This window comes from Cetorhinus maximus, chromosome 30 (genome assembly GCF_964194155.1).
Source record: "Cetorhinus maximus chromosome 30, sCetMax3.hap1.1, whole genome shotgun sequence".
Taxonomy (NCBI): domain Eukaryota; kingdom Metazoa; phylum Chordata; class Chondrichthyes; order Lamniformes; family Cetorhinidae; genus Cetorhinus; species Cetorhinus maximus.
The window spans coordinates 20,420,218-20,564,396 of record NC_135908.1 but is presented as its reverse complement, the minus strand read 5'-3'; the positions used below and the strand labels follow the sequence as shown (position 1 = coordinate 20,564,396).

Below are 144,179 nucleotides of genomic sequence, written 5' to 3'. Positions count from 1 at the left end.
TCCGGAATGCTCTGCCTGAGAGCACAGCGGAGGCAGATTTAATAAAGGCTTTCAAAAGAGAATTGGACCATTATATGAAGAGAAAAGAATTGCAGGGCTGTGGGGAAAGGTGGGGGAGTGGGGCTGGGTGAATAGTACCTTCGGAGAGACATGATGGGCCAAATGGCCTCCTTCTGTGCCCCAGCCAATCTCTGATTCTATGTAGCAATATTCTGGTGAATCAACACCGTACTCACCATACGGTCGTTAACTAATTAACAAGTACAAGTGTGTGAAGGATCGGATTTGAGGCTCTAGAGGACCCAGAGTTAAAATATTATTGGAGTAGGAACTGATGGTAAATTGACCACCTCAATTTTAACCCCACGGCTGCCTCATTTCCACTAGAGTAAAAATCACCCAATTACAGACTCTTAACAGAAAGAAATAGACCATTCGGCCTATTGTGCCTGTGCTGGCTCTTTGAAAGTTATCCAATTCATTCCACTCCTCTGCTCTTTCCCAATAGGCCTGCACCATTTTACCACATCAGCTATTTATCCAATTCCCTTTTGAAAGTATTGAACCTGCTTCTGCCCTAAAGAGAATAATCACAGCTTCTGCAACCTCTCCCTTTAACAAACAACATCCTGGGGGTCACCATTGACCAGAAACTGAACTGGACCAGCCATAAAAATACTGTGGCTACAAGAGCAGGTCAGAGGCTAGAAATCCTGCGGTGAGTAACTCACCTCCTGACTCCCCATAGCCTGTCCACCATCCATCATGCACAAGTCAGGAGTGTGATGGAATACTTTCCACTTGCCTGGATGAGTGCAGCTCCTACAACACCCAGGAAGCTTGACACCATCCAGGACAAAGCAGCCCTGGTTGATTGGCACCCCATCCACAAACATTCACTCCCTCCACCACTAACGTACAGTAGCAGCAGTGTGTACCATCTACAAGATGCACTGCAGGAATTCACCAAGGCTCCTTAGACAGCACCTTCCAAACCCACAACCACTACTATCTAGAAGGACAAGGGCAGCAGATATATGGGAACACCACCACCTGGAAGTTCCCCTCCAAGTCACTCACCATCCTGACTTGGAAATATATCGCCGTTCCTTCACTGTCGCTGGGTCAAAATCCTGGAACTCCCTCCCTAACAGCACTGTGGGTGTACCTACACCACATGGACTGCAGCGGTTCAAGAAGGCAGCTCACCACCACCTTCTCAAGGGGCAACTAGGGATGGGCAATAAATGCTGGCCCAGCCAGCAAAGCTCACAATCTGTGAATGAATAAAAAAGTCCCTCATTCTAGTAAATCTCTTCTGCAACCAGCTCGAAAACCTTGACATTCTTCCTAAAGGGCGGTGCCTACAATCTGCTTAAAGCGCTTTAGAATGACTTCCTTGCTTTTGTACTCTATGCCTGTTTGTAAAGCCAATGACCCTCTTTGCCATTTCAACTTGCCCTGCCACTTTCAAAGGTTTGTGGAAAGACATCATCCATGTTACTTTTTAATAAATATTGGAGCTCTGGCCCCACCTAGTGGAGTCTCTGGGCATTACTCCTGCATCACCATCACTTTCCATGTTTAAGCGATTGCCTCTCCATACACAGAGCTGCCCTGCGGTTTCCCACTGTTGGGAAAGATTCTGGGGCTCATGCAGCAGGATCAGATTACTGATTCCACAATCCAGTTCCGCCAAATACGTCATACGGACTCGAAACGTTAACTGTGTCCCTTTCTGCAGATGCTGTCAGACCTGCTGAGTTTTTCCAGCTATTTTTGTTTTCGTTCTACTCTAACCACGGAGAGCTGAGGCCAGTTAACACAAACAAACAAAATCACATAGGGCAGAACTTTCCATTCGTCAGGTGGGCGCGCACCCGACTCGAGCGAGCGTAAAATGACAAGTGGCGACGCTGGGCGAGCGTCCTGACATCATCGCTCACTCTGCGCGATATTTCAGTCAGCAGGCACGAGCGGGAGTTGGCAACACGCCCGCTGACAATTAAGAGGCCTATTACACCCATTAACAATCCAATTGATTTAAATTATTCGCTGCCCCGTCCAACCTGACGATTGGCGGGCAGGCAGCCTTTGCAGTTTTTGCGAAACCTCCTGTGCTGTAACAATTCTGTGATTCGTCCTTCCAAAAGGGACAAGCTCGCATTTTCCCCACATTCTACTCCCTTTGCCAGGTCTTTGCCCACTCACCTAACCCGTCCACATCCTTTTGTAGCCTCCTTACCTTCCTCTTCACAACTTATAGATGCAGAGGGCTGTCCAAACTAAGATTGTCCTGAATACTCTGTGATGTTCATTAACAGCCCCTGTAAAGCCCAGGAAGATGCTGTTTTGTTCACTATTATGCCTCAGGTGCCACAGGGGAGGTTTACCCAGGGTCTGAGCCCAGGTGCGTCGGAAGGCCTGGGAGCGTCAAATATCAGAAAACTCGGATCTTTGCGGTCCTGTGCTTTAATCCATTCCAATTTCCAATATCCCCTGTATCTCAGATGTTACACAGAGATAGAGAGAGAGAGAGAGAGAAAGAGAAAGAGAGAGAGAAAGAGAGAGAGAGACAGAGAGAGAGAGAGAAAAAGAGAGAGAGAGAGACAGAGACAGAGAGAGAGAGAGGGAGACAGAGAGAGAGAGAGAGAGAGACAGAGAGAGAGAGACAGAGAGAGACAGAGAGAGAGAGAGAGAAAGAGAGAGACAGAGAGAGAAACAGAGAGAGAGAGAGACAGAGAGAGAAAGAGAGAGAGAGAGTTCCAGCAAACAACAGACAAAAATCTTCCATCAGAGACTCATCTAGGGCCCCCTGGATAAAGGTCAAACATTTCCCTCCAGAAATAGAAAATGTTACTGAAAACCATTTACCTTCATTTATACCGGATGGGTTTTTACTTTAACCCTGAGCTCCCTGTGGAGTGTGGCACCCAGCAGATGTACGACTCAGATGATCAGAGCTATCTCAGGTAGGTCCCTGTCCCTGTCTCTGCTCCTTTCAATCTCCCCTTAGGGTGATCAATTTTGTGAATTTACGCCATTTGAGTGATGTAATGATGTTCCCAATTAAACACCGGGGTACCTACCAATACCCTGAGCATCACACCAATGCCCAGGATGCCCTTAGAGGCCGATTGATACGCTCATATCCACTGATACTTAAGATACCCACTTATCCCCTAATACCTACTGATACCCTCATACCCACCAATACCCTAATACCCACTGATACCCTCATACCCACCAATACCCTAATACCTACTGATACCCTCATACCCACCGATACCCTCATACCCACCGATACCCTAATACCCACCGATACCCTAATACCCACCAATACCCTAATACCCACCGATACCCTAATACCCACTGACACCCTAATACCCACCGATACCCTAATACCCACTGACACCCTAATACCCACCGATACCCTAATACCCACTGACCCTTATACCCACCAATACCCTAATACCCACCGATACCCTCATACTCACCAATCCCTAATACCCACTGATACCCTAATACCCACTGATACCCTAATACCCACCGATACCCTAATACCCACTGACCCTCATACCCACCAATACCCTAATACCCACTGGTACCCTCATACTCACCAATCCCTAATACCCCTGATACCCTAACACCCACTGATACCCTCATACCCACCAATCCCTAATACCCACTGATACCCTCATACCCACCAATACACTAACATCCACTGATACCCTAATACTCACTCATACCATATTATCCACCAATATCTTAATATCTGCTGATACCCTCATACCCACCAATACCTTATTACCCACTGATACCCTAATGCCTACCAATACCCTTATGCACACTGATATCCTAATACATACTGATACCCTAATAAACATTGATACCCACCAAGACCCTAATACCCACTAAATCCCTAATGCACATTGATAACCGTGTGCTATCAAGCGGCACTTACTTAGCAATAACCTGCTCAGATTGGGTTCTGCCAGGGCCACTCCACTCCTGACCTCATTACAGCCTTGGTTCAAACATAAACAAAAGAGCTGAACTCCCAAAGTGAGGTGAGAATGACTGCCCTTGGCATCAAGGCAACATTTGACCGAGTGTGGCATCAAGGAGCCCTAGCAAAACTGGAGCCAATGGGAATCAGAGGAAAACTCTCCACTGGTTGGAGTCATACCTAGTACAAATGAAAATGGTTGTGGTTGTTGGAGGTCAATCATCTCAGCTCCAGGACATCACTGCAAGAGTTCCTCAGGGTAGTATCCTCAGCCCAACCATCTTCAGCTGCTTCATCAATGACCTTCCTTCTATCATAAGGTCAGAAGTGGGATGTTCGCTGATGATTGCACAATGTTCAGCATCATTCACAACTCCTCAGGTACTGAAGCAGTCCATGTCCAAATGCAGCAAGACCTGAACAATATCCAGGCTTGGACTGACAAGTGGCAAGTAACATTCGCGCCACACAAGTGTCAGGCAATGATCATCTCCAATAAGAGAGAATCCAACCATCGCCCCTTGACTTTCAATGGCATTACCATTGCTGAATTCCCCCATTATCAATATCCTGGGGGGTTACCATTGACCAGAAACTGAACTGGACTAGCCATATAAATACTGTGGCTTCAAGAGCAGGTCAGAGGCTAGGAATCCTGTGATGAGTAACTCACATCTTGACTCCCCAAACCCTGCCCACCATCTACAAGGCACAAGTCAGGAGTGTGATGGAATACTCCCCACTTGCCTGGATGAATGCAGCTCCCACAACACTCAAGAAGCTTGACACCATCCAGGACAAAGCAGCCCACTTGATTGGCACCACATCCACAAACATTCACTCCCTCCACCACCAATGCACAGTAGCAGCAGTGTGTACCATCCACAAGATGCACTGCAGGAATTCACCAATTAAGGTGAATTCACTCCTTAGACAGCACCTTCCACAACCACTACCATCTAGAAGGACAAGGGCAACAGACACATGGGAACACCACCACCTGTAAGTTCCCCTCCAAGTCACTCACCATCCTGACTTGGAAATATATCACTGTTCCTTCGCTGTCACTGGGTCAAAATCCTGGAACTCCCTCCCTAACAGCACTGTGGATGTACCTACACCACATGGACTGCAGCGGCTCAAGAAGGCAGCTCACCAGCACCTTCTCAAGGGCAATTAGGGATGGGCAATAAATGCTGGCCTAGCCAGCGAAGCCCACATTCTGTGAATGAATAAACAAAACCCACCAATACCCTAATACCCACTGGTACCCTAATACGCACTGATACTCTAACACACACTGATACCCTCACACCCACCAATACCCTAATACTCACTGATACCCTAATACCCACCAATATCCTCATACCCATCAATAGCCTAATGCCCACTGATACTCCAATACCCACTGATACCCTAATACCCACCAACACCTTTTCCCCTTGGTGGAGGAATCAATAACCAGGGGGCATAGATTTAAGGTAAGGAGCAGGAGGTTTAGAGGGGATGTGAGGAAGAATTTTTTCACCCAGAGGGTGGTGGGAATCTGGAACTCACTGCCTGAAAGGGTGGTAGAGGCAGAAACCCTCATAACATTTGAGAAGTATTTGGATGTGCACTTGCGATGCCATGGTATACAGGGCTATGGGCCTAGTGCTAGAGAATGGGATTAGAATAGTTAGGTACTTGTTTGACTGGCGCAGACTCGATGGGCCGAAGGGCTTTTTTCTGTGCTGTAGACCTCTATGGCTACAACTCTATGACCTTAATACTCACTGAAACCCTAATTCACACTGATACCCTAATACACATTATACCCCAATATACACTGATACCCTAATACTCACCAATACCCTAATACCCCCGAGACCTCGACATGCCCACTGCCTGTCCAATCAAACTGAAATAAGTTCTCTTGTCAGGTGCAATCATCATCAACGCAACCTCTTTCAACCGTGTCCCACTGCAAATAATAATTACTTGCTTCACATGTGATACGAACCAAAACACCATGGACTCACGTACCTGCGTCCGCTGAGTGAGGAAAAGAATTACTTACCTGAGTCCTCTGGTTGGATAGTTCTGTATCAGCCACTCCCAGCGCAGCAATGTTCAGTCAGAGTGTATGAACAGAAGATGAGCTCTCTGTAGATTCCAAACTCTCACACTCATTCACAAAACTCAGCCTCAGAACCCACACACTCATACAACAGACAGAGCTAAGTGATCCCACAAGCAACAGATCAGATCTAAGCCCTGCAGTCCTGCCACATCCAGTCGTGAATGGCGATGGGCAATTAAACAACTCACTGGAGGAGGAGGCTCCACAAATATCCCCATCCTCAATGATGGGGGAGCCCAGAACATCAGTGCAAAAGATAAGGCTTCCTGTATGTTGTGACCCAGTGTTTCTGCAGCTTTTCCTGTAGCTCAGCAAAGTCTGTCTGCAAACTAAAGCACCCCTATCAACAAGAGGAGATTATTTAATATGGAAATCCCAATAACCAGGCACTCCTTGACATTTTAACCTCAGTGAGACAGAGATACTTGGTAAGCAGAGGAGGCTTAAGATGAACAAAGTCATTGGTATTATACTCCATATCTAAGGGAGCTGAAGGACAAAATTTGCGGGTCATTGGATATGATCATGAAGGAATCACTGATGACGTATGGTTTAAATAGCAGAATATTACTCCAGTGCAGTACTGAGGGAATACTGCAATGTCAGAGGTGCAGTCTAATGAGATATTTTACATCTGCCCTCTCAGGTGGATGTAAAAGACCCCACTGTACTATTTCGATTAAGAGCTGGATAGTTGTCCTGTTAATCAGGCAAATATTTGTCTCTCAACCAATACCTAAAAACAGATTGTCTTGTCATTATCGTTTTTTTTATTCATGTGGATGTTGGCATCGTTGGCATTTGTTGCCCATTGTTAATGGCTCTTAAACTGTGTTATGCCATTGGCAGATGATGTGTGCCAGGTGGACCAAATCCACAAGGGAAACTTGGTCGCGCTATCACAACAGTTTTGCAATTTGTATTTATTACGAGAAGATGTGTGCACGGATTTCAGAAGTAATGAGTCCACCAAGATCTTTAGAGAGTTTAAAAATTAAATTATTTATTAACAAAATAAAAGATTTTAAGCACATAGTTAAGGCTACAATTACTTAATATTATAACAACCCCTAAAATTCCAAATTAACTTGACTCCCAGTTACACACTCCCCCTTTAAGGCAAAATAGATTTTAGATTTTTTAAAAACCCAGCAAGTTAATACAGTGCCCACTTGAGAGTAGAATTCCAAATGGCTTTCTCCAATTTCAGTTACTGGACACAACAGGGTTATGCACAAATGGCTGGAAGCTTCTTCAAGGCTGTTTCACACACTCCTGTTAGATCTTATATGGCCTCCACATAGCCTTTCATTCTCCTTTATATGGTTCTCTCTCTCTAATATGTAAGTTCCATTGTTCCATATTTCTATAAATATAAAAACTTTCATGTTGCCAATATTGTCATTAACCTTTGGGAAAAATAAACACACTCCTTAGCCTTACTTATCTGGATAGTTGTAAATATACCAACATCCCTTTGAAATCCAAACAATCCCTTCACTTATCTGAAAATGCAATTCCCTTCACATCTTACATGCTAAGTAACTTGAGTGTACCTTTCTACACTCCTTTTGATAATTTCAAGCTTGCAGTCTATCTGACTCCAAATGTAATAAAACCACACAGACAGAACCATCTACACTTACACCCATAAAACTACTTTACAACAAACCATAAAAATATTATGAAAATTATTATACTTTCATAACACCTCCATCCTTATGGAAAAAAGAACCATCATAATTTTAAAAGATGGCTTCATTTTCTCATTTTGCACTACTTACTATACTTATCGATATACCCAGACTATTACATTGCCAGGTGCATGTATTAACAATGCATTAACAATGTTATCAACATTGGTATCAACAAGGTCATTTCAGTCCAGATCCAGGTTTTAAATGTCCAATTTCCTTTAGCTTTAAACTCTCGACAATGCATCTGCAATTAGATTTTCTTGTCCAGCAACATGTATAATCTGTAACTTAAATGGTTGCAGTAATAAACTCCATCTGAAGTCTTGCACTTCGATCTCGAAATTTGTCCAGATAATATTTTAAAGGATTGTGGTCTGTATAAACAATTGTTTCTGATGAATTGCTTGCAACATAAACCTCGAAATGCTGCAACGCTAACACCAGACCCAGAGTCTCCTTTTCGATCGTTGAATATCTTCTCTGTTGTACATTCAGCTTTCGTGAAAAATACCCTATCGGTTTCTCAATTCCAGTTTCATCTTCTTGCCTCAATGCCTACATCACTTGCATCAATGGCCAACTTGATTTGCTTGGCATAATTGGGTACTGCCAAAACTGCTGTCATAGTCAATACAGTTTTTAAACTGTCAGATGCATTCTGACAATCCTATGTCCATTGAAACTGTTCTTTTTTAATAGTTCAGTCAATGGAGCAACTACACTGCTAAAATTTGGTACAAATTTCCAGTAAAACCCACTCATGCCCAGGAATCTCAAAACTTCTCGTTTTGCGGGCATGGGGAAATTCACATCTCTCAGAGCCACCTTACCATGTCCAAAGGTATGGTCTAGATATGTCACTTGCGCTTTTGCAAACTCACTCTTAACCAAGCTCGCCACCAAATTAGCTTCTTGCAGTCGCTTAAACAGTTCTCCCAGTCTTTGAAATGTTGCTGGTGCATTTTCCAAGCCAAATGGCATAACTTAAAACTGATATAGTCCATCTGGGGTCAGAAAAGCCATTATCTCCTTTGCCCCCTCCGATAAACGGTGCTTAGCAATATCCTCTCAGCAAGTCAATCTTTGTGATAAACTTTGATTGTCCCACTTTCTCAATGCAATCTCCCAGCCGTGGTATAGGGTGTGAATCTGCTTTGTCACTGAATTCACTTTCCAATAGTCCACGCACAGTCTATGTGTTCTATTCGGTTTCCATGCCAACACAATGGGCAAACTCCAGTTACTGTAACTAGACTCAATGATACCATTTTGAAGCATGAATTCAATTTCTTTCTGTACTTGTGACAACTTTGCTGGACTTAAGCTATAAGGATGCTGCCTTGTTGAAACCTCCACATTTACATCATATGTAGCTAAATTTGTCCTCCCCAGCTTATTCCCACAAATAGCTTTGTGTGACTGTAATAGCTTCTCCACATCACTTTGACACTAGTTTGGAAGGTAACTCAATATTACATTTAAATTTTTAATTACCCCCCTCATTGTCCAATTTGATTAGAGGGAAATCAATTTCAGAATCCTTCATTTCTACCTCCTTCCCTTATCTACCACCACTAATACCTCCTTTTGGTCATCTTCCTGTCAGGGTACTTTATAAGCACATTTACATGACACACCCTTTGCCTCTTTCTTCTATCTGGAGTATTTATTAAATAATTTACTTCACTCTGTTTCTTTTCAATTCTGGAAGGTGCACTAACTCTGGCCTTTAATGATTCACCCAATACTGGTAACAAAACTAACGCTTATTCCCAGCAATAAAACTACGAGCTGTGGCTCTCCTATCTGCCTTCGCCTTCATCACCTGCTGTGATGTCTTTGAATGTTTCCTAGATAACTCACATGCTCTGTTCAATCTTTCTCTGAAGTTTCTCACATAATCCAGGTGAGTAGTTTCTGAATTTTGACCCATCAATTTCTCATGAATCAATTTCAGTGGTCCCCTTACCTCATGACCATAGACTAATTCAAAAGAACTACATCTGGTCGATGCATTAGGAGTGTCTCTTATAGCAAATAACAAGAATGGAATTCCCCTATCCTAATCCTGCGGATAGTCCTGAATATAAGCCCTCATCATGGTTTTTAAAGTTTGATGCCATCTTTCCAAAGCCCCTTGTAATTCAAGATGGTAAGCTGTTGACTTAAACTGTTTTATTCCCAAACAGTACATTACTTCCTTAAACACCGGTGACATAAAAATTGAATCCAGATCTGATTGTACTCCTTTTGGCAAACCATATCTTGTAAAAAATGTAATCAACTCTTCCACAATTCTCTTTGCTGTAATATTTCTCAAAGGTATCGCTTCAGGAAGCCTGGTAGACACATCCATTATTGTCAGCAAGTACTGATTACCACTGTTAACCTTAGGGAGAGGTGCTACACAATCAATCAGAGCCCTTGTAAAAGGCTCCTCAAATAATTGAATTGGAATTAAAGGTGCCGGTTTAATCACATGTCACTTGACATGTGTGACATGTTCGACAGAATTTGACTATATCTTTATGCAATCCAGGCCAGTAGAAATGTTTTTGTATTTTCGCTTGAGTCTTCCCAATTCATAAATGTTCCCCTATTGGAGTTTCATGAGTTACTGTTGGTATCTCATTTCTGCATCCAGATGGTATAACTATCTGATGCTCTTCCATCCATTCTTCATCTGCCTCACCTGATACAGCCTCCACTTCCTCATTAACACATTACCTTTAAGGTAATAACATTCTGGAATACATTCTGCCCCTGTTCTGAGTAAGCTGTCTGATATAACTGTTTTATTCATGGATCCTTTGTTGTAACTCTATCAACTTGCTTGAGCTAACCACTTCAGCTAATTCTCTGGTACAGTTCTGGGCACCATATTACAGGAAGGATGTGATCACATTGCACAGAGCGCAAAAGAGGTTTACAAGAATGGTTCCAGGGATGAGAAACTTCACCTATTGGAGAGGTTGGACTGTTCTCCTTGGAGAGAAGAAGGCTTAGAGGAGATTTGATAGAGATGTTCAAAATCATGAGGGGGCTGGACAGTGGAATTCCAAATGGTTTTCTCCAACTTCAGTTACTGGACACAACAGACTTATGCACAAATGGCTGGAGGCTTCTTCAAGGCTGTTTCACACACTCCTATTAGATCTTACATGGCCTCCATATAGCCTTTCATTCTCCTTTATTTATGGTTCTCTCTCTTTAATATATAATATCCATTGTTCCATATATCTTTGGGACTGTACCTTTCCCATAATATAAAAATTTTCATGTTGCCAATATTGTCGGTAACCTCTGGGAAAAATAAACACACTCCTTAGCCTTACTTATCTGGCTAGTTGTAAATATACTAACATCCCTTTGAAATCCAAACAATCCTTTCACTTATCTAAAAATGCAAATTCTCTTCACACCTTAAATGCTAAATAACTTGAGTGTACCTTTCTACACCTAACTTCTTTTGATAATTCAAACTTGCAGAGTTGCAAAGCCAAATGATCAGCCATGATCTAATTGGGCAGCAGGGCAAGCTCAAGGGGCTGAATGGCCTCCTCCTATTCCAATATTGTCTTGGCCACAATCAGAGCGGAACTTGGGGAGAAAATGGAGAGAATTAATTTGGACAAAAGGGATTTAATCTTGATTAAAAATGTCTTGAACTGGGTTTCTACTTGAAGGAGGTCTCAATACCTCAATGCCCTGCTCAATGGTCCTTATCCGAATTTTCCCATTCTCTATCAGATTCTCAACAAGCACAGGGATTTCAACTTTCTTCGTTTCAGCAAAGAGGAAGCTGGACCTTTCCTGTCATGTCTTCACACAATGGCTGCAGTGAGGGGGGCTCAACACAAGTGAACCCCACTCAGCCAAACAAGGTGCCCTGCCCATCAGTTGAGGCTGAGATTGATGTTTCAGACTCTGTCTGCAGGTGCAGGAATGAGGCTGCACTGGAACTCATTGTCCTCTGATTGTACCCTTGTTCCACCTTGGGAATTGCTGTCGTACTTCCACCAAAACTACAGAAACGAAGGGGGAAAAATCCTCAAGTAATTCACTCCCTTGAGGCAGATCGATTTTGGAAATAGTCGTTTGGTAGTACAGAAATTGAGTATTGCTGTAAAAAGAGAGATGCTGTTGAAGGTTTTCATCTTGCACTCATCAGGACAGCTACGCAAGATAAACCAACAGTAAATGGAACAACAACTTATACTGCATGAGAAGAGAGTGCTGATTGGTTGGCAAATGGACTCTGATTGGTAGACAGTTAGACTCTGATTGGTAGAGGCATTGCCATGGAGAATGCAGCAGAGCACAGTTAACTGTTAACTGCCAAACTTTTGTTTCAAATTCAAACCAGGCAGGCCGACGCTTGATTGGTCAAGGCATTGCCATGGGGAATGAACCAGGGAATGGCTGTCCCACAAGCATTTGTCTAGTTGGAAAAGATGCAATGTGTGGACATGCTCCTTCTGTCTGAAAAGGGAAGGGCCTTGTGTGTGAATATATGTGGCTTCTAGCATGTCTAAGTGAGGCACACTGTGAGCCTAACTGATGATCTTAAATTTGCTTTCAGTGTAATTCTTAGCGCAATCAGGATTGTTTAGCATGTGTAATCCAATCAGAGAATCGCATCTAATGTTGGATACGATCTTTTGAGTTTTACAAGCACAGGCTGTTTGGATACAGTCAGTACTTTGCCTGTTGCGAAGGGACATGATGTTTGATACGATCCACCAGTCATTTGGATGTACGGCCTACATACCTGGCATCACACAGGCACTGAAATTCATATACCACATTGCTCATTTGTGTGATAGGCAGAACGTCTTTCTGTCTTGACAGCAGCATCATGTTAGTGGAGAATGCCACTCCTGTTAGTGGAGAGTGCCACTCCTGTTGGTGGAGAATGCCACTCCTGTTAGTGGAGAATGCCACTCCTGTTGGTGGAGAATGCCACTCCTGTTGGTGGAGAATGCCACTCCTGTTAGTGGAGAATGCCACTCCTGTTAGTGGAGAGTGCCACTCCTGTTAATGGAGAGTGCCACTCCTGTTAGTGGAGAGCGCCACTCCTGTTAGTGGAGAATGCCACTCCTGTTAGTGGAGAATGCCACTCCTGTTAGTGGAGAGTGCCACTCCTTTTAGTGGAGAGTGCCACTCCTGTTAGTGGAGAGTGCCACTCCTGTTAGTGGAGAGTGCCACTCCTGTTAGTGGAGAGTGCCACTCCTGTTAGTGGAGAATGCCACTCCTGTTAGTGGAGAATGCCACTCCTGTTGCTGCTGCAAACTAACAGCAGTTAGCTTCAGCTGTTGCTCAAATGTTTGAGATACCTTACCCTTAATCTGAGATGGACTGGGCACTTTTCAGGGCTGAAAATTAGGCCCGTTGATGAGTTTGTGAGATATACAGTGAGCGATGATCAGGGTGGCCATTATCCCGCAGGACGCCTTTGATGCCCTTATTTCAGCATCGAGCTTGCACAGTGAGCAAATGGCTCGGGCCCTATTTACGAGGTTGCTGATCAATTAATGCGCAGGGTAAAAGTGATAATTTCATAGTGACAGTCGGAACCATTAATTTACATCAACAAAATCATATTTTGGTCTTTAAGTGAACAGAAAGACTAATGTGAGACCACTTAAAAAGCCACTCATTAAATCAGAAATCATTTTAAGATTGATGAATATATTGAATAATTCACAAAAGCCATATACATCGCACATGTTATTATTTGTACTTATAATTAACCCAAAGAGTGCTGGACTCAATCACGGGGCATGTCACCCTGCACATAATATGGAACAGCACAGAAGGAGGCCATTCAGCCCATTTTGTCTGTGCCGACCCTTTGAAAGATGTCACTCACCACGCTGCTGTGTCCACAGACCGAGTCCTGTGCACTCACTCCAGCCCCAGGGTTGGGATGTTATTATGAGACTGAGTGACCTGTTTTGGATCTAGGATACTGCTATAAACATGTCCCAGTAACTCCACTCTCCCCAAAGAAATTATGCAAGCAGTTCAAAGCTTTTGGGGAGAGGGGGGTGTACAACCCTTATTATTTGATGCAGCAAAGATCTTCTTCCAAACTAAACCAAATCCCACCCAGTTTCTTTACAATTTCAAACCTGCGTCTACAGAATAATCACTCTGGGCAACACAGACACAAAGCAATGAGGAACAGATGCTCTGAGATGAGCTCCCTGAGCAGAGCTCTGAGATCCAGAGGGATCTGGGTGTCCTAGTGCATGAATCACAAAAGGTTAGTATGCAGCTACAGCAAGTAGTTAGGAAAGTTAATAGAATGTTATTGTTTATTGTGTGGGGATTGGGGGTAATATAATGGCATGTATTGAGAATTGGTTAGCAGACAGGAAACTGAGTAGGAATAAATGGGTCTTTTTCGGTGTGGCAGATGGTGACCAGTGGGGTACCGCAGGGATCAGTGCTTGGGCCCCAGCTATTCACAATCTATATCAATGATTTGGATGAGTGAACCAAATGTAATATTTCCAAATTTGCTGACGACACAAAACTTGGTGGGAATGTGAAGTGTGAGAAGGATGTTAAGAAGTTCAAGGCGATCTAGATAGGTTGAATGAATGGGCAAATACATGGCAGATGCAGTAATGTGGATAAGTGTAAAGTTATCCACTTTGCTAAGAAAAACAGAATGGCAGAGTATTATTTAAATGGTGATAGATTGGGAAATGTTGATGTACAAAGGGACCTGGGTGTCCTTGTACACCAATCACTGAAAGCAAGCATGCAGGTGCAGCAAGCAGTTATGAAGGCAAATGGTATGTTGGCCTTCATTGTGAGAGGACTTGAGTACAAGAGCAAGGATGTCTTACTGCAGCTGTATAGGGCCTTGGTACGACCACACCTAGAGTATTATGTGCAGTTTTGGTCTCCTTACCTAAGAAAGGATATACTTGCCATAGAGGGAGTGCAGCAAAGGTTCACCAGGCTGATTCCTGAGATGGCAGGATTGTCGTATGAGGAGAGATTGGGTAGACTAGGTCTGTATTCACTGGAGTTTAGGAGAATAAGAGATCATCTCATTGAAATATATAAAATTCTGACAGGGCTGGACAGACTGGGTGCAGGGATAATATTTCCTCTGGCGGGGGGGGTCTAGAACAAGGGGTCACAGTCTCAGGATACGGGGTAGACCAGTTAGGACTGAGATGAGGAGAAACTTCTTCACTCAGAGGGTGGTGAACTTGTACAATTCTCGACCACAGACACTGTGGAGGCCAAGTCACTGAATATATTTAAGAAGGAAACATAAGATTTCTATGCATCAAGGGGTATGGGGAGAGAGCAGGAGTTTGGTGTGGAGATAGAGGGTCAGCCATGATCATATTGAATGGTGGAGAAGGCTCAAAGGGCCAAATGACCTACTCCTGCTTCTATGTAATTGTACAATATGAACCAGTGGACAGAAAGCTATACAGGACTGGGACGAGGCCAATTGATATTTCGTTGAGCGAAATGCATTTAGCACATGCTGCACTGGGCACATCAATTGGCATCAGCACCCATGGGGCAAGTAGAGGGAAAAAAAGGCAATCACCAGGATCCCAGGGCTGACTCACGATTAGCTCAGCTGGAAGGTGCTTGTGAACCAACCATGCCTGTGATGTGGGGTGTGGATAAACAGAGGGGTGGTTTTGCTCCTGGAGAGAGCCAGCACTGACATGATGGGTTGAATGGCCTCCTTTGGTGCTGCAACCATTCGATGATTCTCTAGCCCAAATAGCTTGGTAATACTCACTGCCTATCGAGATAAAGAACCAGTGGGTTAAAGTACCAGAGGGTGCCCAGCACTTGTGGAAATGGAGTTCAGCATAAACCAACATCTCCCAAAGTGAAGAGGACAGGGATTAGAACCGGTCAAAAGTGAGACAAGCTTCATCTACATTTCCTAAATCCATAGTACTTACCACTTCTTCACGTAACTCATATCTGACTTGCTGAACAAGATTCTCCCCTGGGAAATCTGTCTCAGCTGTTGAAAAACTACATTCTCTTCCTGTTATTGAGTAACTTCTCTACTAGCAATGATGAATGAGCCCGTAATTACCCTAATTAAGTAATCGCCCTTTTCAGAATGGGTTTTACACACAATTTAAACAAAACGTTCAGCCATCATTATTTCTGCAATCTGTGCTATCCCTCCATTTCCCTCAGGATCCTTGGTGTGATAAAGGTATAATGACTTTCATATTTTTCTGGTTTATCGTGAAGTAGGTTTATGGGGTTAAGTATAGATGGGTCTGTGTGTGATTTAATTACATTTGGAGCCAAGTGGACTGCAAGTTTGAAATCATCAAAAGAAGCTAGGTGCTTGACATGCTAATGGAGAGATTTGGATTTCAGACAGATCTTAGTCTGTTTACAACCAGCCAGATAAGCAAGGCTAAGGAATGTGTTTACTTTTCCCAAATGCTACTGACAATATTGGCAACATAGGAGTTTTTATATTATGAGGAAGATACAGCTTCAAAAACATTTGGAACAATAGAATTTACATATTAAGAGAGAAGCATATATAAAGGAAAATGAAAGGCTATTTGTCAGAAAGCCATGTAAGATCTAACAGGAGTGTGTGAAATAGCCTTAATGAAAACTCCAGCATTTGTGCGTAAGTCTGCTATATAACGAAACTGAAGTTGGAGAAACAGCCATTTGGAATTCCACTGTCAAGTGGGTACTGTGTTAATTTAAAAACAAAAAACTACTGCGGATGCTGGAAATCCAAAACAAAAACAGAACTACCTGGAAAAACTCAGCAGGTCTGGCAGCATCGGCAGAGAAGAGTTGACGTTTCGAGTCCTCTGTGTTAATTTGCTGGTTCTGTTTTAAAACTAAAATCTATTCTGGACTGTTGCCTTAAAGGTAATGTAACTGGGAGTCAGGTTAATTAGGAATTTTAGGAATTATTATAATAGAAATTGTAGTCTTATGTATGTGCTTGAAATCTTTTATATTTTGTTAAATATTTTAATTTAATTTTTAAAATTTCTAAAGGTCTTAGTGGAATTATTATTTCTGAATTCAGTGCACACATCTCATAATAAATACAAATTGCAAAACCATTGTGATAGCATGACCAAGTTTCCCTTGTGGAGTTAATTTGCCTGGCAGGCGTCATCTGCTACGTCATAGCATTGGATACACCCAATCAGGCAATTTGGCCTCCTACAGTGTTACTAACGTCTTTAATATTTTCATTTATTTATTCTTTCACTCCCCTAGTAGCTCCTCAATAATCTCTTTTATATGCACAAGGTACACAAGCATCCAATCCACAATTAACTTTGAGATTTCTACGATACTGCACTGTTCACACGACTGATATCTGGAATAGCATTCTCCTGAGGAAAGGTTGGACAGGCTGGGCCTGTGTCCATTGGGGTTTAGAAAAATGAGAGCTGATCTTATTGAAATATATAAATCCTGAGGGGACTTGACAAGGTGGAGGCTGAAAGGATGTTGCCACTTGTGGGAGAGACTACACTTTAAAAATAAGGGGGAGGGTCTGACTTAAAACAGAGGTGAGGATTTTTTTTCCTCAGAGGGTTGAGTTTTTGGAACTCTTCACCAGGGAGCAGTGGAAGCAGGGTCATTTAATATTTTTTTTAAAAGGAGAGGCAAATAGATTCTTGACTAACAAGGGAGTCAAACGTTATGTGTAGGTGGAAATGTGGAGTTGAGGCCACAATCAGATCAGCCATGATCTTATTCAATGGTGCAACAGGCTCAAGGGGCCGAATGGCCTACTCCTACCCCTAATTCAAATGTTATTGTTCGTATCCGTGCTTACCCTGGGGTGGGGCTTGTCTTATGAGGAGAGTTCGAGGAGACTAGGCTTATATATTCCTTAGAATTTAGATGAACGAGAGGAGGCCTAATTGAAACATGTAAAATTCTTAAGGGGCTTGACAGGTAAGATGCTTCCCCCTGGGTTGGAGTCTGTAACAAATTTTCACAATAAGGGGTCGGCCATTTAGGACCGAGGTGAGAAACTGCCTCTAGAGGGTTGTGAATCAATGGAATTCTCTACCCGAGAGCTGTAGGTGCTCATCCATTGGGTATGTTGAAGATGACATCAATGGACTTTTGGATACCAAGGGAATTAGAGGAGAGTGCAAAGTGGGATTGAGGTAGATGGGCAATGATCTTACAGAATGGCAGAACAGGCTTGAAAGGCTGTATGGTCTACTCCTGCACCTTATGTTGTTTCCTCATCCTATTAACCTCTACATATTTAACTCCTTTTAAAAAAAATATGCCCATATGCACCTCCCCTTTAATTTTAGCATTAAGGGCAGGAAGGAGAGAGATAGTGCAATGGATTGTTACCAACCATTGGGCTATTCCCAGTTTCTAAAATGTGGGAAGTTGCAGTCAAAAGCCAGGCCTGAATCACTGAGGATCTGGCTCAGCTGAAAGCTGGTTTTGTGGTGGATTAAATTCAGCTCCAGCCTGTTAAGTAATGGGTGGAACTAGCAGTAATCGGTGAGGTGACTGTTACAGGTTGTAAACAGACCATCTCAGGTCAAGTAAAGACAAAAAGCTACTGCGGATGCTGGAAATCCAAAACAAAAACAGAATTACCTGGAAAAACTCAGCAGGTCTGGCAGCATCGGTGGAGAAGAAAAGAGTTGACGTTTCGAGTCCAACATGACCCTTCAACAGAACTGTTGTTCTGTTGAAGGGTCATGTTGGACTCGAAACGTCAACTCTTTTCTTATCCACCGATGCTGCCAGACCTGCTGAGTTTTTCCAGGTAATTCTGTTTTTGTTCAGGTCAAGTAACATAGTTCTTGCTGCATCAATGGTCAAACTCAAGTTCAATTACATGATGGGTCACTAGCCTCCAGGTTCTACTGATTTATTGTTGGTGACGTCCCAACTGCTTATACCAAGTTTAGATGTGAGCTCCCTCTAGTGGCATCCATGCCATCTGTTCGGAGAAGCAAACTTGCACACGTGCCCATTCAGATTGCAGGCAAGACCAAGCTGTCCAAAGCATTTGGCTCCATAGAATTCAAGCGACCGCATACAAGGTTTAAACCCACATCACAATTTACAATCCAGACTGCAGTGTAGTACAGGCATCTGATTTAACAATTCCCCCAAATAAGAATTCCTTACCTCAGCTGAACAACATAACCGGACTGATGCACAGGTAAAAGGAATACAAGAAATAGAACCAGGAGTAGACCACACAGCCTGTCAAGCCTGCTCTGCCATTCAATACGATCATGGCTGATTTTGGGCTTCAACCCTACTTTCCCATCCACTCCCAGTATCCCCGAATTCTGAGACACCAAAAATCTGTCTATCTCAGCCTTAAATGTGTTTAATGATGGAGCATCCACAACCCTCTGGGGTAGAGAATCCCAAAGATTCACAGCCCTCTAAGCGAAGTCATTTCTCCTCATCTCAGCCCTAAATGATTGCTCCTTATCCCAACACCCGTGTTTTAGATTCCCCGACCAGCAGAAACAATCTCTCAGCAGCTGCCCTATCAAGTCCTTGTAGGTTTCAAAGAGATCGCCTCATTCTTCAAAACTTCAGAGTTTATAGGCTCAATTTACTCAGCCTCATCCCAGGGACCAATTTAGTGAACCTTCACTGAACCGCTTCCAATGCAGGGATATCCTTTCTTAAATGTGGAGACCAAAACTGCACACTGTATTCCAGATGCAGTTTCACCAAAACCCTGTACAATATCCTTCAATATTCAGGTCTCAATCTATGTCATCCAAAACCCTGTACAACTGTAAAAAGACTTCTTCCAATCCCTTTGCAATAAAGGCCGACATGCCATTTGCCTTCCTAATTACTTGCTGTACCTACGTGCTAACTTTCCGCGTTCCTTGTACAAGCACACTTAAGTCTGTTAACTCCCCTATGATAGTTAAAGATTTAGAAATCAGAAGTTACAATCACTTAACATTTTTTGATCAGTAAGTTATCAGTTTACAGCATTTCATGCTAAGCTTGAATAAAATCCATTCGTTGCTTTACAGGAATATTCAATGGATCACCAGGAGAAAGTTGCAATGATCAATATCATGGAACATTAATAAAGACACAAACTAGCAACGTGCTTTTGTCTTTTTTTAATTGTAGAGCATTGTGGTACAAATAATTTTAGATCCTTGGAGTCCTGAAAGCCATTCCCACTGAGGGCTGTGTGACCTGCAGATTGGACAAGCTGCCAAAGTCCTGCAAAAGAGGGAGGGAAACATATTAAACCCAAGGCAGGCAAGATCCATACAACAAACAGGTTCATTCATTAACAAGTGCTGCTAGGCCAGTAAGATAATCTTTAAGGGCTCCTACAGTCCACAATGCTGCAAGGCAGGGGCTTGAATTCAATTAACAGCCCTGCCAGTGAACGGTGAAAAATAGACCAGTTACTGCATTGACAATGAAGTTAGACTAATTAAATCTGTCTACTCCAACAGTCCCTTAAAGCTCCAAGACAACAGAGGTTAGTATTAAGTTTATATCTCACTGTGTGTACACTGGCCACTCTTTATCCTATTTTCCACTATCCAGCTGAGGTGGCAGCAATTTAAGAGAACCCAGCATTCGATTGAAAGTAAGCCCTAAAGACTATTGCACAGTTTTAGTCCAGAATTAAATGTGATCTTAATCCAAACTGCAATGTAACCTGGAGATCCTCGATGGGCAAAGTTACATGATGTATGGGGATGCTTCCATTTGAGAGAAGAGGGATGAGATGGTAAGGCTTGTGGAACAGCATCCTACATTAATGCCTCAGTAAGTGCTGCCTGCAGTCCAGACACAAGGCACCGAGCCTATACACAATGTTCAAACTAATTACCCATGAAGAATTAGTCTTAGGTTCATTAAAGTTTTAAATTTGAGTTATCTACACTATTTAAAACTTTAAAGCTAAAAATGGGCTAGATTCTTTGCTTTGGAAAATAAATTCTTCCCAGTGCTTCAGCAGGCAATGGGCATGTCCCCTTCCCCAAGAGAACAGTGGGATCTTGTTACATTCCTGTCTACATGAAACAAGTAGAGAGAGAAGTAATCGTCCATCCCAAATTCCACTGTAGACATTGGATCCACCAGGAACCATTGCACACTGAACGGACAGCAGCAAGCCTAGGCATCCATTCTGGGATCATATGGATTTGGAAAATCAAACCCATCAGCGAAATCTTGACCAAGCTGTCCTCCTTCACTGTGTATCTGTATTCCAACTTGGGATGGGATGGATACTGGATCACTAACACTCTAATGTGTTACAGCCCAGAATAACACTCAGGAACAAGGTTAAGTCTGTCAATGTAACTAATCTAGAAGAAATTAATAATCCTTCAACGTGTTCATGGAAATCGTATTCTGGGAAGAGAGCAGACACTATCAAAGAAAACAGTAGATTTTAAGGTTTATCCAGGGGTTGGGGGAGGGTGCGAAGAGAGAGAACGCTCAGCTTAGTCAGACATTCTGCTTGGGGTGGGGCGTGTCTATTAAGAGATGGGATGCGGGATGGAGAAAGGACTGAACATCTGCTAATCTCAGAACAGAGGCCTTCCTGTAGCATTCTCCCATCTAGAAAAGTCACTGTTGTAGGGAGGAGGCCACAATGATCACTGTCCTTTTATGAAAATGTACGTGCTCCTACGATTAACAATAATAATCTCCCAGTGTTGCTGAGCTGAGGCATAATGCACTATGCGTTATCGTTATAACGTCATAACACAGTTATGCACTCAGCTTCTTTCTGAAAACCAGAGAGACACAAAGACTTTACATTCGGCATGTCCAAGATCGGTCAAACGCCAGACTGGCTCTTGGTGAGCGAGCATCATGTTAATATGCTTCAGTGCAGGAATGTGACTGTAGATATACTAAAAAGAAAATGGCAGTTGTGTGGACGACGCAACTTCCCACTCACCACCCAAGAGGGTTAATTGGTGAAAAAACAGAAGTCAAACATGCTGAGCCACTATGATTCTGGTTGCCTATCCTTCTTGAGTTGGATCTAAACTATCACACAGCAAATAAAGGGAATGTGAAGAGGACACCCTAGGCATATTATATAAATTCATTAAATATAGGAGTCTCTTCCTTGGACGAGAGCGTAAGTCCTAATGAAGGCATCAATTGTTGTAAGAAATAGTAAGTGGGCCATCTCAATGTGGGTTTACAGTTGCTCCCTCCCTCCTATAGTAACCTACAGCAACCCCAACTTCAACTAATGCCACTGAGTTGACTTACTTTCTCCTTTCTGTTAAAGGACACATCATATACACATGTAAATTCCCTCCGTAAGACTGATACAGCCGTTGGCACGTCATCACGCTGCCACTACTGGAGCTGTGTAAGTCATGTCAAACTAGGAGGGCAACAAATTCTCAACATGGTGAAGCAGCAACCTCCCATCACTCACCAGCAGCTTCAGCATCTCCTTGGTATCTGGGTCCACCTCAATCATCTCCTGATCCAGAGCGGAAACCTGGAAAACAGATGGAGAGACAAAAATCAGCAAACAGACCAGCCACTTCCCTCCACCACACCACAGAGCACTATTTTACCAATGATTCCTCAGCATGCAGCTTGGCTCAGTTGGTGAACACTCACACCTGGGTTTCTGGGTCCAGGTCCCACCACTGACTCGAACCCACAATCTAGATGAAACTTTAAACCAAAGCCCGAACCCGCAGCTCAAGCTCGGGTAGGCACAAAAGTCCCCACGGCAACTACAGGAAAACAGGGGAGTTCCAGCAAACATTCACTCCCTCAACCACAAACTGATCATCCAGTCACTAATTTAGATCTTAGCTGTGGGATCGTCCTGTGCACGGTAGCTGCCCCATTTACTGGCAGGACTGTACGTACACTACAAAAGCAAGTGATTGAACATAAACATCAATCACAAGCACCTTTTCATGCCCTCTGGGCAAGTGCTTCTTTCTTCTAAGGAAACCTGGTTTTGAAGTAACTTCATTGACCGAAGACATTAAAAGCACCATCCCCATCAGTGCACTGCCCCAAAGCGCTAACTAAACCGGATTACTTCTCTAGTTACTGCTAACAGCTCAATGAAAGGACTTAAATCCAGCCAGACTTTTAACCACTTACATTGACTCAACAACCAGAAATCCCTGCTGACATTGAATGATTTCAATCTAAACGAATGGCATTTCCAAACACTGTGATTATTTGGACAAGGTCAAACAGGCCAATAAAGTTGTAAATAGAAAACAACCTGTATTTCAAATCAATAACATCTGAAGCACAATGTCTGGAGGTAAATTAACCAGTATTTCAGCTTTAGCAATTCCACATGTACAGTGCTGTGGTGGACACATTGTTATCAATGAAATATAATACAACCAGAGATAAAATGGGATCGAGCCAAATTATTTTGAGAGGCCCCATTCTTTTAATTCAGACTAAACCTTCGGTATCCAGAAGCCCTGCAATGGTGTTAAAGGTATAATCAATGTTTTCTGTGAGAGCTTGTAACTGAAGAGCACTGTGTGTTGCTGTTGCAGTTACAAGATAAAGCTGGAACCCTGCACTGGAACAAGGCTCTTGGGAAAGAGCTCTGCATAGTGAGAAAGCAAAAAATATATACTGTACATTTGTCAGAGACACATGTTAACTATTTGGGCTCAGATACTCAGGTCATGTTGATATGGAACCCATACTTTATTGTGGAGACCATGTGTATTTTACAAACACAGCAACACTCACTCAGGGGCCTGAAACAAGGGAAACTTCACCAATCAATCTGAAAACTGGGGAGGTTCTAGCAGACATGGAACAGGCAGTGTCTGCTCACCGAGCAGCTGTCAAAGGCCACAGAACCAAAGGAGCACATGTATGGGACAGAGCAGCAATGTGATGCTGTGCAGCCCAACATCCAAAACCTTTGATAAAGGACAATAGTCTCATTCAGTCTCCATGCTATCACTCACTTCCTACAGATGCCTTGGCAAGACAATTGGGCTGGTAAATCGGGAAAGATAAACTCAAATCGGACTGGAGGATCTTCTAAATCTGAATCTAAATTATGGACCCAAGTTCAGAAGCAGAATAATTCACTTTCTTCCAAATGAATATAAATCTTGAACACTATCCTGGCCATTTATCGCCAAGTTCCAGTATTTTGTCTAAAGACTTCAAAGCTTCCCAATCTTGCTACGTATATACAAAGCCCAGGTTCCCAGAGCATACAAATGTGACATCAGTACTCAATAAATCCAGCAGTGAGTGAACCAGAGTGAAGAGAAACCCACCTCTGGGACATAGTTATCCCTCCTCTCCCGCTCTTCTTCCTGCAGTTTGATTGAGATACCCCTGACAGGCCCACGCTGAATACGCTTCATCAAGTGTGTCACATACCTGGGTAAGTTAAACACCAGTTACTGGACAGGTTAATTGCTGTATCCAACTCTATACTTGCACAACAAAAACAGAATTACCTGGAAAAACTCAGCAGGTCTGGCAGCATCGGCAGAGAAGAAAAGAGTTGACGTTTCGAGTCCTATACTTGCACACAGGACTAGGCGGTAGCAAATTATTAAGCAATTCTACGCCAGCTTCCGATCAAGACAGTAATTGAATTTGGAGACATCCCAAACTCTGACAGTAATGGCTGAGCCGAGAGGGAGCTCCTCTTTCAGACGGCAACCAAACTGGACATTCGCGGTATGTTTTAAATTTCAGACTTTGAAGCTTTTCTCCCCCCCACCGTGTCTCCTGCCAATGCAAGACTGCGTAGGCACACTTGTCCGCACGTCCACAGGAAACCAGTAACGTCACTGGCCGGACCCATGGCAGCAAACGCAGCCCGGTTAAAAACGCTGCAAGTACAACCACACTTTTCCGTGGTTATTGTTAACAAAATTATATATAATTACAGATTGTGCAAGAGAAAATAGTGGACTGTATTTGACTTTATATTAAAAAACAGTGCAGAGAATAGCAAAATGCTTCAAGTATTAGCGAGCGAGCTGCCAGGGTTTGTAGATAATAGGGCTGAAAATATGCCATAGAAAAATAAAGAAAATTACCCAGGCAAAAATGGGTATTGCAATTTGGTCGGACTAAAATAGTCCCTTCTGGCTCCCAAATCCACTCTCTAGGATTGTTAATTTAATTTCATTCTTCGGACTCAGTAGGATTGCGGCCAGTTTGAATTTTGCTTAAAAAAAGAGAAACTAAACGGAGAGGATGAGTTTCCCACTGAGGAATGAGTAGAGTTCTGATCTCCGTCGTTTGCAATGACGTGATGGAGTGAAGGAGCACGACTGTGTATGCACCTGGTTGACAGCAAACGCAGCCTCCACACACCCCCCCACCAATGGTGAATTCCCCAGACATCATTAATACTAGCATACTGTAAGGTTCTGCATAGTGACTGAAGACAGCCCTGTCTTCAAAACTACTTCCCTCAACTTATTGCTCATGCATATGCAAGAGAAGCAGCATCTCCCTTGGTTATATGGATATAAATGGCCGCATCATCAAATGGAGGTCAGGAAGACACACAGGGCCCCCCCCCACCCTCGTACCAGCTCCCGAACTAGGCCAAAGAGTGCAGTGGAAATCCCTTCCCCACCGTAAAACAGGATTTCCATTCCGACAAACGTACAGCGACAGAGCAGGAGTGCCCCCAAGAAAATTCCTGGCTTCAGTTTAATTAACTTGGAATGGAAGAGGGATGGGTAAGGTGGGGAGATGCAGAAGATCCTGGATGTGGTGAGCATTGTTGGGGCAGTTTTTATACAAATCAAATTGAAAATATTGCCCCCAAGGAGAGAATTCAGAAACAGCAGGGCCATGGGGTAAGAGCAAGAGAAAAGGGCTAATAAATAATTCTTTCCGAGAGCCAGCACAGGCATGATGGGCCGAATGGCCACCCTCTAGGTGACAATTCCCTGACTCAATAATATGCAACTAAGATGATCTCCAGTTGGCCTCAACACTTTCCCCCATCTCCATCAAAAGAGTATGGGGGAGAGTGGGGCAGTGTCCAGGACTGTGCAGGTTTAGAAGTTGGGTAAGGATAGGATTGGGGTCAGATCCCTTTCCCTATTCTTCCCTGTGCCCTCACCTCTGTACACCCACCCTCTCCCTCAACATATGGCCCATAATTTTCCAGAGCTCACTATCGCGGTTCACAGATCAATAGCAACTATTTTGTGCAATTATCAGTATAACAGGAGGTGGCCATTCAGCCCCTCAAGCTTATTTCATCATTTAGATCCCGTTAGGGTGAATGGGGAGGGATAAGGCTTCTTACCCTGCAATTTTGTTGCGAAGTTTCTTGCTGGGGATGATGGCAATCTCCTCGCAGACCCTTTTGTTGGTGTGGAAGTCATTGCCAAGGCGGGTGTAGTATTTCTCAATGATCACTCGGGCGGCTTTCTTGACCGTCTTAGTCCTGACACGACCCTGAGCAGAAGAGAGACAGTTATGAAAAGCGCACTTCATTCTACAACTTGTATAATCCAAGAGCAACCTAAGAGCATGCTTCTGGAATCAGGATTGTTTAACAAGGTATTCCCACATTACAGTTCGGGGTTAATAGAAGCAGTTTTGCACTTCGGGGTAAGCCAAGAAAACGTACTAAATGGTTTCAGACCTGCAGTCCCCCTAGACTAACATCTATTCAACGGTTTTAATTCAAAGACACTGGCTTTCCCAAAGGAGCTGGGCAACTGAGCCCCGAGTGTATTCCTTTCGTCACCGACCGTCCCGTTAATTGCCATACTGAATACCCTTCGAATAGGGCAGCTGCAGTAGGCACATTGCGCCGAGATTCAATCGAGGTCAATAACTCACGTATAGTATGAAACAGCACAGAGAGGGGCCCTTCGGCCCATCATGCTGGTGCCAGCCCTTTGAAAGGGGCCATCCAATTTGTTTCAGGCGAATCATATCCACTGTGTATCGCACTGAAAAAATATTTCAACCTCCCTTCTGGCTCTTTTATGGTTTTAAATCTGGATACTGCCTTTGGATATAGTTTATCCCCCAATTTACACCATGAAACCTCCATTAAATCCCAGCTTTCCCCGCATATCCTGGTTTAAAGCTGCGCCCAGCCTGAGCCAAGTGAAGCTTTCCCACCCCAGAGCCCAGGAAACACCCGGGGAAAGCCCGAGGCCTCGCTCCCAGGCCCTCTCCTCGCCCCCTGAACTCTCCTCAATGAACCCGGCGGCGGAGAGTCAAGAGTCCCCCCCGCTCCGCTTCCATCGCCCGTTTCTTTATCCGCTTCCCCCCCCCTCCCCCGCTAATATCGGCGGCTAAAGGTGACCGGCGGAGTTATCGATCAGCCCGCACCGCCGCTGCGGGGTTCGGCGGCCGTTTAGCAGGCGGATGGAAGCGGATTGTCCCCTCAGCCCCGTCGCAGCAAACCCACCATCTTGGATTCCAGCCGAGAGAAGAGAGCGGTGGCTGCTGGGAGCGGCTCTATGAGGACCCCAGGGCCAGGCTGCCCTGCGCGCTGCCTGAACCCAACTCCCAACCACCCTGGAGCTCAGCTCCATCCCATCCATCCATCCAGCTCTCTGTCTATCACCATTAATAACCATCCCCCATGCCAAAACAGCCCTAAAACCACTTTTAAATCCCTGCAGAAGAGCTCCATGGCTCCTGCAGAAAAGTTTCATGGTTGATAAATAGGATTATTTAGTATTAAAGACAATTAACAATTGTGAATATGCACCACTTGCATTTTAGCACTTTTCACCAGCACCAGACCTCTCCAAGAAGCACTTTGCAGCCAATAAAGGACTTTTTGAAGTGTAGTTGCTGTTGTAACGTAGGAAACGCAGCAGCTAATTTGGGCACAGCAAGCTCCCACGAACAAGCGATTTGATCGCCTGTTCCTTCCTGACATTGAGGGGGTGATAAATAACGGAGTGCAGTGGAGCATTGCACTGTCAGAGGTGCTTTCTTTCAGAGGAGACGTTAGATGGAGAACCCATCTACCTGCTCAGGTGGGTGTAAAAGATTCCATGGCACTGTTTTGAAGAGGAGCAGGGGGATTCTCCCTGTGTCCTGGCCAATGTTTATCCCTCAATCAACATCACAAAAACAGATGGTCTGGTTTTATTATCACATTTTTCAATACAAAGAAAATTGCAATTCTGGTCCACAATACGTAGAAAAACCTTCTTTAATCTGCGATGAGAGGGCATCTGGTTTTATACTGGGCAGTCCAGCATTTAGCTGGTCTGCCCACTGTCCAATATCAGATGCTTTTAGTATTTTTGTTTTGGGGCATTAACAATGTGGCAGTCGCTGCTGGATGGTCCCTGTGCCTCATGCTGACCACACTGTATCACAATGAAGTACCACGAAGGTTCCTGTGCTCATTCCTTTCCCCACTCATGGCTATTATGAGTTGGTTGTGGGATACACACAGGTTTATGGATGAGAGGTCTGTGATGACATCATCTCTGTATGAGGCAAGGTGGGGATAACATCGCTTCCCCTTGGTCTGCAGTGGCCTGGTGTCCGAGCTTCTTGGCCTCCGACAGTGGCCATTCTAAATGGGCTTCAGATTTAAGCACTCAATACAGCATTGTCGTGGGCAGTGAGTAAGACTTGTCTATACACATGGGACCTGATTCTGAATCTGAGTCCGAAAAGAAAGACTTACATTTATATGGCACCTTTCATCACCATCGAGCATTCCAAAACGCTTTACAACCTAGTAAAGTACTTTTGAAGTGTAGTTATTGTGGTAATGTAGGAAACGCAGCAGTCAATTTGCACACAGTAAGCTCCCACAAACAGTAACGTGGTAATAACCAGCTCGTCTGTTTTTATGGTCTTGATTGAGGGATAAATATTGGCCAGGACACTGGGAAAAATGCCCCTGCTCTTCTTTGAAATGGTGTCATGGGATCTTTCACTCCCACCGGAGATGGGCAGATAAGGCCATCTGAAAGAAGGCACTTCTGACAGTGCAGCACTCCCTCAGCATAGCCAGCCTTGATTTTTGTGCTCAAGTCCTAGAGCAGGACTCGAACCCACAACGTTCTGACTTAGAGAGTAGAGCGCTACCAACTGAGCTGCAGCTGACACCTAGGGCAGGGTTTTTGGGTCCCTCCGAGGTCACACGGGCCCAAAAATACCAGAACCAGCTGGTGTGCCTGTACCCAGTGCTGGCCATTTCTGTCTAGGTGAGTTCAGGGCCTGGTGGATGGGCAGCCAATTAGGCTCATTAGGAGCCTTGTAAAAGATAAGCTAAGAAGCCCCTGTGGAATTTTCCAGTCGGCCTCCTGTATCTTGATGCGACGGGGGCAAATCAATTGGTACGGGCAGTGAGTAAGGGTTTTCGTGTCTGGGACCTGATTCTGAATCTAAGACCAAAAAGAGAGACTTGCAATTATATGGCACCTTTCATCACCATCAAGCATTCCAAAGCACTTTACGACCTGGTAAAGTACTTTTAAAGTGTAGTCACTGTTGTAAAGTAGGAAACGCCACTTCCTGGAGGAGGACCCCCAGCAGCAGGCCAGGGGGTCAGCGTTCCAGACAAGGCCTACAGGCCCTCCCTGCACGAAGGTTTTTTTTTATTCTTTCATGAGTGTGGATGTCGTTAGCAATTAAGGCCAACGTTGGTTGCTTATCCCTAATTACCCTTGAATTGAGTGACTAGCTAGGCCATTGCAGAGGGCAGTTAAAAGTCAACCACATTGCTGTGGGTCTGGAGTCACAAGTAGGCCAGACCAGATAAGGATGTCAGATTTCCTTCCCTAAAGGACATTAGTGAACCAGATGGTCCTTTACAACAATCGACGATAGTTTCAAGGTCACCAGTTCCAGATTTTCATGAACTTGAATTTAAATTCCACCAGCTGCCATAGTGGGATTTGAACCAGTGTCCCCAGAGCATTAAAAACAAAAAGCTACTGCGGATGCTGGAAATCCAAAACAAAAACAGAATTACCTGGAAAAACTCAGCAGGTCTGGCAGCATCGGTGGAGAAGAAATCAGTTAACGTTTCGAGTCCTCACGACCCTTCGGCAGAACTGAGTATAGTTAGGAGAGAGGTGAAATTTCACCTTTCTCCTAAGTATACTCAGTTCTGCCGAAGGGTCGTGAGGACTCGAAACGTTAACTGATTTCTTCTCCACCGATGCTGCCAGACCTGCTGAGTTTTTCCAGGTAATTCTGTTTTTGTCCCCAGAGCATTAGCCTGGGCCTCTGCATTACTAAGTCCAGTGATGTTACCGCCATGCCCCTGTCTCCTCAGTTGCCACGTAGAGGAATTCCAACCCCACAGTGGTGGCCTGGCTGCGTTCTCTATTATTTAATTAACTTTTTTATAAAGTTGCTGGGAGAGGACCTCCCAGCAACTTGATAAAAAAGTTAATTAAATAATAGAGAATAAAAGAAGATTGCAAGAGATTTTTTTAGATATATAAAGGGCAAGAGAGAGGCAAAAGTGGACATTGGGCCGCTGGAAAATGACGCTGGAGAAGTAGTGGAGGGGAACAAAGAAATGGCGGAGGAACTGAATAGGTACTTTGCGTCAGTCTTCACGGTGGAAGACACAAGTAACATCCCCAAAGTTCAAGAGAGTCGGGGGGCAAAGTATGGTGGCCATTACCAAGGAGAAGGTGCTAGGAAAACTGAAAGGTCTGAAGGTGGATAAATCACCTGGACCAGATGGATTACACCCCAGAGTTCTGAAGGAGATAGCTGAAGAGATAGTGGAGGTGTTAGTGGCGATCTTTCAGAAATCACTGGAGTCAGGGAGGGACCCAGAGGACTGGAAAATCGCTAATGTAACCCCCCCTGTTTAAGAAGGGAGTGAGGCAAAAGACGAGAAATTACAGGCCGATTAGCCTGACCTCGGTCATTGGTAAGATTTTAGAGTCCATTATTAAGGATGAGATTTCAGAATACTTGGAAGTGCATGGTAAAATAGGGCAAAGTTAGCATGGTTTCATCAAGGGGAGGTCATGCCTGACAAATCTGTTAGAATTTTTTGAGGAGGTAACGAGTAGGTTAGACAAAGGAGACCCAATGGATGTTATCTACTTGGACTTCCAGAAGGCCTTTGACAAGGTGCCGCACAGGAGGCTGCTCAGTAAGATAAGAGCCCATAGTGTTAGAGGCAAGGTACTAGCATGGATAGAAGATTGGCTGTCTGGCAGGAGGCAGAGAGTGGGGATAAGGGGGTCCTTCTCAGGATGGCGGCCGGTGACTAGTGGAGTTCCGCAGGGGTCAGTGTTGGGACCACAACTTTTCACTTTATACATTAATGATCTAGATGAAGGAGCTGAGGGCATCCTGGCTAAGTTTGCAGATAATACAAAGATAGGTGGAGTGGAGGGACAGGTAGTATTGAGGAGGTGGGGAGGCTGCAGAAGGATTTGGACAGGTTAGGAGAATGGGCAAAGAAGTGGCAGATGGAATACAACGTGGGGAAGTGTGAGGTCATGCACTTTGGTAGGAAGAATAGAGGCATAGACTATTTTCTAAATGGGGAGAGAATTCAGACATCTGGAGTGCAAAGCGACTTGGAAGTCCTAGTCCAGGATTCTCTTAAGGTTAACTTGCAGGTTGAATCAGTAGTTAGGAAGGCAAATGCAATGTTGGCACTTATTTCGAGAGGACTAGAATATAAAAGCAGAGATGTGCTGCTGAGGCTTTATAAGGCTCTGGTCAGACCACATTTAGAATATTGTGAGCAATTTTGGGCCCCATATCTCAGGAAGGATGTGCTGGCCCTGGAGAGGGTCCAGGGGAGGTTCACAAGAATGATCCCAGGAATGAAAGGCTTAACATATGAGGAACGTTTGAGGACTCTGGGTCTATACTCGATGGAGTTTAGAAGGATGAGGGGGGATCTGATTGAAACTTACAGAATACTGAAAGGCCTGGATAGGGTGGACGTGGGGAAGATATTCCCATTAGTAGGAGAGACTAGGACCCGAGGGCACAGCCTCAGAGTAAAGGGAAGAACTTTTAGAACAGAGATGAGGAGAAACTTCTTTAGCCAGAGTGGTGAATCTATGAAATTCATTGCCACAGAAGGCTGTGGAGGCCAGGTCATTGAGTGTATTTAAGACCGAGATAGATAGGTTCTTGATTGGTAAGGGGATCAAAGGTTACGGGGAGAAGGCGGGAGAATGGGGTTGAGAAACTTATCAGCCATGATTGAATGGCGGAGCAGACTCGATGGGCCAAATGGCCTAATTTCTGCTCCTATGTCTTATGGTCTTATGTTGAAGAGCCCTCTCAGTTACTTACCCTCTGCTGCAGCCTTCTGGTCGTCACAAGCTGCAATCCCTCTGATTGGCCCTTCAGTTTTGAGAGCCCACCTTTCATCCTTCATTGGATAGGAAACCTATATCCATGCCAATAAAGGAGGCATCTGCATAAAAATCCCAAAGAGTCCCTATTCCCCAACCCCCACACCCCCAACCGGGGGCAAATTCTGGACCCGGTTCCTGTGTCCCATCCGCAAAGCAAAAATTCAGTCAATACCGATAGCAAATATGCATTTTGTCAACTGGAAGTTGCAGGTACTTGGCACATATCTAACCCAACACTAAGTCCTCCTCATCCATGACCTGTCATTGTTGACAGAAATTGTATCCTGCCCCCTCAACACCTCGAAATTTAAAATTCAAATTTTTGTTAAAAACCCAAAGTGGTTCAACTAATGTCCTTGAAGTGAGAAAATTTGCCTCCTTACCCAGTCTGGCCTAGGTGAGACCCTTAAGTGTGAAGTAATTGTCCACTTAAGTGTCTCACTTAGTGTCAGGCAAGGTAGGCTGTCCACAAGACTTCCTACCACGGGCTTAATCAGGCAGAGGTGGGAGAGGCGGCAGGGTCCTCGCCCACCACCCTCCTGCCTGATTAAATACCCTTCTGACACCAAACTTGCCTTGGGGTGGGCATGAAATTCTGCCTGTGAGGGGGTACAGGTGAGACTTTCAAGGATGTTACCTGGATTGGAGAATTTTAGTTATGAGGAAAGATTAGATAGGCTGGGATTGTTTCCTTTGGAACTTTTAATTAAATTTAAATCCAACTAGCCTCTGTGTTGGGATTTGAACCTACATCCCCTGAGCATTGGGTCTGGGCCTCTGGATTACCAGCTCAGTGACATTACCACGACACCACCATCGTCTGTGAGCCTAATCCCACATCAGGTTGACACTTAATAGGTTCCCACCTATTTCCATTATTTTTAAATGCAATTCCATCCATTGTTTTATCTCTACCTTTTAGCCTATTTCGATCCCTTCCCCCCACCCCACCCCCACCAGGGCTATCTGTACCTTGCTTGTCCTGCTTTCTACCCTTAATTAGCACATTCCTTAGATAATATCACCACCTTCAACACCTCCTTTTGTCTGTGACATCTTTTGGTTATCTCCACCTATCACTGGCCCTCTATCCAGCTCTACCTGTCTCACCCCCTCTTAAACCAGTTTATATTTCACCTCTCTTCTATTTTTACTTAGTTCTGTTGAAGAGTCATACGGACTCGAAACGTTAACTGTGTTCCTCTCCGCAGATGCTGCCAGACCTGCTGAGTTTTTCCAGGTATTTCTGTTTCTGTTTTTGTTTTGTATTTCCAGCATCCGCAGTTCTTTGCTTTTATATCGAGTTTGGGAAATTCTGTTCAGATTATTGAGTCAAGCTCCCAAAACCCTGTTGTTTCAATCCACACCGGAAGCAATGTGAGGGACAAAAGTCAAAGCTTTGTGTTTTATTAAGTAATTTCTGCACAGAAGTAGCTGGATGTTACAAAGGTTTAAGATGTGGCACAGAGAAGGTTGGGTTCCAGCACAAAATCATATGCAAACACGTTGTTGAATGGTGGCGTGTTTATAAACACACACGCTTACCACGCTTAGCAAGCTGAGGCTTACTTCTCCAGAAAAGAGAGGGCTGACGGGTGACCTAATGGTGGTTTTTAAAATTATGAAGGAGTTTCGACAGACAGACAAAGAGAAGATGTTTGAGCTAGTGGGAAAAAAACCCAAAACCGGGGGCCATTAGCAATGTTCCCTTTAAGTTGTGAGATCGTGCAGCTTCCTACAGTGCCCAGCGAGCAGGAAAAGCCAGCGAAACCCTGTCCGGAATGGTCTTGTATACCTTAAACTGGAACTCCAGTATTACTGGTGCCAGTCTTACTGACTTGTACTGGAATTTGAACATTCTGAACTGGCTTTTCCTTCACACACAGGTCGACCCCTTTAAGTTACCTCTTGTGTGCACAGCTGCACAAAGAATTTAAAGTGTCCTGGAACGAATTGCCCATGAGCTACAAAATTAAAAAAAAGGCCATAAATTCAAATTAGTCACTAATAAATCCAATAAAGAATTTTGGGGAAATTTCTTTGCCCAGAGAGTGGTGAGAATGTGGAACTCGCTACCACAGGGTGTAGTTGATATAGATGCTTGTTTTTTTATTCATGGGATGTGAGCTAGGCCAGCATTTATTGCCCATCCCTAATTGCCCTTGCTCAGAGGGCATTTAAGAGTCAACCATATTGCTGTGGGTCTTCAGTCACATGTAGACCAGACCAGGTAAGAGTGGCAGATTTCCTTCCCTAAAGGGCATTAGTGAACCAGATGGATTTTTACAACAATTGATTCATGGTCATCAATGGACTTTTAATTCCAGATTTTTATTGAATTCAAATTCCACCATTTGCCGTGACCCAGGTCCCCAGAACACTACCCTGGGTCTCTGGAATGCTAGCCCAGTGACAATACCACTATGCCACCACCTCCCCCTTTTACAGGGAAGCTTGATAATGAACACATTGGGGTGGATTTTTTGGGGGCGACAGATTACTTGCGCACCTCCACCATTGACCAAAAAGTCTGTCAGCACCATGTGACCGGGAACCTGGATGCCCCACAGTGATATTACGCTGGAGGGGCTGTGAGTGTGTTTCTTGAGGCAGGCAGTCAGAGTAAGCGCGTGAGCAGGGAGGGATTTGGTGACATTTATCCATTTTGGTCCTATTGGATGTGGCGACAAATTCTTCAGTAAATGTGAGAGCAGTCCAATAGGCTGGTGCCACTGTTGTATGATGATGTGAGGTTAAAACAAGGGACATCGTGGGCCTAACCCTCAGCAGGCTCCAACCAATGGTGGGTTGGATTTCGATCGATGTGGATCAGCCTCTGGAACTAAGTGTCCCCTTCAACCCAACACGGGGCTAATGCAGAGCAAGAAAAAACGAGTATGAACAATTCACTTAGAATGTGCCACAAGTTATTCGTGTGGTGTCAGTAGGATCTCGGAAGCTAAAGAAGCGTTGATGCTGCAGGAAGGTTATCAATGGACTGGTCGGGTGGAACAGAACAGTGGCAAATGGAGTTCAGTCTGGGAAAGTGTGAGGTAATGTATTTGGGGAAGGCCAATAAACGGTGTGATATTGAGTGTGAAGGAACAGAGGGACCTAGGAGTGCATGCCCACAGATTCCTGAAGGTGGCTGTTCAGGTGGATAAGTTGGTAAGGAAGGCTTATGGGAAACTTGCCTTTATTAAACAAGGTGTAGAATATAAGAGCTGGGAGGGTAGGCTGGATCTGTATAAAACACTAGTTAGGCCACAGCTGGAGAACTGCGTGCAATTCATTGCACTATAAAAATGATGTGGATTATAGTGGGCGGTGTTTATTGGAAGCGATGGGGGTCTCACCCATGAGCTGGACAGTTGGCGAGAGTCCCACATCCCTTCTTTTCAGGAAGGCACGCTGGCCCTTAAGTAGGCAGTGGCGTGCCTTCCCCGGGGGTCAAAGACCCCTTCCCCACCCCCTCAAGAGCTGCCAGCCAATCAGAGGCCAGCATCCGTGCATTACTCGACAGCTTCACCTGAGGAGTTGTGGTTGCTGCCAGTACTGCACCCACCTGAGGCCAAGGATTGCTGAGGGACTTAGGCATCAGGTGAGTGGGGGTTGTGGGGTGGGATTCGCAGGGAAGGGGGTTGTCAACAAGGGCAGGGGTGGTGGTTCTCAGCAGGCCATCTCCTCCCAACTCTTGATGCCTGGTTCCATGATCAGGGACTGAGTGCCTTTGAACCAGGGACCCCTGCCACCAGAAGTCTGGGTGAATACCAGCGGCAATGGTATGAGACCCTTAAGTGCGCATTAATTGTCCACTTAAGGGCCTTATTTGACGCCAGGGCGGCCAGGCTGTCCATGAGCCTTCCTGCCGTAGGACAGAGGCAGAAAAGGCGGTGGAGTCCCCACCCGATACCCTCCTGCCCGATTAAATGCCATCCCGCCACCAAACTTGCCTTGGGGGAGGGCATTAAATTCTGCCTGTGACTGCGGTAGAGAGGGCACAGGCGAGATTTCCAAGGACTTGTCCAGGATTCTCTTAAGGTTAACTTGCAGGTTGAGTCGGTAGTTAGGAAGGCAAATGCAATGTTGGCATTTATTTTGAGAGGACTAGAATATAAAAGCAGGGATGTGCTGCTGAGGCTTTATAAGGCTCTGGTCAGACCACATTTAGAATATTGTGAGCAATTTTGGGCCCCGTATCTCAGGAAGGGTGTGCTGGCCCTGGAGAGGGTCCAGGGGAGGTTCACAAGAATGATCCCAGGAATGAAAGGCTTAACATATGAGGAACGTTTGAGGACTCTGGGTCTATACTCGATGGAGTTTAGAAGGATGAGGGGGGATCTGATTGAAACTTACAGAATACTGAAAGGCCTGGATAGAGTGGACGTGGGGAAGATGTTTCCATTAGTAGGAGAGACTAGGACCCGAGGGCACAGCCTCAGAGTAAAGGGAAGACCTTTTAGAACAGAGATGAGGAGAAACTTCTTTAGCCAGGGAGTGGTGAATCTATGGAATTCATTGTCACAGAAGGCTGTGGAGGCCAGGTCATTGAGTGTATTTAGGACCGAGATAGATAGGTTGTTGATTGGTAAGGGGATCAAAGTTTACGGGGGAAGGCGGGAGAATGGGGTTGAGAAACTTATGAGCCATAATTGAATGGTGGAGCAGACTCGATGGGCCGAATGGCCTAATTTCTGCTCCTATGTCTTATGGTCTTATGGATGTTACCTGGACTGGAGAATTTTAGCTATGAGGAAAGATCGGATAGGTTGGGGTTGTTTTCTTTGGAACAGAGGAGGCTCAGGGGAAACCTAACTGAAGTGTATAAAATCATGGGGGGTCTATACGGTGTGAATAGGGACCCCCTATTCTCCTTGGTCAAGGGGCCCCTAACCAGGGGGAATAGATTTAGGGGTGGAATTTTACAGACTCAATGCGGTGGGGGGCAGGGCCTTAAAATGCGACGAGCAATGATTTCAGCAGGACAGGAAAATCCCCCCAGTAGGAGGCGCCATAAAGTTCCACCCTAGGGCAGAGGGGATTCGAGCGGACATATTTTTACCCGCAGTGTGATGTGGATCCGGAACTCACTGTCTGAAAGGGCGGTAGAAACAGAAACCCACATAACATTTGAAAAGTACTTGAATAGGCACACGGCTGTAGGCCAAAAGCTGGAAATTGGCATTGGGCTAGAAGGTTACTTGCTGGCAAGCCTAGACACGATGGGCCAAATGGCCTCCTTCTGTGAGGTAAATTTCTATGATTTCTGGGTGAAATGTGGAAGTGAGGTATTTGGATGGAGAAGGAGGGTCTTCTGTGGTCACTCTGTTGTTGACCTCTCTCCTCACTGCTGCAGTCTTCTCTGTTCTTGGACTTGATCAGAGGTTTCACCACTCACCGAGCCTCGGACTTCTCTGCTACAGACCTTCTTATATTTCTGTGGAAGACAGCAGAGATTTCTCCTGGTAATAAGAAATTCATCCCAAATATATTTGCAAGTATATTGTATTCCAGGTGGTCCCGCAGTTTGTTACAGGAGTAGTTATAGAATTTAATTCTATCAAATTATATCATAGAATGATAAAGCACTAAAGGAGGCCATTCAGTCCATCGTGAATGTGCTGGCTCCTTGAAAGAGCCATCCAATTAGTCCCACCATCCCTGCTCTTTCCCCAAAACGCTGCAAATAGGTGATCAGATTGTTAGTTATGATTATAAAAGTAAAATTGTTATAAACTGCAAAATAAACTGCAAAATACGACACCACACGGGCTGCGGCGGTTCAAGAAGGAGCCTCACCGCCATTTTCTCAAGGGCAATTAGGGATGGGCAATGAAAGTGTTGGCCTAGCCAGCGACGCCCACACCCTGTGAAAGAATAATAAAAATGCATCTTTTCAAAAGCTTCCTATAAAACGCTACGTCAGCATCTCTGCTTGGAGCACCCTCGTTTCTTGAGTCCTACGGGTTATGGGTTCAAGCCCACTTGAGCAGTTAAAGCTACAGTGAAGAAGGCGGCCATTTGACCTGCCACATCCTTGTTCGGGTGTGTCTGTAAGAATAACTCAACTAAACCCACTCTCCCCCAACCTTTTCCCCGTATCCTTATAAATTCTTTCTCTCAGGTGATTATCCAATTCTGCGTTGGAAGCCAGGCTAAACGTGCCTCCACTTTCAGACAATGCATTCCAGATCCTAACCAATCGTTGCGCGAAAAAAGGTTTTTCCTCATGTCACCCGTTGGTTCTTTTGCCATTTGAGTGCCCCTTTCAGATGGGACATTAAACCCGTCTGTTTCATTGTCAACGATTCTAGGGGGGAAATCTTCATCGCGGGTCGAGGGTCCCGACAGCGGGCCGGGAGTGCCTGGCATTCCCACTCTGAGTCGGAGCGGCTGGCTACTCACAATCACGTGGCAGCCAGCCAATTAGATATGCAGGGGTGAGGGACCCAGCCAATCATGCATTGGGAACAGGCAGGAAGTGGCTGCCCCTGCCTTCACCTCTTGGGGTCGAAGGTCCCAGCGCCATATTTGAACGGTACCCGGACAGGCATCCACTCCTTGTGTATCCAGCAGCATCAGTTCTGGCTGTTCTTGAGGACTTTGTAATTCCTGGATCTGCTGGCACTTACACAGCGACATTTCGTGAAGGGATGAAGTGATCTTGCAGGGGCCCCATTCTGGCTGGAATTTGGATGCAATGAGGGTGTCACGAGACTGCCTGACGCATTGCCCTGTTGACCTTGTTCTGCTTTCGGTGACCCTTGACCCAGCCCCCCATCACACTTGGCCAACTATCATTCACCTTAGAGCTTCCCCCCATCACCATTGATCAGGCCCCACTGCACACTGGAACTGCACCCCGTTTCCCTCAACCTGCCATCCATCACCCTCGACACTTCGTCTATCATCGTTAACCCACCCTCTGTTACCCTTGACTCTCAGGAACTCACCATTGACCTTCCTTGTGTGACCCTTGATCTCCCCACAATGTTGCTTGACCTACTGTCTGTAGACATTTTTTTTATTATTCTTTCATGTGGTGTAGGTACAGAAAGCAATTAGAAAATCAAATAGTACATTAACCTTTATTAAAAAGGGAATAGAGTGAAGATGTCTTACAATTATGTAAGACCTTGATGAGACAACACGTGGATTATTGTGTATAGTTTTGGTCTCCTTACCCAAGGAAAGATATACACCTTAGAAAGAGTGTATAAAGGTTCACTAGATTGGGATGAGGGGATTGTCCTAGGGGCAGAAATTGAAAAGACTTGTTTTTTTATTTATTCTTTCATGGGATGTTGGTGTCGTTGGCTAGGCCAGCATTTGTTGCCCATCCCTAATTGCCCTTGAGATGGTGGTGGTAAACCACCTTCTTGAACCACTGCAGTCCATGTGGTGTAGGTACACCCACAGTGCTGTTAGGGAGTTCCAGGTTTTTGACCCAGTGACAGTGAAGGAACGATGATGTATTTCCAAGTCAGAATGGTGTGTGGCTTGGATGGGAACTTGCAGTTGGTGGTGTTCCCATGTGTCTGCTGCCCTTGCCCTTTGAGGTGGTAGAGGCTGTGGGTTTGGAAGGTGCTGTCTTAGGAGCCTTGGTGAGCTGTTGCAGTGCATCTTGTAGATGGTACACACTGCTGCCTCTGTGCATCGGCGGAGGGTGTGAATGTTTAAGGTGGTGGATGTGATGCCAATCAGGCAGGCTGCTTTGTCCTGGATGGTGTTAAGCTTCTTGAGTGTTGTGGGAGCTGCACTCAAGTGAGGAGTATTCCATCACACTCCTGACTTGTGCCTTGTGGATGGTGGACAGGCTTTGGGGAGTCAGGAGATGAGTTACTCACCGCAGGATTCTCAGCCTCTGACCTAGTCTTGTAGCCAAAGTGTTAATATTGCTGGTCCAGTTCAGTTTCTGGTGAATGGTAACCCCCCCAGGATGAAGTTGACCTTTGCTGTGCAATCCAGCTTCCTTTCCCTGTCCCTCACAAGCCTTCGTCGGACTGCCAACTCCGTCCCTCCCTCAGTCAGCCATGCCCCATTCCCCTTTCACACTCACCACCCGATCTCAGTACATCAATGCCTCCTCTCCCAGGGCTCAACAAAGGCCCCATGAAAGAAGAGCAGCTCCTCCTTTGCCCAGATCCATCAGGAAGACCAGCTTGCCTGCTGCACATTACCTTTAACCAGTTGTGAACCTGAAGGAACTTGTTTCCCGTCTGCTGCAAACTTAATTCCAAAGATACAATTTAACCCGGTGAGGTTGTGTTTTAATGAACCTGCACGGCATGCTAATGTATTAAAAAATAGGTTCCTGCAGCTTACCATCAGGAAGCATGGTCTGCCCTCAGTCCGCTGCCAACTTAATCACCAACTCCCATCCTGCTGTTGGGAAGGTGCCTCACGCCCAATTAAATGCCCCCACCCACCTCGTTTCCCACTCCTGGGAGCTTCAGAAGATTCCACCTCATGGCTCTAATCCACAGAGAGCAGAGAAAGATGCTGCCAGCCTCAACTAGAACCATTTAAACAAATTATACTGAGTTTGGCGTCTGCAGCGGGCAGACTGCGCGTGTAGCTGCGGTGCCTGTGATGTCACCACCAGCCACGTCGCAGACAGCATCAAAGGTTCAGACCAAGAAAGAAATTGCACCTTGAACTGGAAACTGCTAAGGATCCTCTTCTCTTAAACTGCCTTTGTGAAAAAAAATCAAAGTTGTAATATTTAAGCAGACTGTGCATCAGATAACTATTGCATGAGGTTGTGACGGTAACAGTTTCAAGATGTGGCTGTAAAATGCTCCTGGGAGCAGTGCTTTTCTGTACCCGATGGGAGACTGGTGGGTGATTTGACGATTGAGACGTACAGTTTGCTGCTTTACTCTATATCTGAGCAGGAGACAGTGAGGGCCCAAGGGAACAGCTGCAAGGGGGAGGAAGAGAGTGGGGCAGTGAGAGCTCAGGTCAGAGGTGGAGGGGACTGCACAGGGCAAACCTGTATTGGCACTGGCTGTCGGGCGCAGATCAATGGTGTCAGGGGTGGAAGATACCACATTGGCAGACACAGTTGGTGCCAACTGTGGGTTGGCAACTGTTTCTGCTTGGCGTCAGGAGTTACATCGAACAGATTTACTGCTCCCTAACCAGTTCTGCTCTTCTCTGTGACATCTTTAATTCACTGTTATTGCTCTTCTGCTTCTGAGAAGCAGTTTAGACCAAGGTTCACTAGGCTGAGTCCTGGGGTGAAGGGGTTGTCTTTTGAGGAAAGGTTGGGCAGGTTGGGCCTCAGCTCATTGAATGAATTAGAAGAATGAGAGGTGATCTTATTGAAACATACAAGTTTCTGAGGGCACTTGGCAGGGTGGATGCTGAGGGGATGTTTCCTCTCATGGGAGAGACTAAGGGGTCTCCCATTTGTGACTGAGATGAGGAGAATTTTTTTTCTCTCAGGGGGTCATTAGTCTGTCGAATTCTCTTCCCCAGAAAACAGCGGAAGCTGGGTCATTGTTTCCTTTCGTTGATCATTGCTGATGAATGTTAACATTATTAAAGGCCTGTACTGGGGCTCAAACCTATCTCTAAAATAGACCTCGCACTTAAGAGGGCACAATAGAATTACACATGTAAAATCTACATCAACGATTCCGACCGCAAGTACCTCTCCCATCCTAACGTCCCCTTCCCATCCTAGCCCCAATTCCCTCTATTTCCATCTCCCTTACATATGCATCAAACCTCCCCATAAAGGTGTTGATCTTTTCTGCTTCAACCACCCTGGTTGGATGGGAAGAGCAAGTCCCTGCCATTAGCTCAGTCAAGATAGGGCTGAACCATGAAAATAAAAATGTAGGGCCATATCTACTTAACACTTTCTGGTAATTGTTATTAAACCCTCAGACTTTCCACATTAGCTGACTAATAGAATAAATGACCTACATTTATATAGCAACTTTCACAACCACAGGGCACCTCAAAATGCTTTACGGCCAAAGGAGTCTTTTATAATGTAGGAAATGCAGCAGCCAATTTGTGCACAGCAAGTGCCCACAAACAGCGATGCAATAATGACCAGGTAATCAGCTTGTTTTTTATGATGTTGATTGAGGGATAAATATTGGCCAGGACAGAGGGTACATCTTTCCTGCTCATCTTCAAAATAGCGCCATGAGATCTTTTACATCTACCTGAGCAGGAAGACGATTTAGCGTCTCATCTGAAAAATAGCGCCTCCAACAGTGCAGCACTCCCTCAGAACTGCATTGGAGTGTCAGCCTTTGTGGGACTTGAACACAGAGACTCAGAGGTGAGGATGCTACCAACTGAGTAACAGCTGACACTCTAGTGAACATCTTCCTTCAGTGAATCACCTTAAGTTTCTAGATATCCATGACCATTGCTACATACCAAATGTGTTCATCACCAACCGCTGAATCTAGGTCCGCACTGAAGAACTTTGGCAACCAGACGTGCCAATGTCAGTATAATTCCCTCTCCAGGGTTACAAGCAACAAGAATCTCGCCCTTTGCTGGACATATCACAGGATCTCAGTCTTTTACTCTCTAAACCTGCATTATGTACTGCCTGAGAGTGTGGTGGATCGAGGAAGATTCAATCATAGCTTTAAGAAGAGAATTGGATCATTCTGTGAAGAGGAAAGACTTGCAGGGCTATGGGGAAAAGGCAGGGGAGCGGCACTAGGTGAGTTGCTCTTACAGAAAGACAGCACAGACACGATGGGCCAAATGGCCTCCTTCGGTCCTGTGACTTTTCTATGATTCTATGAGTCAACCTTAGATCTCAGGATCTCACCCTCTCCTCTCTCAACAGCCTGCCGTGGGATCTCGGAGCCTCCCAGTTTACATAGAATTTGCAGGCCATTGGGCCTAACTGGTCTACTCTCCACATGAGCCTCCTCCCCACCCTATTTCATCTATTCCTATTGGCAGATCCTGCCATTGCTTCCTCCCTCATCGAGCTTCCCCTTAAATGCGCTAATTTGCCTCAGCTATCCCACGTGGTGGCTTGTTCCACATTCTGACCCTGCGCCTTTCTTACCCGCTCAGTCTTTAGGCCACGGGGATAACGTGCAATATCTTTTTGCACTCGCTCCACTTTCTCCCACTCTGCGTTCAGTCTGCTGCGGTTGTATTCCGACTCACAGTGCGTGATGCGGTACAGAATGGCTCGGTTTGCCTGCGCTATCTGCAGGAGTTCCCTGTGACGTTTCTCTGCATTCAGGCTGTGTGTGTGGGAAGGACAGTATTAGATCTCAGTTAAGGGATGACATCCAAACAATAGAAGGAATATAATAACGAAATAAGAAGGTAGCAACACACATCCTGGAAGATTATGCCTGCCAACCCCCTGCCCCCACACCCCCCCAAGAGCAGCCTACCAGGTGGTGGACATTAAGTCGTGTGGAATGGCAGGGGGTACAGGGTCCACTACTTACCCACCTCCGTTGACATTTTACCAGGGTGGGGGTTAGGTGGTGGGCAGCCCGCCCGCCCATGGGGCCAATTAACACAGCAGAAGACACAAAAAGCATCCCGAGAATAGAAGCAAACCAAGAGGTAAAAGGGAGGGAGAAACTTAAAACAATCATGAACACTAGAGTAAAAAGTACTGGGAAAACTCATGGGCCTAAAGAGTGATAAGTCCCCTGCACTGGTTTTTTAAAATTCGTTTATGGGATGTGGGTGTCACTGGCTAAGCCAGCATTTATTGCCCATCCCTAACTGCCCTTGAGAGTTGCTTTCTTGAACCTCTGCAGTCCATGTGGTGTAGGTACACCCACAGTGATGTTAGGGAGGGAGCTCCAGGGTTTTGACCCAGCGACAGTGAAGGAACGGCGATATATTTCCAAGTCAGGATGGTGGTCTGCATCCTAGCGTCTTAGAAGCGATGGCTGCAGAAACAGTTGGATGCCTTGGTGGTAATCTTCCAAAATTCCGAGATTCTGGAAAGGTGCCAGCGAATTGTGACACCTCTATTTAAGAAAGGAGGGGGACAGAAAGCAGTGAGATGAAATTCCTCCTCATCTCCATCTTAAATGGGAGAATCCTATCTTTAAATTGTGTCCCCTAGTTCTATATTCCTCCATGTGGGGAAACATTCCTTCAGCATTTACTCTGTCAAGCCACCAGCAGCTTATCATCTGCCATTGGGAAAATGCTGGAACCCATTATTAAGGACATTTGGAAAATCATAATACAATCAGGCAAAATCGAAATGGTTTTGTGAAAGGGAAATAGTGTTTGACAAATTTATTAGAGTTCTTTGGGGATGTAACAAGTAGGGTGGATAAGGGGGAACCAGTAGATGTTGTGTATTTGGATTTCCAAAAGGTATTCCACAAGGTGCTACATGAAAGGTAAGAACTCTTGGTGTTGGGGGTGATATACTAGCTTGGATAGAGGATTGGCTAACTAACAGGAAACAGAGAGCCAGGATAAATGGATCATTTTCAGGTTGGCAAACTGTAACTAGTAAAGTGCCACAGGGGTCACAACCAGTAACGATCTATATTAGTGACTTGGATAAAGGGACTGTCTCTATTGCAGCTAAATTTGCTGATGATACAAGATAGATAGGAGAGCATGTTTGAGGAGGATACAAAGAGTTTGCAAAGGGGGTACAGAAGGTTATGTGAGTGAACAAAAATTTAGCAGATAGAGAAACTGTGGGAAATTGTGAGATGGTCCACTATGCCAGGAAAATAGGAACGCAGAATATGATTTAAATGCAGAAAGACTACAGAATGCTTCAGTATAGAGGGATCTGGGAGTCCTTGTACATGAATCACAAGAAGTTAGCATGCAGGTACAGCAAGTAACTAAGAAGGCAAATGAATGTTGGCCTTTATTGCAAGAGGGATGGAGTATAAAAATAGGGAAGTCTTGCCACAACTGTGCAGGGTATTGATGAGACATGTACAGTTTTGGTCTCCTTATTTAAGGAGAAGGTTGGCTGATTCCTGGGGTTGTAAGGAAAGATTGAGCAGTTTGGGCCTATACTCACTGGAGTTTAGAAGAATGAGAGGTGGTCTTATTTGAAACATAAAAGACCTTGAGGGGGCTTGACAGAGTGAATGCTGAAGGAATGTTTCCCCACATGGAGGAATATAGAACTAGGGGACACAGTTTAAAAATAGGATTCTCCCATTTAAGATGGAGACGAGGAGGAATTTCATCTCTCAGAGGGTTATTAGTGTCTGGAATTCTCTTCCACAGAGAGCAGTGGAGGCTGGGCCATTGGATATGTTCAATGCCGAGTCAGACAGATTTTTGACTGACAAGGGAGTCAAGGGTTATGGGGGGGAGGGGGCAGGTGGGGAGGCAGGAAAGTGGAGGTAGGACCACAAACTGATCAGCCACGATCGTATTGAATGGTAGAGTAGGCTTGTGGGCCAAATGGCCTATACCTGCTCCTATCACATATGACCTTAAAGGCATCATCCTGCCACTGCTGGTATTTTTTACCAGCGGCGAGGGATGCCCACGCCATCTGCCGAGTCTGCCAAGCATACCCTGGCAGTCTGGCTGTGGGCTCAGGGGGACTCGGGGGCCCTGGTGCAGATGTGACCACGAAAGAGAGGCAGACAATCAGGTCAAACGACCCCCTCAGCTGCCCGCTGCTTGGACAGTCCCTTTTTTTATACTCTTTTGAGTACCAAAGAAAATAAGTAACAAATTAACCAATGGACAAGATAACAGCCTCTTAAAGGAGCCCTGTAACTTTAAAGGAAACTTATTCAATTTAAAACATTTTTTTTCCCAGGGTTGATGATGGATTTCAGTCCCTGCGGTGCCCATTGGTTGTGGGAAACCTCAAGCGTCCTGGCAGACACTGCATGCTCGCTCGCCAGGGGCAACCCTGGCGCAAATGTAAACGCGGAAGAGAGGCAGACGGTCAGGTCAAATGACCCCCTTAAGCGCCCACTACTTGAGCCTGTTAATGGCCACTTTGGCCAGGCCCGGCAGCGGATTCGTGAGGAGGTCCTCCAACTTGCTCGCCACCCCCCCTCTCCGTCCACACCGGGTGGCCAAAAACCAGGAGTGTGGGGCTGAAGTGCAACCAACACTTGAGGGACAGCTCCTTCAGCTAATCAAAAAGGGGCAGCAACCTCACCCAACCTATCTAAGCGTGGAACGCAGACTCCTCAAGACCACAGGAAAGACAAGCGGCCTCAGAGTCCATGAACCACCTTAGTCTTTTGTTTCACAGGACTGCTGCATGCAACACCCCACACGCCAAGTACCCGGTGGTAAAGGGAAGGACTCCTGCTTTGACAGTCCCTTTTTATACATGTTCAAGGTACTTAATCAATCAATACTCTTCATCTATCTTTAATCTTAACAATGCAATTAACATAAACATTAACAGCAACTAGTGATGAGCAATAAATACAGCCATATCCAGGGAATTCATTAAGAGAAGTAAGTTTAGTTCATGTAGCTGCTCTTGGCATTCTGGCCCTTTTTCAGCATCTGTATAAACCTGTGTCACTCCTCTGTCTTATCACCATGCCATCAGGAGTTTGTTCAGTATCTTACTGCTGCAAACTATAACTAACGCATGAGCTGTTATTAATTGGTAAAAGCTAACAGGAACTTCCTCATAGAATCATAGAATGATGCCGCACAGAAAAGGCTATTCAGGCCATCATGTCTCTGCTGGCTCCCTGAAACAGTTACCAATTAGTCACACATCTACTGGCCTTTCCCAATAGCAACGTTTTTAAGTAGAGATCCAATTTTCTTTTGGAAAGCACTATCATACCCATTTCCATCACCATTTTTGATAGTGTAGCCTAGACCATTGGTTAAGCTCTTTGGTTCTCCTCTATAAGGAGAATCAATTTATCTAAAGGACTTATATCTAGTGTGCATTCATTACCATGTCCCTCAACCAATATCACTAAAACAAATTATCTGGTCTTTATCACACTGTTGTTTGTGGGAGCTTACTAAGTGCAAACTGGTTGCTGTGTTTCTTAAGTTACAACAGTGACCACACTTCAAATGTATTTATTTCGCTGCAAAGTGCTTTGGGATGCCCTGAGGGTCTGAAAGGTGCTATATAAAGGCAAGTTTTTTTAAAGGAATGAATTGGACAATAAGGGTTGTCAATGAACGCCACTCAAAGTAAGAAAGTCGGTAAAAAAATTCTATCTGCCTTAACAAGAATGACAACAACTAGCAACTTGTATTTATACAGCGTCTTTAATACAATAAAATGTCCCAAGGTGCTTTACAAGCATTATCAAATAAAATGTGACACTGATTTGCATAATTGGATATTAGGACAGGTCACTAAAAGCTTAAGTCAAAGAGATAGGTTTTAAGGAGCGTCTTAAAGGAGGATAGATAGATAGATAGAGAGGGGGATAGTTTTAGGGAGAGATATGTAGAGCTTAGAGCACAGAGAGCTGAAGTCACAACCGTCAATGATGGGACAATTAAAATCAAGGATGATCAAGAGGCAGGAATTGGCAGACAGCAGATACCTTGGAGGGTTGTGGGGCTGGAGGAGGTTAGAGAAATGGGGAGGGGTGAGGCCATGGAGGGATTTGAAAACAAGGATGAGTATTTTAAAATTAAGGTGTTGCTTAATAGTGCCCCATTGTAACTCAGTGAACACAGGGGTGAGAGGAGGAAAGGATCACTGCGAGTTAAGACATGACAGCAGAGTTTTGGATGATCTCAAGTTTACAGAGGGTAAATTGTGGGAAAGGCAGAGGGGTCTTGTGGCTGAGTGGTAGCACCCCTACCTCTGGGCCAGGAGCTCTGGGTTCAAGTCCCACTTAGGGACTTGATGGCCACAGAAGGTGTGTTCATATACATGGCCAAACAGGTTGACTATCAGCTTGTAAATCTTTCTAAATGCCTGATGGCAGGTGGTAAGAGTGGGAGAGTTTCCTGGTCAGCCATACCACAGAAGGCAATGGCAAACTGCAGTACTTTGCCAAGTATAAACATGGACCAATCCAATGGAAGTCCATAATCACCAATGCCCTCTTAGGGCATGGTATTTCAAGGAGGATGTGGGAGACAAGCCAGGAGTGAATTGGAATAATTGACCCTAGACGTAACAAAGACATAGATAAGGGTTCCAGCAGCAGGTGGGCTTAGACAGAGGCGATATTATGGAGGTGGAAATTGTGCAGGTATGTGGTAGGAAGCTCATCTCAGGGTCAATATTATGACACTGCAGATGTTAAATGCTGAGTTGTTCAAATTCCAGAGGGAAACATGAAACAACTGTCATAACCAATTTTTGCAATTTGTATATTTTGAGATGCAGGCTTTGAATTCAGTTATAATAAGACCACTGAGTCTCAAGAGGTTTTTATAAAACTAAATTAAACATTTATTAATTAAAATATTGTAAGCACATACATACGTCCACAAATTACTATGATAATAACTTCTAAAAAATTCCCTAATTAATCTGATTCTCAGTTACATCTCCATTAAGGCAACAGTAAAACACACAGATTTAAACAGACCCCTGGCAAAGCACACTCTGGACAGTTGCATTCAAAATGAGTTTCTTTCAGCTCTGGGTCCTTGCAGACAGCAGCTTGAGGCTTACAGGATGGAGGCTTTAGATCTTAGAATCCCTCCTCTTTTTTTACCAACAGCCTTCTCTTCCCCTTTATACATATTTTCCTATTTGAATGCAAATTTTCATTGTATCACTATGTCTTTTGAACTGCACCTCTTTTAATAATAAGACCCTTTCATAATACCCACTTTATTAGTAATCCTTGGGAAAAATAAACAAACACTGTTTCTGAGCTTCACCTGGTTAGGTGTAATATTTCACACCCTCTCTTTGAATCAAGCTACATTAGTTTGTTTAAAGAAAAAATGCAAATTGCCCCATGTTTACCTAATTACCATTTCAAACCTACTTCTCTTCCATACATCAAAGCCTCTAGACCAGCTGGCTTTAATCCAATTAAGACGCACACACATACACATACATAGACACAGACACCACTAAACTCTATTTTAAAATAGTTTCCAATAACATTATAGACATGATTATATCTTCTTGACAGTCAAGTCTAACATCAAACACCCAAATCTGCCTCTTCTACCTCTTCCTAATTTCTATACCTTTTAGATGTGTAGTTATTCCAATTCTCCACTGTCCCACTGGATCTCATGATGTCAGCTAACTTGGAGGAAAGAATCTGATTGTCCCTCGTGATAACTGCCAAGCGTTCCTCCTGGAGCTGAACAGAGAACAATCTGTCATCAGTGGTCAGTGCATCTGCATTCCCTGTAGACTTTGGGTCTAATTATTATTGGGCTCACCAGCAGTATATAATAGTCAATCCGCAGTACCAACTCGATGAGGCTTTGTTTCTGTGTTTGGAACTCGTTCCCTCCCCCATTCTAGTCTCCCACGTATTGACCACCTTTTTTCATTCTATGGCCTGCAGCGGTTCGAGAAGGCAGCTCGCTACCAGCTTTTCAAGGATAGTTAGGGATGGGCAATTAACATATCCAGCGATGCTCACATCCTGTGAAAGAATATTAAGAAGAATTCATTCATGGGATGTGGACACTGCTGGCAAGACCAGTATTTGTTGCCCATCCTGAACTGCCCCTTGGACTGAGTGGACTGACAGGCCATTTCAGAGCGCAGTTAAGAGTCAACCAAATTGCTGAGGGTCTGGAGTTACACGTAGGCCAGACTGCATAAGGATGGCAGATTTCCTTCCCAAAAGGGTATTAGGTGGGTTTTTGCAACTGTCAACAATAGTTTAATGGTCACTGAAGCTGGGGATTGGTTAGATGGCTGGAGTGTGTTGCAGAATGATGCCAATGGCACCGATTCAATCCCCATACCAGCTGTGGCATTTCATGGACCCCTGCATCCTTGCAATACCCAACATTTATGGAGTGATGGCCCTCAAACTACAAGTAACCTATTGTCTCACTCTAGTGGAGGAGAGATGCCTATGGTCCTTTCTAACTATGGCTAATGACCTATGACTGAGAATAGCTTTTCAATTCTGGATTGCTCTGCAAATTGATTTGAAATTCCACCAGCTACCATGATGGGGTTTGAACCATTGCCCCCAAAGCATTTGCCCAGGCCTCTGGGTTACTAGCCCAGTGATGTTACCACAGCACCACCTTGAGATGAACTGAACAGATAAGCCACCAGAGTCTGGCTTCTCTTTACTGTCTCCATGTGGAAGCATGGTGAAAAACCGAAGCTCAATGTGTAGGGCACTGTGGATGTGTTCTGAGGGGTGTTGGAGCGGTAGTTCACTCTCCTGTCTATATTGAACATGCCTAGATTTTGATTCCATCAACTACTGAATTCAGAGCCACAACCTCAGTACAAACTGAAACAGAAATACCTGGAAAAACTCAGCAGGTCTGGCAGCATCGGTGGAGAAGAACAAAGTTGACGTTTCGAGTCTTCATGACCCTTCAACAGAAGGGTCTGTTGTGTTCTGTTGAAGGGCCATGAGGACTCGAAACGTCAACTGTGCTCTTCTCCACCGATGCTGCCAGACCTGCTGAGTTTTTCCAGGTATTTCTGTTTTTGTTTTTGTTTTGGATTTCCAGCATCCGCAGTTCTTTGCTTTTATCTCAGTACAAACCGCCTGACTGGTCCACTCTGTGGGGCACTATGAACACTTAAAGATCACCAGATCGCTTATCTGGCCAATGCAGTGATCAATAGAACAACAACAGCAACAACAAGATAAAAGCAAAATACTGCTGGAAATCTGAAACAAAAACAAAAACAAAAATAGCTGGAAAATCTCAGCAGGTCTGACAGAATCTGTGGAGAGGAACACAGTTAACGTTTCGAGTCCGTATGACTCCGATGGAGAGTCATACAGACTTGAAATGTTAACTGAACAGCAACAACAACTTGCCTTTAAGATAGTAAAAACGTCCCAAGGTGCTTTAGGGCAATCAAACATAATTTGACACTGAGCCACAGTAGGAGACAGTAGGACAGGACAACCAAAATCTTGGTCAAAGGGGTGTCCTAAAGGAGAGGAGAGAGAAAGGGGCGGAAGTTGTGGGAGGGAATTCCAGAGTTTAGGGCCTCAGCAGTTGAAGGCATGGCCGCTAATACTGGAGTGAAGAAAATGAGTGAAGACAAAAGAATTGGAGGAGCGCAGAGACCCTGGAGGGTTGCAGGACCAGAGGGCATTACAGAAATAAGGAGGGGGGGGGCGAGGCCATGCAGGAAATTGAAAGCAAGGATGAGAATTTTAAAATCGAGGTGTTAGAGCAGTTCGGGGACAGCCTCTGAGGGGGTCACTGCTGACAGTTCATCTCAGACAGAGTAACAACAGGAGTACTGAAATAGACTATAGTTGCCTGGGATTAGGGAAGGAAAAGTCTGCCACTAGTGTGGAACTCCACTTGATGGCAGCACACATTAGAGACTGAACCCTACCAAGTGACAGCCCCACCTCCAACCTGCGAGAGTTCCTCAGTCTGCTGCACACTGGGACCAAAGCCTTTCAAAATTACCTCAGGGGCTGTGGTCTGTGACATTTGGAAATTTTACTGGAGATGGGATGTGGTAATGTAGTGATTATGTTACTGGGCTGATAATGCAGAGAATATGGGCGGATTTTTCTGGTCCCCTGCAAGCGGATTTGATGGTGGGTGGCGGGGGGGCTGTGGATTGTTAAATGCAACATGTGGCCTGTCCGCTATCTACCCCCCACCCCACCCTGACCTGCCTCCCCTTTTTATGGGGGCCGAGGGGGTTGGGAGGGGGTTGGGTGTTGGTGGCCCATCCGCCCTCAGGCCTATTGAGTCCAGTAAGCGGGGCCTCATCCCATCCCCGTTGCTATTTTGCCCATGGCAGGGGCAGGCTCACACCAGATGGATAGCCTGGCAGCTTTTACCAGGCAAGCCGGTGTCCATTAGAGGCACCTCCCCTGCCACAACCCAGAAGGAACTGGTACTGGTCCAAACTGGAGTCCCATTTTAAGGTGTACAAGGCCGCTTCGGACCAGTACCGGTCATTTCCCAATGGTTTTTTTTCTGGAAAGGTCATACCAGAAACCCTTTACAACGCCCTCCAGCCTCTCAAATCCGGAACTCCTGCCCTCCTCACCTCCCTCACTGGAGCCTTCCAGCCAGGGTCCACCGCTGGATACCCCAGACTGACCCAAAGTCCGGCCTCCATTAGCTCCTCCTCTTCGAAGACTGGTTGCAGTCCCTGCAGTGGCCACCACTCAAGCCTGGCGCTGCTGGGACTACAGAGCTGCCGACCAATTGGGTTGGTCTCTGAGGCAGGACTTCCTCCCCAGATGGGTGCAGAAGTTTGACCCTGAGCCAATTAGCAGCCCCGCCGAGCGTTTAGTGGATGCAGGGCAGCCAGTATCACCTTGGACCCCTTTCACATCGACTCTTCGGATGGTGGGGAGGGGAAAAGTCCTGCCCAATGAATTGAAGTCTCACTTTGGCAGTTTGAGAATTTGAATTTATGGTTAAAAAAAAAAAATCAGCCTGGAGAAAATTTTAAAAAGCTAGTTTCATTAAAAGTGACCACGAGACACCTGGATTAGCGCAAAATCCCAACAGTTTCACTTTGGTGAACAAACCTGCTGTCCTGGGGCCTATGACTCCCTGCAAGGCCGACATGACTGACTAACATATGCCCTCAGAAAGTAGCCAAGCAAGCCACTTAGTCGTGTAAAATCTCAGAGCAATTGGAGATGGGACAATAAAGTGTCACTTGCTAGTGACGCTCACAGCCTAAGACAGAATTTAAAATAAGGCGGTGCATATATATATATATACCTGCAGCTTTTTTAGTTTGACTTGAAGATGTGCAGGAGTCGGAGGTCCCTTTGTATCCACAGCTGCGGTGGCCTTTTGCACCTATGGATGGAAGACACTGATAATTATGCTGTCAGACATCTCATATAGAAGGAAGCTTCAGATACAGCTTTGGCATAAAGGATGTTCCGGACGATGAATTTGCATGAATGGAAGATTACACCTATCATCTTCCAATGCCAGAGGCATTAACCTTTATTGTTTTCCAAAACTGGAGATCTGCTTCCTCCTTCAACTATTTTTAGCTTGTAATTTAAAGGACAGGCGTTGTTATGGCTCGGGGGGAGCAGTACGAGGCTCTGTGAAGATTAAAGCTAGGAACAATGGAAAAAGAACTTTCCGTTTAACCTACTTGCCAGCAAATGATGGAGCTGTTGTGGCCTGAGATCACAGCCTGTAGATGTCAGCATCAATGGGTATTGTTTAAATATTCATTTGGTAGTACTGAACTTGAGTATTGCTGAAAAAAGAGACACGTTGTCGAAGCTTTTTGTCTTGCACTCATCAGGACAGATGGCAAGCTTACCAACAGTAAAGAGAACAACAATTTATACTGCATTAGAAGAGAGTGCTGATTGGTTGACAAGCAGACTCTGATTGGTAGAGGCATTGCCATGTTGAATGCAGCAGCGAATAGTTAGCTGCCAAGCTTTTGTTCAAATTCAAACCAGGCAGGTCGACTCTGATTGTTCAAGTCACTGCCATGGTGAATGAACCAGGGAATTTCAGTGCCAGTGTGATGCCAGGTATGTAGGCCGTACATCCCAATGGCTGGCAGATTGTATCAAACAGCAGGTCCCTTCGGCTGTTTGGAACAGGCAAAGTACTGACCATACCCAACCAGCTGCACTTGCAAAACTCAAAGGATAGCGTCCAACATTAGATGTGACTCCGTGTTTGGATTACACTTGCTAAACAATCCTGATTGTGCTAAGAATTACACTGAAAAACAATTTCAGATTATCAGTCGGACTTGCAGTGTGACTCACTTACACATGCTAGAAGCTACATATATTCACATGCTGGGCCCTGTCCTTTGCAGACAGAAGGAGCATGTCCATGCATTGTGCCTTTTTCAACTAAACGAAAGCTTGGGGAACAGCCATTCCCTGGTTCATTCCCCATGGCAATGACTTGACCAATCAGAGATGACCAGACTGGTTTGAATTTGAACAGAAGCTTGGCAGTTACTGTTCCTTGGTGCATTCTCATGGCAACACCTCTACCAATCAGACACCACTTGCCAACCAATCAGCACTCTCTTCCCATGCAGTATAAACTGCTGATCCCTCTACTGTTGGTAATCTCAGTATTTGTTTAGGAGATTTTCTATATCTTTATATCAGTATGAGTCTACATTCTAACTCATGTCTCTGTGTGTGACTGTTCTGCCTGTCTCTCATTAAGGGTGTGTTGTTTCTTTAGCATATGAGTGCAGTATTTTTTCTGTGGTGGTGATGTGTTACAGTTCACTCAGGATGTCCAGGTTGCTGTGGCAACACGTACTTTCACATGCATGTTGTATTCTGGAGCTCCAACATACTTGCCATCACGTGGCTGACCAGGAATCTCTCCCACTCTTACTGTCTGCCATTGGCCTGTGTCGGAAGCGTTTACAAGTTGAAGCTCCGCCTGTTTGGCCACGTTAAGAACGCGCCTTCTTTGGCCATCAGGTAGGGCTCGAAACTGAAGCTTCTGGCTCAGAGACAGGGAAGCTACCCACTGTGCCACACAAGACCTCACATTTTCTCTGCAACTGTGTGTACATATGTACCTCTGCCTGGGTATATGTGTTAGTGCTTTTCTGTCCATATGTGTACATCACTGTGTGAATATGCATTTTCCTCTCTCTCAGAGTCTTGATGTGCATCAGACTTTAAGAATAACCAGCCTGTTATCAATTTAAATATCTATTTGTATTAAGCACCTTGCATAGAGCACATACTGCAATAAACTTTATTCCCTACAGGGACAATGTATTGACGAGAAGCAATTGGAGGTAATGCAAAACAATAACTTGCATTTATAAAGCACCTTTAATGTAGTAAAACATCCCAACATGCTACAGAGCAACATGATTAGGCAAAATTTGACACCAAGCTATCTAAGAAGATATTGGGTGACCAAAAGTTTGGTCAAAGAGGTAGATTTTAAGTAGTGTCTTAAAGGAGGCGAAAGAGACAGAGAGGTTAAGGGAGGGGATTCCATTGCTTAGGGTCTTGGCCGTTACAGGTATGGCAGCCAAAAGTGGAGTGGTTCAAATCCGGGATGCGGAAGAAGATGGAGTTGGAGAAGCTCAGAAATCTCAGGAGTAGGTGCGGAAGAGATTAGCAGAATGATACCAGGATGAGCACTGCAGTTATGTGACAAGGGTGGTGAAGCTGGGATTGTTTTCCTGAGACCAGAGAAGGTTAAGAGGTTTGATAGAGGTGTGTATAATCGTGAACAGTTTTGATCCAAGGAGAAACTGTTTCCAGTGACAGAAAGGTCGGTAAGCAGAGGGACAGACATTTAAGGTTGGTTGCAAAAAATAAAGCAGGAGTAATAAGGAAAACATTTTTCACACAGTCATTGGTCTCGATCCTGAAAGGGCGGTGGAAGCAGATTCAAAAGGAACTTTCAAAAGGGAATTGGATAAATACTGGAAAAGGAAATATTTCAGGGCTGAAAGGGGAGAGTTGGGGAGGAGTGGGATTAATTGGATAGCTCTTCCAAACAGCTGTCCCAGGCAAGAGGGGCCCAATAGCCTCCTTCTGTGCTGTATCATTCTATGAGTCTATGATCTTTGAGGGTTGGATGAATTCTGAGGTAAAAGAGACGGGATTATAAGTGACAGAGGGTTAGGGAGAGATGGTTGTAACACTGCAGAGACTGACTGAGTAACGTTACAGGAGCTGGACTAGCAAATAAAATGCTAGCAAAGCCTGTCCACCATCTACAAGGCACAAGTCGGGAGTGTGATGGAATATTCTCCACTCGCCTGGATGAGTGCAGCTCCAACAACACTCAAGAAGCTCAACACCATCCAGGAACAAGCAGCCCTCTTGAGTGGCACCCCATACACAAATATTCACTCTCTCCACTACTGACCCACAGTGCAAAAGGTGAATACCATCTGCAAGATGCACTGCAGAAACTCACTAAGGCTCTTTCGACAACTGCAACCTATACCACCTTGAAGGACAAGGGCAACAGTTGTATGGGAACACCACCACCTACAAGTACGCCTCCAAGCCACACTCCATCTCGACTTGGAAATATATCACCGTTCCTTCACTGTCGTGGGGTCAAAATCCTGGAACTCCCTCCCTAACAGCACGGTGGGTGTACCTACACCACATGGACTGCAGCGGTTCAAGAAGGCAGCTCACCACCACCTTCTCAAGGGGCAATGAGGGATGGGCAATAAATGCTGGCCCAGCCAGCGACACCCACATCCCCTGAAATAAAAGGGTTGAAATGCAAGAACATTCAGAGTTCAGAAACACACCAAATAACAAGAAATTAACAAAACTTTAAGCTGAAATATGTTTTTAACACAGCATTTATATTTTCTACCACATTCGACACCACCTGACCTTTGCCCTGTGCCTCTGATAATCATTTTTGTCCCACTTCTGCTGCAGGTACTTGTTGCTGGTCACCACGATGGGTTGATATGCTCGATGCATCTTTCAATGTGTAAAGAGGTGAGTGTGATCTTGCAATATTGAGTTACTAAATAGATCAGAATGGATGTGCTGCCCAGTGAGTCAGAGCATTGCCACACACGGAGCTACTTCTCCTGGGTCCTAGTGCCTTGCTGTGTCCGATTTAATGTGCGGGAGCATAACAAATTCAGGTACCCAAAATTGTGAGTAAATACACGAAATCTGGCACTTAGTACGGCGGGCCTTCCCAAAAGAGGCGACACAGGGTTCTCGCTGGCTCTCCGGTCAACAACTGCGACCCCAGTTACCTACTTTAAACTCTGCCCAATAACTGAGATGTGTGAGCTGCATTATGAGAGTCAGTGGGTGCTCCCATAGATTGAAAAGTTAACATAATTATAAAACAAGCTTTTTTTTTATTCTTTCATGAGCATCACTGGCAAGGCCAGCATTTGTTGCCCATCCCTAATTGCTTTTGAACTGAGTTGCTTGCCACGCCATTTCAGCACCAACCACATGGCTGGTAGGCCAGATCAGATAAGGACAGCAGATTTCCTTCCCTAAAGGACATTCATGAACCAGATGTGTTTTTACAACAATCAATGATAGCTCTCATAATTACCTTTACAGGAACTAGCTTCATATTCCAGATTTGTTAATTGAATTTAAATTCCAGTAGTAGCTATCATGATGGGATTTGAACCCATGTCCCCTAAGCATTAGCCTGGGCCCTCATGATTACTAGCTCAGTGACATTACCACTACACCACCATCTCCCCAGCAACACAGAAATAACAACAGAGCCATCTGATACACATCAATACCAGGGAAAACAATGGATCTGATTATCAGAGCTCCCTGTGTGATCCTGGTAAATAGTAGCTAACACACATTTCACCTCTCTCCTAACTATACTCAGTTCTGCCGAAGGGTCATGAGGACTCGAAACGTCAACTGTTTTCTTCTCCACCGATGCTGCCAGACCTGCTGAGTTTTTCCAGGTAATTCTGTTTTTGTTTTACACATTTAAAACAGATAACCAATATAGTTGATTTATTTTATGAAGAGGCAACGTCTAAAGTGAACTGTGGCAGTCCGATAAAGTGACTCATCATAAGGTCCACAAAAACGCCTGCTTAAGGCTAATAAAAAAAAATAAAGAGCTGCATTTATATAGCACCTTTCATGAACTCAGGATGTCCCAAAATGCTTCACAGTCAATTGAGTACTTTTAACAAGCAGGACCCAATCTATGCACAACAATCTCCCACTAACAGTGATTGGATAATCTATTTTAGTGATGTTGGTTATGGGATATGTGTTGACCAGAAGAGTTCGCCTTGCTTTTCTTTGAATAGTGGCCATGGGAATCTTCACTTGCACCTGAGAGAGCAGGTGGGGCTTTGGTTTAATATCTCATCTGAAAGACGGCCCTCTGACAGTACAGCACTCCCTTGGTACTGCACCAGAATCTCAGCCTGGATTTAGTGCTAACGTCTCTGCAGTTGCGCCTATACTCATTGGCATTTAGAAGGATGATAGATGACCTTATTGAAACATGTAAGATTCTGAGGGGGCTTGACAGGGTAGATGCTGAGAGGATGTTTCCCCTTGTGGGGGAATTTAGAACTGGGGGCACAGTTTAAAAAATAAGGACTCTCCCACTTGCGACGGAGGTGAAGAGGAATTTCTTATTTCTTCTCTCAGAGGGTACTTAGTCAGAGAGTCATAGACTCATAGAGTTATACATGCAGAAGCAGGCCCTTCAGCTCATCATGTCTGTACTGACCATCAAGCAGGAGGTGGTGGCATAGTGGTATTGTCACTGGACTGGTATTCCAGAGACTCAGGGTAATACTCTGGGGACCTGAGTTCAAATCCCATCATGGCAGATGGTGAAATTTGAATGCAATAAAAATCTGGAATTAAGAGTCTAATGATGACCATGAAACAATTGTTGTAAAAATCCATTTAGTTCACTAATGCCCTTTAGCCCCAGAGAGTGGAGACATTGAATGTGTACCAGGTTGAGTTAGATAGATTTTCAATTGACAAGTGAGGCAAAGGACAGGAAAATGGAGTTGAGGCCACAATCAGATCAGCCTCTTATAGAATGGCCGCGTAGCCTGGATGGGCCGAATGGACCATACTCCTGCTCCTCTTTCTTATGTTCTTGAGTGGGGATTTTGGTTAAATCTTGGAACATGGACAAAAAATTGGTTAAGAATGGGAGCCAGCAGTTGCCTGTGAGGGAAATAATGTGCGGTGAGGGGAGGTGCTGTCACTGAACTTGGATTGGAGCTCAGAGTCCCGCTCACACTTTCCATTGTCCAGTTATAGCTGCCATTATCCATCACCAGCTGGAGCTCCACTGGGCTCCAAGGCATGTTTTCATTTCCTACAAGATGGTGTATGTGGTTGACAAATTATTCAGAGACAATAACGAAGAACGCTAAGGGGATGGGGGAGGAGGCAGGGAGGATTGGGATAGTGCGACTTGAAGGTCGCCAGGATTCTACAAATGAGTTAGATAAAATATGGAAGAGGGCTGAACAGTGACAGATTGGAAAAATAATACACTGTTATGAATACCTAGTTCATGATCCATCGTAATATTTTAGAGGTAATTTTTGGCTCTGGGAAGATTAAAGTTTAACTGTAGATAATGCGATAGATGCAGTTAAAGCAGCTTGAAGACTATTACACTTAAAAGGTTGGGGCCATGTTGACTTAAGGGGTTAACAGCTAGAAAGGTAAGACCATAAGACAGCAGGTGGGCTTACTTTGCTGGAGAGCTGGAGACATGGTGTCTGCACTGCTGCAAAGAAATGCAGCCCAGAGAGTTGTTCTGTTTTGGGGGGTTAGAGCTACAATTAATTTAAAAACATTCAGTGAGCCCTGGAAGGCAGTGTTGCTGTGGCGATGGGTGTAGCTAAAGCCTTCTAGGGCAGGCTTGTTCAACCTTTTGACATGGCGCGCACAGTTCAATTTTCTTCTCACTCAAGGGGCCAATGGGCAAATTTTCGAAAGATAAGTTTTGGCACAAATTTAACCTGGAATTTTACTGTCATATGAAAAGAAACAACTTGTTGAGCAAAAAAATGTCAAAGCAGTAAATTGATAATTTTTAAAAATGAGCAATAAATCAAAATGACCATTAGAGTGTGAGAGGGTGAGAGCGTGTGTTTGTCCAGCTCACTCCCAGTCTCAGGTGCTCACTCACCCTCACCCGCTGTGAGAGTGCGTGATGGTGTGCGAGGGTGAGGGTGAATGAGAACCCTGAAACTGGGAGTGAGCCAGACACTCTCCCTTCCCTCTCACCTTTCACAGACACACACACCGCTACACTCACCCCTCACACTCACCCCGCCCTCTCACACACTCATCTTGCCCTTTCACATATTCATCCCACTCTCACACACACACAGCCCTCTCAAACATACACACCCCCATCCCTCACACATACCCCTGTCTCACACACACAAAGACACCCCTCTCTCACCCACACCTCTCTCTTTCACACATACAGACCCCTCTCGTACACACACACACCCCCATCCCACACACATACCCCTGTCTCACACACACAAAGACACCCCTCTCTCACCCACACCTCTCTCTTTCACACATACAGACCCCTCTCATACACACACCCCTCTCACATACACTCACCCCTCACACACACCTCTCACATGCATACACACACAGTTACCCCTCACATACACACACACACCCCTCTGACACACACACTCACCCGTCTCTCTCTCTCACACACACACACACACTCACCCTCTCTCACTCACACACACACACGCACCATCTCACAAACTCACCCCAAACACACACTTACCCCTCTGACACAAACACTTACCCCAAACACACACACACACTTTCACCCCTCCCTCTCTCTCTCACATACACACTCACACACACATCCCTCTCACAGACACAAACATCCATCTCACACACACAAACACACATTTTCAGCCCTCCCACTCTCTCTTCGCACACACTCACACACACACACACACTCACTCTCACCCCTCCCTCTCACACACACTTACAATTAACATTATAAAAATGGTCAGTCCAGTATTTGGATGGGTAATAACAGTAAACACTAGGTCAGCCAGGTATCTGGATTGGATATATACATTAACAATGATGTTAGTAATCCGTGTAGATGGGTTTTGCTATGACAGATTGGATCACACTGTAACAGAATCTTAGTTGAAAATCCACTTATTGCATGGTTCAGGGACATTGTCTGTGTGTAAACCACCCATCCACCTCTTTCTGCCTCCCTCACTCACCCTCCCACCCACACCCTTACCCCCAGCCTCACCAACCCTCACGCCATCACTCAACCTCACACCCACTCACCCTCACTCACTCACCTACCCTCACTCACTAAATCAAAGGCTACAAATGCATCCCGTGGGCTGCCGATTGAACAAACCTGTTCCAGGGTTTCAATGTATCTGTGTGTTTGCTGGGGGAGTGAATGTTCTGCAGCAGGGGATAGGTCATACTGAAAAGGTGCTGCTGTTAGCTGGCTCTCTGCGTTAGGGCTCGGGAGAAGTCTTGGGGAACTGAGAAAGTGGCAGAAGGCCACTGGCTTCGTGCTGGAAAGGGTTAGGGCTCAAAAGAAGCCTTTCTTGGAGGCATTCAAAGCTTGGGTGTAGCTGGGGGGATTGGTGAAATCCAGAGGCAGTGCCAGCCCAGTGAAGCTAGCCAGCTATTAAAGAGCTGAAATCACACCAGTAAGTAGAAGCTAGAGTGCAGAGTCAGAAATCCAGCGGAATGGAGCCTCAGGAGATGAGATTGAAACCCTGGGAGGTGTGCAGTCATTGAGGCAGTCTGAGTTAGTGCGGCTTTGTGGGAATTCAGAGGTTTGAGAGTGAATAGTTTGGAGTCCCTCTTGATGGAGACAGTGTTTCAAAGAGATTGGTTGACTCACTGTGTTTACTGATGTCTGGATGGGATGCTGAGTAATCCGTGGGACCTGTCTTGGTTCCGCTTGCTATTTAATGTGTAGCGTGGGTGTTCAACCACAGTTTGCCTGTTAATTTATATTTACCTCTTGTTCATTCTTAATGTTAGAGCATAAGAATGGTATTGGAAATTGTTTTGCTTTTCTGACCTGGTATAGTAAAGTTCATCTTTACTCAAAGCTTAGTGGAATCTTGTGTCTTTATTCTCTTAGCAAGTGTCTTGAATGGCAAAGTTTGTTCACTTTAAACAAAGCGTTATTGGTCCATAACTGGATCTTACCATAAACATGGAGGCCTGGTCTAGGACCATACAACACATAGAAAGCAAAAGTGAGTTACATATGTCCGCTATGACTGGTAAATAGCTAAAGATGAAATTGAGTCAGGTCCAAGAGTTTTAGTAAGCGAGGGGCTTAACACAAGCAATCACTTTGACGCATCAATCATTGGAGGAAATTAAACTATGAACTGAAGCAGTGGATTACAAGTCAAACGGGTGTTGTACTTAGCAATGTAAAGGTTAGACCGCACCTAGATTACAGTGTCCAGTTCAGTGATATATGAAGACAGCAATAGTTAATATGGAAAACTACATCAAATGAATCACAGCAATAAATATTTGCATTTATATAGCACCTTTCCTGACCTCAGGACATCCCAAAGCTACTTTATAACCAATGAAGTGTAGCCACTATTGTAATGTTGGAAATACAGCAGCCAATTTGCACACAACAAACTCCCATCAACGGCAATATGATAATGACCAGATAATCTGATGTTGATTGAGGGGTAAATATTGGCCAAAACACTGGGCCCTTCTTCAAAATAATGCTGTGGGATCTGAGAGGACAGTTTAACATCTCATCTGAAAGTCGGCACCACCAACAGTGCAGCCCTCCCTTAGTACTGCACTGGAGAACCAGCCTAGATTTTTGCGCTCAAGTCCGGGAGCAGGACTTGAACCCGCAACCTTCTGGCGAGAGTGTTACCCAATGAGTAATGGTTGACACAATAGGAAAAAGAGGCACAAGTTCAAGGTAGTGAAATACTAATTTAACAACGATACCAGGAGATTCTTCAAATAGTGTGACGGACACATGGATTAGGCCGCTGGCTCGAAAGAAATGATTTAAGAAACCATCTGGATGATGTGATTGGAAGGTGCAGCCCCTAAGACAGGTTAGGTTGTTAGGTGAATGGTCTCCGCCTGAAACATGAGACTGTCCTTTCTCTTTCCAGGTGCTGGTGGAATTCTCACCCTAATGTTCAAATTTCTCCGAGGTCACACCTCCCCCTCTCTCTCTAATCTCCTCCAGAGCTAAGACCCTCCTCTAGCTCTGCGCTCCTCCAGCTGTGACCTGGTGTCCACTGACCACTTGCTTCACCCCATCTTTGGTACCCGCTTAGCCTTAAGGAATGGAATTCTCGCCGCAAATCTCTTTGCCTCTCCACCTCCTGTAAAACTGACCTCTTTGACCAAGCATTTGGACACCTGCCCTGAAGTCTGCTTGCTTAGCTTGATGTCAATTGTTTGACTGATTAGACTCCCCTGGGATGTTTCACTAGGTGCAATATAAATGCAAGATATTGTTTCATTCCTGATTTCCAATGATGGAAATTTCCCTGCTCACTAGTGCTGTGCATAGGACCCAAACTCCGCAGCATTATCTTTCTGACAGCAGTCTATGCACACAGCTGGCACTAGGAACATAGAGCAGATCTTCATCTGTCGTTGCTGGAGGTAAGATTGAGCTACTGGACTGGATCAAATGTCTGTTTCTATGGTACCTGCTGTACTTTTTTGCATGGCTCCTAGTCTGTTAAAACATTTCACGGTTTAGAATATCGCTATAGTAACCAGGGACCTCCAAGGGATTAATCATCAGCAGGGCATTGACCTGAGTCAGAGGGAGCATTGGATTCACTTTTCCTCCTTTGTCCTTTATTACCTGTTTCAGGATCTGAGTGAGATTGGCATTTATTGCCCTTTCTTACAGGGTCTTTGGAAGCAGGTTTTCCTAGCGAACAGTGAATTCTTTTTCCCAACTGTGTGACTTGCTGGGCTACTTCAGAGCGTATTAATAAAGAAAGAAAGATTTGCATTTATATTGCACCTCATGACTCCAGGACATCCTAAAGTGCTTTAAAGTGTTTGTTCGTGTCATTGTTGTAATGAATGCAGCAACCAAGTAGGGTACAGTAAGATCCCGCAAATTTATAATCTGTCTTCTGTGATGTTGGCTGAGGGATAAATATCCGCCAAGATTTTTTTCTTTTTCGTTCATGGGATGTGAGCTTCGCTGGCTAGTCCAGCATTTATTGCCAATCCCCTAATTGCCCTTGAGAAAGTGGTGGTGAGTTGCCTTCTTGAACTGTTGCAGTCCATGTGGTGTAGGTACACCCATGGTGCTGTTAGGAAGGGAGCTCCAGGATTTTAACCCAGCGACAGTGAAGGAACGGCGATATATTTCCAAGTCAGGATGGTGAGTGGCTTGAAGAGTAACTTCCAGGTGGTGGTGTTCCCACCTATCTGCTGCCCTTGTCCTTCTAGATGGTAGTGGTCATGGATTTGGAAGGTGCTGTCTAATGGGGGTTTGGTGAGTTCCTGTACCATCTTGTAGATGGTACACACTGCTACCACTATGTGTCGTTGGTGGAGGGAATGAATGTTTGTGGATGGGGTGCCAATCAAGCGGGGCTGCTTTGTCTTGGATGGTGTCAAGCTTCTTGAGTTTTGTGGGAGCTGCATTCATCCAGGCAAGTGGGGAGTATTCCATCACACTCCTGACTTGTGCCTTGTAGATGGTGGACAGGGATGCCAAGGGGAATTCCCCACGGGGAATGTTTCATGGTATGATTCTATGGATTCATGAAGCCTTATTACCCATGAAATAGAACTTTTAAACATTGAGCTGGATGGGTGTAAAGTTACTTCTACTCTGTCCTAACTACATATCACTGCCAAAACATCAGAAATAAAACCCATCGCACCAGCAGAACATTATTATCCACACTTGCTGCTCATCCAGGAGCCTCTTGAAGTGAGATTGCAGAATTATGGACAATCTCGTGCTGCAGCCTCATACTCATGGGATTGAAACTGGCCAAAACTCATATGTCAACAACAACAACTTGAATTTACCTAGCACCTTTAATATCATTAATCATCACAAGACACTTCACAGGAGCACTATACAGCAAAATAGGCCTGGTTAAACAATGCCTCCATTTTAACATTCTCAACCCCTTTTTCAAATCCCTCCATGGTCTTGGCCCTCCCTATCTCTGGAATCTTCCCCAGCTCCGCAGCCCTCCAAGATATTTGAGCCCCATTAATGCTGGCCTCTTGTGCATTGCAAACTTTAATCGCTCCACCATTGCTTGCTGAGCCTTCAACTGCCTAGCCCTTAAGCTCTGGAATTCCCTCCCTATATCTCTCTACTTCTCTTTCCTCCTTCAAAACACTCCTTAGAAACTGCCTCTTTGACCAAACTTTTGCTCACTTGACCTAATATCTCCTTATATGGCTTGGTGCCTAAATTTTGTTTGATAATGCTCCTGTGAAGTGTCTTGTGATGTTTAATGATATTAAAAGGACCAATTCAAGTTGCTGTTGTTGCTGATATAAAAAAGAGGTTTGGCCAGTTTCAATCCCATGAGCAAGAGGCTGCAGCACAAGATTGTCCTTAATTCTGCAATCTCACTTAGAGAGCTGAGACCTGCAGATTTTTTCCAGCATTTACTGTTCTTGTTTCAGATTTCCTGCATCCGCAGTATTTTGCTTTTATTTTAATACTCTGCTATTGCTCCGTTGTACCTCCTGTACCCCCTTTTGATTAAAACCAGGTATTGCCCTCATACGCAGTGCCCTGTTATCCTGGGTGTTACCCTGTCCCCGGGGTATTGCCCTGACCCGGGGTGGGGGGGGGGGGGGGTGTATTGTCTGTCCTGGGGTATTATCCTTCACCAGGGGTATTGCTCCTACAATAGTTCCATCTCCAGGGGGTATTGCCCTCTCCTTCTCCAGGGGTATTGCTCTCACCCTCTCTGGGGGTATTACACAACCCTTGGGGAGGTATTGCCTTCTCCCAGGGGGCATTACTCTCTCCCTGGGAGTATTACCCTCCCCTTGGGGTGAGGGGGTATTGCCTTCTCCCAGGGGGCATTACCCTCTCTCTGGGAGTATTACCCTCCCCTTGGGGTGAGGGGGTATTGCCTTCTCCCAGGGGGCATTACCCTCTCTGGGGGTATTACCTTCCCCTGGAGGGGGGTATTGCCTTCTCCCAGGGGGCATTACCCTCTCTGGGGGTATTACCCTCCCCTGGGGGGGTATTGCCTTCTCCCAGGGGGCATTACCCTCTCTGGGGGTATTACCCTCTTGGGGGGGGGGTGCTGCCTCCTCCCGGGAGTGGAGTGGGGGGGGGCGGTATTCCAGCCTCCGAGGTGTCACTCTCTTTGGGGTATTATCCTCCCCTATGGGGTACTTACCTTGTGTTCGGTTTCCATGACAATGAGTGACCTCCAACCCCTGGAACGTCAGCCAGTGACGTCAGACGCAGGGCAGGCTGGCCCCGCCCAAGTGCTGACGCGGGGACCTGGCCGCGAGACATAGTCGCGGGGATGATGTCGCTGAGGGATCGAGAACCACTGCTCAGGGAGGAGGAGGCGGAGAGCGAAGGTGAGGGGAGGGGAGGGGAAGCAAGGACCCCGGGCCCCCCCAGTCCCCCCCCCCCGGGCCCCCCCAGTCCCCCCCCCCCCGGGCCCCCCCAGTCCCCCCCCCCCCCCGGGCCCCCCCGGGCCCCCCCAGTCCCCCCCCCCCCCCCCCGGGCCCCCCCAGTCCCCCCCAGTCCCCCCCCGTCCCCCCCCACGGACACCCCCAGACCCCCCCCCGGACACCCCCTATCTCCCTCCCTACTGCTACCATTGCCCCCCCCCACTCTCACCCCATTGCCCCCCCCCACTCTCACCCCATTGCCCCCCCCCACTCTCACCCCATTGCCCCCCCCCACTCTCACCCCATTGCCCCCCCACTCTCACCCCATTGCCCCCCCCCCACTCTCACCCCATTGCCCCCCCACTCTCACCCCATTGCCCCCCCCACTCTCACCCCATTGCCCCCCCCACTCTCACCCCATTGCCCCCCCCACTCTCACCCCATTGCCCCCCCCACTCTCACCCCATTGCCCCCCCACTCTCACCCCATTGCCCCCCCCCCACTCTCACCCCATTGCCCCCCCACTCTCACCCCATTGCCCCCCCCACTCTCACCCCATTGCCCCCCGACTCTCACCCCATTGCCACCCCCGCTCTCACCCCATTGCCACCCCCGCTCTCACCCCATTGCCCCCGCCCCCGCTCTCACCCCATTGCCCCCGCCCCCGCTCTCACCCATTGCCCCCGCCCCCGCTCTCACCCCATTGCCCCCGCCCCCGCTCTCACCCCATTGCCCCCGCCCCCGCTCTCACCCCATTGCCCCCGCCCCCGCTCTCACCCCATTGCCCCCGCCCCCGCTCTCACCCCATTGCCTCCGCCCCCGCTCTCACCCCATTGCCCCCGCTCTCACCCCATTGCCCCCGCTCTCACCCCATTGCCCCCGCTCTCACCCCATTGCCCCCGCTCTCACCCCATTGCCCCCGCTCTCACCCCATTGCCCCCGCTCTCACCCCATTGCCCCCGCTCTCACCCCATTGCCCCCGCTCTCACCCCATTGCCCCCGCTCTCACCCCATTGCCCCCGCTCTCACCCCATTGCCCCCGCTCTCACCCCATTGCCCCCGCTCTCACCCCATTGCCCCCGCTCTCACCCCATTGCCCCCGCTCTCACCCCATTGCCCCCGCTCTCACCCCACCGCCCCACCCCCCGCTCTCACCCCATCGCCATCACCTGTCCTGCAGACACCCAGCCCTATCTCAAGAATTCTAAATTACTTGTCTATCTATATCTGCCTTCCCAAACATTTTTGGTTGAAGGAACCCTTTTCAAATGATTATACTCGTAGACCCCTTAGATTATATGACTGATACGTGAAAGTGTTTCATGTATAGAGTGTTTAAAAAATGCTTTTAAGAAAATAGGTATTGACTTATATTGGTGTGATGGGTCTGCCTGTTTCTCTCTGCAGAGCCTTATCTATCTTGGCGTGATGTTTGACATATGTGCTATATAAATATTTTTAAAGTAAATCTCTGGAACTCACCTGGCACCCACCACCAGCCTTGGTAATAGTAGGCCTGCCTGTCAATCTTCGTCGTTCTTGCTGCTCTTAGTGCTCCTCCATGTGTGTTCCTCTCCCAGGCGAGACAGTCAGCCCACGTTGTCCTCACATAGAATCATAGAATGATTACAGCACAAAAGGAGGCCATTGGGCTGACATGTTCTAGCTGGTTCTTTGCAAAAGTAACTTGTCTAGTCCCACTCCCCACCCTTCACCATAGCCCTACAATTTGTTTCTCTTCTGGTGCTTATCCAATTCTGTTTTGAAAGCCACAATTGAAACTGTCTACACCACCACCTCGGGCAGTGCATTCCAGATCCTAACCATTCGCCATGTAAAAAAGTTTCTCCTCATGTCGTCTTTGGTTCTTTTGCCAGTCACCTTAACTCAATCTCTTCCGGTTCCTGACCCACCAAAGGGAATAATTTCTCTTTATCTAGTCTGTCCAGATAACTCATGATTTTCAACACCTCTATCAAATCTCCTCTTCTATAAGGAGAAGAATCCATCTCGTCACATGACTGAAGCCTATCATCCCTGGCACTGATCTCTAAAACCTTCACATCCTTCCCAAAGTGCGGCGCCCACAGTGTAAAGGTTCGTCACAACTTCCTATGCCTCGACTTATGAAGCCCAGGATCCCGTATGATTTTTAAACTCCTTTTTCTCAACCTGCCTTACTACTTTCATTGACTTGTGCACAAATGCCTGCAGGTCTCTCTGTTCTTGCAACCGCCCCCCCCTTTATAATTGTACCCTTTAGTTTATAACACCTTTCCTAGTTCTTCCTACCAAAATGTACCACTTCACACTTCTCTGCATTAAATTTCATCTACGATGTGAATGCCCATTCCACCAGCCTGTCTATGTGCTCTTGAAGTCTATCATCCTGTTCACAGTACTTCCGAGATTTGTGTCATTGCAAATTTTGCAGTTCTGTGCTTCATTAGGTCATTAATGTAGATCAAGAAAAGCCTAGTCTGGGAACCCCACTGTATAACTCCCTTCAGTCCAAAAAGCAACCGTCCACCACTACTCTTTGTTTCCTTTCACTCAGCCAACATCGTTTCCGTAAGAACACAGGAAATAGGAGCAGGAGTAGACCATGAGGCCAGTCGAACCTGCTCTGTCATTCAATATTGAATGTCATTCATGGCTGATCTTGGGTTTCAACTCCACTTCCTGGCCACTCCCCATATCCCTTAATTTCCTGAGAGACCAAAAATCTGTCTATCCCGGCCTTAAATGTATTCAACGATGGAGCATCCACAACCCTCTGGGGTAGAGAATTCCAAAGATTCACAACCCTTTGAGTGAAGTAAGTTCTCCTCATCTCAGCCTTAAATGATCATCCCCTTATCCTGAGACTGTGCCCCCATGTTTTAGATTCCCCGACCAGTGGAAACAATCTCTCAGCATCTACCCGATCAAATCCCTTCGGAACTTTGTCGGCTTCAATGAGATTGCTTCACATAATTCTAAACTCCAGAGAACATAGGCCCAATTTCCTCAACCTCCCATCGTAGGACAACCCCCTCATCCCAGGTACCAATTTAGTGATCCTTCGCTTACCGCTTCCAATACAAGTATATCCTTTCTTAAATTCTTAATTTCCGTACTACTGTCTCTTTTATTCCATGGGCTTCATCTTTGCTGGCAAACCTGCCTCGTGGCACTTTGTCACATGCCTGCTGGAAGTCCATATACGCATCATCTGCATTACCGTCATCAACCATCTCTGTTACCATTGGAGTACAGGAATGAAAAAATCTTGCTAGAATTTTACAGTGCTTTGGTGAGATCCTAAGTGGAATACCATGTGTGGTTTTGGTCTCCATATTTAAGGAAGGATATACTTGCATTGGAGGCGGTGCGGTGAAGGTTCACTAGATTGGCCCCTGGGGTGAAACGATTATCCTAAGATGAGAGATTGAGTAAATTGGGTCTGTGTTCTCTGGAGTTTAGAAGAATGAGAAGTGATCCCCATTGAAAGATATCAGATTCTGAAGGGCTTTGACAGGGTAGACACAGAGGTTGTTTCCCCTGGTTAGGGATTCTAGAATACAGGGACAGGACTGAGATGAGGAATTTCTTCACTCACAAGGTTGTGAATCTTTGGAATTCTCTACCCCAGAGGGTTGTGGATGCTCCATTGTTGAATAAATTTATATCTGAGCTAAGATGGAGTTTTGGTCTCTGTGGCAATCAAGGGATTTGGGGAGGGGATAAGAAAGTGGATTTGAAGCCAAAGATTAGCCATGATTGTATTGAATGGCAGAGCAGGTTTAATGGGTTGCACAGTCTACTGCTATGTCCTATCTTTTACATCGACCCAGGAGGACAGATGATGCCTCGGTTTAACGTTTCATCCAAAAGACGGCACCACTGACAGTGCAGCACTCCCACAGTACTGCACTGGAGGGTCAGCCTAGATTTTGTACTTGGGTTTCTGGGGTGAGGCTTGATCCCATAACGTTCTGGCTCGGGCGACAGTGTTACCCAGTCAGCCACAGCTGACACTGAAAATATAAAGTGAAAATTCCAGCAAGGTTAAAAGAAGCAGCTCGGTGGGTGGTCAGTGTGATCAGGTGTGGAGAGGCCTCTTAATGAAACTTGCTTAAAACAGAAGTGTTGTATGTTGTCAGAAAATGTCACATGAGCATCATTTAAACTGCTTTAGTCAGGCTTCTGAAATATGCCAAGTTGTGGTTTCAAATCATTTCACGTGAGTCAAGTTTCGATATGCTTCCTGTTTGCCCTGATGATTCTGCAATGTGTTATGGATCCATAACAAATTCTGCTCCCCTATGTAGCCCTGATTCTTCAGCGAGGGTCTATCGTGATGCTGGCCAGCTTACCTGTATGTAATTCAGCTCTCCTTTCCCCACCCTAACAATGTATCTTAAAAAGAAAGCATTGAAATTGCTGCTTGGGTCTGTGTTCCCTTGAAAAGATTTTTATTGATATTAGCAGTCACAGATATCACAGCCTCCAGGATGTCCCTCAGCACTTCAGTCGGTGTATTTGTCAAGTGTGATCACAGCTGTAATGTAGGACAAGGAGGCAGCTGATTTGTGCACATTTAGCTTCCACAGTGATATCAATGACCCATCATAAAACAGCCTACAGATCAGTGCTGATCATGGACTGGAACAAACCTGAGGAGCTAAATGGCCGTCTCCTGTTCCGATTTTTCAGTAATCTGTTTCGGCGATGGTTGAGGGATTAATAAGGGCCAGAGCTAGGGAGAACTGCCCTGCTTCTTTTTGAATAGGCCACATTTAGAATTGGACTAAACACTTGAAGAGTAAAAGATTGCAGGAATATTGGGAAAGAATGGGCAAGTAAGATTAATTGGGTTGCTCATGGCCCAAGTAGTATCCTTCTAAAGCATTAGAACATAAGAAATAGGAGCAGGAGTAGGCCATTCGGCCTTTCGAACCTGCTCTGCCTTCAATAAGATCATGGCTGATCTAACTCAATTCCACCTTCCCGCACTATTGTCATATCCCTTAATTCTTTGAAAATAAAAAAAAGCTGTCAGTCTCCGTCTTGCGTATACTCAACGACTGAGTTATCCACAGCTTTCGGGGATAGAGAATTCCAAAGGTCTACAACTTTGAGTGAAGAAATTTCTCATCTCAGTCCTAAATGGCTGACCCCTTATTCTGAGATTGTGACTCTGAGTTCTAGACTCTCCAGGCAGCGGAAACCTTCTTCCAGCATTTACCCAATTGAGTCCTTGAAGAATTTTATATATTTCAATGAGACCAGTCATAATCCTTCTAAATTCCAGGGAATATAGGTCTGGTTTGATGAAGAGAGTAAGTGAGCATACCAAGTACAGCACCAAGTGTACCTAAAAATGAGGTATCGACCTGGTGAAGCTACAACACAGGACTGCACGCATGCCAAACAGTGGAAGCAGCATGCGATAGACAGAGCTAAGCGATCCCACAACCAACAGATCAGATCAAGGCTCCTCAGTCCTGCCACATCCAGCCACGGATGATGATGGACAATTAAAGAACAAAATGGAGGAGGAGGCTCTACAAATATCCCCCTCATCAATGATGGGGGACCAGCCCATCAGTGCAAAAGACCAGGTTGAAGCATTTGCAACAATCTTCAGCCAGAAGCACCAAGAGGATGATCCATCTCAGCCCACTCCTGAGATTCCCAGCCTCAGAGATGCCATAAGATATCCAAGCGATATTAAGAAATGGCTGAAGGTACTGGAATTGCAAAGGCTGTGGGACCTGACAACATTCCAGCAGTGGTACTGAAGACCGTGCTCCAGAACTAGCCACAGCCCTAGCCAAGCTATTCGAATACAACTAAAACACTGACATCTACCTTGGAAAATTGACCAAGCTGAACTCTGAAGTGAGAGTGACTGCCTTTGACATCAAGGTAGCATTTGGCCAAGTGTCACATCAAGGAGCCCTAGCTAAACTGAAGTCAATGGGAGTCAGCGAGAGGAAAACACTCCACTGGATGGAATCATACCTATCGCAAAGGAAGTTGGCTGTGGTTATTGCAGGTCAATTACCTCAGTCCTAGGATATTGTTGCAGGAGTTTCCTCCAGGTAGTGTCCTAGGCCCACCTTCAGCTGCTTCATCAACAACCTTTTTTCCATCATAAGGTCAGAGTGGGGATGTTTGCTGATGATTGCGCAGTGTTCACCATTCATGACTCCTTGGATACTGAAGCAGTCCATGTCCAAATGCAGCAAGACCTGGAACAATATGCAGGCTTGGGCTGGCAAGTGGCAAGTAACATTCGTACCACACAAGTGCCAGGCGATGACCATCTTCGACAAGAGAATATCTAACCATTGTCCCTTGACATTCAATGGCATTACCATCACTGAATCTCCCATTATCAACATCCTGGGGTGTTACCATTGCCAGAAACTGAACTGGACCAGCCATAAAAATACTGTGGTTCCAAGAGCAGGTCAGAGGCTAGGAATCCTGCGGTGAGTAACTCACCTCCTGACTCCCCAAAGCCTGCCCCTTATCTACAAGGTACAAATCAGGAGTATGATGGGATAGTCTCCACTTGCATGGATGAGTGCAGCTCCAACAACACTCAAGAAGCTTCACACCATTTGCCACCAACGCACAGTAGCAGCAGAGTGTGTAATCTACAAGATGCACTGCAGGAATTCACCAAGGCTCCTAAACAGCACCTTCCAAACCCACAACCGCCACCATCTAGAAGGACAAAGGCAGCAGATAGATGGGAACACCACCACCTGGAAGTTCCCCTCCAAGTCACTCACCATCCTGACTTGGAACTATATTGAGACGTTCCTTTACTGTCACTAGGTCAAAATCCTGGAACTCCCTCCTTAACAGCACTTCAGGTGTATCTACGTTGTCTGCTGCAGCTCAAGAAGGCAGCTCGTATCACCACCTTCTCCAGGGCAATTAGGGATGGGCGACAAATGCTGGCCTAACCGGCACCACCCACATCCTGTGAAAGAATAAATAGAAGTACAAATCTACTCAATCTCTGCTCCTAGGACAATCCCCTCATCCCAATCTGGTGAACTTTTATGCACTTTTTCTAAGGTGTATATCCTTCCTTGGGTAAAGAGACCAAAACCATACACAATAATCCACGTGTTGCCTCATCAAGGTCCCACATAATTGTAGTAAGACACCTTCATTCTATTCCCTTTTTAATAAAGGTTAATGCACCACATACTTTTCTAATTGCTTGCTGTACCTGCAGAATAACCTTCTGTGGTTTGTGTACAAGGACACCCAGGAGCTCCCGAATACCTACATTTCCCAGCCTCCCACAATTTAAACATATTCTGCTTTTCTAGTTTTCCCCCCCAAGATGAATAACTTCCACTTATGTGTACTATTCTCGAATATTTAGTCATTGAGTGGTTAAAGCTGTTGCCAGGAATAATAGGAAGGCAGCATTTTGTGTTTCACATGACTTCTGTGTGATTGCAAGCTTGCCTGACCAGACAGAGGATTGTGGAGATGGTGGTGTAGTGGTAATGTCACTGGGCTAGTAATCCAGAGGCCCAGGCTAATGCTGTAGGGACACATTCAGAGCATTTTGGAATTTGAATACATAGGAAAATAGGAGCAGGAGTAGGCCATTCGGCCCATCGAGCCTGCTCCACCATTCAATACAACCAAGGCAGATCATCCTCTCCAATGCCTTTTTTCCCACACTATCCCCATATCCCTTTATGTCATTGGTGTTTAGAAATATAATGCATTACTGATTATTTTATATTGGTGGAAAGTTATTTCTTACATATAAAAATAACAGATAATTATAAATTTTTAAATCGATAAAAATACACCATTTTAATTTTCTTAGACAAGCACAAAATAGTTTTATTTATTAACCCATTTGGCTGCGTGTCTATCTGCACATATCAGAAGTTATTGATTCTGTAAGATCATCGAGATGTGCTAAAATGAAAAGCACTGTACAAATTCAATTGATTTATTTACTGTGTAGGTGTATAGGGCATAAAGGGTCTGGTTCTTCTGTGTCTCAGTTTGTCTTGCAGAGATATGTAACTTGTCCCTGCTTCCTGACCACATTTTGCAAACATTCTTTCTGATACCCTAGATTCGACCTCCATTTCTGTATCTTTTTTTCCAGACTTGCTCATCTCACAAAGTCCTTCCTTTATGGCTATCCCTCTATTCACTCCTAATGATTATCCAGATGTTATCTATATCACAGTCATTTACTATTGGTCTATTATATGACATCAATCAATTTTTATGTCAACCATCTGCCAACTTTATATCCACCTAACCATTTACCTGTGGCATATCTGTCTGTTTATCTGTCTGTTATTTCCCCATCATTTTAGTGATCTTTCTCTCTCTCTTGCTCTCTCACACACATTACAAAAGTTCATAAACAGATTTAAAATATGTTTTCAGGGAGTTTGGATCCTGTTAAAATTATACCTCCTATCCAGTGCGGATTGTAGTGAATGACGTATGGAATTGGGTTTTGTGGTATTGATTGAAATCCTCCTCCTGCTATTATCTAAATAAATTAACAATTGGTTTTAGTGGATATTTCAATATCTTCTTCAGTTCCTCTCTGTATCAGTACATAAGTACCTGTGTTAGCACAGGAACTGAGAATCTGAAGCATGTTGGCTACAACCTTCGCGATATAAACTCGGTCAGTGGTGGGATAAGAATGCAGCTTTGCAATTTTCTGGTAGACGTAAAATATAACTTGTGTAGAAAACAGCTGGATATACTGAAGAGTAAAGTGGTGGAGATGGATTTCCTTTGGCTCTCCATCTCTAAGTCCTTGTGATTATCTGCATTACTACTTCCCCTGAATCCGCAGGGAACTCTATTTGCAACTATAATACACCTGACGGCGAGAACATTTGAACAGCAAAATCAGAAGGAACGAGACACCAGTGGTGAAGTGTATGGGGTCATTCTGCAAACAGACCAGTACACTCACTGTTCCTATAACCACACCTGCCACTTTCTTGGTGCAATATTTTACTTTCATCTTCTCGCAACTAATGGCGATATAGCGATCAAACTTGAAAGCAACTCTGAACCTGGAAGAAAGCATCATGGTTGCAAAAATATGGTAGTAAATTAAACTACAAGTAGGGGTAATACAATTAATAAAATTTGGAATTGAAAGCTAGTCTTAGTAATGGTGATTGTGAAACTATCGTCGATTGTTGTACAAACCCATCTAGTTCACTATTGTGCATTAGGGAAGGAAATTGGCCATTCTTACCTAGTCTAGTCTACATGTGACTCCAGATCCATCCACAGCAATGTTCTTGACCCTTGCCCCTCTCAGTCCTTTACATTGCTACTATTCTAGTCTCTATTTGGATGATTAAAGTTTACCATTATAAGTACTCAATTCTTGCACCTGTCTGTAATTTCCTTGCAAATTTGTTCCTCTACATCTTTCCCACTGGTTGGTGGTCTATAGACTACACCGAGCAATATAATTGCACCTTTTTTGTTCCTTAGCTCTAACCAAATAGATTCTGTCCTTGACCCCACTGGGGCATCCTCTCTCTCCAGCACAGCAATGTTATCCTTAGTCAATACTGCATTCCCTCCCCTTTCCTTCCTTTCCCTTCTTTCCTGAACCCCTTGTACCCAGGGATATTTAATACCTTGCCCTTCTTTGGGTCAGGTCTCTCTTATAGCCACAACATAATTTTCACATGACAATCTGCATCTGTAACTCACCAAGCCTATTTACCACACTCCGTGCATTCACATACATGCACAATAAGCCTAAATTAGACTTTATTACTTTCTCCCGTACTCTGAGCCCACCGAATAACTTAGCATTTCCTCTGTCTAATATGGAACTATTTCCTTCTCTAGCACTGCCCAGTATTCTAACTTTATGCATCTTATTTCTCTCTTCCACTTCTACATGTTGTAGCCCATGCAAATTTAGTTTAAACCCTCCCAACTACACTAGTGAACCTCCCCGCGAGGACACAGGTCCCAGTCCTGTTGAGTTGCAACCTGTCCTTATTGAATCGGTGTTTTCTGCCCCACAACTGGTCCCAAGAACCTGACGCCCTCCCTCCTGAATCATGCATCAAGCTACACATTGACCCTCGCTATCTCCCTATTTCTACTCTCGCTAGCACATTTCACTGGGAGAAATCCAGAGATTGCTACCTTTGAAGCCCTACTTTTAAACTGACTCCCTCGCTCCTGAAAATCTGACTGTAAGACCTCAGTGCCTGCTTTCTCTATGTTGTGGTACCAAAGTGTACCACAATTTCTGGCTCACTCTCTTTCCCCCTGCAGAATATTCTGCACCCTCTCTGTGACCTCCTTTACCCTGGCACCAGGGAGGCAACGTGCCACGCGGGACTCACGATCCTTCTAGCGATGCAGTGTCGAGAACTGAATATTGGAAGAATTTATTTGTGGTTAGGTTTTTGCATGTGCTGATACACTCCTTATTGGCTGTACTGCAGTCAGTGGCTTTACCAAATGTAATCGTGTTCGCCTTGATTCAACTGACAGCAGTTGTGCTCAATCCCACATTCCTGCTTTTTGTCTGTAGCCCTGTATGTGAAGTACCTGCCCACCTCCCTTTTAAAATTATTTATGGAGTCCACCAACTTTTCAGGTAGAGCGTTCCAGATCCTGATAACCTGCCCCTCCAACCTCCCCTCCAGATCTTTCTCCGGTCTTTTGAATCTATGACCTCTAGTTATTGACCCATTCACCAGATGGAATGGTTTCTCTGTCTACTCCATCAAAACCTCTCATTTTGAAAATCTCTGTTGGGTCACTTACTAACCTCCTTTGTTCCAAGGAGAGCAGTCCTAACTTTCCCAGCTTCTCCTCAACTGAAGTTACTCAGCCCTGGTAACATCTTGGTAAACCTCCTCTGTACTTTTTCTAAGGCCTTTACATCTTTCCTGAAATGTGATGCTTAGAATTCTCATAAATTCCAGCTGAGGCCTAACCAGTGATTTATAAAGTTCTAACATGCTCTTTGCTTTCATTCCTCGATTTATAAATTCAAGTAACCCATTTTTAACAATCATTTTATCAACTTGCTGTGCCATTTTTAAGGATTTGTCTATACCGTGTGCCCCTGGTGCCTCCCAAAGACCTATCCTTGTACACCCTCCCCACCTCCCATTTCTCTACATGCTGCCCCTTGGCGACATCATTCGAAAGCACAGCGTTCATTTTCACATGTATGCAGACGACAGCCAGCTCTAGCTCAGCACCACACCACCTCTCTCACCGACTCTACTGTTGCTAAATTATCACACTACTTATCTGATATCCAGCACTGGATGAGCAGAAATTTTCCCACAATTAATATTGGGAAGACTGAAGCCTTTTTTTTAAGGATCTGCTCCAAATTCTATTTTCTAACTACTGACTTCATCCCTCTCCCCAGCAGCAGTCTGAGGGTTAAGCCAGCCTGTTTGCAACCTTGGAGTCACATTTGACCCCCATTTCCACCTCCATAACATTGCCCAATTTCACCCCTGTCTCAGCTCATCTGCTGCTGAAACTCTCATCCGTGCCCTCATTACCTCTAGACTCAACTATTCCAATGGACCCCTGGCTGATCTCCCATGTTATATTTTCCGTAAACGTATGATTATCAAAACTCTGCTGCCTGTGTCTTAACTCTCACTGAGTCCCGTTCCCCTATCACCCCTGTGCTCGCTGACCTACATTGGCTCCCGGTCAAACAACCTCTTGATTTTAAAATTCTCATCCTTGTTTTCAAATCCCTCCACGACCTCGTCCCTCCCTGTCTCTGTAATCTCCTCCAGCCGCACAACCCTACAAGATATCTGCGCTCTGCTATTTCTGGCCTTTTGAGTATCCCTGATTTTAATCGCTCTGCTATAGGTGGCTGTACCTTTAGTTGTCTGGTCCCCAAGCCCTGGAGTACCCTCCTGAACTTCTCTGCCTCTCTACCTCACTTTCTGTCTTTAAGACACTCGTTAAAACCTACATCTTTCACCAAGCTTTTGATCATCTGACTACTGCCTGCTTTCTGTGGCTCGGTGTCATGCTTTATTTTATAACGGTCCTGTGAAGCCCCATGGAATGTTGCATTATGTTAAAGGTGCTATATAAATATAAGTTATTGTTGGTAACGACCATAAAGTGAATGTCAAAGGTGAAAAGTGAACAGTTTAATAAAACAAGTTAGCACTTGCCTGTTACTCACCCAATCCACTCCATCTGGGGCATTAATGTCACTTTTCAATTTTCTTCTCAGTCCACTTTCTCAGTTCGCTGTCTGACCTGCTGCTTTGGTTGATTCTCTCTGACTCTCGCACTGTTTTCCCTCACGCACGCTCACACTCTCTCTCACTGTCCTTCCTCTCCATATTGCAGCCTGTCACAAACACTGCGGCTCGGGACCATTTCGGCCTCTATGCTGAGGCCGGCATCAAAGTTTTACTTTGTCTGTATAATTGTTTCCAAAATTAAAAAAAATTGTTTTTCACAATTGAAGAATATACTGTTCTGTGCACCCATTCGCTAAAGGCTCACTGCCAGTTTATTAAGTAGAATAGCTCCTCACGTTTTGATTTGGCCTCTCAACAGATTGAGAAGACTTCAGGAGGAGCATATTCACTCAGTCATGATAGTCTTGCTGTCCCCAAGTATAATGCAACGTACTTGTACATGTAAAGACAGTTTGAATTTGTTGTATAAAAATGCTTAGTCACCTTGACTTCAGCTTAGAGGTAGATTGCATTATAAATGCTTTGGAAAACTGACCTAATTCAGTTCTTTTGCGTCCTATTTGCTGCCTCTCTGTGACTTTTTAACACCTGACTTTTAAATGCAATCGGAATGAAGTTCATTTTTTTAACTGTTATTTTGAAAGTTTCCACTTTTGCTTTGAGGTTTTTTTTTGGCACAGTGATCCAACTACAATATTTGTTCTTGCCTCTCAAGCCGAACTGCATTTTCTTGTAAACCGAGAGTTGTTTGAACGGCGATATCAGCTCTCAGTAATAATCTGTCCCTCAACATCTGTGTTGCTTGGGGCCCTTTTTGCTTCGTTGTGGGCGGAACAGTTTGTTATAACCAAACTGCAGTTTCGTGCTAGCTTTCAGTTAATTCCGTGTTCTCCCAGCCCTCCTAAGTTTGTCTTCACTTTGGAGCTGCCCGGTAACAGAATGACGACTTCTCTTGCAGGCGAGTTTACTTCTGAGCGGAAGAAAGCGAGAAGGAACAGTCACCCAGTCACGCTGACTTTTGAAGAAGCTGTTGAAGAAACAGGTATTGTTTCCTGCAATCCTTTTGTGCTTTGGTGAAAGTTGGAAAATCATTGTTGGCTCTATTTAATATTCTCCCCCCCTCTCTCTCTCTCACCTTCACCTTCAAGAGACCCTCACTTCAGTTTACTGCCGCCCTCGGACTGAGATGAAAGTTCTTGCTCTGTGTTGGTGCATGGTGCAGCCATGGCTCAGTGGATAGCACTCTTGCCTTTGACTCAGAAGGTTGTGGGTTCAAGTCCCACTTCAGAGACTTGAGCACAAAATCTAGATTGGCATTTGTAGTGCAGTACAGATGGAGTGCTGCGCTGTCGGAAGTGCAGTCTTTCTGGTGGGACGTTAAACTGAGGCCTTGTCTGCACGCTGAGGCACACGTATAAGATCCCATGCCTCTATTTGGAAGAAGATCAGGGCAGTTCTCCCTGATGTCCTAGCCAATATTTATGCCTTAACTAACATTTAAACAAACCTACAATATACTTAAGAGGATAGAAAGGGTAGATGCAGGTAAGATGTTCCCCCTGGTTGGGGAGCCTAGAACCAGGGGATGCATTTTCAAAGTAAGGGGGAAGCCACTTTGGATCGAGATGAAGAGAATTCTTTTTTACTCAGAGAGTGGTGAATCTTTGGAATTCTCTACCCCAAAGGGCTGTGGAAGCTCAGTCACTGAGTATGTTTAAAGCAGAGATTGGTATTTAGAAATCTGTCAGTGACATAAAGGAACATGGGGATAGTGTGGGGTAAAAGTCATTGAAGTTGATGATCAGTCATGTTCGTATTGAATGACGGAACAGGCTCAATGGGCTGAATGGCCTACTCCTGCTCCGATGTTCCTATGTGGAAAGCCTAGGGGCGGGCACCCTGCTAACATTAAAAGTATGATATAAGTTAGATGTTGTTGTAATAAAGCTCATGTTCATTGAAAGCCTGAAGTATTCCAAAGTAAAACCTTTGGCCATAAAGACAGCCACTGATAACACTGAAGAGCAGACTGCTCAGGATCGCTTCAGTACAAATTGTACTGCAGAGATCTGAATTCTGAGTGTTTGGATAATTATTGCTGAATGTTGCAATAGTGTTTTCTTTCTCTTTTGTTTATACTTGATTGTATTTGGAAAGCCTAATTTTATTTTTCATGTGTTTTTTTCAGGCTTTGGCACTTTCCACGTGGCGCTGTTGGTTATCTGCGGGTGGGCCAATGCCAGCGATGCCATTGAGATTATGTGTGTGTCATTCCTACTTCCCACTGCACGCTGTGATCTTCATCTTAGCACAGCAGATATGGGTTGGCTTACAGCAAGTATCTTCCTAGGTACGCCTTTCACAACCTTCCTTGTACTGTCAAGTGAGGCCCATTCGGGTCTCAAATCCAGGCAGCTGCGGGGACACTATAAGGTGCCAAAGGCAAGACTGAAAGCAGGCAGACTAACAGGGAAATGTTTCTCTGTGCCATTTCCACCGATTGCGCTGCCTCCATCTGGACGGCGGTAGGGGTTTGAAGAGTCTGTCCTCCTTCCGCCAAGATGATGTGACCCCGTCTAGTCTGCAAAAGCATCTATGCATAAAACCCAGTATTGATTTGTGGATGGCTGATGGTAAATCTTGATGATGGCACGGGCCTCACTGGTGAGATGCTAGATTGACAATCCTGGGGCCGTGAGATCAAGTCCCGCCTTTGGAAGTTAAGAATTGGAATTCAGTAAAATCCGGTCATTTTTGGGGGCTGCGACTAGATAAAGTAACCCAGAAAGCGGTCAGATTTTTGTTCTTTCATGGGGTGGGAGTGCTGACTAGGCCAGCATTTGTTGCCCATCCCTAATTACCCTTGGGAAGGTGGTGTGGTGAGCCACCTTCTTGAACCCACTTGTAGTCTATGTGGTGTAGGTACACCCATGGTATTTTTAGGAAGGGAGTCCCAGGATTTTGACCCAGCGACAGTGAAACAGTGGCAATATAATTCCAGGTCAGGGTGGTGTATGGCTTGGAGGGGAACTTGCAGGTGGTGGTGTTCCCCATGCATCTGCCACTTGTGCCCTTCGAGATGGTAGATGTCACGGGTTTGGAAGGTGCTGTCGAAGGAGGTCTGGTGAGTTGCTGCATTGCATCTTGTAGATGGTAAGCACTGCTGCCACTGTGTGTTAGTGGTGGAGGGGGTGAATTCTAAGATGCTGGATGAGGTGCTGATCAAGCAGGCTGCTTTTTCCTCAATAGTGTTGTGCTTCTCAAGTGTTGTTGAGTTGCAATCATCTAGGCAAATGGACCGTATTCCATCACACTCCTGACTTGTGCCTTGTAGATGGTGGACAGGCTTTCAGGAGTCAGGAGGTGAGATACTCTCTGCAGAATTCCTAACCCCTCTATAGCTAGACCAGACTACAGGAGGGAACCCTATTTGCTCTCACCTGCACCCGACTTTTCATAGTTGAATGAATGCCCTTGGGAGTTGGGGTGGGCAATAACTGTGGCCTTGTGAGTATCGCCCTCATTCCAAGACAAATATAATATATTTGACTGCTTGAATTGACTTGACTGCTGATGTATTTAGACTGAAATGTCAGAATCTTTAACAGGAGTTAGTGGGCTCCAAGTACTGTTTTTCTCTTAGGTTTAAACGTTTAATCTTTGAGGCGGGAGCCCCACTGTTTAGCTGGGATAAACCCTGACAATGTGAGCCCAGCGCTTACACTAGTTGAAGAGTGACAGCTGCTGAGAGGAATTACATTTTCTGATTAGCAGTTTGTGGGATTATAATTTGACAGTATTCTCGCAAGTAGCCTAACAGGGCCTGAATGTGGCCAATGACGCAGGAGTTCATAGTGTGTTTTAGGGATAGTTTCTCAGAACAACATATTCTGGAGCCAACCAGAGAACAGGCTATATTAGACCTGGTATTGTGCAATGAGACAGGATTAATTAATGATTTCATAGTGAAGGCGCCCCTAGGTAGCTGCAATCATAATATGATTGAATTTTACATTCAGTTTTAAGGAGAGAAGAGTGGTACTCTTATTTTAAACTTAAATAAGGGCAATTATGAAGGCAGAACTAGCTAAAGTGAACTGGTTAAGGGATAGGGCAATAGAAATGCAGAGGCAGACTTTAAGGGGATATTTCAGAATAAACAGAATAGATACAATCCAACGAGAAAGAAATTCCAAAGGGAGGACCCACGATCCATGGTTAGCTAAAAAAGTTAAAGATAGTATCAAATGTAAAGAACAGGCATCTAATTGTGCAATGGTGGGTGGGTCAGAAGACGACAGGATACAAGGAACAGCAAAGAAAGACTAAAAGATTAATAAGGACAGAAAGATTAGAGTATAAGAGAAAGCTAGCTAGAAATATAAAAACAGATAGTAAGAGTTTCGATAGATATTTAAATAAGGAAAGAGTTAACAGAGTGAGTCTTGGTCCTGTAGAAAGTGAGTCTGGGGAATTAATATGGAAAATAAGGAGATGGCAATTAAATTGAACAGGTATTTTGCATTGGTTTTCACTATAGAGGATACAAGTAAGATCCCAGAAATAGCTGTAAATCAGGAAATGGAAGGGAGGGAGGAACTCAGGAAAATTACAATCCCCAGGGAAGTGGTACTTAGTGGATTGTTGGAGCTACAGGCTGACAGGTTCCCAGGTCCTGATGGATTTCATCCTAGGGTCTTGGCTAGTGAGATAGTTGATGTGTTGGTTTTAATTTTCCAAAATTCCCTAGATTCAGGGAAGGTTCCATTAGATTGGAAAATAGCGAATGTAACTCCTTTATTCAAAAAGGGAGGGAGACAGAAAGCAGGAAACTACAGGCCAGTTAGCTTAACATCTGCCATATGGTGTTATGGAGTGGTAGATGACGTGTGCCAGGCAGCTCAAATCCAAGAGGGAAACTTGGTCGCGCTATCACAACGCTTTTGCAATTTGTATTTATTACGAGATGTGTGCACTGAATTCAGAAGTGATGAGTTCACCCAGACCTTTAGAGATTTTAAAAAATAAATTAAAATATTTATTAACAAAATAAAAGATTTCAAGCACATACATGAGACTACGATTACTTACTACTATAACAAATCCTAAAATTCCTAATTAGCCTGACTCCCAGTAACACAACCTCTTTAAGGAAACAGTCCAAAAAAGATTTTAGATTTAAAACAAAACCAGAAAGTTAACACAATACCCACTTGACAGTGGAATTCCAAAGGGCTTTCCCAACTTCAGTTGCTTTACATAGCAGACATGCACAAATGGCTGGAAGCTCCTTGGAGGCGATGGCGTAGTGGTATTGTCGCTGGATTAGTAATCCAGAGCAGCTCTGGGGACCCGGGTTCAAATCCCGCCATGGTAAATTAAAAGTCTAATGGTGACCATGAAACCATTGTCGTCCTTACCAGGTCAGGTCTACATGTGACTCCGGACCCACAGCAATGTGGTTGACTCTTAAGCCACTCAGCAAGCCACTCAGTTGTATCAAACCACTACAAAGTCTCAAAAAAGAAATGAAACCGGACGGACCATCCGGCATCGACCAAGGCACTGGAAATGACAACAGTAAACTCAGCCCTATTGACCCTGCAAAGTCCTCCTTACTAACATCTGGGGGCTAGTGCCAAAATTGGGAGAGCTGTCTCTCAGACTAGTCAAACAACAGCCTGTCATAGTCGTCCTCATGGAATCATACCTTACAGATAATGTCCGACACAACCACCATCACCATCGCTGAGTAGAGGTGGCGGCGCAGTGGTATACAGTTGGGAGGAGGTTGCCCTGGGAGACTTCAACATTGACTCCCGACATCATGAAGCCTCATGGCATCAGGTCAAACATGGGCAAGGAAACCTCCTGCTGATTACCACATACCGCCCTCCCTCAACTGATGAATCAGTGCCCCTCCATAGCACTGAGGGTGGCAAGGGCGCAGAATGTACTCTGGGTGGGGGACTTCAATGTCCATCACCAAGCCACTCTTGGTAGCACCACTACTGACTGAGCTGGCTGAGTCCTAAATGACATAGCTGCTAGACTGGGTCTGCGGCAGGTGGTGAGGGAACCAACAAGAGGGAAAAACATACTTGACCTCACCCTCACCAACTTGCCTGCCGCAGATGCATGTGTCCATGACAGTATCGGTAGGAGTGACCACTGCACAGTCGTTGTGGAGACTAAGCCCTGTCTTCACGTTGAGGGTACCCTCCGTTGTGTTGTGTGGTGCTACCACCGTGCTAAATGGGAGAGATTTCAAACAGATGTAGCAACTCAATACTGGGCATCCATGAGGCGCTGTGGGTCATAGCAGCAGTACTCGAACACAATCTGTAACCTCATGGTCCGGCATATCCTCCACTCTACCATTACCATCAAGCCACAGGATCAACCCTGGTTCAATGAAGAGTGCAGGAGGGAATGGCAGGAACAGCACCAGGCATACTTAAAAATGAGGTGTCAACCTGGTGAAGCTATAAACAGCATAAGCTGCAAGTGATAGACAGAGCTAAACGATCTCACAACCAATGGATCAGATCTAATCTCTGCAGTCCTTCCACATCCAGTCGTGAATAGTGTTGGACAACTAAACAACTCACTGGAGGTGGAGGCTCTGCAAATATCCCCATCCTCTATGATGGAGGAGCCCAGCACATCAGTGCAAAAGATAAGGCTGAAGCATTTGCGACAATCTTCAGCCAGGAGTGCCAAGTGGATGACCCATCTCGGCCTCCTCCAGAGGCCCCCAGCATCCCAAATGCCAGTCTTCAGCCAATTCATTTCACTCCACGTGATATCAAGAAATGGCTGAAGGCACTGGTTAATGCAAAGGCTATGGGCCCTGACAATATTCTGGCAATAGTACTGAAGACTTGTGCTCCAGAACTTGCCTGGCCCCTAGCCAAGCTATTCCAGTACAGCTACAACATTGGCATCTACCCGGCTATGTGGAAAATTGCCCAGGTATGTCCTGTACACAAAAAGCAGGACAAATCCAACCTGGCCAATTACTGCCCCATCAGTCTACTCCTGATTATCAGTAAAGTAATGAAAGGAGTCATCAGCAGTGCAAGCAAGCAGCACTTGCTTATCAATACTGCTCACTGACACCCAGTTTGGGTTCTGCCAGGGCCACTCAGTTCCTGACCTCATTACAGCCTTGGTTCAAACATGGACAAAAGAGCTGAACTCCCGAGGTGAGGTGAGAGTGACTGCTCTTCATATCAAGGCTGCATTTGACCGAGTGTGGCATCAAGGAGCCCTAGCAAAACTGGAGTTAATGGGAATCGGGGAAAACTCTGCACTTGTTGGAGTCATACCTAGCACAAAGGAAGATGGCTGTGGCTGTTGAATCTCCTTGAACTGCTGCAGCCCATGTGGTGTAGGTACAGGGAGTTCCAGGATTTTGACCCAGGAAGGAACGATGATATATTTCCAAGTCAGGATGGTGAGTGACTTGGAGGGGAAATTCCAAGGTGGTGGTGTTGCTATCTATCTGCTTCCCTTGTCCACCTAGATGGTAGAGGTCGTGGGTTTGGAAGATGCTGTCGAAGGAGCCTTGGTGAATTCCTGCAATGCATCTTGTAGGTGGTACACACTGCTGCTACTGTGCGTCGGTGGTGGAGGGAGTGAATGTTTGTGGATGTGGTGCCAATCAAGGTGACTGCTTTGTCCTGGACGGTGTCAAGCTTCTTGAGTGTTGTGGGAGTTGCACTCATCCAGGCAAGTGGGGAGTATTCCATCACACTCCTGACTTGTGCCTTGTAGATGGTGGGGAGTCAGGAGATGAGTTACTCGTCACAGGATTCCTAGCCTCTAACCTGCTCTTGTAGCCACAGTATTTATATGGCTAGTTCAGTTTCTGGTCAATGATAACCCCCAGGATGTTGATAGTGGAGGAATTCAGTGATGGTAATGCCATTGATCATCAAGGAGCAATGGTTGAATTCTCTTTTGTTGGAGATGGTCATTACCTGACACTTATGTGTCACAAATGTTACTTGCCACTTGTCAGCCCAAGCCTGGACATTGTCCAGGTCCTGCTGAATTTGGACATGGAGTCGCGAATGGTGCTGAAAATTGTGCAATCATCAGCGAACATCCCCACTTCTGACCTAATGATGGAGGGAAGGTCATTGATGAGGCAACTGAAGATGGTTGGGCTGAGGACACTACCCTGAGGAACTCCTGCAGTGATGTCCTGGAGTTGAGATGACTGACCTCTAACTTTGTTTTTATCTGCTACTTATTGCCAGCATCTAAGATGAATCCTGTTCATATCCTCATCTTTCTTTTATATCACTCTCAATGTAGAAATGGATCCATCTTGATTATTCTAGACAACCATTAAAAATAATTTCCGAGGATATTTCAATCTCTTTCTGTACTTTTGGCCAATATAGTCAATCAAATTTACAGAATGCTGACTAACAGCCAGAAGTACATGATTTGTAAATTTGGCTATAGTGGCCGATAGTACATTATGTTTATTATATTAATAATGCCTGAGAACTTCCTGTCCAGTTCTGTCAAAATTTGCACTAAATTTCCTGCTGTTGAGAATCTGAAGCTGTGGAAAAGGTGAGGAAATCAGTGTAAACAAACTGTGACACTTGCACCATTTTCCTTCTCACTTCTGCATGAAAATTAGTCGTCAAACCATGTTAGAGGTAATTTGGGTGCTGTGTTTAAAAAAAAAGTGCCTAAGCTGCTTACAATTGACTTTCCTTGATATTACATGCTGGTAAGTGGCACTAGTCTGTACATTCACTACAGGTATTCAAGACACTGCATCCCAATTAAACATTTGTTTTTAAAAAATAATAATTTAGCACAATGATTACAGAGCCAAAGTGTGTATGATGAGAAATATCCAAGTTGGTCTGGCCATTGCTCAGCAAACTTACTGACATAAAGATTCTACTAATTTAGCTAATTGTAAGTTCGCAGATACAGGGAAAAGTCCTTGCTGAGTTTTTCCAGGTAATTCTGTTTTTGTTTTGGATTTCCAGCATCCGCAGTAGCTTTTAGCTTTTTGTTTTTATCAGGGAAAAGTCCTGCCTCACTGTATCAGTTTTATTTCCAGCCTAACTCCTGTGGCACCCCAATACTGGTATGCAGTAATTTAAACTTCAGAATAGCATTTAGTGCTATGAAATGCTAAAGCACTAACTCAAACATCCAGGCCATAATTTACCTGAAAAATTAAAAATTGTTCCTTCTTCCTCCTATTCTCTCTCATTTTAGCTTCAATATTTTTCTTCATTATCTCTTACTCTCTGCTACATATTTCCCATTTTCCTATACTTTTTGGTGTTTTAAAAGGCTTGACATATACCTTCATCATTTTGCTTCCCTGCTCCTTTTTTCTTTAAGGTGGAAGCATTTTGTTTTTTTGTAGAAAAAGGGTTTGTTTAACTCGCAGCTTTAAATATGGCAACACAACAATAGTTTCAGGCATGGGAAGCCCTTTGGTTCATCTGACTTAACCTGTCTACAATATACTCTTCCTGCAAGTTGGAGAACCAGTTTAGCAAATAAGAAGCAACTTGACAAATGCAAATCATGCATGTGACTAGGTTAATAGTAGTTGAAATTAAGTGCATGCCATATATTTAAGGAGTTTCAAATGTGAGTTCAATGCTCTCTCCAGATCCCAAGCACATAACTCAAGACACATACTTGTAACCTTTATTTATTCTTTCACAGGGTGTGGGCGTCACTGGCTAGGCCAGCATTTGTTGCCCATCCTTAATTGCCCTTGAGAAGGTGGTGGTGAGCCACCGCCTTGAGCCGCTGCAGCCCGTGTGATGTCGGTACACCCACAGTGCTGTTAGGGAGGGAGTTCCAGGATTTCGACCCAGCGACAGTGAAGGAACGATGATATAGTTCCAAGTCAAGTTGGCGTGTGGCTTGGAGGGGAACCTGCAGCTGGTGGTGTTCTCATGCGTCCGCTGCCCTTGTCCTTCGAGGTGGTAGAGGTTGCAGGTTTGGAAGGTGCTGTCAAAGGAGCCTGGGTGAGTTGCTGCAGTGCATCTTGTAGATGGTACACACACTGCTGCCACTGTGCGTCAGTGGTGAAGGGAGTGAATGTTTAAGGTGATGGATTGGGGAATGAGTACTGAGGGAATGCTGCATTGTTGGAGGTGCTGTATTTCATATGAAACGTTAAACCTAGTGGGTGTCAAGGGCCCAGTGGCCTTTGGGGGTGGGAGCAGGTGACAGTTGTCAATGCCTTGTGCTGAAAATTCCTCCTTCAGCCAGTACCAGAGGGGAAAAAAAGACAGGACAGATTAAGGGTCATTTAGCTCTTTGCTGTTTGAATCTAAGTACTTCACTGGATGGGAAGTGCTTTAGGATGTCTTGGAATCTGGTATGGATGCAGCTTTTGTTGGACAGCCTGGTATATGGATATGTATCCTTGTTGGGTCTAAGCTTGCATTAACGGTGTTGCTTCCTGTTTTCTGCAGGTATGATGATAGGGGGATATGTGTGGGGAGTTCTTGCAGACCTGAAAGGCCGTCAGAAAATTCTTGTCTTTTCGTTGGCGGTGAACGGTGTCTTTGGAGCTGTGTCCAGCTTGGCATATAATTATTGGCAGTTCCTACTCTTGCGATTCATTAGTGGAATCGGGTGAGTATCGAGTCGTGCTGCTACTCCTCGTCACCTCCCTTGGCTCTCTGTACTACCTGTGGCTAAGTGGTGACTCCAAAGCACAGAATGCCACTTACTGCTGTGTGATGGAATGTCACTGTACTGCCCTGTATCTTTGCTTCTCTGTCCAGTCCCAAACTCATTCAGTTGAATTTGAGAAGAAGGTTAGGATCGTTGGAGGGGTGGGTTGTACTTAGCTTTCTTCCAGGGCTCTTCCTCAAGTTGTCCCTTGTCAGCCTCCTAAGAGGGGCTCATCCTTAGTTGAGAGTTGCTATGTGTCTGCTCTGTGCCAAGAGCAGAAATTGAGTGGAATGGAATGGAGTGGGGTGGAAGGGGGAGGCTGTGACCCATGTAGCTGTAGTGCCTGGAATAGTTCACTGACACCACAGGTGAGAACACCATTCCCATCCTGGCGTACAGCTGAACATAGAGTTCGACCTTTGTGCTGAATTCAATAGTAACTTGCAAAAGGGAAGCAAATAAACACCTGAAAGGGAAATATTTGCAGAGCTATGGGGAAAGATTAAGGGAGTGGAACTAATTGGATAGCTTTTTCAAAGACCCAGCACAAGCACGATAGGATGAATGACCTTCTTCTGTGCTGAATCGTTCTATGATTCTTTATTCTTGAGCTTTAGGGCATTACGTGAATCCTCTGTTGGGGTGGTTTGCTTGTAATCATTCTGATCCACCTATTCTCCAGCTAACTCCCTGCCTTTTACTTTGTTCTGCAGTTTGGAATGAAGTTTTTAATAGGAGAATTCAGTTAGGAGTCTAACTGAGGCCTCCATGGTGCTCTATATTAGCCAATGGTCTCGGAAGATGAAATCTCAGATGTTTTGGGGTTAGGGTGTAAGGGATAGTTTGGCGGAGTTGAGGTACGCTGCATGCTTATAAACGTAAGAATGTAAGGACAAACCAGGTATTCAGACTGTCGCAGTCACAATTGCCCCACTGTGACCCCAGTTACCCGAGGACTGACATTTCAAAGATGGAGCGATGTAAAATTGTGCAATCGTTCAACTTGACAGAATTTTTTTTTTTTTTAAATAATTAACTTCAGCATTGGAGTTCTCTTTCACTGATCTCTTGCTAGTCACGCACACTGCTTTTTGCCAGCCTCCTCTGTCACTGTACACTTGCTGACAGTGTCCAAGGACATTACTGCAGATTCCCAGTATATAAATCACAAATTTCACTTCAAACCTAGAAATACATGTGAGTGTTGCTCCTTTTCAGTGTGTATGTCTTTCAGTAAAGTCCTGTCACTTAATTTTCACTCTTGCTGCATGACAGTTTTGTATAATGCCCCTTCTACCAAATACAATTAGGATACAAAAGCCAACTTACAGCCCTGTATCAAAGCATCATTACAAGATTGGCTGGCGTCCATTCAGACAAAGACTAGAGACAGACCTAATCACTATTTTCCATAAACTATTTAACTATCTAGATCTATACCAGTGATCCGTAACATTCAATCTTCCTGAAATGGTAACTATCACTGTTTTTTTTTTAAACTGATTACAAGGCTTAGCCCATTTTCCCATTTTGAAGCTTGAAAATTGCTGTGACCCCAGTGTGGGAATGAGGGGAGATTTGTGAGGTTGGGAGGAGGGTGGCGGGGGAAGGGACGTAGAACCGTGAGAGGGAGGATGGAGGGGTGGGTGGGGGTAGAGCTGAGAGAGCTGGTCCATTGGACCAGAAATCCCTGTGTGCGCACACATCAAGGGGCCTTGGAGCTGATCCCAGGATTGTCCCGTCTGAGTCTGCGCTGCACAATCGTCATTGCTGCCATGGGGGAGAGGGAGCTTGTGATCCCAGTTGTTCGTTCAGCTCAGGAACCCCAGTTGTAGACAAATGCTCAAGGATAAGTTATCTGCCTCTGTCATGTTCTTTCATTCTGTGTTAAATCGGGTTGTTATGGTACTCGATCAAGAAAGATGTGCATTTATCTGGTGCCTTTCATGAGCTCAGGAAGTCCCAAAGTGCTTCACAGACAATTAAGTACGTTTGAAGCACAGTGACTGTTATCGTGTAGGTAATGCAGCTGCCATTTTTGTGCACAGCAAGCTCCCACAAACAGCAGTGAGATAAATGACTAGGTGGTTTGTTGTTACTGATGTTGGTTAAGGGATAAATATTGGCCAGGGACACTGAGGTGAACTCCCCTGGCCTTCTTCGAAATAGTGCCCTGTGATATTTTTTACCCACCTGAGGGTCTGATGGGACCTTGGGTTTAACCTCTCGCTGAAAAGACGACATCTCTGACTGTAGACAGTGAGCTGAGGTAGATGTACTGTGTTTGATCTTGCTTTGCTGGGTGACCTCAGCCTGCTGTCTTGTGATGGGTGTGTGATAATTTAACTCTGCTTGCTTCCTCAGTGTCGGCGGTTCCCTACCAGTCATATTCTCCTATTTTTCGGAATTTCAACCCCGGAACAAAAGAGGCTGCATGGTCAGTGCTTTGGCCACTTTCTGGATGGCAGGGAACATTTTAGCAGCAGGTGGGTGGAGTTGTGTGTGTGCTGTGTGCTGTGTGCTGTGTGCTGTGTGCTGTGTGCTGTGTGCTGTGTGCGTGTGTGTGTGTGTGTGTGTGTGCTGTGTGTGTGTGTGTGTGTGTGTGTGTGTGAGGAAATGGGGGCTTACACTCGCTGCTGCCCCTCTGCCCTTCTTGTCCCACCCTGTTACAATTGGTTACCTTGTGCCTGTGGTGTTGCTCCCTATTTGCCAAGAGCACTGCTGGCTCCCAAACCTGTGAACACGCCCCTGTCTGGGTTGGGGATTCCAACTCCATATCCTCACTGTGGAAGGATTAACTATCCACTGCCGAGGCCACAAAGCATCCACCAAATGTGAGGCAAAATGTCCCAGAGCACATCATAGAAACATATGGCACATAAGGAGCCCCTTCCTCTCCTTCTCTGAAAGAGTTACCCAATTAGCCCCACAACCCCAGCAACCAGAAGATTTCTGCTTTTCAAGTGTATAACCAATTCCCTTTTGAAAGTCACTATCGAATCTGCTTCCTTCACTTAACATCAAGGAATGCATCTCTTGATGAGATGCCTCTTGCCTCAACTTGGATGATGGTTAAAAACATCCATGATTTTTTACCAGTTCTCTCAAGTTTTGCACCTGTCATCACAAGCAGGAAGAACCACACCTATTACAATATAATTAGTACTATCCATTGCCACGAATGCAAAACACCCTTTAGTGCTATGTAGCAGAACCTGCCCGTCTGCCTGCCCTCTTTAATGCCATTTGCGATCAAATTCAAGAGCCTTTCTTAATCTGCTTGTGTTACTTGCCTCATTAAAATTTCATGCAGCAAAGCTACCCTGCACAATAAAAACAACTTACATTTGTCAAATGTGATAAAAGCTCCCACAGACTTATGTTGGGGCTCAAATGCACACCCCACGCCACAGTGGCTTTAATCGTTCTCTGCCAGTTGAAAAGTACCTTGCTGCTTCTCCTTGTGGGATGGTGCACAGCTTTAGGAAAAGTAGCTTACCAATATGGGAGTCAGTGTTTATACACTGGTACCGTGAGGATGTGGTGGAGGCTAACGTGTATGTTGAGTTAGGATTCCGCAGGAGAATGCTAACTAAACGTTCCCCCCACCTCCCCCAAGCCACTCGCCATCCTGACTTGGAAATATATCGCCGTTCCTTCACTGTCACTGGGTCAAAATCCTGGAACTCCCTCCCCAACAGCACTGTGGGTGTACCACAAGGCAGCTCACCACCACCTTCTCAAGGGCACTTAGGGATGGGTAATAAATGCTGGCCTAGCCAGCGATGCCCACGTCCCATGAAAGAATGAGAAAAACAGGAGGTGTTGGGTTAATATAATTTATGAAGAGTCAGAGGGTTTGTGCAAGAAGTATAGATAGTTTGGATCTAGCTGTTATGTGATACTTATGTTTTAAAGTTGTTTCCACCATCTACATAAAGCCTACAGTGCAATGAGACTGGAGTTTGTGTGGTGTGACTGTGCCATCTCCTGGTGGTGTAGTATGTGCCACATGGAGATCGCATGACTATCTCAGCACCTGTAGGCCCACAGCATGTTATACAATCATACACCAAGGCACAAAGCCATTTAGCCTATCGTGCCTCTGCTAGCCCTTTGAAAGAGCTATCCAATTAGTCTCATTAACCCCAGATTTTTCCTTTTTGATTATATGTCCTGCTCCCTGTTGAAAAGTAATCTTGAATCTGCTTCCACCAGCCTTTCAGACGGTGAATTCCAGATCATTATATCTTCTTGAGTAAACAAAAGAAAAATTTCATATCCTCTCCCTGGCCAGTTGTCTTAAATCTGTGTCCTCTGGTCACTGATCCTCTTGCCATTGGAAACAGTTTGTCCCCATTTACTATATAAAACCCCTCAGGATTTTGAATACCACTATTAAATTAACCCCTAACCTTCTCTGCTCCAAGGAAAACAATAGTCTCTGCATATAAATGAAGCCCTTCATCGCTGGTACAATTCTTGTAAATCCCACTGCACCCTTTGAAATTGTCCATCCGGGTGTATAACTAGGCTCACTCTCAGTAATTCTTTGGTATTCCACACGGAGACCCAGCCTGGATTGGTTCATAGACCACAGACCCTAAGGAATATCCTCCTAGTAAGTGGATAGACCCACAATTTGCAGGTGCTTCCTGTCAATGTTAATAAAAAAAAAAGTTACTTTATCTGTGGTAATTTGGATTAATCTTCTCTGTTGATCTAGCACTCCTATTCCCCTGCTTAACCTTGTGATTTCAGAAGAGGCTATTTCTCCCATTGCTAATGCTTCTTTCCTTCAGCCAAGTGCTGGCATCCCTTTCAACCTGTGTTGACACCGAGTTGTCTTGTTTTTCCACTGTCCTTATCTTCCTTTTGAAGCTATGGCTTTCCTTTTCCACCTCTACTACATACCTGTACCAGGACACCGCTACCAGTTGAGAGAGTTGATTTGAACTCTCAGTCCCTATCTTTCTGGGCTCTTGTATCACTTTCTACTGCTGTTTGTTTCTTGACAGTTGCTTTAATTGGACCTTAAATGGTCTTTTGGTCTGCAGCTCCAACTGTTGTTAGAATTCAGGCTTTCTCCCAACCAACTTTCTTCTCTCTTTACTTACAAGGCCCATTTCTATAGGCTGTCCTGCACATAAACCTCATGTGCAAAGTGACTGAGATCCTAACCTGTTCTTGGGTATACCCCAGAATGAGTATGGGGTGACCACCTCATACAGCTGACCTTTCTGAGAGGTGAGGAGACGTCAGGCCGACAGGTCAGGTATTCCAGGCAAAAATGAAACATATTGCACTGTGTAAATTTATACAGAATCAAAATAAATTAAGAAATGGAGAACAATGCAGTGGTTTCACTGATCCATGAAATTTGAGTCCTGACCACAATAACAATGCATTCAAATTCTAAAATGCTTTTTCAAACCTTTTAATTTAGTTCTAATTTTGTTTCCTGTGTGGATCCCACCTTGGCCTCCAAGGAGATCCATCTCTGTGAAGATGTGGGAATAAAGTTGAAACAAACGAACTGAGGGAAGATACCTGGTCCAGGCAGCTTCCGATCAAAACTGACAGTAGGCAAATCCCTTGGGGTAAACCCCAAATCCTTTCTGAACAGGGTGGTAAATTATATTAATTAGTTCTATCACCTGAGAAGTTAAGAAGTGGGAAGCAGTGCCCTTTTCTGTCTGAAGGGGATTGTTTACTACTTTATACCTCATGCGAAGCCCCCTGCAGTTTTGCTGCGCAGTCTTTGGAATTGTGTCCAATTAGCACAAGTATGCCAGCATTATGTGCTTGTTCTACCTGTAAACGTCTGAGAAGAAAGATCACACATAGCCTTGGCTCCAAATTAAAATGTGTGTATCACCCTAGCAAAAACTCTTGCTAGAAGATATCATAGTTTATGATGATGTAGGTGAGAACTCGTATTCCTCGTAACTAATATAGTCACTGCTCCTTGAAGCATTCCCCTCATTCATTTAAGCTCCACACCAGTATTCTGCACTCTTCCACCCCAGAAGGTTGAAATGGTGACTGTCTCAGCCGTTTAATGTCGATGCATTCATTCATCAGACCGTAGAACCATAGAACACCTTACTTTCCTCGATCTTTCAAATCCAATGTTGATTTTTTTAGTTTATTTTACTCCTTTGAACTTGATTAGTGTCCCCTACCATGGATCTCAACCTTTTATTCACCTTAATAATAAAGAATCACGTTGAAATTTTTGCTGAAGATTGTCACCCTTGCATTGTTAGTTATGTGTGTAACTTTTTAAAGATACTTCCTTTATAAATCTCATCTAGAATAGAGAACTATGCAAAAATTAGAAAATCCATTCGGCTCATCTACCCTGTTTAAGATGTCCACGTTACCGTTTTCTATCCAAACTGAAGGGTATACCATTAGGTTAAATTGTCCATCTTTATTACACAAATACATGGTATGTTGCATTTCTCCATTTTGTTTGTTTGCTTTGTCGAGTTCTATATAGATCTCTAAATTCTGCCCTCCTCTGGGCAGCCTGTCTTCACACGTGCTGTGATGTAATTATCTTTTATCAAGATTTCTTGAAGGTGGGTGTGAAGAAGAGATGCCAGACCTCATCCCTGGGGGTCATCAACACTCATGGAAACACAGGCCATGAGGAGAGCAGTCTAAATGAGATTGTTGGTCAGTCTTCAATTCTGGGGAGGCTTGGGCTTAAACTCACATATCTTTCTAAGTCACTCTTAAAGCAGCTTGGAGGGGGGTTGACTGCATGATGGAAAAGTGTTCGATTTCAAAAGAATGCACAGTGGGAAACAAAGCTAAATTAGCGTCTGAGAGAAACTTTACGGAACTTTACTTTGGAAGTTTTGTAGTAGTAATGGAGGTGCTGGGCACATGTTAAATTCTTAGCCAATCTTTTGATGAGAATTGGCAGTGAGTCATAGAATGGTTACAGCACGGAAGAAGGCCATTCAGCCTGTCGTATCTGTGCTGGCTCTCCGAAGGAGAAGTTCACCAAGTGACACTCCCCTTCATCTCCCCATAGCCCAGCACATTCATTCTTTTCATATAACAATCCAATTCCCTCTTAATGCCTCAATTGAACCTGCCTCCACCACACTCGGGCAGTACATTCCAGATCCTAACCATTCACTGCATGAAAAAGTTTTCCTGGTGTCACCATTGCTTCTTTTGCCAATTATCTTATATCTGTGCCCTCTGGTTCGTTTGACCAATGGGAACAGTTTCTTTGAATACCACTATCAAATCTTCTCTTCTCCAAGGAAAGTAGTCCCAACTCCTCCAATCTATCTATGTTCCTCATCCCTGGAACAATTCTTGTGAATTTTTGCTGCACCCTTTCTAATGCCTTCACATATTCCTGAGTGTGGTGCCCAGAATGGGACACAATACTCCAGTTGAGGCTGAACCAGTGTTTTATGCAGGTTCATCATAACGTCCTTGCTTTTGTACTCCCTCTCACTATTCATAAAGCCCAAGATCCCGTATGTTTTATTAACTGTGCTCTCGGCCTATCCTTCAGTGATTTACGCACATACACACCCAGGTCCCTCTGCTCCTGTACCTACTTTAGAATTATACCCTTTAGTTTATATTGTCTCTCCACATTCTTCCTACCAAAATTCTCTGCATTAAATTTCATCTTCCACTTGTTCACCCATTCCACAAACCTGCCTGTCCTTTTGAAGTTCTACACTCTAGCCACCACTAATTCTGCCTGACAGTCTCCTAGAGGTTTGCATCAATATTATTATTGACGGCAGCCTGAAAGCTGTTGGCCCTCTGAACTGTGTTGCACAGGCACAGGGTGATTTCCCACTGTGTGGTAGAGATATGCCTCTCACACACTACCAGTCTCTAGTTTTTCCACAGTAAACAAGAATCTACCAATTAATTCAAAAATAGCTTATTACTCTGACGATGACGTCAACAACTTGTGTATGTGTCATGCCTTTAATGTTGTAAAAATCCCGAGGCATTTCACAGGAGTGTTATCAAACAACATTTGACACTGAGTCACATAAGGAGATACTAGCAGTTTGATCAAAGAAGTACAGTTTTAAGGAACATCTTAAAGGAGGAGGGAGACATAAAGAGTTGTAGAGGTTTAGGGAGGGAATTCTAGCGCTTAGGGCCCAGGTAGCTGAAGGCACGGCCACCAATGGTGAGATGATATAAATTGGGAATGCACAAGAGGCCAGAACTGGAGAAGTACAGAAATCTTGGAGTTGTAGGGTCAGAAAAGATTAGAGAGACGGGGAGGGTTGAAGCCGTGGAGAATTTTTATCATGAGGATGAGAACTTTGAAATCGGCACTTCTCAATGGGAAAGAAGGGGTAGCTCATAAAGATTTAACATGTTAAGCGTTGAATTTATTCTGTTGTCACAGAGGATCTCAATGTGAAGTATTGTTTATTATTATGCATAAATTAAAACTGAATCACAATATTAAGGGGAGGGAGAGGGGAAGTTATTCCAAACCGGAGAAGAGTTGGTAGAAAGGAGAGTTCATTGTTCTGAACAGATCGATTATGTTGTTTGGAGGTGCAAATTGAATTTCTTTCTGATTTTGAAAAACAATGGAAAATTTCATTCATAATCAAAAAGTTTAAAAATACAGTCTGCTTTTGATGGGAGTGTTTTTAGTTCCCTCTGTGTAAACTGCACTTAACTGAAATCTAATATGTTTTGAACTCTGTCCTCCAGCCCTAGCACTGTGCTGCTGTACTTGACTCTAACCGTGACTTAATGTTGTGGCTCTGTCTTTGTTCTCAGGCCTCGCTTGGCTGGTTATCCCCAGGACTTCACTGTCTTTTCAACTGGGCTCTTTGCACTTTCAGAGCTGGAGGCTCTTTGTGATGTTCTGCTCAATACCTAGTCTATCCTCTGCGCTTGTCTACGCTCTGGGAATGCCTGAGAGCCCCAGGTATCTGATGCAGGTAAGAATGTGTCACATTTAAACTTGGGCGGTATTTGTGTGCAAGCAAAATGGGATATTTTTTGACTTCATGTATTTGCATATGATTGAAACTCCTGTGCAAGCCTAAAATTCCAGCCTGTTTTCCTTTTGGCATGACTTTTGGTTGCCCTTTTATGTCAAGATTTACCATTAAAGCTTATTATAGAAAGCTTGAGAATGGAAATCCTTTGTTACCTGTAACACTTAAGTTGCAGGCTCAGTTACAGGCTCTGGTCAGTAGGTGATGCTGTGGAGAGTTTGTGAATTCTATCTCTCAACTCCCCTGTAAAAAATGAAAGTAACTCTGAATCACCATGGCAATGCCAGAGATTGGGCCCGGTTTTCAATAGTTAGGATAAACCCATATTAAAAATAGCTGTGGACTGTACGGTCCAATCCATCCTTTCTATCAATTCTCTGGACTTGGCAACACTGATTTGGTCTATTGTCCATACTTGATTGCCCTGAGAAGATGGCGGTGGGCCTTTTCCTTGAACTGCTGCAGTACCTGTGGTGTAGGTGTCCCCTTGATGAAGTTGGGTGATGTACTAACTAGTCAACCACATTAAATATTGGGAAGACTGAAAGCATTGGTTTTGGCCCCTGCTCCAAACCCTGATTCTAAGATATGGACTGCATTCCTCTCCCTAGCAACCACCTAAGATTAAGCCAGTCTGTTTCCAACCTTGGTGTCGTATTTGATACTGAGACGAGCTTCTGACCTTATGTTTGAGCCATCACCAAGACTGCCTATTTCCACTTCCGTAGCATGGCATGACTTTGCCCCTGTCTCAACCCATCTGCTGCTGAAGCTGTCATCCCTGCCTTTGTAATCTCTAGACTCAGCTATTCCAATGCACTCCTGGGTGCCCTACCACATTCTACCTGCTGTAAACTTGGGGTCATCCAAAACACTGCTGCCTGAGCCTTAATTCCCACCAAACCCCGTTCTCCCCTCACCCCTCTGCTTGCTGACTTATATTGGCTCCCTGTTGAGCAACATTTTGATTTGAGAACTCTCATCCTTGTTTTCAAACTCCTCCATGGCCTCACCCCACCCTATCTCTGTGTAATCTCCACCTGCCCCACAACCCTACAAAATATCTGGAGGGGCCTTAGTACAGATACAGAACACACCATAAGAAGGAAGTGATTTCTAACCATCACCATCTTAGCGGAAGAGGGAATTTATTGCTTTCTTTTGCTACGAACAGAACAAATTTATTCTGCACGTCTGAATTTGATATTCAGTTTGCAGAATTGTGCAGTGCAGGAGGAGGCCATTTGTCCCATTCTGTCTATGCTGTCTCTTTGAAATACCTATCCAATTAGCCTCACTTGCTGCCCTTTTCCCATACATTTACAAATTTCTCCCTTTCAAGTATATATTTAATACTGTCTTGAAAGTTACTATTGGAATTAAAAGTTTGACGATGACCATGAAACTATTGTCGTAAAAACCCATCTGGTTCGCTAATGCCCTTTAGGGAAGGAAATCTGCCATCCTTACCTGGTCTGGCCTACATGTGACTCCAGACCCACAGCAATGTGATTGACTCTTAAATGCCCTCTGAACGAGGGCAGTTGGGGATGGGCAATAAATGCTGGCCCAGCCAGTGACACCCACATCCCATGAACGAATAAAAACAAAAGTCAGCTTCCATCACCTTTTCAGCAGCCTGTGCAGATATTGACAACTTGGGTAAAAAAAAATCTCCTCATCTCCCTTCTGAATTTTTTTCCCCCCAATTATCTTAATATGTGTTCTCGGATCACCAGTATCCTGCAAGTGGAAACAGTTTCTCACTATCTACTGATCAAAACCCATCATGACTTTGAACACGTCTAATAAATTGCTCCTTAATTTGCTCTGCTCTAAGAAGAATCTCAGCTTCTCCAATCTCTCCGCATAAACTGAAGCCCCTTATCCCTCATATTGTTCTAGTGAATATCCTTTGCACCCTCTCCAAGACCTTGACAGCTTTCCTAAAGTGCAGTGTGCAGAATTGGACACAAGCCTCCTGATGAGGCCAAAACAGTGATTTATAAGGGCTTGGCATTACTTCCTTTTGTAACCTATGGCTTTATAAGGCGTTTTTTAAAAGTTACCTCATCAATTTCTCCAGCCACCTTCAAAGATTTGAGTGTGAACCCCCAGACCTCAGTTCCTGCACCCCTTTTAAAATTGTCCCATTTCTACATATTGCTGTAGCTAATTACTGCCAGGGAGTGAAGGGGCACAGGACAATCTACAGTTACCCTCCTCTGCTCAGTCTCTTAATGTTCAATGTCTGTGGAGAAGTAAGATTCATAGACTTTATCTGCTAGCACTTGCTGCCCATAATGTGCAATCTGTGAATCAATCTGTAGGCCTGTGTCTCTCTATTTGTGTACCTTTGGTCATTGCCATTATTCTGTTGTATTCAGCATCTTGAATAGTGTTGATTTTCAGCTGATCTTTGTTTTGAGTTTTTCACCCCTGCCAAGAAGATCTCTGAGAATTGATCACTTTTGCTTTTGTACAAGATACTGTACGGGTTTTTGTCACCTGCCTCCCGCTTCCTGACTCCTCTCCCTCCTCCTGAGTCAAAGGTGCTGCTTTATGGTAGCTTCCTGTATCGGCAGTCATTTAGTAATACTTTGCCCAAGTGGTCATTTTGGCCAGGTTATTGGATCATAGCAGCCATTGCGCTTATTTCCATGCAGTCTTTTGGCTGTGTCTTCAAATCTATTAATTCACAGTGTGGGTGTTGCTGGCTAGGTCAGCACATGTTGCCCATCCCAAATTGCCCTTGAGAAGGTGATGGTGAGCCACCTTCTTGAACTGCTGGAGTCCATGTGGTGTCAGTACACCCGCAGTGCTGTTAGGAAGGGACCCCCAGCATTTTGACCCAGTAACAGTGAAGGAACAGCGATATACTTCCAAGTCAGGATAGTGTGTGACTTGGAGGGGAATTTGCAGGTGGTGGTGTTCCCACACATCTGCTGCTCCTTATAGGTGGTAGAGGTCGATGGTTTTGAAGATGCTGTCAAAGGAGCCTTGGTAAGCTGCTGCACTGCATCTTGTAGATGGTACACACTGTTACCACTGTATGTCAGTGGTGGAGGGAGTGAATGTTTAAGGTGCTTTAAAGTATACCAACCATGTTGGCTGCTTTTCCTGGATGCTGTTGATATTCTTGAATGTCGTTGGAGCTGCACTCATTTAGGCAAAGGGAGAGTATTCCATCACACTCCTGACTTGCGCCTTGTAGATAGATGGTGGACAGGCTTTGAGGAGCCAGGAAGTGAGTTACTCGCCGCAGAATTCCCAGCCTCTGACCTGCTCTTGTAGCCACTGTATTTATATGGCTGGTGCAGTTCAATTTCTGGGTAATAGTAACCCCCAGGATGTTGATAGTGGGGGATTCAGAGATGGTAATGCCATTAAAAGTTATGGGGCGATGGCTAGATAATCCCTTGTTGGAGATGGTCATTGCCTCACACTTGTTTGGCATGAGTGTTAATTGCCATTTATCAGCCCAAGTCTGCACGTTGTCCAGGTCTTGCTGCATATGGACATTTCTGCTTCAGTATTCAAGGAGTTGTGAATGGTGCTGAACATTGTGCAGTCACCTGCAAACATCCCCACTTCTGACCATCTGTTGGAGGGAAGGTCATTGAAGAAACAGATGAATGTGGTTGGGTCTAGGACACTACCCTGAGGAACTCCTGCTGTGACATCTCAGGACTGAGATGATTGACCTCCAACACCAACAACCATGTTCCTTTGTACCAGGTATGACTCCAACCAGTGGAAAGTTTTCCCCCTGATTCCCATTGACTCCAGTTTTGCTCAGGCTCCTTGATGTCACACTTGATCAAATGTGGCCTTGATGTCAAGGGCAGCCACTCTCACCTCACCTCAAAGTTCAGCTCTTTTGTCCATGTTTGGATCAAGGCTGTAATGAGGTCAGGAACTGAGTGGCTCTGGCTGAACACAAACAGGAAGTCAGTGAGCAGGTTATTGATGAGTAAGTGCTGCTTGATAGCACTGTCAAAGACCACTGCCATCAATTTGCTGATGATTGAGAGTAGTCTGATAGGATGGTAATGGGCTGGGTTGGATTTGTCCATTTTTTTGTGGACAGAACACACCTGGGCAATTTTACACATTGCTGGTTAGATGCCAGTGTTGTAGCTGTACTGGAACAGCTTGACTAGGGGTGTGGCTAGTTCTGGAGCAGTTATCAGTGCGATTGCCGGAATATTGTCAGGGCCCTTAGCCTTTGAAGTTACCAGTGCCTTCAGCCATTTGTTGATATCTTGTGCAGTGATTCGAATTGGCTGAAGATTGGCATCTGTGATGATGGGGACCTCAGGAGGAAACCAAAATGGATCATCCACTCGACACTTCTGGCTGAAGGATGTTGCAAATGCTTCAACTTTATCTTTTGAGGATGGGGATATTCTTGGAGCCACCTCCTCCAGTGAGTTGTTTAATTGTCCACTACCATTTACGACTGGATGTGGCAGGACTGCAGAGCTTAGATCTGATCCGTTGGTTGTAGACTCGCATAGCTCTGTCTGTCACTTGCTGCTTCTGCTGTTTGGCATGCAAGTAGTCTTGTGTTGAAGCTTCACCAGGTTGACACCTCATTTTTGCATATGCCTGGTGCTGCTCTTGGCATCTCCTGCACTCTTTATTGAATGGCTTGTTGGCAATGGTAGAGTGGGAGTTATGCCTGGCAATGAGGTTACAGACCGTGGTTGAATACAATTCTGCTGCAGTTTTGAGTTGCTATATCTGTTTGAAATCTATCCCATTTAACACTGTGGTAGTACCACACAACACGATGGAGGGAATCCTCAATGTATCCTTAATGCTGTTGCCCAACAACAACCTATCAATCTCAGTTTTGAAATTTTCAATTGATCCCCAGCCTGAACAATGTTTTTAGAGAAAGTTCTATATTTTAAAAAATTTATTCACAGAATCTAGGTGCCACTGGAATGGTTAACATTTATAAGCCGTACTTTCCCCTGTGGTATAACCAGAGTGAGTTGCTTGGCAATTAAGAGTCAAACAATTTGTTTTGACTCTGGAGTCAAGTGTAGGCCCCATTGGGTAAGGACAGCAAATTCCCTGCCCTAAAGGACATTAGTGAACCAGATGGGTTTTTACAGCAACCCCGTAGCTTCATGGCCAACATTACTGATACTGGCTATTTTTTTAAATTCCAGATTTATTTAATTAACTTGAAATAAAATTCCCCAGCTGTCATGGTGGGATTGAAATTCGTGCCTCTGGATTAAAGGCCTTTGAACTACTAGTCCAGTAGCATTACCACTGTGCTGTCATCCCCTTTGTGTGAAGATCCATTCCCTGATATCACCCCTGAACAGCCGAGCTCAAGTGTTAAGATTACACCCCCTTGTTTTGAATTACCTCACCAGGGAAAATAATTCTTTCCTATCCACCAAATTGACTCCTTTAGGCTCGATTAGATCACCCTAACCTTCAAGGTAAAACCAAACACCCTCAGGGGAAACCAAGAATATTGGTGTGCAACTTTTCTTGTTAAAGAAAAATAAATTCCATGCACGTTCTCTCAGCTTAGAAATTTCCTTTTGTACAGAAACATAGAATGTAAACCTCATTTGAAGGAAGTGAGACACCAAACGCGGAGCAAGCGAATCAGAAGCTAAACTACATGTTCACACTCGCATACATTCCAAGAATCTGGACTAAGAATGAACAGTGGGTTTCCGATCAATTCATAGTGTGAGTAATGCATGGTATAGAAAGTAGGAATAAAATGAAGTGGGTGGGGGGAGAGGTGGGAATGAGACCAAAAGGAGTTAAGCATGTTATCCATTGGTATAGTAACTCCAGACAAGTAATAATCATGTTCTCATTTTCCCTCTATTTTTCTGTGGTCAAGGTGAGGGGTGTTGGCACTGAAAAATTAAATCCTTCCTGTCTCAGGCTGCTCACTGTTGGCATCAAGGACTCTCAGTTAAAATAGAGCACAGAAGGATATACAATAAAATTTCCTTTACTGTGCCCGAACAACAGATGTGCTGCTCATTTTACCCATCCTGTGGCCTCCCATTGCAGCAATTGCAGAATTATGGACAGTTCTGTGATGTAGGCCTATCCTCACTAGGAGCTGAATGGAGGGACTGGTAAACTCATTTCTTTGTAAATGTAAAAGCAAAAAACTGCGGATGCTGGAAATCCAAAACAAAAACATAAATACCTGGAAAAACTCAGCAGGTCTGGCAGCATCGGTGAAGAGGAGCACAGTTAACGTTTCGAGTCCGAATGACCCTTCAACAGAACCTTACAGTGATGGTACCTTGTGTATCTAGTACAGATATTCCTTATCCACCCAGGGACATGTAATATCCACAGAGAGGTGAAAAACAGATGAAAACCCGGGGCCATTAGAGGGAAACAAATCTGCAAAATTCCTCCAAGACCCTTTTTAAGCAATTAAAATTAGTTCAAGAGACCACGTTGACCCTGAATATTTTTTAGGTTACCCACCTCTTGTAGAAGATGATCTCCACCCAGCCAAGACCCGGTCCATCTCTCGCACTCTCTTTCTCTCTCTCTCGGAATTACACAGTGAACCAGCATTCACGTACAAGCTGCCAGCCTGCTCTTAGTCCAATGTTCTCTGTGAATAGAATTGCCGAGCACCCAGCCTACTCCTGCCCTTGCATGACTTGTAAACTTTAACCCTTGATCCTCCCTAATCTGTTCCGTTGTCTATGTCAATACAACCTAGGCCCTCCCATTGTTTGATAAAACTTGATAAATCGTGTCTGCGTCTACTGTTTTCCAGTGTATATAGTCCCAAATCTCTGAACCTAGCTGGGTAAGGTATTTTAAACTAGCAATCAACCTCCCCGAAGTTGCAGCTTCTTTAAAGGCTCAATATCCCCTCACCTGAAGAGGGGACCAAACTGGACACCATATTTTAACTGAGGCCTCACTACGCTCTACAACAAAGCCATACATTGTTTGGTGGTGAATTGTTCCCTGAAAGCATTGTGGTGCCTATTTCTTTCATAAGCAGGTTGTGAAAGATGGGGACCTAACCATGACCCACTGACTCCTGTTGCACAGGTTCCAGTGAACTGAAAGGTCATCCCCTCTCCCAATATTAGAAGAAATGGCCATTGGTTTAGCTTCAAGAACCGATGGAATGGGGAAGGCACTGAGATTGACAGGGGCACCATGTTAACCCGTGACCCACTTTGCATCAGCGTTTAGGAAGGGGCTGCGAACGAGCATGCTCTCTCGTGACTCCCCTAGGAGGAGTGCCCCCTGGACGAGTAACTGCGCCAAGAGTTAACTTTGTTTTGAAGTGCTTACCACACTAAATATAGTCAAACCACAGCCAGGGATCAGGAGCACCGCAAAGAAACCCTGTGAAAAATATGCCAAGTGTTCTCACCTCTTGTCGAGATTGAAATGCCGAATGATTAAACGGGCAACGATTTGCAAATTGGCTACTGTTTAAAAATAATCATTTACAGAAATCCTGATTCAAGCACAAATTTCTTGGCCAGAGCGTGTTGGGCTGTTCATTTCATGTGAAAATCTGCATTGGTGCAGATTGATTTTTTTCTTGCGTTATGTATTCAGTGCAGCTGGAAAGAGGACAGCTGCTGATATTTCTGGGCTTGTAATCCGTGAATAGGATGGCAGCAGTGTGGCAGCCGGCAGGGCTTCTTCAAGGTGCCTTCACTGTCTAGCCTGTATGTAAATCTAACAGCAGCTCATTTTCAAAGCCTGGATATCTAAACCAGTCAGCAGATGGTGCTCATCCAGCCCACCCAGAGCACCAGCCTCTGCCTCTTTGGCACAACTGAGCAGCAATAAATAGCATCTGATATTTCATGTATTTTATGTTAAAATGGGCTAAGAGGGCCGCCATTATTGGGGAACTGGGTAGAGGGAAATCAGCAAACATTTTTTTTTTTCCCACTCAGTTAAAAATCTCCCTAAAAGGCGGTGGATGCTGGGGGACAATTGGAGCTTTTTCAGACTTAAATCGGTAAATAGATTTGAGGAGCAGATTGGCTGTGACCCTAATAAAATGGCAGCAGAACAGACTTGGAGGGCTGACTGGCCCCCGTGCTGTTCTGTGTAGTAACGTTTCCCTGTACTCCGGCTCTCTCACCGCTGTGCCAGATTAAGGTGCGACAATATCCACCAAGTGATTCAGGTAAGACCTGAGGCAGCCGATATACCGGAGAGCCCCAGGGACCCTCTGGCCACCAAAATTGCTAAAAAGCAAGAGCGAGTTCTATGGGTCGGCAAAATTGGGACCCTGGGTAGCGGCACACAGTTTGCCCGAACTTCATGTAAGAGTGGACTTTAAATTTCATACTGAATAATTTGCAGAGCGGCAGAAGTTTTTCTTTCATTCGTTCATGGGATGTGGGTGTCGCTGGCTAGGCCAGCATTTGTTGCCCATCCCTAATTACCCTTGAGAAGGTGGTGGTGAGCGGCCACCTTGAACCACTGCAGTCCACCTGGTGTAGGTACACTCATAGTGCTGTTAGTGACAGAGTTCCGGGATTTTGACCCAGCGACAGTGAATGAACTAGTGCCCTCCACTGTGTACAGATGCCTTATGTTTAAAAAGCAAAGTGCTTTCTGATTTCCCTCCTAGATGTCCAAGCTCTGATTTTAAGATTTGGTCCCGTTCTTGATTTCCCCACCAGAGAAAATAGTTTCTCGGTATTTATTCATCATTTTAAATATCTCGATCAGATCGCCTCTCACTCCTCATATTCAAAAGAATACAGTCCAGGTTTATGCAAATGATCCTCATAATTTAACCCTCTAAGCCTCAGCTAAGGAAGTTTCAGTCTTCCAAAAGCCCTGTGCTTCTATATCTAAAAAAAATGCCATTATCCCGTTATTTTCAAGAGGCTAAGATTTTAGTGCAAAGGACGCTCCCTGTTTGCTTCCCCTCTGCGTGCATGGTTTACAAAAGGTGACTTGGTGGTTGTAGGCCTTTTCCAGATCTAGCACCTTGATGTATTGCTGCATGTGGTTGATTGGCTTTCCAAGCCTCCGAACCTTGGATGTGTTAGCTCAGCTGTCTAGCAGATGGTCCGCGTATGCCTAAGTCCCAGCCGCAACACAAGCTGAGACATTGTTAGCTAGCAGAAGGCATTTTTTATCACGGAACTCATGAATCTTAGGCCCAGAGTCATGGAGACTCTGCCACCTATCCAAAATGATGCCAGGAACCCAGATCTGGAAGTCCTGCCCCCATTTCTGACAGACCCTATTTTCGCTGGTTGGGGAACAGGGTGGTGGGGTGTAGGATGGAGGAAACCTGAACTCAGTCGGGCCATTTGACCTCAGTGCAGAGTTCAAATGGAACCCTCTTTCACTGGAGTGAGGGCTTTATCCCACGGTGTGAGAGTTATGTTTTTTTTTAGAGTAGATGTAAATGCTCAAAGTGCAGATAAGGCCTGTAGAACTGTCAAGCTGTCAATATATTTAAATAGCCTGCCCTTGAAACATTGGAGAGAAAAACATCCAGAAAAAAATCTGTGCTTGCAATTTCAATAAATGTTGTTGACATTACGCTAAATGCCATCATTATAGCATTATTACTGCTTGGCTGCCTCCACAACCTGTCATTATCACAGTGGCAGGCTGTAACTCCACAGTTTGATAGATCCCAAAGATTATTAAAGGATTAGCTGTCATTGATGTAGGGTTATGAATACAAATGTTTGTTTTTAGAATGGATTAAGTACTTGAGGGGATTTAAATGTGTTGAATGGGCTTTCATGAATGAGATTTTTTTCATAGTGAAGTATGTAATAGATACTTAGACCTTTATTTTATTCCATCTCAGCATGGCTCCTGAGGTCTGCCTATCGTGGATGCTAAGTGAGTTGGCTGGAGGGTGTAAGGGCAAAGGATGGTGGGTCGTCTTCTTATCGTGTCCACGGACAGTCTATACATGGCCCAGCCAGAACTGGACACATTTTTGTGCCTTGTTGTTGAATTCGGCAAGATCTGCAACAATGCAGGGTTCCTCTAGCGATAGGCATTGCAGGAGATGTTGCATAATCTGTGGCTCAGTTCCACATTCACAAGTTGTCGGGCTGGTTGTATATCCCCATTTGCTTAGTGACACCGTTGAACGACTTACACCAGTCCTAAGTCTGTTAAGGCACTTCCAGGTTGCCCAGTTGCAATTAGCTCCTGGGGGAAGGCTTTCATCCGGTATAATTTCCATCGCTGGGGGTTGTTCGAGACTAGCGAGCTGGTCTTTCCACAAGGCGATGTGGGATTCAGATGGGATTGATTGTAATGGAACAACACTGTTCATGAAGCTCTTCCTTGACTTTAGGTGGCTGGGTGTAGGTGTATAACCATGTATAGGGTGCCTCTCATCTGATGTTTGAAGGAGTCGCTCTTTCTTGCTGGCTACCGTTCTTCTTATATCAGGGGGAGCGATACCTGCCAGGATATATAGGCTGTTGGTGTTTGTTGGTTTTAAACAACCTGTGATAAGTCGGCAGCTTGCATTCAGAACGGCATCCATCTTCTTAGCATGTGTAGATCTTTCCCATGCAGGGCAGGCGTATTCAGCAGTGGAATAGCAAAGAGCAAGTGCACTGGTTCGCAATGTTTTTGGGCTTGCTCCCCATTTTGTGTTAGTGAGCTTATTCAGGATGTTGTTTCGTGCGCTCACTTTAGCCTTTGTCTTTTTGATGTGGTTCTTGAAGGTGAGGCATCTGTCAAGGGTGACTCCTAAGTAGATAGGGTGCTCGCAATGCGTCAGTGTTGCTCCACACCAGGTTACTTTAAGCTGGTGTTTGGCTTCACGGTTTCTGAGGTGGAATGCACAAACTTGCGTCTTTGATGGGTTTGTGCGAAGGTGGTTTTCTTCATAGTAGGATGTTAGTCCCTCCAAGGCCTCAGAAAGCGTTTTCTCCACGGTGTTAAAATCAGTGCTTTGGGCAGTGACACATAAGTCATCAGCATATATAAAACAGCGTGTGACACCGTCTATAGGTTGGTCATTCGTGTAGATGTTGTACAGCAGCGGTGCAAGCACGCTTCCCTGAGGAAGACCATTCTTCTGAATACGCCACCTGCTGCGCTTCCCACCTAGTTCAACATAGAACCAACGATTCTGAAGCATGCTTTCTAACAGCTCTGTTAAGTGAATATCTTATGTCATCTCTAGGATCTTGTAGATAAGACGTTCACTGTAACGTATGCTGCTGACAGGTCTACAAAAACAGCACCTGTTACCATCCCTTGCTCAAAATCATCTTCGCTATGTTGTGTGAGGTTGAGCAGTTGGCTTGTTGTTGATTTGCCGGGGCGGAAACCTGCTTGCTCTGGAATGATCTTCTCATCTACAGTTAGTGCTATCCTATTGAGTATCAGGCGTTCAAACAGCTTATTGGTGTGGCAAAGCAGTGAAATTGGCCGAAAACTCTTAGGATCTGAGGGATCTTTTCCGGGCTTTAATAGTGCTATTACACGTGCCTTCTGCCAAATATTAGGTAGCTTGTGTGTTGCCAGGCAGTGGTTGAACAATTGTAGGAGCCATTTCTTTGCTTGCTGTCCAAAATGCTTTATCTGCTCCGTTGCTATGTTGTCAAGACCAATTGCTTTCCCGTGTTTTAGACTAGATATACCAGTTTCCAGCTCTTCCATGGTGAATGGTCCAGTGAAGCCAGGGTCATCGCTGTACTTCTTCCTATCTAGTTGTGCTCTTGGTTGTTTCTTGTTGATGTTTCCATTTAGGAGCAACTGGGTGCAACTTGGTTTGCAGACACATTTGGATGTTGGGCAGCTTTCTTGGGATCACCTCCAAGTTTGCGTATAAGATACCATGCCTTCTTGCTGTTTTTTGTAAGATCTGTTGTCTCTATCAAGGTGTGCCAGGTGTTTTGACGCTCTTGAGAGATACTTAACATCACCCTCTCACCGGTAGATATTGTTTCCTCTGAGAAGGGGTCAGATTCAAACATTGAGACATACTCCCAGTAGAGTTCAGCGTTCTCCTTGGTGAGACCAGAGATGTAGTGTGCTCTACAACCTCGGGGGATCTTCCTTCTGGCTGTTTTCTGGACAGCTTTTGCAAACAGGTTGTAGTGCTCAGGTAATGGTTTAATGCGTTTAACCTTGCGGTCAAGTGCTCTTATGAACCCGTTCCAATCGGCCTTGAAGTTGAAGCGCCTTTTGAATGGTACGACGGTTGGTAACACTACTGCATTTACCTGGATACCAATAGGACGGTGTTGTGTCTGTGGTATTGGGTCTGTGACAAGCTTCTTGCCTTCTTGCAGAGGCCAACGATGTCGTTGCTGACAATGGCAAGCTCTGGGTTATAACTACACTTCCAGCGGGCACTGTGGAAGGAGGCTGGCACTTTAGGATCGTGGATGAGACTAAGCTGGTTAGCGTCCATCCATTCTTCGACTGCTTCTCCATCGTTGTTAGACTCCTTGTACCCCCATTGGGTACTGTGGCTATTAAAGTCTCCAATGATGATCTGTAGTTTACTGTGCAGGTTGGGTACAGGGTTAGAAAGCTGAAATCTGTGCCCGGTGGCTTGTACACTGAGGTCACTACTACTTTACTCAGCTCTACAGTTAGAATTTCGATGTTGTCCTCCTCTGTTTTAGAAGTGGCTTCTACAACTGAACCAGCTCTAACAAATACAGCACTGCCATATTGTCAATGAGGTCTTTCAATAACCGAGAACATTCCTGGTATTTTTGGGCGGTTGTTCTCACTTCCTCTATGTGTCTCCTGCAGGCAGAGGACATCACACTGCAACTCATTGCATAATGTAGCGAGGATGTTTTGTTTAGTTACAGAGAACCCTTCAACGTTAGATATAACGGTCAATGCCGGTCTTGAAAAAGACCTGTGTTTCTGACATCAACGACTTCCGTCTTCAGGCATGATGTTGGTACTTGATCAAATCAGCGGTACGAAAATGTTGTATACACTACTTGCTGTGTGTGGTGGTGGTAGAATTAGCTGAAACAGGGCCGTGACGTGAATGCTTCTACCTTGGCAAAGGATGGTGGGTGAGGGGCATGATTTAGCATGGGGCTATAAGGGACCATAAGGGTGTGTGCATTCATAAATTGGCATGTATTGTCAATAAGATGGCATAGGGGCCATGGGGTGGGGGCATGAGTTGGCATGCATGGGCATGGGGTGTGACTGGGTGGGATTGAAGAGTGAGGACCTAGAGGGCCTAATATTTAACAAAACAACCAGGACAAAGTCTCAGAAAACCGAGGTGGGCCTTTTAACCAGCCCACCTTGGCGCTCGGCAACCCTGTGCCTGGAGGTGGCAGCTTGACTCCCTCCTGCACCTCTTTCCACCCCCCGCCCCCTCCCCTGCCATTCAGGGCACTTTTGTACTTTTTCTGGAGGTGGGTGCAGCGAGCTGGTAGATTTCCTGACCTGCACGCCTGCCTCAGGAGCAAAAAAAAACCAGGCCTTAATTTCTATTTTACAGGAAGAATTGGGGCCAATGAAAGATTATTTCTGGGCGTTATGATCGGGACTGCTTTTCTGTTTTGTAGCTCCAAGACTCTTTGGGTAATCAGTTCTGCTGGAACTGCTCATCCAGTCGCCTCCCTTTCCCAACCATTAAGAATCTAAAGGGCCCTATGCCCTAGATCTCACATGATGGTTTTAGGGAGTTCAGTGTATCACATGGCAAACTCTTTTTGAGAGCTTCCCTCTCACATGATGGTGGTAATAGACACATGGATTGTATATCCTTATAGAGTGAAATATCTATTCAGAACCAGGTCGCGACAGGAGACCCCCGGGAGGACAACAGAAACGTTTTAGGGATGTCTTCAAAGCATCTGTGAAGAGGTCAAACACATCCACTGACTGATGGAAGAGATGGGGGAAGGAGGCTTTGGGGAAGATGGTGGTTTAGTGGAAACGTCACTGGTTTACTAACCCAGGGGCTCAAGCTAATGTTCCAGGTGTGTGGGTTCAAATCCCACTACAGCGGCTGGTGGAATTTAAATTCAATTGATAAATTGATACCCAACCCTTCAAGCACCAACTGCATATGGCAGAGTCTGCAAGATTGTGCCATGTGGATTTACCAGCCATCCCAGAACTCACGGAACCAAAGTGGAAGCAAATCATCCCGATCCCAAGGGACTGCTGGAGAGGAGGGAAATAGGTATAGGGCAGAACCTCAATAGAGCAATCAATTTGAACTAAAGACAACTAAGGCTAGCTTTGAAACACTTCCAGACCATGGTACAGAGCAAGGTAATAAACCCAGGTCAGCCAACACTGTATCCCACTGTATTGGATGTCACTTGTGGTTCAATGGTAGCACTCTCACCTCTGTTTAGGAAGGTGGTGGGTTCCAATTCCACTCCAGAGACTTGAGCACAAAACCCAGGCTGACTCTCCAATGTGGTACTAAGACATTAAACCAAGGCCTGTGCTCTCAAGTGGACGTTAAAGATCCCACGTTAAAGATTTGAAGAGCAGAGGAATTCTTCTGTGTTCTGGCCAATATTTGTCTCCACAACCAACATCACTAAAAACAGATTTATCTAGTCATCATCTCATTGCACACAGCAAGTTTCCACTAGCAGCAAATTGGCTGCTGCATTTTCTACATTAAAACAGTAACGATAGCTCAAAAGTACTTCATCGGCTGTTCATCTCAGATAAATACAAGATAGTACTTTTTGGTAGGAAGAATAGGGAGGTCACTTATTACTTGGATGGTGCAGTTCTAAGTGGGGTAGAGGAACAAAGGGATCTCTGAGTACAAATACGTCAGTCGCTAAGAGTTGCACAACAGGTTAATAAGGCCGTAAGAAAATGTAACCAAGCACTAGACTTTATTTCTAGAGGTATAGAATTGAAAAATGGGGAAGTTATGCTAAATCTGTTTCAAATCTTGGTTTAGACCAGACATAGAGTACACCGTGCAGTTCTGGTCGCCATATTACAAGAAGGGTATGAAGGCACTGGAGAGGGTGCAGGGAAGGTTTACAAGATTGATACCAGAAATGCATTGGCGTACTTAGCAAAGGATTGACAGGCTGGGTATCTTTTCTTGTTGAAAAAAGAGAAAAGGCTTCATTGATGACCTAATAGAGGTCTTTAAAATGATGAAAGGTTTTGATAGAGTGGATACAGAGAGAATGTTTCCTCTTGTGGGGAAGAGCATAACTACAGGCCATCAGTATAAGATAGTCACCAAGAAATCCAATAGGGAATTCAGAAGAAACTTCTTCACCCAAAGAGTGGTGAGAATGTGGAACTCGCTACTATAGGGAGTGGTTGAAGTATAGCATAGATGTATTTAAGGGGAAACTAGACAAGCATATGAGGGAGAAGGGAATAGATGGTTAAGCTGGTAAATTTAGATGGGAAAAAGATGAGAAGAGGCTCGAGTGGAATGTAAACACCGACATGGACTGGCTGGACCCAATGGTCTTGTTTCTGTGCTGTATATTCAATGTAATCCTATGTAAACCACTTAGGGACATCCTGAAGGTGTGGTTATAAATAGGTTCTTTCCTTTTCTTTTTTGCTTATTAATGGGAGGACAGAAGGGCAGGTGATCCCAATCCTTTTCTCCTCATCAAGAGGCGACCCTGCTATTAAACTGGTCTCTGAGTGACTCAGTCATTTTCTTGGTTCAAGATTAGTTGAGGTGCACAGCACAGCAGCAATCGCCATGAATTACCTCACCATTCAGTCTCGCCGTTAGCAGTTCAGGGCACTTTGCAGTTTAGATTCTGTAAGGGAAATGATGCAAGATGTGGAAGTGACAAGCTTCTCTTGGTGTGCCAGCCTTCTGGGCTTCAACCAAAGGGATGATGCCTTTAGCTGTGTTTCGGCAGTTGTAAAAGGAAAGAGAGTCTTGTATTTATCTAGCACTTTTCATAACCTCAGCGCATCCCTTAGCCCTTCACGTCCAATGAAGACCACTTTTTGAAGTGTAGTCACTGTTGTAATGTAGAAAATGCAGCAGCCAATTTGTGCACAGCAAGCTCCCTCAAGCAGCAATGTAATGTGGACCAATAATCTGTGTTTTTGTGATGTTGATTGAGAAATAAATATTGTTCCAGTGACCCTGGTTAGCCCCCTTGCTCTTCTGCAAAATAGTGCTGTCCACCTGAGAGGGAAGCAGGACCTCAGGTTGACATCTCAGACAGTGCAGCACTTCCACCGTACTGCATTGGAGTGTCAGCCATCATTTTGTTTTAGTCTCTGTAACAGATGGGCTATTACCGGTGGATTTGGCTGGTGGTGTTCAGTGCAGTTGTCCAGTGTCTGTAGCATTCTCACCTAAATGGGCAATCTATTACTTAACTCTTACTGATAGCTTAAGTTACTTAATTATAGCCTGTTTGTTTTATTGGAGTGCTGCTGTCCAAATTTCAAGATTTGCTTTAATTATAATAGCATAATTTATCAGCTCTGGGAGGCAAGACCAAACTTGCACATCAGAGGATCAATGTTTGACATTTGTAAGCTAAAAATACAAATTTGAGTGATCAGAATAAATATTATTTATTTGGCTGCTTTTGCCATGAAATCGGCACTTTTCACAGAGAGTGCGATGAGTCATTCCTGACTCATGAATATTTGACAACCCCATGCTAACTTGCCAAATCCTCCCATTGTTCCTTCAAAGTCAACCGTTTTCATAAGTCAGTTGTTCCGATTAACACCTTCATTCCCTGTTGGAATAGAGTGCCATTGCAATGGCACGAGGAAAGGATCAGAATTGCAACAATTGCCTTTAAATAGCACCTTTTAGCCTAGTAACATCCAGGTGTGTTCTCAGGCAAAAATAACACTAACCTAAAGAAGGAGGCATCACACAAGTTGCTTTGTTAAAGATGTTAATAAGAACATATGAATTGGGAGCAGGAGTAGGCCATTCGGCCCCTCGAGCCTGCTCCACCATTCAATAAGATCATGGCTGATCTGCTTTTGGCCTCAACGCCACTTTCTTGCCTACCCCCATAGCCTTTGATTCCCTTGTTAGTTAAGAATCTATCTACCACTGCCTTAAAAATATTCAATGACCCTGCCTCTACCACTCTGTGGGGAAGAGAATTCCACAGACTCATGACCCTTTAAGAGAAAAAGATTTCTCCTCATCTCTGTCTTAAATGGGAGTGTCCCCTAGTTCTGGACTCTCCCACAAGGGGAAACATCCTCTCAGCATCTACCCTGTCAAACCCCTTCAGAATCTGTTATGTTTCACTAAGATCATCTCTCATTCTTTTAAAACTCCGGTGATTACAGGCCCAGCCTGTCTAACCTTTCCCTTCTCTGAACTGCTAATGCAATTATGTCCAGCCTTAAATAAGGAGACCAAAACTGTGCACAGTACTCTTTAAGGTTAGCATCTTAAAGGAGGAAAGGGGGACAGAGAGGTTTGGGAAGGGAATTCCAGAGCTTGGGACCTTGACAGTTGAAAGCATGGCCGCCTATAGTGGGGCAAAGGAACCACAGAGCTGTTACAGCACAGGAGGAGGCCATTCAGCCCGTCATGTCTGCACTAGCCCTCCCAATGAGCAACTCGCTTAGGGCCACTCCACCACCGCCTCCCCATAACGCTGCACATTCTTCCTCTTCAGATAACAATCCAATTCCCTTTGAATGCTTCAATTGAAAGGAAACAAGGAATGTTCAAGAGGCCAGAATTGGACGATGCAGAGTTCCAGGAAGGTTGCAGAGCTGGTGGAGGTTGGGAGGTTGCAGATACGGTGCCGGGGCTGAGTGGGGGGGTGGGATGCTTGCAAGACGATGGAGGGATTTGAACACCAGACTAACCAACAGAAATGTATTAACGTTTTTAACATTTCATTGATGATCAGAATTTTTTCGCTCCCCCCACCCCGTACAAATTACAATAGCCACTGGAAATAAATGGTGGCCAAAGCTTTAAAACCCATGATTTCTCCATGTCTCCACTTAACTCCAGGGAACTCGTGGCTGGGTGCTGTTACATTAGAACACGGATCCAGGAGTAGGCCTTTCAGCTTGTTCCATCATTCAGTGAGATTCTGGCTGATCCGTATCTCAACTCAATTTACCCCCTTGGTTCCATATTTCTTATTATCTTTGCCAAGCAGAAATCTTTGCAATCCCTGTTTTGAATTTTTCAATTGACCCCCCTCCAGCTTCAGTAGCTCTTGTGGAGGAGAGAGTGCCAGATTTCCATTTCTCTTTGTGTAGAGAAGTGCTTCGTGACCCTTGAATGGCCTTCGTTCTTATTTTAAGGTTATGTTGCCACTTGTTCTGAACGCCTCCAATAGTTTCTCTCGATCTGCTCTATTAATTCATTTAATTATGTTCAACAACTGAATCAGACTGCTCCTTAACCTTCTAAATGCAAGAGAACATGAGCCTAGTCTGTACAACCTGTACAACCTCCACTGCACACCTTCCAAGGCCAATCTGTCCTCCCTGAGATTGCAGGAATGGCCTTTAATTAACTTGCCCAAGTGCCTACTCCATGTGTGTGGCTGGATGACGAATGGGAGTATCGGCTCTTTTGTGTAATGGCTCAGTTCGGTCTGGATGTGGAAATGTCACTGGAGTGGACTTTTTGTTTTATTTTCCCTACTGCTGGTCTCCTGGAGGCACGTTGAAGGCGAGATGTGTGGAAGGCCGTTTCTGAGGCGACATGTCTTCATACACATGGAGTGCCTCAAAATAATTTGCTTTACCCAATATATCTCCAGAAGACCCACCTGAGACCTCTAAATATGCACTTCTGAGTTTTTTAAATCTGAAAAGCCAAAATTAGTGACTGCTGACTTGGACACTGAGCAGGTTCCTGTGTCAATGTCACCACACACTGACACTCTTTTGTATCACCCTGAGCTGCTTATTGGGTTTTATCAGGCTACAGGAGGTGGTCCTACTACTCCTTGTGGCATGTTGGCCGCATTAAGGTGCAGTGAATTGAATCACAATCTCACAATGAGAAAGCCTGCTCTTGCATACTCACAAGATGATAGAAGTGTGGTGTCTCGTCCTTCAACACTTCTGAATTCGGAGAAAGAACTTGCATTTATATAACACCTTTCACAGCCTCAGGACATCTCAAAACACATTACAGCCTTTGAAGTGTGGTCTCTGTTGGAATGCAGGAAATTCTGCAGGCAATTTGCACACAGCAAGCTCCCACAAACGGCAACTGCCAGATAATCTGTTTGTGATGTTGGTTACGGGGTCCTGTAATATGAGCCAGGATGCCAGAGATAAGTTCCCTTCTTTGCTTCAAAATTATGCTGTGGGATCTTTTACCCTCATCTGAGGGAACAGATGGAGCCTTGGTTTAATGACTGATCCAGAAGACTCTGACTATGTAACACTCCCTCAGCACTGCACTCTACAGTCAGAGTAGCACCAATTTTTGTCAGAAAATCACAACTTTTCACAAAAGATTGATGAACCTTCATAAAAAGCAGTCGTACGTCACAAAAGCTTTTTGTCAGAAAATCAAAACTATTCACAAAAGACTCAGAAATTGTTGGACCTTCTTAAAAAACACTGGTATATCACAAAAGCATGCTTAACTCTGAGATAAGCACTTTTTGACATAGAGTAGGTCCAAAATGAGATTTGAACCAACAACCTTCTGACTCAGAGGTGAAAGTGCTACCCATTGAGCCACAACTGGGGCTACAGCCTCTCTGTCCAGCAGCCAGTCTTTCGAAATGGGCCAAATGGCCTTCTGTGCTGTAACTATCTATGATTCTTTAAAATAAAATGCCTGACCTTAGGTGGCCTGAAACCAGCAGGTTTAAAGCCAAAAACATGAAGCAGAAATAGTATAGAGGTCCCCCTGAGATAGTTCAGATGAATTCACTTTCTTTACAATTTTCTGAGCAGTCAGCACTGCATGAGTCACAGCAATGGGCTTGATTGGTTTGCTCTATGCTAATGTTCCATCAATGAGAATTGTTTTACTGTTAAGCACAGCCACTGGCTCAGCAAAGCCCTGACAAATTACCATTAATTTCTGTTTCTTTTGGAACGGCACAGAATATTACTTCCACACTTACCTTTCATGTCTTTCCTACTTTATTGATTCAGCACTTCTTGACTTTTGGAAGGTGGCCTGTGGGCCACCACTACTCTCCCAACCACACCGCAGCTAGAGCTGACATACCTGCACTTGTCTAAGGAATGACTCTTGTGGAGGCTTTGTTTCAGCAGGGAGGTGATGACCAAGTTATATCATATTTGGCCAAACTCCAGTGAAGGCACCCAGTGATTGTCACTTCAGCAATGAACGTTTATGCCTCTAGCTCCTTCTAGGCTAGCAGTACAGGGGACTGATGCTGTCTGCAATGTGGAATATGTAAGTCATTGGAGAGGGTTGGCTAAATAGCAGAAATGTATTGCGGTTGGGAAAGATCTGGTGCCACCTCGGCCTTCCCTCTATTCCTGGCCTCCATGTTACTGGGCCTACTGAACTAAGCCAGGAGATTCAATGGCAACAATGACATTGAAGCCTCAATTGTTATCTTACTGAATTTGGTCCGTGAAGTCTTTTTTATTCATTCATCGGCATCGCCTGGCTACCGACTCCCCCATCCCTCCCCCTGGCAATTGTCTGAGACTAAGCCAGACTGTTCACAATCTTGGTGTAATTTTTGACCCCGAAACAAGCTACTGACCACCTCATTATAACTGCCTGTTTTACCTCTAAAACATTGCCTGACTTCGACCCTGTCTTAGCTCATCTGCTGCTGTAACCCCCATTCAGCCTTTGTCACCTGGAGACTTGACTACTTCAACTCACTGTTGACTGGTTTCCAACATTCTACCCTTTGTAAATTCAAGGCCATCCAAAACTCTGCTGCCTGTGTCCTTACTTGCACCAACTCCCATTCACCCATCACTCCTGTGCTTGATGACCTACAATGGCTCCCAGTTAAGCTGTCAGCTATGGCTCAGTTGGTAGTACCCTTCCTCTGAGTCACAAAGTTCTGGGTTTGAGCCCCACTCCAGGACTTGAGCATGCAAATCAAGGCTGACACTCCAATGCAGTACTGAGGGAGCGCTGCACTGTCAGGGATGCTGTCTGTCGAATGAAACTTTAAACCGAGCCGCATCTGCCTGCTCAGGTGGATGCAAAAGGTCCCAGGGTACTATTTTGAAGAAGAACAGGGGAATTCTCTCTGGTATCCTGGCCAATATTTATCCTTCAATCAACATCACAAAAAATGGATTGTCTGGTCATTTTCATATTGCTGTTTATAGGAGTTAGCTTTGCACACATTGGCTGCTGTATTTCCTACATTGCAGCAGTGACTTCAAAAGTACTTCATTGGCTATAAAGTACTTTTGAGATGCCTCCATGGCCTCACCCCTCCCTCTTTCTGGAATCTCCTCCAAGCCCCACAACCCTCCAATATATCTGCACTCCTCTAATTCTGGCCTCTTGAGCATTGCTGATTTTAATCACCACATCCTTGATGGCTGTGCCTTCAGCTGCCTCAGCCCCAAGCTCTGGAATTCCCTCCTTAAACCTCTCCCTTTAAGATGATCCCTGAAACCAACCTCCTTGTCCAAGCTTTTGACCATCTGTCCTTATACTGCCTCATGTGGATTTGTGTCTGTTTTTGTTTTACAATGCTCCTGTATATCGTCTTGAGATGTTTTATGATATTAAATACACAATATAATTATGTTATTGGAATTTGGGTGTCACTGGCAGCACTAGCATTTATTGACCATACCTCAGTGTCCTTGAGAAGGTGGTGGAAAGCCACTACAATCTCTGTGATGCAGGTACTGCCACAATGCTGTTTCATAGGGAGATCTAGGACGTTGGCCGTGTGGAGATGAAGGAACTGTGATTTCACCAATCGGCTGGTGTGCGATTTGGGAGAGGAACTTGCGCTGATGGTGTTCCCATAAACCTGGTGCCTTTGTCCTTTTCAGTGACAGTGGTTGCAGATTTGGAAGGTGCTGTCGAAGAAGCCTTGCTGCAGTGTATACGATACACATTGCTGCCTCCATGCACTGGTGGCGAAGGGTTTAAGGTGGATGGGGCGCCGATCAAGCGGGCTGCTTTGTCCTGGATCATATCAAATTCCTTGAGTGTTGTTGGAGCTGCACTCATCCAGACAAGTAGAGCGTATTCCATCACACTCCTGACTTGTGCCTTATAGATAGTAGACAGGCTTTGGGGAGTCAGGAGGTGAGTCACTTGCCACAGCATATCAATCCGAGGAGGAGCTTTGACTATCCAGACCTCTTTGGTGAGGGAATTCATCGGAGCTGCATATATTGGTAATGGGCCTATGCCAAGTTAGCTGTGCTGAGGGTGAGGGTGAGGGTGCAGTTACCATGTGCGCCAAGGTGGACTGCAGACTCGCTAAGCTGTGGATATGCAAATTTCCAAGTTGGAAATTCTGGAAGTGGTGAGGTCTCGCAGCTTATGGGGAAGGAGAAACAGTTAAGGTCAATGTCCTTTCATCAGAACACAGCAAACACATGATCAAGGACAAGAATAGAAACCGATGACAATGAAGGTACCATTCATGGGAGCTGCTCCTTTACACTTGCTGCCATTTGATAAAAGCTGCTATGACGTTCTCCAATGACATCTAATCCTTACAAAGCATCATTAAACATTTGACCCCAGAGATCAAAATCCTTATGCTCACCATTGTGGAAGGATGTGATTTTGCCTCCTGACCTGCTCCTTCCTGCTCTTCCAGTGCCACCTAACCCTGCTCCAGCTCAGTTTCACCTGGTTCATTTCCCGCAAACCCATTCTCTCCGTTTTCTAGGAGGCGTTGCTGATGTTTGCTGCAATGAGATTGACTGATGCACTTGCCTGAGGTGCATGATTGCTCCTGGTTACTGGTCCCCTGCTCGTTTCTCCTGCCTTACATACAGAAGCATGAGGAAACGTGTTGAAAACCCGCCCCCTCTGCGCTGCTCCAGTTCTTGCCCCTTACACATCCTCGATTTTCATTGCTCCACCATTAGTGGCTGTGCCTTTAACATCTCAGGCCTCTCTTAAAATCAACCCCCACCCGGCCAAACCTCTACCTCGCTATCAAGAAGTTGCGTCAAGCCCACGTCTTTAAACAGGCTTTTGATCACCTGTCCTTATATTGCTCAAGGTCAAGTTTTATCTAAACGCTCTTGTGAAGCCTTTGGGAGTTCTGTCACGTTAAAGGTACTTTACGGACTAGACACCTACATTGACTGGGTTAGTTATTGTGGCTGAAGCTCTGAGTTTTGGGAGTCTTGGCAGAGGGGCAGGGTCTAGAGATGGAGGAGGGTTATTTGGGAGGATTGGTAGCTTGGGATTAATCTAATAAACTGACTGCTTTATTTTACCCCATTCAGGCTGGTCGAGAGAATGACGCCCTCCGGGTTTTCCGACGCATGTTTTACTGGAATAACCGTGGGACAGCTCGCTCCTTCTCAGTAAGTGAGCAGCAGTTCTTGTTATCCTCTGTCTACTTCCTGCAGCTTCATTCACTTTAGCACTGCCCTGCGTACTTCCCTCTGCATTAACATTCTCTCTCTCTCTCTCTTTCCACTGTTATTTTTATCTTTTGCTTAGATGTTAATGACTCTGCAGGATTCTGACCTCTTGCCAAAGGTAAGCTCTAAATCGCTAAAGCTGTTCAAGAAAGAGAGGCGAGAGCCACAGGCCAGTTAGTCTGACATCAGTTGTTGGGAAAATGCTAGAATCCATTATTCGGGAAGGGCCAACAAAACAGAAAATTATAAGATGATTAGGCAGAAGTAACATGGTTTTATGAACGAAATTGTGTTTGACAATTTTATTAGAGCTTTTAGAGGGTAGCAGGGTAAATAAAATGGATGTAGTGTATTTGGATTTTCATTAAAAATTCAATAAACTGCCAGGCAAAAATTTGTTGAATAAAATTAGGGCTTATGACGTTGGAATAATATTGACAGAAAATGGAGTGTAACAATAAATTGGTCGTTTTCTGGTTGCTAGACTGTTACCAGTGGTTCTCAGTGGCTCGTTACCTTGATGTGGTGAAGAGCCTTGAACAATGCCACCTGGAGCTCCATCTAGCACCAAGACATCGCAAGAACCAGAAGTCCAGGAGAGATGAGATCAACGTCTCAGCCCCATGGCAGCCTGACTGAAGAAAGGAATTTCAAGTGCAGCTCACACCTAATCTGGAAAATCTTCACACATCAAACTTATTTCCAGGTCAGTGGGATCAAATAAAGTCAATTAGACACCCGTGCCCAGACCATTGGGTTTGAATATCTTCATCAACAGGCCGGGTTTGGGAAAATGATGCTGGAATGTGTGAACTCCTGGAACAAAACTGAACAGTCTTCATTCCCAGGCAGGACAACCCAAGGTTTCATGTCGAGAAAGCAGCATTCCAACAGCTCAAGGCTGATGTCCAAAGACAAATCCAAAAGATAAAGGACATGTGATGGGAGGAGAAAGTCCTAGAGATCCAAAGGTTTGCTGAGCGCCATGACATGCGAAGCCTTTTTGAAGCCACAGAGACCGCCTATTGAGTGAGGCCAAATGGACGAGGCCCTCTTTGCTCACAGGATGGTGTTTCTCTTCCTAAGGATGACAATGCCATTCGTCAATGTTGGAAAGAACATTTTGAACAACTTTTCAACCATGAATCCACAGTAGCAACTGATACTCTCCAGTCTATCCCCCAGTACCCTGTGGTAGAACCCATGGGTGAGTCACCATTGGTGGGAGAACTGCAGCAAGTTCTGTAGCTGGTAGTGAAGAGGATAGCTGTCCACTCCAGAATGATGATAATGGTTTGGTTGAGTGGGCAGAGAAGTGGCAAATGGTATTCGATCTGGAAAAGTACAAGTGATGCTTTTGGGGAAGGCAAACAAAGCAAGGGAATACTCAATAAACAGGTAGCTATTGAGAGGGGTTGAGGAAGTGAGAGACCTTGGAGTGCATGTCCACAGGTCCCTGAAGGTGGCAGGACAGGTGGACAAGGTGGTCCAGAAAGCATGTGGAATGCTTTGATAAAGGCAAAATACTGTGGTTGCTGGAAATCTGAAACAAAAGCAAAAGGTGCTGGAAAAACTCAGCAGGTCTGACAGCTTCGGTGGAGAGAAAGACGGAGTTAACCTTTCGGTTCCGTATGATCCGTTCTGGTAAAGAGTCATACGGACTCGAAACGTTAACTCTGTCTTTCTCTCCACAGATGCTGTCAGACCTCCTGAGTTTTTCCAGCATTTTTTGCTTTTGTGTAGATATGGAATGCTTTCCTTTATTGAGCAAGGTATTGAATACAAAAGCAGGGATGTAATGATGGAACTGTATAAAACCCTGTAATTTTGAGTACAGTTCTGGTCGCCACATGACAGGAAGGACATAATTGCTCTGGAGAGAGTACAGAGAAGATTTACAAGAATATTGCCAGGGCTTGAAAATTGTAGCTATGAGGAGCGATGGAATAGGGTAGGGTTTTTTCCCTTAGTAAGGAGGAGGCTAAGGGGTGACCTAATTGAGGTTTACAAAATTGAAGGGCCTAGATAGGGTAGACAGGAAAGACTTGTTTCCTCTAGCTGAGGGGTCAGTTACCAGATTTAAGGTAAAAGGATTAGAGGGGACATGAGGAAAAGCTTTTTCACCCAGAGGATGGTGGGGGTGTCTGGAATTCACTGCCTACGTTGGTCGTTGAGGCTGAAACACTCAACTCATTTAAAAGGCACCTGGATCTGCATCTGAAGTGCTGTAACCTGCAAGGATACAGACCAGGTGCTGGAACGTGGGATTAAAATGAGAGGCTAGTTACTTTTTTCTCTTTAGCTGGTGCAGACACGATGGGCTGAATGGCCTCTTTCTGCCCTGTAACTTTTCTGTGGTTCTAAGCAATCAAACAGGTGAAAAACAACAAAGCCAGTAGCCCCGATGTTATTCTAGCTGAGGCCTTCAAAGCTGGTGGGCTTATGCACACATCCCGACTCCATGTACTCATCCCAAGGATTTGACGAAAAAATACCCCCCATTCCTGACTTTAGGAATGCAAAGATCATAACAATCTTCAAGGAGGGAGATAAATCATACTGTGGAAACTATCGAGGTATCTCTGTCTTGTCCATAGCAGGAAAGATCCTGACACACATTCTCCTGAATCACCTACTTCCTGTGTCTGTGGAAGTCCTCCCAGAGACAGAATGTGGCTTTAGACCTTCCAGAGGAACCTCTGACATGGTTCTTGTTGCCAGACAGATCCAAGTAAAATGTCGAGAACAAAACCAGGAACTCTTCACTGCGTTCGTCAGCCTGACCAAAGCATTTGACTCAGTAAATCATGAGACTCTGTGGATTGTGCTCAAAGATTTGGACGTCCAAGAAACTTCATCATCATCTTGCGGTTGCTTCATGATGATATGAGTAGGATCCAAAACAGATGCCTTCAAAACCCAGACCGGGGTCAAGCAAGGCTGTGTGACAGCCCCCATAATATTTTCAATCTACCTCATCAAAGGTCAACTGCCCCCTGCTGTCAGTATTAAATACCATCTAGATAGAAAACTCTTTGACCTCAGTCGCCTCTGTGCCAAAGTTTAACTGACCACCATAGACACATGATCTACAGTTTGTGGATGACTGCAGTGTCGTTGCCCACTCTGCACCAGATTTGCAAGCCACCCTCGATCTCCTAAACTCTGCGCACAAGAAACTTGGCCTGTCCAAAGCAGAACTGTTATATCAACCCACGCCGGGACGGCCAAATATTCCATCTCCCGTATATATTGAAGGAGACACTCTGGAATATGTAGAGCACTTCCCATACCTTGGCAGCCACCTCTCTCAAAGGGCCACCACTGACAAGGAGATCCAACACCAGATCAGCTGCACCAGCTCCGCCTTCCATAAACTATGGCAGCGTGTGTTTTATAACAAAGACCTCCGCAAGTCAGGTGTGCAGCGCAGTGGTCATCACCGTGCTCCTTTACTGCAGTGAGGACTATGTATCAGCACATGAGAGAAATTTCACCAGCTCTGCCTCTGTCACATCCTCCGGATTCAATAGGAGGACCACTGAACAAATGCCTAGTGTCCTTCTTGAAACCAGCTCCACAAGCGTTCAGGCAAAACTGCAAAATCAACTTGGATGAACAGGCCGCTGTGTCCACTTGGCTGAAAGCCATTCCCTCCGCCAGATCCTGTTCTCTTAACTCTCAACGTTCCTGGGGAGGACAAAGAAAATGCTTCAAAGGCACTCTGAAGCTCTCCATGAAAGGCGGTGGCATTGACATTAATGACTGGGAGGGACTTGTTACCAATCATTCAGAATGGCAACTACTTGTCCATCAGGCTGTATCGCACTTTGACACCAACGTATTAATGATGAGGCAGAGTGAAGGGTGAAAAGGAAGCAATCCTGCACTCTGGACCCCATCACCACGTCCAGTCCCGTGTGCAAGAAGATCTTTGGGCTGAAAATCGACCTGTTCAGTCACATGAAGACCCATGGCAGAAATTTGAAAGCTCGAGTAGATGACAACTGACAATGCCCAGTACTGGGTGTCATAGTGATCATTGCTGGGCCCTCAGTTATTTACAAACTCCCCGCCCCTGCCCCTTCCCCGCCACACCCCTGCCCCGCCCCCACACTCCTGTTGACCTGCTCGTCTGCCCGACCCCATGAGTTTATGTTCTCTCTCTCTCTCTCTCGTTTGGATATTTTGCATTCTGTTCAGAAGTTGTCATTTCCCTGTTTAAGCAGCTGATTCCTTTGTATTTTTGTGTTGGTTCCCAGGTTGAGCGCCTCCTGATGCCTTCTGCTGAGAAATGCAGCATAAAGTTTTACGACAGTCGGGCTGATTGTTTCTCACACCAGATAATGAAGGTACAATCTTCACATGTCGCGCTCGGTTTGTTGTGTACAAACATTGCTGTTTTACAGTTATGGAAAGAATAAAAAACTTGCATTTTGACTGTGCCTTTCACAACCTCGGGACGCCCCAAGGCATTTTATAGACAATGAAGTGTAGCCATTGTAGTAATGTAGGAAAGCAATTTGTGCACAGCAAGCTCCCACAAACAGCAACGTGATAATGACCAGATCATTTCTTTCAGTGATGTTGGTTGAAGGATAACTATTGAACAGAACACCAGGAAAGATACTAGCGTTCCTTGTCAAAGACAGAATGAATTCTTACTTGGAGAGAGGCATGGAATATTAAGGCACAGCCAGCACAGATTTGTTAAAGGCAAATTGTCTGACTAACCTGACGGAGTTATTTGGAGTAACAGAGACGGTTGATGAAGCTAGGACAGTAGATGTTGTATCTAGGGGCTTTCGAAAGGCATTTGATCAATTCCCCCCATAACTGATTTATTCGGGAAGTGGCGCACAATATTGAAGGGATGGCGGGGTGATTAAGCGATAGGGGCAGAGTGTAGTAATGAGCAGATGTTGTCCTGACTGAAGAGAAGTATGCAGTACCCCAGGGATCAGTATCAGTGTCAATACCACTGCTCTTCTCACATATAAGTGACCTGGGCATAGATATACAGAGTTCAGTTTTGAAGTTTGTGAATAATACAAAACTTAGTAAGGCAGTAAATAGTGAGTAGAATAATTGCAGGCTTCAGGAGGACTTGGACAGGTTGGTGTAATAGACAGCCATGTGACTTGATACAGGTAAGTGGGAAGTTCAACACTTTGAAATGAACTGGAAAGGCAGCAGCATCCAGATGGCCCCATTTTGAGGGGTTGCAATAGCCAAGGGATGAGGGATGTGAAGCTGAAGCTGACAGGACAGGTTGACAAAGTGGTTAAAGTATATGAGATATCTGGCTTTGTAAATAGGGGCATTGAATACCAGAACAAGGAAGTCACGCAAAACCTTTACAGAATCTCTGGCTCAATGTCAGCCGGAGTATTATGTACAATTCTGGGCACTGCACTTTAGGATGGAGGTTGAGGCTCTGGGGAGGGTGCTGAGGAGATTTACCAGGGCTGATTGACTTCAGATATGTGGAGAGATTGGAGAAGCTGGGATTGTTATTAGAGAAGGGCAAGTTAAGGAGAGACCTAATGAAATGATGAGGGGTTTCCATAGAGCAAGCAGGCTGAAACTGTTTCCTCTGACATGTGGATCAGTAACTAGAGATCATTGATTGAAAACACTGGAGAGAACCAGAGGGGAAATATACTGTAGAACACCAGCATTGATCTCTGGGGAACTCTGCAGTCCAATAGGATCCCAGCACTGACCCCTGAGGAATGCTACAGTCCAATAGGATCCCAGCACTGACCCCTGAGGAATGCTACAGTCCAATAGGATCCCAGCACTGACTCCTGGGGAATGCTACAGTCCAATAGGATCCCAGCTTTGATCCCTGGGGGCTCCGCAGTGCATTTCCCCAGCCCAATATATTTCCCCTAACTAGTACTCGCTCCTTCCCCTCTCTCCCCATTACTTCTCGACCTTTCATTTCAGCTAGAATGTCTATTCCTGAAGCTTGTATGTGGACTTCAGCGCACAAGCAAGTGCTGATCAAAAGGTGCTGTTAACAATCCTGTTCTTATTTTCAGGGGCTGGATCCCATCAGGAAGATTCTTGCCCAGAAGTTTCGAGTAACATCGATTCTTCTCTCCATCATCTTCTTCAGTATCTCCTTTGGGTGAGTCAGTCCGAAAACAGAACCTTGGGCAAACTGGGCTCAGTTTCTTCCTCTGTTTTCCAAAAGTTGTTGATTTTGGGCTGATTCCCTTGGCCATTCTTGGTTGGTGAAGATGGACACCAAGTGTGGATGGGCTTTTAACTGGTGGAGGCATCAGAGCCAAGACTGAGCCGCTCTCTACCTGCTGTCCATGTGCACACCTACCGTCTGGAAGTGGGTAACTAGATAGTCAGGGGGCGTGTGGGGAGGCAGTGTCACTGGACAGCGAGTAGGTGGGCGTCAGTGATCTGGAGAGGAATCTGTGGCCAGTGTCTTAGTCCCCTCTAATCGAGGTGCTCTTTTTTAATTTATTCATGGTATGTGGATGTCACTGGCTAGACCAGCATTTATTGCCCATCCCTAGTTGTCCTTGAGAAGGTGGTGGTGAGCTGCCTTCTTGAACCGCTGCAGTCCCTATGGTGTAGGTACACCCACAGTGCTGTTAGGGAGGGAGTTCCAGGATTTTGACCCAGCGACAGTGAAGGAACGGCGATATATTTCCAAGTCAGGATGTTGAGTGGTTTGGAAGGGAACTTCAAGGTGTTGGTGTTCCCTTGTGTCTGCTGCCCTTGTCCTTCTAGCTGGTATTGGTTGCGGGTTTTGGAAGATCAGCGTCCGCACATTACAATTTAAATCTAGGCTCTGACTTTTAGCTGTATAGTAGTGTTTAATCTCTCCTATGTAATGGTTTACCCTCCTATAGTAGTTTAACCCCTCTCTTCACCAGGACATTATTATTGGAAGCTTGTGCGAATGGATTCTGATTGTTCAGAACCTGGTTCCATGGGTGGTGTAATGAGTAAACATTAAAACCCACTGTCCAGTCAGCTCTGCAACATGGGCTGAAAGGTTGAATTGGAATTGGCAGGTTGACTGCCTGCAGGATGGCCAGAAGGAATGCTCACAATGCATTGATATTAGTGCCTGTTGTTGGGGACCAGAGTTGAGGGAGCTTCTGACTATGTCTCACTCGACATTAGGGTGTGTCAGTACACCTGCTGTATTCCACACTGATATCTCCCACCTCAATTGGCAAAAACTATAAATTAAGTTCCTAATGGTGTGAATTTGTGCATGTTTCTATCCAATAAAGCAGCCTGAAATATTTTTGTGAAACGGAGACTGGGCAGGTGAATGAAGATGTCCCAATACCACCAGTCAGGCTGCTGACTTATGAGACCTAATTAGCAGCTCTCAGAGTGTTTGCGAATTCTTCTCTGGTCTGGTTCTGTAGGGGTTTGATTCAGTTGTTCACCAGAATAGACCTGAATGGAGGGTATTTCCAAGTGTTACACCGTCACACTTCTCACTGTGGGGTCAAGGAGTTGGTGCCTGGTGAGGGGGTTGTGGGCTGCGGCACCACACTTTCTGCTTTCTTGGACCAGCATTTGTTGCCCATCCCTAATTGCCCTTGAACTGAGTGCCTTGCTAGGCCTTTTCAGAGGACAGTTAAGAGTCAACCACATTGCTGTGGGCCTGGAGTCACAAGCAGGTCAGACCAGGTAAGGTGGCAGATTTCCTTCTCTAAAGGACGTTGTTTTATTTTAGTGAACCAGATGGGATTTTACGACAATTGACGGTTTCATGGTCACCATTACCGAGATTAGCTTTCAATTCCAGATTTATTAATTGAATTTAAACTCCACCAGCTGCCATGGTGGGATTTGAACCCATGTCCCCAGAGCATTAGCCTGGGCCTCTGGATTACTAGTCCAGTGCCATTAACACTGCCCCACTGTCTTCCCATTAAATTCCTCATCACCAACCAACCAGGGCGATTCTGGGAGAGGCTGGGGGAAATTGGTTGTCTTCATGGATTTAGGGCTTCCCAGTTGAAAAATCCTGTGATTAATGGGATGAGGGGTTTGCCCTATGATGAGAGGCTGAGTGAATTGGGCCTGTATTCTCTGGAGTTTAGAAGAATAAGAGGTGATCTCATTGAAACATACAAGATGCTGAAAGGACTTGATACTGAGAGGTTGTTTCCCCTGGTCGGGGAATCTAAAACACGGGGGCACAGTCTCAGGATAAGGGGCCGATCATTTGGAACTGAGATGAGGAGAAATTTCTTCACTCAAAGGGTTGTGAATCTTTGGAATTCTCTACCCCAGAGGGTTGTGGATGCTTCATCGTAGAGTATGTTTGAGGCTGGAATAGGCAGATTTTTGGTGTCTCAGGGAATGAAGGGATTTGGGAACGGGCGGGAAAGCGAAGTTGAACCCCAAGATCAGCCATGATCGTATTGATTGACGGAGTAGGCTCGACAGGCTGTATGGTCTACCCCTGCTCCTATTCTTTATATTCTTATGTTGGTCACAGTAGAGCATGATGCAAGAACTGAAGAGTAGATATAAACAGAAGAGGGGAATAAGCCAGGGTGAAAGGGGTTTGATATATTGGTGTTTCCACACACTATTAAAGGGGAGTCGTTCAGCTTGGTGCCTGTGGTTACCTCATAAAGTCAAAGGGAAGGTAGAACTATTAGGAGGCAGCTGTGAGTTACCTGAGAATAGCTTTCTTCTCTCTCCCTTGGCAACACCAAAGATGGGCTGTTGATAAGTGAAGGCAGACAGCCACAGCTGTGTTCCAGCACCTGCACTGGGATTAATAAAATTGGGTGGGGGGTGGTGGTGGAGGCTGGGGTAGGAAAGAGGGGGTCTGGTTAAATAAAATCTCTGTGAGGCTGGTGTGGATCACGATGACCCGGAAACAATCACTGCTTCTGATCTGCTACAATCTCACGTCACCATCGCCGTGTGGAAAAGTGAATCCATTTCTGATGCACGACTCCACTTGTACTTGGTTTCTTGATGCACATGATTCATTCTATAGGAAAAAGACTATTTGCAAATCCTCCATAGGGATGCAGCCAGTAATTAAAATTAAGCCAGGGTAGATTTTTGGCTCAGACGACTATTATTGACTGGAGCAGGATATTATTTGGCACTTGAGAGGCTTAAACACAATCTGGTCAAGTACTCCAGCCCAGTGCTGAGGGAGTGCTGCACTCTCTGAGGTACCTTCTTTCTGATGAGATGCTAAACCCACTTGCCCTTTCGTTAAGATCCTGTGACATTATATTTTGCAGAAGAATACCCGAATGGTCCCAGGAATGGGGGGAACTTTATTGACAAGGTTAGGTTTGAGAAGCTGGGGCTGTTAAGATTGAGTGAAGATTTGATAGAGGTGTACTCTATAGAGCTCCTGTAAGAGCTTGCTGTGTGTAAATTGGCTGTGGCATTTCCTACATTACAACAGTGACTACATTTCAAAAAGTACTTCCATCAGCTGTAAAGTCAGAACATGAAAGGTGCTATATAAATGCAAGTCTTTTTATGTCGCCCTCCCCTCAGGGATTTGGGTAACTGATTCACTGTTTCCCCTTTCCCAGGTATTATGGTCTGTGGATGTGGTTTCCTGAGCTGCTCAAACGGATCGAGACCAGCGGTGGCTCCGCCTGCTCCAGTATCCAAAACAGTTCCAGCGATGAGGGTGCAGAAAATCTCACCTGCTACCCGGTGAAAACAGTGGGTGGGTGTCAACTTGAGTTCGTTGGGAACTCCTCTCTCTCTCGTGTGTCGGGTTTGGAGGGGTGGTTGGGAGAGAATTCGACCACTTTCCAGTCATCTACAGTTCTTAAAAAGTTCATTCTTTTTCCCACCTGGAAGCATCTCCGCTTTCCATGGTTTTGAGTTTTCATTCCTGTGATATTATTGCTACAGGTCTATTAGAGAGAATGTGGCTGATTATTAGACAATGCTGTCTGCAGTGCCTAGTACAGAGTTTGAATAGAGTAGTGATTTACAGTAAAAACACAAGGAACTTGTGGGCTGTGAAACTCTTGGGATTTCGAGCTATTCTTGACTCGGAGTCCAAACCGGGGTTTGTTTGTGCAAGTTCATCGATTAGGGATTAGAAATGAAACAGTCTGATGTAGGGAGTGCATTTCCAGTAAACCCTGCCTGTGGTTTGTGCTCTGGTCTCCTTCAGCAGCCTCTCCCTCATCAGTCAGTCCTGCAGGACCTGTGAACCTTTTCCTTCACCGCTTGGTGAGAGGACATATCTGCAGTAATGTCATTCAAATTTCTTGATGTATTCCAGTATCTTCAGAAAGTAATGTTTTGGGACACAGTGTATGGGTCATTTTGAGACATGAGGTGGTGAGTGTAGTGAGCTCGAGAGCAACAGGTGACTTTGGAGCCTATGATTCCCAGAGCTGTCCACTGGGATTTTCCTTGTTTCATTCCTGGGTCTGTCGTAGACTCATTGATAGAGATTGATTGATTATTTCCTGTGGATACCAGGATGGCAGAAGGTGATCAAGATGGGCCTTTGGCCTTTTTCTATCCAGTAATTCTGTATCGGGTGTGAGCTGCAGTGTGGAGCTGAAATAGCCACTCTAATCTTGACGCTCATTGACTGTCGGGCCTTCTCCGTTCAGATCACTCGCAGTACTTCATACCTACCTTGGTTCATGTATTTTGCCAGGAATTTGTCTTGTTGGGTGTTCATTTTGACTCCCCCTAGTTTTCTTCCTCCTCATCCCGAATGGTTCTCCAGACAGTGACTGATGTTGGGGTAGGGTCTGATTTTGCAGACACTGGCTGGGGTATTAGGGTCGGGTACTGTGGACATAGGCTGGGGGGGGGTCAGGTTCTGTGGGCTGGAGCTGGGGACGGGGTCAGGATCGGGACTGGGGTCGGGGAGTCAGGTTCTGGAGACTGGTGTCAGGATCGGAGGGGGGTTCTGGAGACTGGGGTCAGGATCAGGGCTGGGGTTGGGGGGTGGGTCAGGTTCTGGGGGCTGGGGTCAGGTTCTGCAGACCTTGCTGTTATGGCTGCTGAGTGAGTCCTTGTATTCACAGCTTCTCACCATGAGTCAGTGGATAACTGATTAGAAGCAGGAATCTTTGCTACTTTCCTTTTCTCTCTGCTCCAACTTAACAATGGATAATCCAATTTAATGTTCCCACTCACACTTGTTTCAGTGACATTGATATTTGCCTCAATTCGGGAACTGTCTCCCTCAAGAAACTCTGACCACTGAGGCAGTTAGAGCTTTTGAGGGCGATCGATTTCTGTTGGGTAAGGGGGTATCATGAGGCAAAGGTGGGGTAATGGGAGTTGAGGTACATATTATTACAATCACAGAAACAGGCCACTTGGCCCATCTGGTCTGTGCTGGTGTTCAGGCTCCTCGCAAGCTGCATCCTCCCTCCCCTTCTCACCCCATCAACATGTGTTACTGATCTGCCATAATCCGATCTCCAGTCCCAAAGCACGCGATGCATTTCCACACTCTGCCATCTGAATAACTGACAGTCAGACATTTAAAGAAAATGTCATCCTTGGGGTCTCTTAAAGATAGAATCATCTCGCGGCCGCAATTAATTTTCATCTCTCCCTCTTTCTTTCTTGGTTTTTTTCTTGAAAGATTTTTTCTCTTCTGTTTTGCAGTGTACAAAGAAGGATTTATAATAGCTGCTGCCAATCTTCCTGGTAATATCTTCACTATCTTACTGATGGATCTGCTGGGAGGCAAGCTACTGCTTTGTGAGTAACAAACAGGAAGAACTCCAGAAGTGAAATGGAAGAGAGGTAGCACAGTGTGAGGAGCTGTTTGCAATTCACGTCAGTGTTAATTGCCCGGAAAAAAAACCTGCTCTTACATAGCACCTTCCACATTCCCGACATATTCTCACAGCACTCTCCAGCCAGTGAATCACTTGTGAAATGCAGTCACTGCTGTTCTGCAATAGTTACCCGCGGCAAATAATAAACAGAAAGAGTGAGCTGTGGATCCAACTTGTTGGTTGGGGGCGACTCCTCAGATACTGAAGCAGTCCATGTCCATATGCAGCAAGACCTGGACAATATCCAGGCTTGGGCTGACAAGTGGCAAGTAACATTCGTGCCACCCAAGTGTCAGGCATATGACCATCTCCAACAATAGAGAATTTAACCATCACCCCATGCCATATAAATACTGTGGCAACAAGAGCAGGTCAGAGGCTAGGAATCTTGTGGCAAGTAACTCACCTCCAGACTCCCCAAAAACTGTCCACCATCTATAAGGCAGAAGTGTGATGGAATACTCTCTACTTGCCTCCAGCAGCACTCAAGAAGCTTGACACCATTCAGGACAAAGCAGCTCGCTTGATTAGCACCCCATCCACAAACATGCACTCCCTCCATCACGACGCGCGGTGTGTACCACCTACAAGATGCACTGCAGGAACTCGTCAAGCGTCCTTAGACAGAACCTTCCAAACTCAGGACCGCTACCATCTAGAAGGACAAGGGCAGCAGATAGATGGGAACACCACCACCTGGAAGTTCCCCTCCAAGTCACTCACCATCCTGACTTGGAAATATATCACCGTTCCTTCACTGTCGCTGGGTCAAAATCCTGGAACTCCCTCCCTAACAGCACTGTGGGTGTACCTATGCCACATGGACTGCAGTGGTTCAAGAAGGCAGCTCACTACCACCTTCCTGAGGGCAAATAGGGATGGGCAAAACTGATGGCCCGGCCAGCAAAGCCCACATCCCATGAACAAGTCAAAAAAATCTTAGCTAAGACAAGGGAGAATTCCTTTGCTGCTCTTTGAATAGTGATGAGATTTTTGACATCAACTTGAAGAGAGGGATGGTTCCTTGGTTCTAAGTCTTTGAAAGACAGCACCTGCAACAGTGCTACATTCCCTCGGTACTGCACTGAAGTGTCAACTCAGATTATGTCCTGAAGTCTCTGATGGTGGTGGGGGGGGGGGGGGGGTGGGTGGGGGGGGGGGGGTGCAACTTTCTTAGACGTGACAGCATACATCAGAAGCATCACAGTGCCTTTTTTGTTGTTGTTGTTCCTCATTCTTGCTAGTTTGCACTAAAAAAAATGAACAGATGCTCCCATCCTGAAAGCCTTGTGCGCTTCACAACTCTTCTCCCACCCACCCTGACCAAATATGATCTGGTAGGCTGCAGCCTGCCCGACAACAGGTACCCCTGCCAATAGGATACCCAACAACAGGTACCCCTGCCAATAGGATACCCAACAACAGGTATCTGCACTGGGGAACAGGAGGTGTGTTTCCATCAAATATTAATAGCAGCAAGTTTCTCCTCCTCCCTCACCCACTTCCTGACCATCAGGCTAAGAACTGTAGTAGTTCACCTCGCTGTGGCGATGAGGATCAGAGAATGGTGCTAGTTACAGACTTGGAAAGAGCAACTCTAAGATTTAAACTTAGTCCATCCCAGACTTAATGACCCAGTATGGAGTGCTGAAGACTTCCAACATTGATTCCTGAGGCCATTGTGGAGTGGAGGCTGCTCGCTCTAGGTAATGCTTTTAGTTATACAAGTAAGGCCCTAAAAGCTGGAAACTAATCAAAAGGGTTTGAATCAATGCAGAAAATACCCATTTTACTCACCTTTTAAAATACAGTTTCGGTGGTGATGTTCAAGGTGAACTATTTCACTGGTTGTCATGGCCGGTACCTAATGCAATGGGGTAGTGGGGTTTATGTGGCTGTGGATACCAGATCCTTGAAATTTGCAGCAAAAGGAAAAGGACATGAATTTATACGGCGCCGTTCACGGCCACCTCAAAGTGTTTTACAGCCAATTACCTAATTTTTGAAGTGTAGCCATTGGTGTAATGTAGGAATCCTGGCAGCCAATCTGTTCAAACTCCCACCAACAGCAATATAATTAGCAGCTAGTTGGTTTTAGCGATGTTGATTGAGGGATAAATATTGGCCAGAACACGGGAGAGCTTCCCTGCTCCTCTTCGAAATAGTGCCATGGGATCTTTTACAACCACCCAAGCGGGCAGATGGGGCCTTGGTTCAGTATCTCCTCTGAGGGATGACACCTGCGACAGTGCAGCACTCCCTCTGTACTGCAATGGAGTGTTGGCCTTGATTTTTGTGCTGAAGCCCTGGAGTGGAACTAGAATCCAAAACCTTGTGAGTCAGAGGAAAGAGTGTTACCCACAGAGTAAAAGGGGAAGAATCCCTTTGCATTTGGGGCAGCACTTGATTTTAAAATGGCTGTTAAATATCCACAACATCGAGGTCCAAATATTAATACTGAGACCAGTAGCCTTTTACTGTTACTTCTCGCTGGCAGAGTTTTGAATAGTTTTTTGTCTAATGAACTTAAGTTGGATCTGCTATCTGTATAGTTAAGCTTGGCACCGCTTAGGAAGTCAATAATTGAGCTGGCTTTGGGATTGATAAAGAGCAGCTCTGCCTCTGTCGTCTTCTGAGCTGCTTTTTATTGGGATCGTTTAGACAAGATACATTTTTGTGGGAAGAAAATTTTGGAATTCCATTGGTTTAAAAATCCCTTGGTCCACATGAAATGGGAATTGTCTCCTCGGAATTTACAGTCAAGGAATGATGGGCTAATTTAAGAGTTGTTGACTGGGTGGTCATAAATGTGGGAATTTATCCAGATCCCTCCCTTAACTGCTTTTCTGTTGCCCAGCTGAAATATTAGCACCAGGCAGCTAACTGAGGGACTGAGTGAAGCACACAAACTTAGTTATCTATCAACAAGTCAATCAGAACTACCAACCTTACAAAGGCAACTTCCATTTGAAGTATTGGTACAGAGACCAATCAGAGGCTGAGTCTCTGATGATCCTGTGCACTCCTACAATTTAAATGGAGGGGGCGGGGGGGCAGTAAAAAAGGGTCAACGTTGTCCTTCGAAGGACAGACCCTGCCGAATGTTATTGCTCGAGTTGTGCATGAAATTAGTGATGGTTAGCTAACCGCTTTTAGCAATACTCGTGCTCCTGGGGACACACAACCAATGAATAATAGTATTGATAATTACTGTGATTTGAAGGGTAGATGACTAATTAAATTGGCAAGCTGGGTGGTAATTTTTTTTCATGCTTTGCCTCCTAGGTGCCAGTCTATTTCTCTCCGGTGTCAGTGTGTTCTTCATCTGGGAAGTGACAACTAAAATCCAGAGCTTGATTGTGTCTTGTGTGTTCAGTGCCATCTCAGTCATTGCCTGGAACTCGCTTGATGTCATCGGGCTAGAATTGTATCCCACTCAACTGCGGTAGGTTTCAGTTTAAAATCAAGACGTCGGTTTCTTCTGGAATGTTTTACCCTCTCAAACATTAGTGCATTGTTCACGGAGGGGGGTGAGGTGGAATCACTTTCCAGGAGTTTAGGGAACTGTCTGTACGGTAACTGAATTTAAATATTGTAAAGGGTTGAGCTGGGTCAGAAACCTACTTGCATTTTATTCCTAGTTCAATAGATGCATCAAAATAAGCCACATTTAAAAACCGAATTGAATGCAAGTTGACCAGCTTTATACTGATATGTAATCGTCCCATAGGAACAGGTCGAGGCTATTTAACTTCGTCTGTTCTGCCTTTCAATGAGATGATGATTAACCTGGCATCTAATTCCATATACCAACTTTTGCCCCATAGCCCTTAATACCTTTGATAGATTTTTATCATCCAATCTCATTTAAAATGTCAGAGAGCTATTGGGGAGGATCACAAGACTTTTAACTGATAGAAGAGTATTAATCCTGGAGGAATTCTCTATTTTCCTTTAGTGGTGCAGAAGTATAACCGAGACTGAGAAGGATGGAAGTGCCATTTTGGCTCAACGATTTCATGGCCTAGCAACAACTGGTTTTGAAGCTCCCAATGTTTCATCAACCTTTCAGAAAATAAATTCTTCATGTTTCCATTTTATTTTTGTATTAGTCTGGGTTAAATTTTTTGTACCTCCCATGAAAACCCTTCATAATCCTCCTTTCCAGGTCGTAGAATGCAAATTTCTTTTTAGCTCCTAGTCTTGGCGTTGATGTCGTTCTGTGCATCCTCTCTGCTGCATGTACTTATTAATAGTCTACATGACAAGTACAGTGAGATCTGTGCACTGTCAGGCTTTGGTATAATTTCTAGATATATTCTAATCTGGCTGCATGAGTAAAGGCAAAATCTCATACTAAAAAGACCATTTATTTTCTGTACCCTTTATCTAGGCAGTGTAAACAGAGAATGGGTAATTAAAGATTATGTAGCTTGCAGTTGGAATTCTTTCAGTTAAAGCATTGTTTTCAACTAGAAAAAAAGGGGACTGAATTTGATCTAGTTATGCTGCTCAATTATCCTCACTTCACCTAAAGACTGGCCTTGCTGTCCAACACACGAGGGGACTGATCAATAATGAGCTCATCTTTCACTTATGGGTCTTGAGGTATTGCAACTCTGAGTACAATCACAGTTCTTGGTTTTCCGGGAGTGGGACATGAACCCACAACCCTCTGATTCAAAGGCGAGGGTGCTATGAACTGAGCCACAACTGACACCTCTGAGGTATTGCACTTGGAGTTGGATCAAAGTCCTATATACAGTCCTTAATGTTTCAGTTATAAATTAGTTGACAGGTACTGCACACACCTATTTCCATTATCAAATTCCATTATAAATGTGGATAAAGGAAAGTGCAAACTTGCTGTAATTACATCCTTCTGCTGGTCATGGTGGAGCAGTGTCCCCACTGGCAGCTGGGTGTAACTACAGCAAATGTTTATAGGCATTTGCCTTTCAAAGACAAGATTTTACAATGGAAAGCACTGACAGGAAAAACAATATTAAGTCTTTATCAACCTACTATATAGTAATGTTGGCACATTAAAATTATATTGGACCAATATTTCCAAAATGGTTCAGTTTAAAAAAAAATACCAGCATGGTTCTAATGAATGAATGGATGAAGCTTGTTTAATGACTTAAGGATTTTAAAAAAAAAACTTTCTGCCTTGACAGGTCATCTGCCCTTGGATTGTTCACTGGTGTCAGCCGCATTGCCTCCATCCTGGGAAACATTGTGTTCGGGCAGCTGGTCGACATGAACTGTGCTGTGATCATCCTGCTGGTGGCAGTAATGTTTTTTATTGGAAGCCTGGCTGGCCTCAAACTGCCCAACACCAAGCACATAGAATTGAGTTGAGAGGAGTCGAAGGAAAGTTACTGGACCATTTATAATTAGTGCCTTTACCTGTGTGTAAATGTTTTGACTTCAGAGGAGGCTCTGGTTAGCCCTTCCCTGGATTGAGGTATAGTGCGATCAGCCAAGACATAGGAATGTTGCCATATTTTTCAGTGGGGGCAACTAGCCTATTATTACTATATACTATTTTAATGGAGAAACATTTGATTGGACCACAACAGAGCAAGTCTTCTGCTTCAAAAGAGCATTGTCTGTACAGTGTTAAAGTAAATGGTAGGAGATCATACAGTTTATGTGCAGTAAATTGATTAAAAGCTGATCTGCACCTAGAGGGAATCACCTTTAGTTTCTACTTTCTTCTACTGAATGAAGGCCTGTAATAATTCCCCGTCCATCCATCATGGATAAAGACAAAGTGCATTTGCACCTCTTCAGAATGTTACAATCTGGCTAAACAACCTATTTCCCTGCAACAACTACCCTTAACACCTTGGTGTTCCACAAGAGTCAATACTGGGCCCACAACTCATCGTTGGCATCAGCGATTTGAACTGAATTGGGAGTAAGCATTTCAAAAGTGGTAGGCATTGAATCAGGAATATAGAGTTAAATTTGCAGTAAGATAATTCAAACTTAGTCTGCAGTTTATAAATAGGGCAGAGATACAGACATGATCAATAGTAGTGACAAGGCATCAATTTCTGGAGGGATAGAATTGAAAAACATGGGCTGCCCTCTAAAATGGAGATCATGCAGAACACACTGCCTGTGTCACATCCCATTCATCCATCACCACAGGATCACTGACATTGGCTCCTGGTTAAGCAATTTTAAAATCGTTTTTCAAATTCCCTCCAGGGCCCAGCCCCCTCCCCATCTCTAATCCCTGCCCAGCCCCCTCCCCAGCGCTAATAATCCCCCCAGCCCCCTCCCCAGCGCTAATAATCCCCCCAGCCCCCTCCCCAGCGCTAATAATCCCCCCAGCCCCCTCCCCAGCGCTAATAATCCCCCCAGCCCCCTCCCCAGCGCTAATAATCCCCCCAGCCCCCTCCCCAGCGCTAATAATCCCCCCAGCCCCCTCCCCAGCGCTAATAATCCCCCCAGCCCCCTCCCCAGCGCTAATAATCCCCCCAGCCCCCTCCCCAGCGCTAATAATCCCCCCAGCCCCCTCCCCAGCGCTAATAATCCCCCCAGCCCCCTCCCCAGCGCTAATAATCCCCCCAGCCCCCTCCCCAGCGCTAATAATCCCCCCAGCCCCCTCCCCAGCGCTAATAATCCCCCCAGCCCCCTCCCCAGCGCTAATAATCCCCCCAGCCCCCTCCCCAGCGCTAATAATCCCCCCAGCCCCCTCCCCAGCGCTAATAATCCCCCCAGCCCCCTCCCCAGCGCTAATAATCCCCCCAGCCCCCTCCCCAACGCTAATCCCCCTCCAGCCCTATACTCAAGTGGGCTGGATTCTTAGTACGGACCTTGAACATCTGTTTTAGTTGCTTCACTAACGCCAGCTGTCTCTCCAGCAGGCTAGGCCCTAAATCGAGTATTCCCTTGGGCCTTTTAAGCTGCTCATTTAAAACGAAAATTCTTTGAGCTTTTGGTCATCTGTCCAAATGTCAAACAAAATTTTGTATCAAACAAAATCGAAGTGAAATAGCTCAAGGTCCATGATAAAGATAAAGCTGAAGTACAGTACACAGTTCATTTTCAAAAGGATGAGGCACTTAAATATTCACTGACACTTTATCTTTCCTGCTGAGGCTGCAAGTTAGAAGACAGGGAATTCCCAGATAGAAAATGGCTCCAGTAATTATGGGTGGGCTATAAGTCACCAATAAATACAAAGATTTGTATAATGAATGAGGGACAAAGACAATCTTGGCATAGGTCGAGGCAGCTCAAAACAGCAGCTTTCTACAAAATTCCACTTGATAAATTCAGATAAGTTAGTTGGCAGTCTGAAAATCCTTCAGTGGGTGAGCATATGGCAGTGGGTAGGAAATTATATAGCATGTTCCTTGCTTTTTCCGAATCTTCCCATTTCCTGATTGTTGACTGGTGTTGGGTTTATCAGTTATCACAATCAGAAAGGACCTTATAAATAGGGACAGGAACAAAGGATTTTAGTCACATCAGAAGCATCAGTTGTGGGTAATAATTAAAAAGGGAGCCTGCACCCGATTGCAGGTTGTAATATTGCAGCATCATGAGTCTATAGTGTTGGGCACTGACTGCTAGACAGGTAGATGGAGATGCACATCAGCCACAATCTAATTGCATGGCACAGAAGGATTTGGCTGCCTTCTCTTTCTATAAAGAAGCAACTATACTAATATAACATGGACCCTGATTATCTGCAAAGACCAATTATAACTTTGGGAACCAGTGCTGAAATAGTGTTATAAATCCTTGGTGGATAAACCAGCCTCTAGTTTAGGACATGCAGGACTATGTGCAATAATTAACCTTGCCTGCGTTTCTCTTCAGGGAAGAAAAACCAAAGAATGTGCTAATTGAATGCTTGAATATGAAGTTACCTCACTAGCCAGCCAGTCACTCCATCCCTCATTTTGTTTCTACTTTTCTGCTCAGGCAGGTCAGCAGTAGGTAAAAGGGTTATGTTCAAAAACTCAACTTTACTTATCCTCAGTATGTTGCAGTCTGGCTAAAAACCTTGTCTGGAGTTATTCAGACTGATGGATCAGTGTTGGGAAAACAGTGAAATCAGATTAACTGATTTTCACTAAACTCATCAGAAAATACATCTATGCTGATTGACTAACACTCTGGGTGAGACTTTGTTGTGCATAATGTTTTGCTGGAAGTTTATGAACAAACTTATTTTCATGCATCCAATGATGGTCATTCAAGCAGGCATCAGGTACATCTGTTCGAGTCATATTGGACTGGACACTAACTGAGTTTCTTTCTCCACGAATGCTGCTAGACCTGCTGAGATTTTCCAGCACAGACTGTATATCTTTTTTTTTGCTTTGTAACAATAATGGAGAAGCAGAGAATCCAAATGCCTTTAGACTGGAGTTATTGTAGTGTAACTGCAATTGCACCATGAACAGTGTCTTGCTCTAGAGATGGTATCAGAATTTAACTACTTGTAAGAATCATTGCAGCAACTCAAACTTGGTGTATGCTCTATGATCAATCTGTCACTGTACAATCTGCAACATGCCAAGAATAAAGTAATTTTTTCCACATTTGCAGATGAGAATTTATTACCAATCTCATTGCCCTGAACCACTGCAGTCTGTGGTGAAGGTGCTCCGAATAGTCTGATACAACTGGGTAGCTTGTTAAGTCACTTCAGAGGGCAACATATAGTCAGTCACATTGGTGTGTGACTTAGACCCACAGCAGACAAGAGCATGAAACCAGCTATCCTTACTTTGGTCATTCCATTATTACAAATATCCAGTTCTCGTTCTTTGAATTTCTTAGCTGCTATAGAGGCATTTGAACTTATCCAGTAACATTTCCACTATCCTACATCAGGACTCCAGTTAAGTTTGTGAAGCAACTAATGTGCTTGTAGAATCAATCCACAATAGTACTTCAATGATTTCTCCAGGCTAGATTGCTTGGGACTGTCAATTCTGGATTATAGAATGCACAACAATGTGAATCAGCACTGTAGATATAAATTTGCCCAGTGAAGCTCAATGCAAACTGGAGGAACAGCACCTCATCTTCCGACTAGGCACTTTACAGCCTTCCGGACTGAATATTGAGTTCAACAATTTTAGATCATGAACTCTCTCCTCCATCCCCTTTCTGATTTCCCCCCTTTTTTTTCCCCAATAACTTATATAGATTTTTCTTTTCTCACCTACTTCCATTATTTTTAAATGTATTTCCTTTCCATTGTTTTATCTTTGCCTTTTAGCCTATTTCGATTCCTTCACCCCCACTAGGGCTATCTGTACCTTGCTTGTCCTGCTTTCTGCCCTTAATTAGCTCATTCCTTAGATAATATCACCTTCAACACCTCTTTGGCCTTTTGTCTGTGACATCTTTTGGTTATCTCCACCTATCACTGGCCCCCTATCTAGCTCTACCTGTCCCCCCCCCTTTAAACCAGCTTATACTTCACCTCTTCTATTTTTACTTAGTTCTGTTGAAGAGTCATACGCACTCGAAACGTTAACTGTGTTCCTCTCCGCAGATGCTGCCAGACCTGCTGAGTTTTTCCAGGTATTTTTGTTTTTGTTATAGAAATTGTTTCACATCCAAATATTGCATCTTCCATGTTTCCACTCCCAAAGTGCTGGAAAATTAAGCTGATGGTCTGATCAAAAACATTTGAGCAAGCATTTCCAAACAATGTAGGATTTCTAGACGGCAGAAGTTACTGTGTAATCTTACAGCTGTTCAAGTTTTATTTGAACTGAGACAGGTAGTAATAGCAACACTGATGTCAATAAGCAAAGCTGGAATGATGTCTCAAGTATGCACCAAGAAGCCTCACAGCTAAAGTCAACTGGCCGTGGTGGACAAGGTGTCGAGGGGACCAAGTGGCTAGGCACATACTTGACAGGAATATAGTGAATGTTAGAGGCCAAAATCAGACCTAGGGAATGGCTGTAGATCTACAGAGTGGCAACCTCCCCTCAGTCATGAGTGAGCATGGAGTTAGCCACTTCCAATTCTACTGTTTAGCTCTCCTCACATTGACACAGCCTCAGCCCATTCTACATCAATCTAAGCACATGGTATGCACTCTTAAAGGGGGCAAAGTAACAATTGTTGCTGATAGTTCAATGTCAAGTCCACTATCACAATAGCAGCAGCTCCCTTAGCCAACACCACTCCCTCCACTGACTGGTGCAGATGGTATTTAAACATCAGCTATACCATACATATGCCAGCAGTCAATATCTGCTCCTCTACCAGAGACGTGACATGGCTACCGTACAGACTACCTATAAGCATCACTGCAGCAACTCAAAACTTAGTTTGACTGCACTTCCCAAGCCAACACAAAAAAATACACCAAGGGAAACAATACCCCCAAGCCACACAGCATCCTGACTTGAACACTGGACAGGCAGTTGTCCAATTAGCTACCCCACAGAGTAAACATCATGCCAAGTACTGCAGCAACCCGTATCAAGCTTGACTAAGTTTCACTAAACA

At 45.0% G+C, this 144,179-nt stretch overlaps 3 protein-coding genes across 3 annotated transcripts; 1 reads left to right on the top strand and 2 right to left on the bottom strand.

Annotated features, from left to right (window-relative positions):
* Positions 1 to 19,959: 19,959 nt before the first annotated feature.
* LOC144670125 (small ribosomal subunit protein eS17) lies at positions 19,960 to 27,336 on the bottom strand. The gene is made up of 5 exons (XM_078532572.1): positions 27,270 to 27,336; positions 26,148 to 26,299; positions 24,139 to 24,244; positions 22,284 to 22,349; positions 19,960 to 20,080 (listed from the first exon to the last, which is right to left on the bottom strand). The coding sequence occupies exons 1-5, from the start codon at positions 27,270 to 27,272 to the stop codon at positions 20,006 to 20,008; spliced, it is 402 nt and encodes a 133-aa protein (XP_078388698.1). The 5' UTR covers positions 27,273 to 27,336; the 3' UTR covers positions 19,960 to 20,005.
* Positions 27,337 to 36,914: 9,578 nt separating this feature from the next.
* On the bottom strand, positions 36,915 to 56,786 carry LOC144669990 (uncharacterized protein CFAP97D2). Its single transcript, XM_078532303.1, has 5 exons — positions 56,613 to 56,786; positions 52,996 to 53,076; positions 49,315 to 49,433; positions 43,244 to 43,427; positions 36,915 to 37,624 (listed from the first exon to the last, which is right to left on the bottom strand). Exons 1-5 carry the CDS (start codon positions 56,703 to 56,705, stop codon positions 37,532 to 37,534), a joined length of 570 nt encoding a protein of 189 aa, XP_078388429.1. The 5' UTR covers positions 56,706 to 56,786; the 3' UTR covers positions 36,915 to 37,531.
* Positions 56,787 to 66,247: 9,461 nt separating this feature from the next.
* On the top strand, positions 66,248 to 139,484 carry sv2 (synaptic vesicle glycoprotein 2). The gene is made up of 13 exons (XM_078532575.1): positions 66,248 to 66,356; positions 79,605 to 79,688; positions 80,835 to 80,996; positions 89,128 to 89,290; positions 91,697 to 91,818; positions 98,132 to 98,295; positions 121,723 to 121,803; positions 126,126 to 126,215; positions 127,911 to 127,999; positions 131,430 to 131,569; positions 133,495 to 133,590; positions 136,956 to 137,115; positions 138,851 to 139,484. Exons 1-13 carry the CDS (start codon positions 66,299 to 66,301, stop codon positions 139,032 to 139,034), a joined length of 1,593 nt encoding a protein of 530 aa, XP_078388701.1. The 5' UTR covers positions 66,248 to 66,298; the 3' UTR covers positions 139,035 to 139,484.
* The last annotated feature ends 4,695 nt before the right edge of the window (positions 139,485 to 144,179 follow it).

What these genes read in the sequence shown, in the direction of transcription:
- LOC144670125 (XM_078532572.1), bottom strand. An exon ending in CTTCGCAACAAAATTGCAGG is followed by an intron (nt 24,245 to 26,147) that starts GTAAGAAGCCTT and finishes TAACTTACCCAG; the next exon opens with GTATGTGACACACTTGATGA. An exon ending in GGGATAACTATGTCCCAGAG is followed by an intron (nt 22,350 to 24,138) that starts GTGGGTTTCTCT and finishes TCTGTTTTCCAG; the next exon opens with GTTTCCGCTCTGGATCAGGA.
- LOC144669990 (XM_078532303.1), bottom strand. Translation starts at nt 56,705, where the DNA reads ATGCATCGAGCATATCAACCCATCGTGGTGACCAGCAACAAGTACCTG. An exon ending in TCAAACTAAAAAAGCTGCAG is followed by an intron (nt 49,434 to 52,995) that starts GTATATATATAT and finishes TTCTCTGTTCAG; the next exon opens with CTCCAGGAGGAACGCTTGGC. An exon ending in AATAACTACACATCTAAAAG is followed by an intron (nt 43,428 to 49,314) that starts GTATAGAAATTA and finishes CCACACACACAG; the next exon opens with CCTGAATGCAGAGAAACGTC.
- sv2 (XM_078532575.1), top strand. Translation starts at nt 66,299, where the DNA reads ATGATGTCGCTGAGGGATCGAGAACCACTGCTCAGGGAGGAGGAGGCG. An exon ending in TTCTTCAGTATCTCCTTTGG is followed by an intron (nt 128,000 to 131,429) that starts GTGAGTCAGTCC and finishes CCCCTTTCCCAG; the next exon opens with GTATTATGGTCTGTGGATGT. An exon ending in GGGAGGCAAGCTACTGCTTT is followed by an intron (nt 133,591 to 136,955) that starts GTGAGTAACAAA and finishes TTTGCCTCCTAG; the next exon opens with GTGCCAGTCTATTTCTCTCC.